The sequence below is a fragment of the Mugil cephalus genome, chromosome 12 (genome assembly GCF_022458985.1).
Source record: "Mugil cephalus isolate CIBA_MC_2020 chromosome 12, CIBA_Mcephalus_1.1, whole genome shotgun sequence".
In the NCBI taxonomy this organism is placed as follows: Eukaryota; Metazoa; Chordata; class Actinopteri; order Mugiliformes; family Mugilidae; genus Mugil; species Mugil cephalus.
This window is the reverse complement of record NC_061781.1, coordinates 16,282,143-16,409,542: the sequence shown is the minus strand read 5'-3', so window position 1 is coordinate 16,409,542 and position 127,400 is coordinate 16,282,143. Positions and strand designations below refer to the sequence as shown.

General features: G+C 44.8%; 4 protein-coding genes across 5 annotated transcripts; 3 read left to right on the top strand and 1 right to left on the bottom strand.

Annotated features, from left to right (window-relative positions):
- Nucleotides 1–3,268: 3,268 nt before the first annotated feature.
- LOC125017748 (ribosyldihydronicotinamide dehydrogenase [quinone]-like) lies at nucleotides 3,269–4,734 on the top strand. The gene is made up of 6 exons (XM_047601217.1): nucleotides 3,269–3,424; nucleotides 3,551–3,715; nucleotides 3,791–3,921; nucleotides 4,010–4,123; nucleotides 4,196–4,297; nucleotides 4,388–4,734. The coding sequence occupies exons 1-6, from the start codon at nucleotides 3,421–3,423 to the stop codon at nucleotides 4,685–4,687; spliced, it is 816 nt and encodes a 271-aa protein (XP_047457173.1). The 5' UTR covers nucleotides 3,269–3,420; the 3' UTR covers nucleotides 4,688–4,734.
- Nucleotides 4,735–14,468: 9,734 nt separating this feature from the next.
- ackr3a (atypical chemokine receptor 3a) lies at nucleotides 14,469–20,079 on the top strand. Its single transcript, XM_047601791.1, has 2 exons — nucleotides 14,469–14,669; nucleotides 17,402–20,079. The coding sequence occupies exon 2, from the start codon at nucleotides 17,471–17,473 to the stop codon at nucleotides 18,605–18,607; it is 1,137 nt and encodes a 378-aa protein (XP_047457747.1). The 5' UTR covers nucleotides 14,469–14,669; nucleotides 17,402–17,470; the 3' UTR covers nucleotides 18,608–20,079.
- Nucleotides 20,080–42,828: 22,749 nt separating this feature from the next.
- rpe (ribulose-5-phosphate-3-epimerase) lies at nucleotides 42,829–45,444 on the top strand. The gene is made up of 6 exons (XM_047601962.1): nucleotides 42,829–43,018; nucleotides 43,351–43,430; nucleotides 43,532–43,671; nucleotides 43,892–44,026; nucleotides 44,964–45,050; nucleotides 45,133–45,444. Exons 1-6 carry the CDS (start codon nucleotides 42,897–42,899, stop codon nucleotides 45,253–45,255), a joined length of 687 nt encoding a protein of 228 aa, XP_047457918.1. The 5' UTR covers nucleotides 42,829–42,896; the 3' UTR covers nucleotides 45,256–45,444.
- Nucleotides 45,445–53,234: 7,790 nt separating this feature from the next.
- Nucleotides 53,235–121,006, bottom strand: igsf3 (immunoglobulin superfamily, member 3). 2 transcript variants are annotated; one of them, XM_047600434.1, is made up of 10 exons: nucleotides 120,195–121,006; nucleotides 119,986–120,084; nucleotides 103,576–103,956; nucleotides 80,874–81,293; nucleotides 76,054–76,440; nucleotides 72,208–72,615; nucleotides 69,356–69,781; nucleotides 59,025–59,435; nucleotides 56,937–57,386; nucleotides 53,235–55,850 (listed from the first exon to the last, which is right to left on the bottom strand). In XM_047600434.1, exons 2-10 carry the CDS (start codon nucleotides 120,023–120,025, stop codon nucleotides 55,600–55,602), a joined length of 3,174 nt encoding a protein of 1,057 aa, XP_047456390.1. In that variant the 5' UTR covers nucleotides 120,026–120,084; nucleotides 120,195–121,006; the 3' UTR covers nucleotides 53,235–55,599. The 2 variants fall into 2 exon arrangements, with proteins under 2 accessions (XP_047456390.1, XP_047456389.1); XM_047600433.1 differs by having other exon boundaries at nucleotides 119,986–121,006.
- Nucleotides 121,007–127,400: the final 6,394 nt, after the last annotated feature.

Below are 127,400 nucleotides of genomic sequence, written 5' to 3'. Positions count from 1 at the left end.
CTGTGTAAAATCTGCACGATAAAAGTGGCTAAAGCTGTCCAATAAATATGGTCGAGGAGAAGTCACAAAGTACTAGACCTGCACCAAACATTCAACGTGTTTGACGACGTAAAGGTGAGAAAATTATTGGGTTTCACCCTCCCCAATCCCTTGGTACTTAAAAAAAAAAGTTTTAGAGCTCATTATGGTTTCTGTTTCAAATCCACATTCTCCACATATCAAGGGTTCATTACCAGATAATGAGCTTCTACCCTGAGATCTTTTTATCCAGCTGTGACATGTTAACTCTATGTATGTTCCTGAAAACTTTACTTTCTTTTTCATTAGAATCCAAATTTCCTGCAAAGAAGACTTTTTTAAACAGTTTTTTTATTGCCTTCGTAGAAAAAATGTCAAGTGAAGATTTTTTCTTTTTCCGGTGATGATGTTATGAGTCTGATATTATATATAAACTGAATTACTGTCTGTCCCTATGTCCACCGCTCACTACTTCCTGCTACTGTATTGTCACACCAAATGAATAGATGCATATGGGGTTAAAACACCCTCATATACTTCTAACCTGTATACCTAAGCAAAATATATAGAAGATAAACAGTAACGTTTCCTATCTATTCACATAAAATGAGCTTTGCAGCTAGTTTGTAGTGATATGAACCAAGTCATGAGAAAGCTGTAGATGATACAGAATATTTTTTAAACGCTGCCCTGCGATGGATCAGAACACATTATGTAACTACGCCTTTGAAGAAACCTGAAGAATTTCATAGAAGATCAAGAATCAGAAGTTATTTATCGTATTTTTTTCCCCCTCATCCATAATTTAGCTACTCCTGTGCAGATAACTAAAGGTTAGGTCAGGTTAAATCATCATAAAACACAATAGGCTTGGGTTAGATTTAGGTCCACATTAGGAAAACGTTCATCAGTGGAGAAATTGATCTCACTTCCCTAGAATCTACCCCCGAGTGTTGGAACATCAGCCAGTTTGCAACCCGGCCAGGCAGCAGTGCCAAAAGTATCACAGTAAATCCTGGAGCTCTGTTTACTTCTGGCTATTAGATCTGTGACATTAATCTGTTAAAGGTTGCAGTTTGCACGCTTTGCAGCGACTCTGTCCTGACAGCACACAGCCCTAATTCACGACTCACCATCTGGAGGAAAATTACTCACTTTGGAATTTATTTGTGATTAAACCATAAACTGTTTCAAATCAATCTCTTGACTGCGAGAGAATCGGGGCACTGTCGCCCTCTAGTGGTAACAAAATTTAAAAGTCATTTTCCTGGATTATAGGAAAGTGGCTGCACAAGATTCTTGCCTCTTCTAGTGATATTTGAGTGGTTATTTTTCGTCTGTATTGCTTCTGATGAATATGAAGAGGATTAGTCGACAACAAATCTTGTCCAAAAATCTCGCAACAGCACATCAAGAATAACAACTACCTATTACCAAAATATATATACTTCTCACTTCTTCTGTTTTTTTGTTTTATTTTTATTCATTTATTTAAATTTTATTGCTTTTTTACTTTATGTTAAAGATTGTATCGACTCTTTTTTGTTGGCTTATTTCATTTCTGTTTATTTGCTCATATACACATATCATTTGCATGTTCAGAATAAATGTTCACAACAAATTCACAAATCTCAAACTTCAGACTATGTGCTATAATAAAAACAAAGTCGGATGTCTACAACAAACACGGCTGGACTTCATCTATTAATGAGACCACTCTGAGGTGTGGTGAAACAAATCAAGACACCACAAACGCCTTTGTTTTGCGTTGTTTTATATATATATACTATGATCTTAATGACTGACTATTAATGCAGGGTTTCTGAAGTCTAAGCATGCACACAGCAATAAGGGAAAATAAAATACATAACCATTAATAAATAATAATTATATGTGATAACTGACAATTTGTGTTTCCTAGGTGTGTGTCAGCAGGGTCAGCCTGGCACTAGGATTGGACAATGTGTCTTATATTGCTTTTATATAATCTGTATATTACTGCTGCATTTTCAAGAAGCCTTTGTAAAGGAGACATCTCACCTTGGCCACATGATGGCACTGTAGGCTACCCTTTTCTGTTACTATCTAGCAAACAAGATGAATATCATCTGTAATTGTATGCCCCTGTGTCCCCTATCATTTCCGTGGCCGTGGTCGCAAATAAAGTACATCGTAAACCTGCAGATGTTTCTTTTATGTTTTACTGTGTATTACTGAAGCCAGGGTGAAACATGCGAACAACTTGACAGATGCAGGAGAAAGTGTAAAACGCACTCAAAACGGGGGCCTCAGAACTGAGTGGGATCGTGTAGCTCAATACATCACAACCCGTGAACACATCCCCATCAGCAAAACACATGATCCCTTCCTGTCACAACAGAGGGAACGTAGCCAGAGGCAGCTCAATATGAAGCACAATGGAGGCTGACATGAGTGCGACGATGGTGCAAAACACAGAAAGGCCGCGGAGTTGAAACGTATGCCCTCATAAACACCATTAGCTCATCATTTTTTGCAAAAGAGCAGCACAAGTATTGGCTTGACGGTGGCTGCAAGCCTTGAAAAAATCACTAGTGACATAAAAAAAACAAAAAAACAGAGACAGTAGCAACAGCTGACAAAGCATATCCAAATCTCACTCATGTGGCATGCCTGCATGCATATGCTCGTATGCGTTAATATGCAGCAGTTGTTTATTACCCCCCGCCACACACACACACGCACATTGTGGCTACATAGATGGGATTGCTCTACTCCCAGATGTGGGCCAGCTCATGTCTGACTTTGATGCCAAATGCTGATTTTTTTTTTTTAAAGGGTAACATTCGTGAGTGGGCTCAACCGCAGGCGACTGTTTCTTCAGAGGAAAGTAAATGTAAAAGAAAACACAGCTAGAAAGCAGTAGAGTGAGAGGATTTGCTTCATGTGGTTTCAAGACATCAGGAGTGGCGCACACATTTTAAACATCTTGTAGACAGACACACGGGCTATCCGGTGTCCACCCACGGATGATGCAGAAGCAGTGAGACGGACAGACGCAGGCCCTGTCTCTTTCCGGTCGTGCTCAAACGGGAAAATGCACATAATATCCTGAAGTAGAAGGTACGTGTGCCGGCCAAATTATCAGCTCACTCCGAGAGGTTCATTAATTCCACTCCCATTTGTATATGCGTCCAAGTTTCATTAAAAGATGTGCTGACGAGAGTCCTGGAAGGTAATCGCTCAGTGCCGCCTGACTGATTGATGATCTCGATTGCTGATTGGCAGCACCTGAATGAGCCAGGACGGCGCATAAAAACCACCACACCATATTGAGTCCTTTCTGCAGGATGAGCAGCTTTTTCCATCAGTGCACCAGCTATTTGTAAAGCTCATCATTCACGGTTGACAACTTGCGTCAGGATGGGTAATTGTTCTCCGTGTTTGCCCTTGTAATTGTTGAAAGTTTTAATAGTGTTTATGTCAAACTGCGATGAGTTGGCTGGAACGTTCCTGGTCTGAATTTAATCTTTATTTGTGTACTTGTTGACAGCAAAGAACGTCCTGGTTGTGTATGCCCACCAAAGTCCTGGCTCTTTCAATGCTGCAGTAAAAGATGCTGCTGTAGAAGCTTTAACAACTCAGGGCTGCACTGTAAAAGTATCTGACCTGTATGCCATGAAGTTTAAAGCCACTGCTACTGCTGAGGACATAATTGGTATGCAACTCTCCACAGCCACAAATGTCTTCCTGACTGCTTTTTAGACTTGAAATATTATCTTTTTGGTTGCAGGAGAGGTTGAAAATGCTGAACATTTCTGTTACGCAAAAGAGACCAAACGGGCATGGGAGGAAGGGAAACTATCTGCTGACATTACTGAAGAGCAGTGTAAACTCACTGAGGCTGACCTTATCATCTTTCAGGTAGAGGTTAAATGTCAGTAATGTGTTTGTGTGGAGCTGTGAGGCCTTGATGTTAATGCTGGCTTTTAACTCATTTCCCCATCCCCAGTTCCCTATGTACTGGTTCACTGTTCCTGCAATCATGAAGGGCTGGTTAGACAGGGTGCTCACGCTGGGCTTCGCCCACTCACATGAGAAGCGATACAGTCAGGGCCTCTTCAAGGTAAAGGATCAAATAACTTTTTTTTTTTTTTTAAATAGAGAGATGTCATTTAATTTTAGTTTACTATCCTAGGACAAGAAAGCCATGCTGTCCTTCACCACTGGCTCTCATGAGTCCATGTTCAGTGCCAATGGAATTAATGGAGACATGAATGTTACACTGTGGCCACTCCAGGTATTGTTCCACTCTGAATTGCCTCAGCCAAGCATTAAATTGGCTATTAACGGCGAACATCAATTGACCCTGTGCCTATGTCCTCTGCAGAATGGAATCCTGCACTACTGTGGCTTCCAGGTTCTGGCCCCTCAGATCTTCTGGGCTCCGTGTTACGTGCCGTCGGAGGCCCGCAACACCATGCTGGAGGGCTGGCGTACGCGGCTGCAGGGCCTTCTGGCGGAGGAGCCGCTCTCCTTTACTCCCCTGGACTGCTTCGACGGCGAGAAGGGTTTCCAGCTGAGGCCCGAGTTCCATGAGAAACATGCCAGCAACGAGTTTGGCCTGGCGGTGGGGATCCACCTGGGCAAGCCGCTGCCGCCAAATAACCAGATGAAAGCTGGGGTCTGAACACATGGTTGTCTTCATTTGTGTGAATAAATGCAGATTCATACAGATTTTCCTGTTTTGCTTTTTTGCTGGGTGCGGCTCATTGTTTGTATAAATGTTAAACATTTGGGGTTTTCCAGAAAAGTGGAAATATTACATGATTTTCCAAGGTTTCTCAAGTTGCATACACCCATCCGATGAGAGGTTTAAATGAGAGAACTTGAGCAGAGATGTCTCATGGGACGGTTCCTATGGTTGAGGCAAGTGGCAAATAGACTGAGGCGAGAATAAGTGGACGCATGCATTGATGCATGTCCAACTCATGCAGATTTAGGAAGGTTGCATACTGGGTTGTGTTGGCTCCCTGCCCATTTTACATTGGGATCTGTGTGAGGTAAATTGCTGGCCTTGCGGTAATCTCATTCTCGGTATATTCAGCAGGGACCCTGTCTACCCTGACAGTATGGTGCCATCTACAATATCTTTGCAGAAACCAATGTGGTTGGCTGAAACTACATCAGAGCTGTTTGGACTTGCTACTTTTTTTTTTCCCCACTAAAGTCTCATGTTTTCAGTCACCATTGGTGGCAACACAAACCCACTGAATGTGATCTTAACACCAAATAAGTGTAGTGGATTGTGCAAATGGAAATCCATATCTTAAACCCTTAACATTGTACGTGGTACATTTAAGTGTACAAATGAACGCTGGTCATCAGGATGCGACATTGTTACCATCTTTTTCCTACACCCCACCCAGTTCTCTGGGGACCACTTGAAGTCCATTGAGAACATGCTAAACACTGCCTGACAATTGAAGCCATCATGTGAATACACTCCTTTTCCAACAGACCGATCAAAGCTGGATGAACACCGCTCACCTTGCAGAGCTTGCGAATTTATCTCTCGCCAATCAGGTCTGACTTGAATGTTTGGGTGCACCGAGCCAACGTCTGTTACGAGCACTCCGCTTTGGGCCGGTTATCTTGAAGAAATCATTAGTTCCACATGCCGTCCGGTTGAAGCCAAAGTGTTCTGCACCTTGTAAACAGACATGCCGGTAAGTAAAGAGTCTGCGTGCATGCAGGATTGGTCTCTGCAAAGAAACATGAGTGGCTGAGCGCTTTTCCCAGAGAAGCAGCTTTTGTTTGGGTATGGAGGAAATGAGACGGGGGGGACGGTGGGGGTGGAGGGGGCGAGGCACACTTAAGGAAATGGCCTTGTACTCTGATGTCCAGACCGCAGCTTGTGACATGTAGGAACTCGATGGTGAGCGTGTTTCACAGCTGAGGTTTCACAAGGTCACCGTGTGTTTGCTTATGTTGAGTCAGGTCCAGTCTCATAATCACCTGTCTCAGTGACGAGAAGGTTTTTGGATCATGTCCTAATTTTCTTGTCAAAAAAAAACAACAACCACATACATTTAATTTGTGTAATGTAAGACTTGAGCCTCTTGCCGCAGTGAGTCATAGATGATAGCACGGTTAAATTAACTCTTGTGAATGTACAAAGTGACATTAACTGTATATTTTGGCGCCACAAGGTTTGACGGGAGTATTGTCCGTAGAGATCACGGTCCCAGATAGAAAGCTAGAGCCTTAGAATTGCTTGGTTTTTGAGGATAGTGTGTTTATGTATGTAAGAGTTATACACACACTATCTGATATGGTGTCCCTCCTGCTCCGCCATTGTCAATACCAGTTCTCCCACACTCGCTGCGGGGAAGGACATTTTTAGTGCAGTTCAATGGGAGGAAGTGGGCACCGTCTTACACGGCCGGCATGGACAAGTGTCTCCGGAAAAACCAGTCCAGCCTCACTTGAAGCTCAGAGGCACGTATTTATTAAAAGAAAAGAAAAAAACAAACAACTCTATAAATCAAATGTTCATATTGGATTATTTTTAAAGAACAGTTTTAGATGAAAAATACAGGCAACAGATAAAAATCAGTAGCGTGGGTAGATTTGGTACGAGCGTCATTCATTGTCTTCAAACCAAATAATCAAATTGTGAAGTTTAAATTCTGATAGAAGAAAATAACATGAAACATGAGACCGTAGCTTGGTCCTCCATAACCCATGTAAAGGGCACATAGCAAATCATTTATTTATGGCATAAAAAAAACAAGAGTAATAATTACATGGCCTGTGGTTATAAGGGGATTGTGTGTCTGAGATGTTTGAGTTTTCACAAGTTCCCAAGCAAAAGTTCCCACAGGATAAAGAGATTTAACTTTTTTTTTATTATTAATTAATGAGCTGTAGAGGTGTTCACTATTAGTATGTTCTTATGTTACCCGTCTTTGTGCTTTCCCAATTTATCAGGCTAATCTCTTGGAGAGTTGAGACTAAGTCGTAATGTAAATATGAAACAAATATATATCATACTTCATAGAGCCTACGTCTCTAAGTCGCTGCTAGCCAGATGTGACTGATTGTTCTTTGCTGACTTTTGAGTGTTTTGATTAGGCCATAAATCGGACCCTGTGTTTGGAGCAGATGTCACGGGGTTAACAACGGGACAGCCATTAAACACGGTGACCCACAACAAACAGGGCGGGAGACAAAGGAAGAGAAATGTGGAAGTGCAGGAGGAAAACAGGTCGGCTGAGAAATGGGAGGAATTATTTATATCATTCATCCTCTCACTCTTTCACGGCTTACATTAAAATCCAATCAATTATACTTCAACAGAAAAAAACTCGGCTTGTCGAACTTTGCCCCCGTGTTGTGTGAGTGAGTGAATCCATGTGTGCACATACATGGGGAGAGTGGGGCACCGTTCGGGGGCCGTTATATTAAGATTGGCAGCAGGAAAGGTTTGTAATGAAGAACTACCGCCGCCGTTACCTTTTATGCTTAAACTTTCCAAAAGGACCCCTTTTACCTTCGTATGACAGAGTGTCCATTGTATGTTCCACATCATTACCGAACTGAGGAATTCAGTCTGACATCTGAGCACAATCATCCCCAGACCTGCACCAATCACAGTAGCCTCTTAAATCAAGTCTTTCTTACAGAATGTAGATTGGCTCCCACTGTGTTGTGCAAGAGGAAAATCCTGAGATCGGTAGTGCAACAAAAAGCTTCTTCACATATACAAGATATACTTCAGGTTCACCTGCCTTAAGCATGATAAGAAATCAAAATTTTTTACGGCTTTATTTTCTCATAAATTTGGTTGCATGAGTTCACAAGCATGTTTGCGTCAAGGATAACCCTCTCAAAGCCCCGAGCTTGGGATCATGGCTTGAACAGCTGGTTAGAAAAGATATAAAAAGAGCAAAGTACAACAGCTGCGGAGGAACATGACCACAAATAGAGCCAAGACAAAGTCCAAAAAAGGAGGGGAAAACACGGGTGAAAAATAATAACAAACACTACCTCCTTCCTCTTTTCATGAACCTCTGCAGGACGTGTCTTTCATCCCCCTGTTCAATTTGTCCTCATCTCCGTCCTTCTTTTGTGTTGGTCTTCTCCTCTCACCGATGTGAAAATGCACAGGAAACTTTTACCACAATGGGACCTCTCACACATCTTTTCACATCGCTGGGGATTTCAGCGTTCGCCCAGCGGGACCATTTCTCAGGGGATTGGACTTCAGCTTATCGCATATGCTTTCACAAAATGAAGCCCCTGACAGGCGCTTCGCTCGGCAGTGATAGGGCCCAGGCAAGTCTGCACTTTGCAACTTTGAAAGACTTCCACGGAAGGCCTGCCTTCACGCTTTTGATGAATGGATGGACATGAGGCTATTGGCTTCTGTTCAGGATCTGATGTATAGAGTGCCTGGTACTGGGAGGTTGATGTGAGGCACCGAAGCTGTTTCTTATTTACAAAGGGTTGAGATGGGAGGTTCGTGGAAGGCTTTTGGTGGTTTGCTGCATCTGAGTGACGGGGTTAAGACTCCAGTCAGCCATTACGCTCCTCTTCAAATCCCTTTTCTATATTGTAATGAGAAGCAGATCTCCGCTATCTCCGCCACAAGCTCCACAGTGATGGGAGAAACAGACACAGCACATCCTGCCCCTCACCCCCGTTAGATCCCTTGATTCACTTTTGACCCCTCACTTTTTTTTCAGTTTTTAACAGATTCTATATTCTTTCTGCTTTGTGTTTCACATATTTCCTTTGGGTCTTCCTCCGACTGCCACACATCCATGAAAACAATGAGAGAAACAAATGCCCTTGTATGTTTTTTTTTTTTCTGTCTGTGTAAATACACTCGAGTTATAGATGAGACTGTGAAGAAAGACTAGATGAATGGGAACTCTAGTGCCTCTCACTTGGAGCTGTGGGCACTCAGGGCTCAACTCCAGATGCTGCCTGGGCTGCCACATCCTGGCCGTAATCCCCCTGCAGTGCATGCATGCGATTGGTTTGGAAATCATGAATGGGAACCACCTGGGACGAAGGGGGAGAAAAAAATGGCTTGAGGTAATTTTCCGTCGCATGGCGCTGTTGCGATTTCGATCTATCACTTAGTGTTTCGGGGTCATTTTTAAAAGGACGTTATATATACAGTGCATCGCCATTTCGATCTTTTTTTTTTCTTCCATTTAAATGAGTCAGAGTTCATTCTACAAGCATGTTTATCTACATTATTTATTCCATCAACTTGTTTGAGTGCGGGGGGTTGTGTTTACATCCAGCCGAGCCCACAGTGTTTGGGTTTCCCTTACATGTCACGCTCGTATAAAACTTGACATTCTGTGTTTGCAATTGAAATGTCACTTTGTTTATGTCGGCCCACTCTGTTGGCGCAATTTGAAAGTTCAGAGCTCGAATTAAACCGTGACCTTGATCTTGATCCCGGGTTGTAGCGTAAGGCTGCGTCGTGACAGTGCGTCAGCGCTGAGGCTCTCGGGAGCGGCCGCATCCTAGAACGACACCTGCAGGTAATATGGCTGGAGAAGCTACTGCTGCAGGCTTCCCCAAAACACCGCCGCATTCCAGCAGCTCTGACGGTCCATTTTTCATTCAGCGTGACAGGACAATAGGGGTGAAAGTTACCCACCGTATCTGTGAACTCTGTGTCAGCAGTAAGGAAAAGCAACGTGCTGTAATGCACACGTCGGGATTGTCAGGATAGGATTACTAGATTAGAGCCGCAGGCCCGAGGGTACACAGAGAGAAAGACACCTTCTCCTGTGGACAGATTCTGTCATTCGCTCATCCATAGTGGACGCTCACTCCCTTGGGGGCAAAGCTTTTACCCATCTTCTGCATGATCCCACTGACCTGGCTCATCTTTATGAACACGAGTGATTTGGTGTGTGTGTGTGTGCAAAAGCGGAGAAAGGGTGTGGGCGAACAAAGTAAGGCTTGTGGAAAGCAGATCTTGCTTTTTGTTTGAGTCCATACAGAGTTGATAGACAGAGTCAATGGACTGTACGAGGTGCTGGCGCTCACAGTCAACAGCTTAGCATGAAAGCACTGATAGATTCACTGACGCAAGAGAGAAGAGAAGAGAAAGCACGAGACACGCGATAAAAAAGCTCTGCAGTCCTCTCATATTTACGGAGACTTTCCTAACAATGCGAGACGCTCATAAAGTTGTAAAGTTTTATTAAGTGAGGTAAATGTATGTCAAACTCGTCTCTGTGTCCCAGAAGATCAAGGTTCAGGCTGCTCAGCGACTCGGTTCCAAGAAAAGTTTTTTTCTAGTTTCTCTCTGATTACTTCATCGTCGGCTGAAGTCACAGCATAGCTACAGAGCCAAACTGTGGTCTTCCTGGTAACTGTATATGTTCGTTCTTGCAGCCTACTCAAGCAGTATTTCAGCCATTCGTGTTACTCCAGCATACGGAGAATACAACATGCATTGCAATAGGAAGGTGAAGTCTAATGTTTAGCAAAGCAGAGGATGTCCTACTTTACTATGAGCCATAGATATTAGTGCTGCCTCCGCTCATATTCCTGAATGAATTTGGGTTCTAACACTTCACGCACAGATTTATCTGAGATCTTGAATTTAAAACTGTGCATTATGCAAAGCTACTCTTTGGAAAAGGTCCTGTTTAAAAATGGATCAGTTTGCTCCAAGTAATATAAACAAACCTGGCAGTGATAAATCCACAGAGAGTTATCACCTCCCACTGCAGTTCCCCCTTAGATTTTTGGTGTTTTAGTATATTTCACTTAATTGTTTTGTCCTTAACTTTAAAAACCCCAATGAAAATACTCTATAGCATATGTACGCCGTTAGCAAACAGCTGGTGTGCACCATGGAGCATTTAGAAGCTGATATTTCCCTTAGCATAAAATAGCAAAAAATGGGTTTGTAGGCTACAGTCACCATGTAGCTAGGATCTCATACGATATTGACCTTTTTATTGCCAAAGCTTACCGAATGTTCGCACCGTTTTCTTTTAAAACCATGTGGTCAAAAAGTCAGTGCAAGTTTAAGAATCTGTTTCACATACCTGTTTTACACAAAGGCTCTTGGTATATTTTCATTTTTTCGCCTGTTTGACATCTGAGCGGTTCTCGGGTTTCACTCACTTTCGGCGTCTGGTGCAGGGGACACCCTGTCAACGTGAGGAATGCCTTGATTGCTACATTTCCAGACAGGGACGCACACTTTCTGCCAAACACACACCTGCACGAACAGATCTCTGACAGACACAAACGATCACCTCATCACAACCCTTAAGAATTTCAACAGCGGCAAAAGGGAAAACCAACAAAAAAAAAAACCTGGCTCGAACACCCAAGTCAGTGTCCAATTTAACAAATGGCTGCCAATCTTTTGTGCTTTGGATTGTTTCAAAAGGGTCCAGTGGTCTCCATCATGTTCACACACTCCCTGACAAGCTTTATCCTCTCCGTCCGCACGGCTTTCAGCTTCACTCACACAGAACCTCGTCGGATAATTGTAAATGAATAAGTAATTAAGTGAAAAACGAGTGAGGTTAGAGAGGTGGATGAGGGGAATGTGAGAAAGTAGGAAAATGCATGAGGGAGCCTCAGAGCAGGAGGGGAGGTCGACTGGTAACAATGTGGTTGAGAAAGCGTTTGAGAGAGACCCTCTGAATGGATATTTGCACGAAAATAGACTCTGTCTCTCAGACCCACCACCATGACGCAGGCCTAGACTACAATAGAAGCGGTGGGCAATTGGAATAACTTACAATCTTTCTTCCCCTGTTTGCCTTAACTTTTCTCACCCGCGCCACCTCCCTGCTTACAGCCATGTTTCCCTCTTCTTGACGCCAACCCTTTTCCAACTCTTATCTCCTCGATCCTCCTTATCCCCTTATCTAACTGATTGTTTCGTTTATTCTGTTTGGGTGAACTTGGCATTGTCTGATATACTTCTGGAAGATACGTAGCCCAACATGTGCGTGAATAACTGGAAATAATAAGTCTTTCTGGAGACAGATACACAGATAATGTTGGAAAAAGAAGGGAGAAACCTCAATTCTGATTGGAGAAAAATCAAAAACAAGAAAGTGGTTAGGAAAGAGGAGAGACCAAGCCAGAGCAACATCTGAACTGTCAGTCTTCCACTGGGCGTAGCATAGGCTAGGTTAAATCCAGTTTTGGGGTTTAATCATACAGTTATTAAAGCTGAGGGGGTGGATGACAGGCCACTTGAGGGCAGCAGAAACAAGATGAGCCATAAGCCATACTTTTCTTTTTTTTTCGTAAACAGGCACATTTTTACACATTTACAGATCCAGATAAATATTACCACTTGCTCTGAGTCATGGTTCTTACTCTTAAGTTCATGAGACCAACATCTTTTTTTTTTCCTCCAGACTTTGGTCTCAGCCAGAATTCAGAGGAAAATATTTGGTTCTAGATAATATTAACCAGATGGAATTTAACGCTGTTATCTGGTGCCGTGCAGTTAGTGTACTGGTTTTATCTGAACTGTTACGTGCACACATACGCATTACACTGATTTTAGCGCAAGTGGACAATTTGCTTTTACTTGCTCGATGTTCTTGGGCTTTTACAAATAAAGTAATCCCACTGAATCCTATGCTAATTGGGTTCCCATTGAGAACTTTTTTTTTTTAAGTATATGGTACTTTCTCAAGCAACGCCACACACAACCACCCACACACCCCTGCTGTTCCCACTCCGGGCTCCCTGTGAATGAGGACTGTAGAACAGAGGCTGGCAGCAGTCTACAGGGCTACGGATGCTTATCAGAAAGGCTTACAAATCCCCCCTGATGCTCCTGATATGGAGGACAATGGGTATGCGTGCGTAGTGGCAGCTCTCTTTAAAGCCTCATTGAAACCGACTTCTCTGCTTTGCTCTTTTAATGAGGTCAGACTGACCCGCTGCTTGTATTTCATCACTGAATACAAGCCATACAGTCATAACAAACTTTAGCTGGCTGACCTGTACGAATCAACGATATCGCTTTCATACGGAAACACGCTGGACACCCTGTACACTGGTTGAGTCAATACTTTCCTTATTAAACTTCACATCAAACGGATTATTTGCCTCTGAGCCCGATCAAAGTGTACCATTGTGATTTGGGAAAGCAAACGCCTTCTTGTCGGTGCATATCTCAAATAATTTCCTCAGATTCTGCTTCTTTTTTTGTCATCCTGCCTTTGTATTGAACTTGAGGGTAATTGCCCCGGTGAAAGCAGCTGTGAGGCCACCAGAGTTGCAGGTGAGCTCTCAGTAAACACACGAGCCTCCCAGGCTGCTTTGTGCTGCTTCCAAAGAGTAAGACAATGAAACTCCCGCAGCTGAAGTTCACAGTTGGAGGACGAGCACCGCGCTGCTGAATTTGGTCATCCTCTTCAAAACGACTCAAAATAAGAGAAACTGCACCATGTTCAAAAATATTCTACGTAATGAACCACGGATTTTGGTATTGTCGGTTATTCAGAGGGTGTTTTCAGTTACCTCCGTTTGACTAAATGTTGGGTTGAACCCGTCTGTTGGTTTTTGGGTGGAAGCAGCAGACACCAGATGTGGTTTAGTGGATGTCTGAAACTTTGGTTTCATATTGAGGTAGTTGGGGTGGGGCGCTCACCCCAACGACCACAAGGACTGGCCCCAGCAGTTTCATTTAATGTGTGTAGTGCATCTTATGGTTACTACATATTTACTATACTACACTATACTATACTATACTGTTGGCATTATTACGCAGGAAGTAAAAACTCACACAAAATGCTTTAGACGAAAGATAGAATGCAAATCTCTTTCAAAAAAAAGAGTTCTTACATCTTACATCTCTTACACATAATAACTGTTATGATGTAAACAGGAATGATAGGGCGTCATCATGACATAAAACACTGATGTGGGATGTGCAGTTTCAATCTGAATCATGTTCTCTTAAATTTAATATTGTAGAAAATTAAAAAAAAAAATGTGTTCATCTTCTAAACATGTAGATATCCTTGTTTTGCACAGTATGCTGTATTATTGTAAGGCATAATCTACACGCAACACAAAGAATATGCAAAGACCTGCACGCCAGCAACGAAAGGGTTAACGCACAATCCAACGCTGAACGTTGCAGGGAAACTTTTATTAAATTATGTATGAAACAATTTGCCCCCAAATCGAACGCATTAGGAGCCCAGAATATCAGATTTCCCTTCACTGTTGGCCACGCCGAGGACAAAAGTAAACCTGTCATGCAAAGACATGCATGAAGATATAGGATTTAGGAAAACGCAGCACGCAATGTTTTGGTGCATTTGGAAGAGGAAATTTGTTTTCTTCTCTTTTCCTCCCCCCCTTCTCGTCTTGGCCGAAACTGGCTGGGCTTGCCGCTTGCTGTTTATTGAACGCCTGAGGTGATGCCATGTCAATACGCTCCGCTGTTAGGACCAGCCTTGGAGGCGTAGCTTTTGAGAGTATCAGCAAGTGCAGAGAGAGAAACAGGCTCACATTCATTCAAGGAGGCGGAGGGAAGCGCTTCTGTGGACTCAAAGTTATCCTTCGACATCCAACTCAATCGCAGACAAATCTGTTCTCGGAGGATTTCAGAGGGAGCAGGGGAAAACGACAACAAGGTAAGCTGCTTACAGGAGCTGTTGTGGGACAGAGAAAGTTTTGTTCTTCCGCTTTTAAACAGCTCTTTGAACCCCCACTGGGTTGTCGACATGCGTTTTTCACTTCTTATTTTTTTTAAAACATATATAAAGGTTCTTTGTTATTATGAGGCATTGCAGTTTAACCAGTTCTTAGATTAAGATAAATGCGCATTTCGAGTTAGAAATACGCGGAGTAATGTTTAAAGAGTGGTTACAGCAGAAACAGTTCAAGGAGTAACACTTCAAAAACTTTACAGTCATTGCTTTCCATCTTTCCAACTCGACACGCGCTATTTATTTGCCTCCCCGTTCAAGTCCGGAGTCGGGCTTCTGTATAGCTCAAGCTCAAGCCTGATAAGAGAAGTTTGTTTCCATGCTGATAGAAATCAACAATGACAACAATGACATATTGTATGTGTCTGCCGTCAGCAGCTGCCTGGGATCCGCTGCTGGCTTCGGTGTTTGTGCGTAATGACGCATAAAGCAACACTTTTGCTGTTAACATTATGTCCTGTCCTAAAAGGCAAAGATCTTATCCCAAAACCTAAAGCCTGCCTACAGAAACTGACAGGAGAAACTTCTGACAAGAACAAAAAAACGCGCTGCACCTGCACTATTCTTGTCGGCCGCATTAGCACATGAAAAAAAATGCCCTTCGATCGCTTTTATTGTCTGTGTATTGAGGGACAAAAGACGTTTTCGACTGATTTGTAACTGGATGCTTGCGGGATGAAAAGGGAGAACGGGAGTTCAGCGAAGAGGGAACACAGAGACAGGGAGGAGAGAGATGTGCCTCATGTGCTGTCTGTCTTATCTTGTGAGGGTGTTAAAAGGTTAATTAGCTTGAAGCCCGTGGGGCTACCTGGCACCTACAGGTATTTTCCATATAATATAAGGGAATTAGACAGAAACCATTGTTGGGGATTATCTCTGCTTAGAAAATCCCTCCATTACAATGAATGGCACTCCCTGGTGTTTCAAAAATAATTGAAAGTAAAATTGAATATGCGGTGTCTGAATGAATAGCTTTACTCATCTTTAAACTGCGTTATCAGCAGCAGTGGAAGAAATTTGATCTCCTGCAAGCGGAAAAAAAAACACGGAAAAATCTGTAAATGAGTCCACTGTGTGAGTCCTGCTTGCAGAATATGAAGAAGTACACAGAGCAATTTAACAGATAGACATCATGCAGCTGTCTGTTTTTGGCTAATCTAGTGTATCAAACAAACAGGATTGGACTTAATGATATTGAGACAAAAACCGTACAAAAATGTTTCAGTGAAGCAGTTTTTCTCTGTCATTTGTCGCATTTTCTTCCATTCCCACCACAGTCACAGTTATTAAAATGACACTGTTAGGTGCTGCAAGTTGCAATATCTGCCCTTGAAATTGTAGCACTGGAGATACAAAGTGGTCTGAAATGGAAATACACAAATAAACCGAATGCAAATGCCAAAGTCAGACGTAACCATAACTACACAGCTGCACGTCTTAATACGTTCCAGGTGTGCTTGTATCTACTTATTTTCACCTTGCCTTTTCTTTCATCATCCCCTGTGCCTTTGTGCCAATTATCCCATGCACAGCACCGGCCTCCCACACAGACAGATGTCTGACACGGTCACATTTCACTGCTCTCCGGCGTGCTGTGTCACGCAGTGGTCGGCGACCCTCACTTTAACCGCGGCTGGACTGTTTTGCAGGCGTCAAGCTTCCCGCTGCTCTTCGCACACAATTCACTCCGCTGGCGCGCAAGTCAGACAGGGGCGGCCGCGGGGTCAAGCCACTCACGTTCTGGTTTAGATCTGTCACCTTTAACCTCTGATCTTTCACACTGTGGCGGCCTGACAGTTTGCTGAGAGAGACATCACAGCGAAACTCGTGAATGCAGGCCATTCAGGGGTGAACATTTCAGTGGCAAAGAATCAGTCCAGGTTATTGGCATGTCGAGGTGCTCTAGACGACAACTTTTTGTAGTTTTTTTTTTTTTAAGTTGCTTTGCTCATTGCATATAAGCATCCTACATTTGAGATTGTGTCCATGTGTTCCTGCGTTATAAGATTCAGATGTTGTGAAATGACGTAGCTGAAGTTACGTGCAGATATTTCTTTGATCATCTGGGTGGTGACAGCTGATCTCTTGCCCTCTCTTCTCCTGCCTTATGAGCAGGAAAGAAACATGGGATTCATTTTTGTTAAACAATAACAACCGTGCAAAGAGAAAAACGTCTTTAAAGCAGTATCAGGTTTCCCACCCTGACCAGTGCTTTATCTTGGAATGCCCGGAACGCTCCGGAAATACACCCTGTTTGTACTTCTCGATCCCACTTCCTCATGTCTAATCTGCAGTCCATGCTAGTGGAGCTAATGTAAACATTTATTGTACTGTTCCCTGACTACACATCAATCAGAGAGAGCTCCACAGTTTGTGACACGATAACAAGGAGCCTCTATTAACTCATGAAAGCCGTGTTTTAACAAGTTAACCACATTAAGATTTTTTAGGATATGGTGGCATACCACAAGTGGGTTTATGTTTTATTAGCTCATGGAGTCCACATGAGCAAAATAAGTCTTGCTTTATGTGACGGAAAATTGCCTTTTAAGTAGGATACATGGTTTCATGAAAACGTGCTAGCGTTCAGCCGTTGGCTCTTTATCAAGATAAATGTGTGTTATAAGAAATAATAACTTAATGTCGTGTTTTTACAGGATCTATCCCAGTCAGAGGTGGTGTCTGTTACCCCGCAGTGATCTGTGGTCCACTCCCAGTGCTGAAAAATGAGTCTGAGTACCAGTGAGCTGGAGGACCTGTGGGAGTCGTTGAGGGAATTGAACTTATCTGAAACATTCACCAACATCACAAGCGTTGACACGATGTTGTGCGCCACGGCATTCAACCGCAACGCCCTACTGTACTCCATGTGCGTCCTCTACACGTTCATCTTCATCATTGGCCTGGCCGCCAACGCCCTGGTCCTTTGGGTGAACATTCGGGCGCAGAGAGACTCCACCCCTCGCCACGAGACGCACATGTACATCGCGCACCTGGCGGTCGCCGACCTGTGCGTGTGCGTGACCCTGCCCGTGTGGGTGAGCTCGCTGGCCCAGCACGGCCACTGGCCGTTCGGCGAGGTCGCCTGCAAGCTCACCCACCTGATGTTCTCCGTCAACCTCTTCGGCAGCATCTTCTTCCTCGCCTGCATGAGCGTGGACCGCTACATCAGCGTCACTCGGCACGGAGACGAGGGAGGCCCGCGCAGGAAGTTCGTCCGCCGGTGCGCATGTGTGGGCGTGTGGCTCTTGGCTTTGGTGGCTTCCCTGCCGGACACCTACTTCCTGCGCACTGTGAAGTCGACACACGGGGACATCACCCTGTGCAGGCCCGTGTACCCAGACGACAACTCCAGGGAGTGGATGGTGGGAGTGCAGCTGAGCTTCATCCTGCTGGGCTTTGTCCTCCCCTTCCCCGTCATTGCATTCTTTTACGCCCTGCTTGCCAGAGCTTTCACCCGCACCCCCTCCTCTGCCTTGGCGTCGTCCCCAATAGAGCAGGAGCGACGTGTCAGCCGCAGGGTCATTCTGGCCTACATTGTGGTTTTCCTGGCCTGTTGGGGGCCATACCACAGCGTCCTCCTGGCCGATGCCCTCTCGCAGCTGGGCCTGGTGCCGCTGACCTGTGGCCTGGAGAACGTGATCTACGTGGCATTGCACCTCACCCAGTGCCTGTCCTTGCTCCACTGCTGTTTCAACCCCATCCTCTACAACTTCATCAACAGGAACTACCGCTACGACCTCATGAAGGCCTTCATTTTCAAATACTCGACCAGGACGGGCTTGGCACGTCTCATCGAGGCCTCCAACATCTCCGAGGCCGAATACTCTGCCGTGGCCGTAGAAAACCCGCCGCAGATGTGAAAGTTCCAAAAACTGTTACAGAGCTGAATGCAGTGCAAACATGTGTTATAATTTGTCCTGTCCACTATCAGCATTGCGTTTGTCACTAGATGACAATGAGAAGGAAAGGAAAAGACAATCCAGCGTCCTTTTTTTACTGACATTTCTAGTCAAAGAAAAGCTTGAAGACTTCAAAATGTCAACTCTGGTGGACTGATGGAAAAGCACTTAGAACGCAGGTTCATCACTACAGCTGATACACAAATCATGTTACTTTTTCATCACTGTGGTTGTAAAAAACAGTGGCCGTAAATGTGTGAAATCATTGGCTGTGCTGCATATGTAGGATCGTATTGTATGTGCGTGTCTGTTGTGCTTGCTGTGCAATGTTTATTGAGTAATATTGTTAATTTTTTTTTTGTACCTAGTTGTATTTATATACATTTAAACTGTTTTGCCTCCTTCATGTTGCAATGCAAAGTCTTCACACACTGATGTCTGCTCAGTGCTCCACTTCATACGTTGCTGCCTCATCTTTTTAGTTGAGTCACTGACTGGCTCACTGTTTTAGTCCTGCTGTCTCATTTTTAATCATAACCTCATGTCACGTAAGCTGAACCCTTCAGACAAATGAAATAAATTGGGTTTGAGTTGGCCCATGCGACTAAGGACGTTAAACGCTTAGAAGAATATATATTAATATTTTTTAGGATTTTGTCCCCTCAATACCACTCTGGTGTCTGTAAACGAAATACGAAGCGACAGAAGCTGCTAATTAGGTTAGCTTAGTGTCGGTTCTTCTTCTTTCCAACATTGTCTGGAGGCTTCAGCTGGGACTACTGAGCTTAAAGAGGAGATCCATGTAGCTCCTCACTATATTCTTGCCTATTGAGTATACTGTGCTGTCACTATATATTATATCTTGCATGCTTGCAGTGCGGGATGCACATGTCCATGTGGTATTAATCCTGCTGCATTAGCACTCAAGCCACAGACAGCTACAACTTTATGACCAAATAACATGAATGAATAGCTTTACTCATCTCATGTATGCAGCAGCTGTGGCGTGCAACACCCAACTGTTTATTAGAGACCAAATAACAAGAACATCACTGCATTACTTAAGAGTTGTGTATGTGAGCGTGCCCGTGTTTGTGTGTGTGTGTGTGTGTGTGTGTGTGTGTGTGTGTGTGTGTGTGTGTGTGTGTGTTTGTATGCAAGCGAGCCAAAGCTTGACACAAAGTGATGATGTAAAAACGCGCCATAAATATCAAGTTGTACAGTTTACTCACTGTCTGTTGTAGGAAGCAAAGTATTGTTTTGATGTGCTGTCACGTGATTGGTTACACATGCAAGCTTTTACACTGAAAAGATGTCATGTTGCAATTGGAACAGTGCGGAGACACGGACATGTGTCTGCAAGAACAGAGGCATTCCTTTGACATTGTGATGTGTAACATGTGTTTTGTTATATATTAAATACCGAGAAAATGTTTTTGCCTCCGTGATTTCTTTTTCTTTTGTCAATATAATTCTTACCTCTTCCAGATCCCTTAAAATACTGCTTTTTTTATGGACAGGCTTTGTTGGATTTCTTATCGGAAAAGCTTTTGCCGTTCAGTCTGACTTTCGATCCAATCTGAAGCACAAGTTAAAACAAGTCAGTGTCACTTTTTTTGCATCCCAGCTGTCGTGTGATGCGTGCACTACTGTAGTCGGGTCATGGTTTAGTTATGAAACATGGAGATGTTTTATTGTAAAAGAGAATGCATATTTTCCAAGTATTGCTAAATACCAAAATAGCCAAGGATGACTGTGCTTTTAAAAGCGAAGTCATTGGGGAAGTGCCTTAAAGTGCAGTACCATTGACGGTTGCTTGGTTCCTTTCCAAATAGATAAATAAATGCCTGGCTACACTTCTGCAATGACATACTAAGTCCGGAAGATTTTTTTTCCCCCCACAGGTCATTATTCACATCTTCAATGTGCTTGTAGTTATTTTGAAAAATAATTCCATAATTAAGAAGAAGACATCAGGCCTCAAAGAGAGGTTTGGGTTTGTGTCTGACTCGATTAACATGCCTGGTGTCATGGTTTTGACTCATATTTTCCCCTTATTCTTGGCTCTCGTTTAATTATGGTCATTTTCTGCTCCTACAAAACCCCAAGATGTCTGTAACCGAATGCCAAACTCCAACCAGCAGTCCACAAACCGATGGGTGACCTCACTGTGGCCACGCTGATTTTTCATATTCTCTATGGAAGATCGACCTCAAGCGTGCTTCCTGAATTGCTGAGAAGAGTCATCAGTACTTAGTCACACTCTTCTGTGGTACAAACTTCCTGTCCGTTATCGCCAGGATGCACGCCAAACTGTCCTCTCTTCTGCAAAATGTAAATACTTCAGTATTTTTTTTCCTCCCATCATCTGCCACCTCCTCCCATGCGGTGGTGATGAGCTCAACGAGAAAGACCATGTTGACGGCCAAGAACGACAACTTTATACCCCACCAGAGGGATGTGGTTAATCCACATCTGCCAAGATCAACTCTCCTTTTTGCCTGAGGAGAGGAGCATTGGCACATCTCCTTCCAGTGTTCCCTCCTATCCTGAGGAAATGATATATGGTGTTATTTTTATTGCTCTTTCAGTCGCAGTATGTCCTCAAAGTGAGCAAACACAAAAATGTGCTAGGAACAACTCAAAAAAACAAGAACTAGAACAAGTCTGATCGATAGACAATTCTCAGTCCTCAACCCATAGGACCCAAAGGCCCCCATCAACAACATTCTGTTGTGAAGGTGGTCATAATGTTATGCCTGATCAGAGCAGATAGGCTGCAGTCTATTTTCTGTTTGATGCATTCTATTTCTGGCATCTTAAAATAATCCTCGCCTCTTGCCTAAATATTTTCAGGGTCTTTTCTTTTCTTTCTATTCACACCCTTGAGACACTACAGTCTTGCGAACAAATTATGTCAAAGGTTTGCTTTGGCGAGCAGAGGGCAGCCCCGTGCTCTTCTCTGCCGAGCAGAGGAGCAGCGAGGCCAGACCGATAAGGCAGCTGTGCCGGGGTGTCAGAAGGTCAAACTCGGTGAGTGAGCTGCTAATGATACCCCTCTGGCTTCCCTCTTCTCTGCGCAACGCCTTGATCTTGTAGCACGCACAGTGTGTGGTGGTCACTCTGCCTCAACCAAGGCCTCCCCATCTCCCCTCTCAAGTGAAGGATTTCCCCGACACGAGATCAACTCGTCTGACCTGAACCCTGTCGGTTTCTTCCTGATGTTGCAACCTGCTGATGGCTCCTTCCAGGTCAGTGAACTACTACTAACTACCACTTGCGCTCACGCGCAGTGAACGAAACGAAAAACTGTAGATTCTTCTGCGTTTCTTGATGACAAATGATCACCGCAAACAGATTCCGGGCAAAGAGCTGTAGCCCATAAATCAGCGTGCAGCCCGTCCAAAATGTATTTAGGAGCCCACACTATGTAAGCATATCAACTGAAATATTAATGATACTAGAAGTTAAGTGGAAACACAACACCTCCCTGAGAAAGGGCTTTTACAGTCCTCCGCCTTCTGCATATGACATTGCACTCCTCTAACACTCTTTGCAGTATTACTGAAGACGATTACAGTTATGTATTTATAGATTACATGAAACACATTTATGTAAAATCCATCGAAGGCCACTTTAAACCCCACTCTGTTAATCAATACATCACACAGTGAACCTGATGGGGCTCCAGAGAGCGGGGCCCTGTGTGCAGTTGCCCACTTTGTTCTGTGCTTTTCCAGACACGGCTCAGACAAATCTATGTGCCCATATTCTTTTGACTGGAACATCCTTTGTGCTCCTGTGCGTAGCGATATTGATCAGTGCAACTAATGTACTGCTGCATTTATGAACTGATTTTGTGAGGAGAAGACTGCGGGGAGGGGGGCAGGTTTGATTCTAGCACGTGGGTCAAGGTCAATAAAACATTGGTTTTGGTTTAATACCAATTAACTCCTTGTTTCCAGTCAATAAAAAAAATGTTTATGTACTAAACCACAATCATTCCTTAGTCTAAATTAGTTCACTGGGTTCTTTTTTTTGGAATAATGTTGTCTCTTGACATCTTATTTGTGACTTATAAAAAAAACATCCCCGCTATTTCAGCACCAAATATAATCCAACAAAATAACATCCCTTTCAAACATATTTGCTCTTGCAAATTAGTTGTATAACCATTTTCTCACGAGGCAAGGTTGTCAGGGGTGAACGGAGTTTAAAGCACACTGCTGCACAGCAACTGAACAGCCTACGTTTTACTTGGAATGTACTTCTAGCTTTGAAGTGCCGTGCTTCCCTTCACAGTCTGCCAATTACGATTTTCTTTTGATTCTCCTCTGCTCCTCTGATAAGTTGCATCTGCATCACATCAAACATATCACTGGGAAGGTGCTCTACGCTAAAAAACAACAAAAAAAAAAAAAAACAGGAGGATACATTAAGAAGACTGCCCTCTTAACACTACACTTATAAAACTTGACTTTCTTACTGTAAGTGGAGTTTTCTGTTGTCACTGTGCATAAAAGCATTGATTTGTGTGATGCTTCCCACCCCAAAGGAAAGATTTACAGCAAAACTGATAAGATTTGTGAAGCGGCGTGTTTTGAAATCAGATACCGAAGCCCTTGTTTGTCTTGCCGCGTGCGTGAGTTACAGCACATTCTTAATGGGCGACCAGCGGCTTTCATTTGATTTAATAAGCATAGGTAATGGGCTAGAGATGCAGTCTGCTGAAGAAGTGTTTTTATAGCACTAGGAGAGTCTCTATGTCACACTCGGAAGAGATAGCATTAATGAATTATGAAATAGAGAGGAGGATCGGAGGTAGAGATTAATTTAGGGCAGCTGGAATTTGAATGTCTGCAGGAGGAACGCACTGCTCAGTGCACCTTTTGCATATTGCAGCATATCTGCACAAACACCGCAGGCGTTTGGGACTCTAACATTATTTCCGTATCATTTCCAGGCATTTAGAATAGACCCACGTCCCAATCAAGTCTCGGTTTGCTTTGCTCGGCGTGGCAGGAGTTTCACTTGAGGACTTATGGTGAATAAAGGGTTCTGAATTATTAATGAAGCAGAAGCGGAAAGCAGCAGCTGCCTGCGCTCAGAGCAGAGGGAGTTTTTTTTTTTTTTTTTTTTAGTGTGAACATAAAGCGAGTCATGAGATAGTGTTAGGTTTGAAAGCTGTGATTTCACTACCAACGCGAAAGGAGGATAAGATGTCAAACAGATGTTCAATCTGAAGGGGAGTTAAAAGACCATTAGAGTCAATTATAGATGAAGCAGCACCAACGCAAGTCGATTTAAAAAGTCACGGACTATTTAACCTTTGTTGACGACATTCATTTGAGGGAGATTCGTTGTGTGAGCTGGGATGTGTTAACAGATTATCGGGGATAAGTGAAGTCGGAGGTCATGTTGTTTGGCAACACGGCAAGAGTCTTAACAAGCAGGTGCGCGGTTGTCTTTGTGTTTTCTGCTTCAGACAAGGAGAAAAAACTGAAAAGGGCTTTAGCTTGTGCGACTTGTATCGGCCAGTTCAATCTAAATTCTTGGTATCGAGCCATGCATTGTTTGGGTTTTATCTGAGATCTGAGATACCTGAAGGGAATATTTCTGCCTCCAAACCGACACAATGGAAGTCAACCAGCTTTCATTCAGCAGGGATGCATTCGGTTCAATCTATTATCCAGATTTAACTGGGACACTCTCTGTAAAACATATCCCACTGGGGTATGTTTTAAATCCAATTATTTATTGCTCTTAGAGTATTCGAGGTTATATTTTTGGTGCCTCTTAGTAGGTGTGAAGCAATAAATATCAAACTATCTGGACGGCCAAAAAAAACTCGAGCTAAATCAGAGGTTGTATTTCTGGAGCCGATGACACTTAATCACCTTGATGAGACACTAGTAGCTGCACAAAGGAGAAGCAAAGACACTCCTTTCAGTTATGTTTTCGTCTCCTTCTATTTCTAAGAGAAATATCTGCGCGACCACCTAGTAGTAGATCTTCTGTTTGACGCTGGACAGCTTGTGTACTGCAGGGATTTCAAACTTTATTGTTCAAATAATCTAAATGCAGCTGCCGAGGACAGATCTGAGAGGGGACTGTGTGTGTTTCTTCAGGAGTATTACAAACGGCAAATCCAAAAAGAGTACTGCTATGTATTATCGTAATAGGGGGGCCCAAAAGCACAAACGACCAGCCGTGGTTGCCCGCATAGATAGATTGCCTGACTATAACTCCTGATATTAATTTATGGACCAAACACAGATCAAACAGTGTTCCAAAATAATCTTCTCTGAATAATGGGATGCAATGTTCTCTCTTGTTGCCCACCGCTCCGTGCCTGACGTTCAACCCCTCATAAACCATCCTGTGTCTTGTTGTCAGTGTGAAGGCTTTAATCTCTTCCAGACCCACAAATGTAACTGTATAGGAGGGACACGCATGATCCTGAAGGTTTGATATTTGGGGAGGGGGAGGCGGTTGATTTATACCGCACTCCGTGCCCAAGCTATGGATCCGGTGTTTACACATCACCCAATTCATCCACCATCCTGTCGGCTATAGGAGTTCAGTCTGATGTGCTACTTTAAGTTCAACCGCCACTCAGTCATCTCGGCAGCACGCTCTTGTCAGGGTCGACAATAAAACTTCTGAGACGTGCCAGAGCTGAGGAGGCAGCTGCTTTACGGTTTAAGGAGGCACACAAATCCATACAAGCCATTTGGATGTTATTATACACGTATCTGCTGTATATTTTATGAGCTCCCACTAATGTGTTTGGAGCAAGGAGGAGAATGATTATATAATTTGAAAATACGATGTTACTTTTAGTCAACCCTTGTTTATTTAACAAATCTGTCTTCTTCAAATTAAATGTTTCGCGTGCCTAGTTTTAATGGGAATTTAGTATAACTCACGCTACACCCAAAGATACGCAACATGCACTAAAGAAACCTTCCTTCACAACACAGTTTATCACAGCCTTTCACTCTGTCAAATCAACTGTTTAGCCCAGATGGATAATGAATGTCTTACCTACAGCACTTTGAGCCTGCCTGCAGATAATGGAAGCTTATTTTGGTTCCTCAGACACAGTGACTGAATCAAGGTCTTGACATGCCTTCATCTCGCCCGACAGCGTGTGTTAACAGTGACAGCTAAAATGAAACGTGAGAATTTATGTGCCTCAAGTGACAAAAAAAAAAAAAAAAGTGGAAAAAAAAAAGAAAGTGCTGCAGACTTTTTGGCTTTGCGTGATGTTTTGTCTGTGATTATGTTTTACCAGGCAAACGTCGTCCTTTGGTCCCTGTCTGGGGTCAGGCTCTGGCATTCCACTGAATAAACACGCCTGTTTTTTCAGACAAAAGCAGGGCGTCCGCGTCGAGTCAACATCACATCACAAGCACCAGAGCCCCAGTTTAATGAGCTTCATAAACTTACAGTTGCCTCGTCTTTTGTTCTTTCTTGTTTTTTCTTTAGTCCTCCCACAATCGTGGAATTTTCCTGAAAAACAGACTGTGGATCTTTGCATTATGATGGCATATGTTTTTGTCTTGGGGGGGAGTTGGAGGGGGCATTGCTGGCTCGCCAGAGTATATTAAAAACAAGGACTGTGTCACTCTTATGTGCAAAATTCGCAACGAATACATGGAAACCCCCCAAAAGTATCATAACCAGCTTTTTCCCTACACGTAATAAAGCACACAATAGCGATGCATTCTGATATTCCCATTAAAACACTCTGAGCCGAGATGAAATGCGTTATTTGAACATGTGCCAAACCCAGAACAAAAAAAAATACATAAAGCTCTGGGGTGTGTTGCCAAAGATGTATTTCTACTTATTTGAGTTTTGCCTGGAAATTATTAAATGTTATTAGAACACCTGAATTCTCAAACATACTCCATGTAAAGCGATATCCCCAACTTGGTATTTTCTCTGCAAAATCCTGCGTGGGTTAGGGAGCAGATCATGATTGGTATTGATAATTGTAATTTCACAATATAGAAAATGGTCATTGTCTATAGAGCCTGCAGATTCCATTACAGGGTCGTGGGGTGAGCATGCACTCTCTTCGTGAAGGGTTTTGTCAAAGGTGCTGACAGAGTTTCAGTTGAGACAAATGCAAAAAGGTCGAGACACAAACTGAGAGTTTCCTAGAAAGTATGATACATATATATGCAGTGAATGTGTTTTCCAAGTTGAGTTTTGTACGTAAGCTGCTATTATTATTTCTCCATCTGAACCCATTTAGGGCGATTTATGGTTCCACGTTTGTATATCTTTTGGCGTCGTTCTCCGTCTATGCACCACCAAAGCAGAGGCCCTGCATGCTCTGGTGGCATTGCCCTACATGCAACTCTGAAATGAGCCAACGGCTTGTGTCTGGTAACAAACTGCAGCCGATTTTTCCACGAGCAACACAAAAAAAAATCAAACGTGAAAAGAGCGAAAAAAAAGTCGATGTGAAAACTCCACGCTGCAAAAAAAGAATTTTGAGAAAGCAAGGAATCCTTGTATCAAAGAAATACATCTTATATTTTGTTTAGAGACAAGAACTTTGTGCTTGTGGTAGATTTTTTTCTTAATACAAGATGATTTGATTGAAAAAGGGATATTTTGCTTCTTTCTAGCAATGCTGTTTTTTTGCAGCGCACTAAAAAAACAATTTCCTTTGCGCAGTAAGATAAAAGCTCAAGGAGCAAAGCCATTCATTTATAATTGTTCCGCATACTTTTGTGACTGTCTCCAAGAAACAGCAGAAGCAGAAAGCTGCAACATGTGTCGGCAAAGCTGAGTAGCACCAAAAACAGAACCGAGCTGGAGCCGCTAGGAATTCGCAGTGTTCAACGTATATATATCATTTTGCGAAAAGATTGTTTTTTCAGCAATTATTGTCACTTGTGACATGTTTATGTCTGTCTGTCACCACCGTGCAAAGGAAAACATCTCTGTCTCTTTTCCCTATCTGTTCCTTTTTTTCCCTTTTTGTCTAGCTGGCGGGATGGATCGACCCCGCTGGGTGTCGGGTTGCGGGCAGTTTCTCCCACCGTCGCTGACACACACACAAAACTCACACCCCGAGGTGAAAATGAATGTCTGTGTGTCATTCAACAACCACCTCGGAGTGTCTTGACTGAAACAAGAGGTGCTCGTCATCCTTCGCAACAACCCAGCCACTGCCCCCGCAGGACTGAAACTTCTTCCACCGCTTTGCTGGAACTCACTCAACTCTTCCCCCATTATGTTGTTTTGGTTGCAGGTTGCCTCTGGCTCGAGCAGCCCGTGATTTATGCCACGCACCCTGCTGCGCTTAGAAGGAATTCGTAATCAGCTTTCGTATACACACCCACACAAACATGACGAACTAAAATTAACTGTCTCAAGTGGAGATCAACCTTGATTCAGAAACTGAAACCTCTGCGTTTCACCGCTGCATAGGATTGCCGCAGTTGGCCTCGACAGAATAAACTCCAAAAGCCAAACCGATTGCTGTTTCAGTAATCCTTCTCCCTGTATGAAAAGGAGCGTTTCCTCGCCGCTGTTTTCCTTAGCTCGGTTTCACAGGGCTCAATAAACTTTTATGTGGCTTGACAAATGAGTTTGTGAAACAGCTCCTGAGAAATAAAACAAAATTAGAGCGAGATGAATGGGGGAGGAAGTTGTAGTTTCCGGGTGGGGGCGAGGGTGGTTTAGGGTGGAGAGGCCTGAGAGCCCGAGAGTCGACACGCCCAGGGTGACACCAAATCTCAGTATTCACCCACACAATTGACCAAATGAAAACACGCAGTGGATTGTGTTTCCCCCTTGGCACTCGGTTATGAATAGATTTTCAGAAGCTGAACTCAGGGTTTGTCCTCTTCTGTCCCCTTTACACCCCCCGCTGTGGTTTTGAGTCTCCCCCCCCGTGTATCAATGGCCAGTGTTATTTGCATTGTTGTCACAGCTGTGGCCATTTTACTGTCCAATTTGCAAAGTGGTGTTGCTGGAGAAACAGCTAAAACAGCTAATGCCGTAATTAGCACTACTTGTCAGAATGGAGGCCATGCTATTAAGTTTTGGCAGACATGTGGCGAATCAGTTCGGTTTTCCCGACGTGAGCGCATTTTCCAATAATGCTCCTGAACTCACTTGTTTTTAGCCAAGAGAGAGGATAACATCAGCATTAGTGCAGGATAAAGATTTATTCAGCATGGAGAAACAACCTTGCTGCTTTCTTTGGCAGGATGTCGCCCCACCGACTCAAACTGTTGGATCCTCACTGGTACAAATGAGCTTACTGTAGTAACACGCAAAGTATCAAAAGACCATAATAGGAGTGACTTCAGTGGAAAGCCCCTTAACAAAAATGAAGACAAGGAAAATGATCAAAGGGAGAAAAATGCTTTAATTCAGAGGTCTTCAGTGTTTTAACGTAACAACTTCCTCCTCCATTTATCCCTTTACTGAAATATGTTGGATTCATGTTTATATATATATAAATGTCTGATCATCCAAAGATTTTGTGACCCCCCTGCAGTACCTCTGTGGATCCCCTCGGGGTCACGTACCCCCTGTTGAGGACCTGTGTTTTAATTCTTTTGTTTGAAAAACTCCTTTCCATTACTTTGTGCATTTCATGATATCAGTATACCTCCATAACAGTCCTCAGCTGTGCTTTAAGTGGCAAACGTTAGCATGCTAACACCACAGACTAAGATAGTGAACATGGTAAATATTACTCATATATCTATAGTTCAAAGCCATACTAAACAACTGCATGACTTAAGGCCTGTTTCAGTGTTGCTTCAATCATAATCTGAAGCCTGAAGGACGCTCATGCAGCGGGCCACACTGGAATGTGAGCATGAGTTAAAAATGATCCGGTCCAGATTCAAATGAATGCAGAAATATTCTCAGCAGGGATGGTTTTGTCAGGAATCTTATCTCAGTCTTCCAAGCATCATATTTTCTAACCAAAAGGCAAACAACATTTTGGGTCTGGTCTGTAAAATTAGGCCTGTCTGTGTTGCAGATTGATGGATGAACGTTTTCATTGAGGTCGAAAAGTCACAACTAAAGACCGCAACCCAAACTGGGCCTTCCATCCCGGCCTTACACTTGGTATATGGTTTGTAATTCAATAGGAGTTGCGGGAGGGGGGTGAACAAACACGTTTAAGGGAGGAGGCCGTGTAGGTGTGTGTTTCACGGCCCTCTCCTACAGTATTAAATAGCTTTCCTTCACATGCCTGTCACCTTGTAATCAATAATGTTAGAATAACACCCGAAACACAGCGGCCATCAGTAACCTGTCACTCATTTACACCCAAACTTGCACACAAAGTCAAACACATCCATCACCCATAACTGTCGAGCAGTCTCTCAGACGACACTCGTATGAACGCGCTGCAGTTTCACAGCTTCCAGGCGTCATCCATCACATCGGCCCACCGAGGGGGCTCCACGGATGGGACACGCAAGCAGCCAACCCGATCCACACCAGGCCACAAACTGGACACACACAGGCCCAACCTCTCGGCGTGAACAAATATAAACACGTGTAAAACACAAGTCGCCCGCAAGCACACACAGGTGGCCTTGTGCGCTGGTCCAAGCTTTAAAAATAACTTGCCTTCCTCTCCGTCCTCGCACTGTGAAATCATTTTTCAGTCTTTAATCCATCTTAATTAAAAATGTTCCATTGCTTTCCAGTCACTCTCACCAGACTCTCTCCCTCCTCCTGCTGCTCCTGCTATGCGGATTATGTTTGCAATACGGTGTATAAATAGTGCAGAGTAGGTGGCCCTGTAATGGAAACACAGATATACAGATATCAAAGGCCTGGTCCCCCTCTTTCAGATTCTTGCGCGCATTAATCAGGGCCGGTGTGTTACACAGATGTGCCTGAGCACATGCGTGTCTCTGTTTTTGAGGCGCTTAATGTGCTGCGCAGGCACCAGTGCGTGCCTGTCTGGAAATGTCCGTGTGTATGTCATGCAGCAGGTGAGAACATATGGCACCACGGTTTACATTTCATCACCAGAGCAGGCTCGGTAAAAGTTGTAGGCTTGAAGATGTTTATACGCATAGCTCCATCAACTCGTGGATTTTTGCTCCCATGCAACAATTTTCCCTGTTTTCGTTTGCGAGACGACTGTACCAGACAAGAATGCGACTGAGGATAGAGGCAAAGGTGCTTGTGACCAATGGCCTCAATCTACATCATTGTCTCTGAATTTGAAGGAACGTCAGTCATGAGACGCTCAGTGTATTTTAGGGCAGATTTTGTTCCCGCTTCCCTCATCCAATTCCCATGACCCGGATCATCTCAAATGACAGAGTGCAGCTTTATATACACAAAACATTGCCATCAAGATTGTGCCGTCTCATTACTTTTCTGGAAGATATCCATAGCAAACTGCTATGAGCTCCAGCCCGAAGCAAGGAGGAAGACGAGCAAAGCAGCGTTGTTACATATCCACCATCATCGCAACGTTGTCTCCTGTTTTACCTCCAGGGCATTTGAAGAACTGTAGCTTAGGTGCCAGAAGGATGGAGGTTAGGAGTTAAAATACCACTGTGGCAACATTACCTGATTCATTTCACCACCAGCTGCCAGAAAAAAAAAACAGTCATCGCCGTTTTTTTGATGCAAAAAACATTTGCGCTTGTTCGCGTTATGGATTTAGTTAACGTCTTGTTTTCCAGCACAAGGCCACAAGTTACGACTGCAGCCGTGAACGGCCGAGGCGATGAAAGCTGCGTCACGGTGCCGCGGCTCCGCTGGGACGTACAACTGACTTGTAAACTCAAAGCGGGAGTGTGTAAATAAGTACATCTGCCTCTGGAGAAGGATAAAGTCAAAATTTTCAAGAAGTGGAGAGATAACACCGCAGTCCACTGCGGTCCAAAGAGTCCAAGGAGGGCCGTAACGTTGCTAGCACACGTGCGGGCCACACAGAAGATTTCATAAGTGGCTGTGAAATCAAACAGGCGCTTGCGTCCAAGCAATTTTTTTCGGTCTTTGTCAGTTCCTGATATAAATATTTAAGAAACAATAGGAGACGTACAGCAGGTTTTTAGAGTTAATTTCCTTTTGCAGTTGCCAGGTGCAGCAAAAATGAAACTGTTTGAGCAGCTGTGTCCACAGAGTATGCCATGCTGCACTGTCGTCTTCCTAGGAAAGACCAGGGCAGAAACACTAAACATTAACTGTAGGGAAGAACCTCTCATGCTTTTACATTGCTTAGGTATTTATTTGATTGGAATATGCCACCTCACCACTAAAGGTCTAAAGGTCACTCAGTGATACACACTGGTCCTTTAAAGGTCCTGCTGTGCTGGATTAGCCTGGTAGTCGTTGTTGTTGTCTGCTCTCTTTGCTTGGCAGTTAATGATTTTGGAACATTTTTCTAAAAACAGTTACTTCCTGATATGCCAGGGAAATATCAGCATTTATTTAGGCCCTTAAAGTCTTGTTTCGGTCTTCACCATCCACACAGAGTAAGCTCAGACTGTAGTTGCTAACTTTGTTTTGATGTTTTTGGTTCTGGTGACAGATTCTTTGGAGTCTATTTCATTTCACAGTTGCCATTTGCAGGAAAAACCAAATCATTTGAGCAGAAATAGTGACCCAGACAGTAAAAAAAAAAAAAATTCTGGCTCAATAACGCCACTGCTCTAATCTCACAGGAATTTCACTGTGGCTCTGTCATTTTGAGCAACACATTTCATATCACACATAGCTGTCAAATAATTTTCTACAGTGTCCATTAAGAGGGAAGTTTGTGTAAATTATGAAATAACTCGGTTATTATATAATTACGTTCTCCGAGTGATGAAATCCCCAGTGGTACAGGCAGGACGAAAGATATGTGGCACAGGGGGAAGATATGACAGTGTCCACTCTAACTCACAAAAACATCTGGACATGATATCTACCATCGCTGCTCGGGAATGACGCATGAGGAAAACCAATAGTCCCACCCTTGTAACCCATGCGTCCTTTCTACTGATCTTTGCCATCACTGAAAATGTCAGACCGTTATGGAAGATTTCACAGATCCCTACACGGTCAGACGGATATTGATTATAGTCTACATTTACCTATAAATCATTCGAGGAAAACAGCTTGGAAACAGCTACGGACATAAATACGAAAATTGGTCCCTGACGAGATGTTCTTTGTTAAAAAAAAAAAAGGAGAAAAAAGCATGAAATCTAGAGACATTGCCAAGACTGTGACATGAATAACGTTTTGTTCTTTGGGAGTTTTATGAATATGTTATTCACAGGTTTCTCCTATCCTTTGTCTGAGAGCAAGCTGATACTCCCACCGGTCACTGCCATAGCACAGTTATACTATTCCTTTATGCATTCATAGGTATGCTGCTCATCCCTGTGTGAAATGCACACACACTGTTTGAGTTTTAAATTCAAGAAGCATGCAAAATATATAACTTAAGAGCTTCGAATCTCACCGTTGCCAATTCTGTTTGCCAGATCTTGGCCCGTTCAAGCCTCAGACACGGTGCAGTGGGACACCGTGGATGTGAAATATAAAGATGCGCTTCTAAATTCCAGATTTTGTGTGGATGAACTTTCCCTCACCTCCAGGGGCAGGGACACAGCAGAAAAAACAAAAGAGAAAGCCTGGGGAAATTCCTGCCAGGGATCCATGAGTGTCTTAATACCACAGGAATGCACTATTTAAATTTACTTGATTGTCATGACAACAGGGCGCAGGGTAAACCCAGGTTGTCCCCGACAGCGTTGTGGTTATTATTGCCACTGTTGCTGTTTGCTCTTATGTGTCAGTGCATCATCTGTCTGTAACACTTACATACTTTGCTTCTTTACAGCAGCCACATCTTTAAGTGATCACCGCGTGGTGTGTGTGGTCCAAGACTCACATTATGTTGACATGCGAGAAAACAAATACACACAAATAAACGAAACAAATTAAAACATTATCAATCTTAAACATCTGCGCTCCAACAGGAAACAAGCAATTCCCCCAAAACTAAGGCGTATTTCTTTAGAAAGCAAATTGCAATCCCTTGAGTATTCCACTAATCTGAGTTCAACCATGGATTAAATATCAGATCAGTATAACATCTTACTGTAGCATGAGTTAGATGAGAGGACAGACAGAATACTGTTTATGCATTGTTGTCTGAGCTTCTGTTATCATGCACTTCAGAAACCTCTTCAGTCACTGGTGCCGTTCCAATTCGAAGTATTCAAATGGTCCAAACGCCTGGATGTGTTCTAGCCCCGCCTGTCTCACTGAGGACGCAATCGGAGGGAAAGTTGTTTGGCGGCGAGACAGCCAGGTACCTAAGTCTGAAGTTCACGCACTTGATGAACACTCAGGTTGTTAGTAAGATAATCCTTTATTTATCCCACAGTGGGGAAAGTGGAGCTCACTAAGCTACACTTGAACCACTGAATAGTTAATCTATGTAAAACAACACTTCACTGTTACATGGAGTGCTTTGTGTCTGAGGCTGGTTCCTACCGGCGACTAGCAAGCGGTCCAGGAAGTTTTCTGTTGTTACAGATGAGAATGTGAAACCTGTTTGTGAAATGTACTTTGTATTCCATTTTGATTTCTGACAAGTTCTTAACCTTATGTAACATTTGTGTACACAGTTCAATCTTAATACAGTTTTGCTTGCGGTTCGTGTTGAAACTAACAGCAAAACCGCGAGCTGTGTTAAAAATAAAAGTTAGAGCAACGTGGTTAATCAATCGGTTACCCACTGAACTGGTTATTTTACTCAAGGGAAATCCAGCCTAATGAACCTAATGAACGGCTTTCATTCTCTCTTACTAGAGCTTATGTAAGAGAGTGAAGGAACACCCTGACACAGCCTGAAAAACAACAGTGATTTGTTGCACACTGCTGAACTCCATTGCTGGGTGGATCTACTACAAACCTGCCAATGTTTCTATTTGTCTCTCAGATAGTTTCTGCATTAGTATGAGACAGATTTGTCAAGGCTCGTGTGGATTTGTGGAACTCCCTTGCGTGCCTCCACTTATGCTGATGGAGTAGCTCATGAAATGTGTTGGCGCAGAGCCCATTCATTCTTGCTCATCAACTGTGATCCATATTTGTTTCTGTTCTATTCTTCTATCTCAGTGCCATGGGTTTTTTCATGGCTAGACAAGAAAAAAGAAAAGATACAAAGTACTGTGGAGCTTTTCTCCAGTGCTTTCTTAAGGGCATGCTCTGGGAAACCGCATAGAGGCCAGGTTAAGGGCTCTGTTAATCTGTGAAAAACACAGGCACGACTGCACATACACATTACTCCAGTGTGATTTAAAAGCACTGCTGTGTATATACATAAATCCAAATTACAGTTGCTCGCCTTGAGCTAATAGAGCTATTTCTTTCCACTCCCTCGTCTCGTGCGTGATGGGCAGAGCGGTATAGCAGAGTCCATTATTAGCTGCTATACATGCTGGCTATCTGCCAGGCCCCTCCGGTAGGCCACTCAAAGAGGCCAGCACCAGCCAAAGCCTCAAGCATTCCCATGCCAAACAAAAAAAAAAAAAAAAATGCATCACTAGAGTCAATATTAGCCTTTTATGTTGCCAACCAGCAGCAGGAAAAGCAGAATGAAAGAGGGGAAAACACCTGAGAGGATATCAAACAGCTGAATGAAAACACTTGGGGTTGTAGGAACGCTGGTGAAGGGCCCTCGAAGGTCTGTGCGTCTCCGGGGGGCTGTTACCCATCGCGCTCCTGCGCTCACTTCCGTCCGTTCTCTGTGTGAGGTTAATTGGACAGTGGGACAACACTCTGTCAGGAAGTATGTGTAAGTCATTCACACGGGCCTTTTGTAAATGCAACAAGTGAGTTCCTCTGATAATGGAGCCGGCAGGTTTTACTGCCAGGAACGAAAGACTGAGAATTAGTACAAAGTTGGACAGGAATCCGAGCTGCGATGCTCCCATGACAGGCGTCATAAATGTGTCGCTCTTCTTATATTCTGACATTTGATAGAAAAGCTTTGGAATTTCCCTCTCCGTGCCTGAACGTACAGACCGAGATCGCAGTACGGTATGGGGCGAGCTGCACCTTTGCGGTGTCACGTCACACGGTTCAGTTGCTCTATGACAAATTACAGCTTGAGGATTTGAGGAAGGACGTGCCTCTTCTTTGTTGAAAAGAAGAGGCACTGGTATTGCTGTTAACACAAGGTCTCATCTGGAAAATAGATTTTGATCTCAGCGAGATTATCAGATTAAATGAAGGCTTTAATAAACAATTGGCGAGGCTTGAGCATATGCCACTGCCCTGTTTTTCTTAAACCCTGAGATTTATTCACTCGACTGTACTAGTGCTAGATTCATCTAAACATTAAGTGACAGTGGCTAAAGTATATTATCGTCTACTTTTTTTTTTAATCTATCGCATTTTTGCCTTTAAGTTACACTTGTATTAAGGTACGTTTGCGCTCCCTGCCTCTCTCACTAACTCACCAGCATTTGCAGATGGATAAAGTTTGTTTTTCTAACAAATCTGGTGAGGTTTTCTTCGGACATGGCAGTCCTTTCAGCTGGAATCCATGTTGGTAGTGATGGAAAAGCAATTAAAAACCTAAAGCGAAGCACGTTACAAAAGACATATAGCCTAATAGCATACTTATTTTGACTTATTGTTACGTTATCAAAAAAAACCCGTGTGCTAGCTAAAAATCGTTTTTTTTTTTTTGTTTTTTTTTCCGAAAATGTTCAAATTAGGCAATTATGCTATTAGACAAATAATGTGTTGAGCTATGTGTGCTAGGGATATTTGTTGTAATTTTCCTTTTCTTTTATTTTCTTGATGTTTCAAGTGTCTTTTTTTTTGGTCTGGTACTATTTGGCACTGATACATCTGTATGTAAATTTACACTTTTATATTTCAATGATTACCGTCAATGTTAATATTAACTACTTTTCTACATTACACAGGCTTCCGTTTTGCTAATTACTTACAGTGGTAGTTATTGTTTGGGGCAGTTTGACATAGTTCATTTATCGCTCTCCTCCCTGGAGAGTCATCCCAGGCATTGGGACCATTTGACCTCAGGAATGGAAGAGCAAAAGTAATGGGGGGTTACCGTGTGTCTGTCCAACATGTGAGCAAGTGCATATTTTTTCAACTTGAAGGTACGTACGTACAACCGCATGTGTGTTCATTCCACTTCCTTACCTTTCACTCTGCTGCAGCTCAAATCCCTAAACGGCCCATCACTGAGGACAAGTATTTTGGAGAATTTGCTGAAACTGCTGGAAGCTGTGGCGCTCCCCACTGTGGGTCCAGCAGCTGTTGAAAACACCAGATGGGGTCGGGATCCATAATCCCACTCGTATGTGATAGTTGTCGTTATTTTTCACAACAAATTTATTTTCTCCAAAGGGGATGGATGCACGACCAAGGACTATCCCCACAGCTGGGTAATGCTCAGCAGCTGATTCTTAGCACCTTCAGTATTCTTAGCATTGCAAGCATTTGATACTGTTCCCAGCAGAGGAGTAAATCGTCATGATTCACAGTTCAGCCTGTGTATGGATACGTACCAGGTTGTTGTCTAAAGATTTGAAAAAAAAAAGAAAAAAAAGGGTCTTCCTTACTCCAAGATTTGATGGGAGTTGATTTAAGTTTGTAAGACTGAATGTGTGCTGGATTCAATCAATGCAAAAAAAAATAATTGACTGCCAGAGATTTAAATTGATTTAAAGCTCACACCAGAAGATACCAAATCATCAGGTTTAAACCAAGTAAAGGGAATGCTTATGCAAGACATATGAAAATCTCAGAGAGCAATTTTATCAGAAGTGGAATTCCACTTTTCATAAATCACTCACCCTGCACGCTGCGACCACATGTCGTGAGAAAATATTAAACTTGGCAATGTTGTTCCAGCGGGATATTTGCATCTGCAGCCTTCAGTTATTAAAGATTAAATCAGGGGGATTGAATTTTTCTTTTTTTTTTATGAAGTCTGGAGGTAGTCTTTGCCCACCTGTACTGCTCAGTGGGCGACTGGTAGTAAATCACTAAATATATTCTCAATAAATCTGTGTTTTGATTCTTTCATGACCCCATGCTATCATTCTGAAATGTCAGCGGTGCAGCCTCGCGCTCCGGTTTCTGGCCTTTTGAAGTGATGCGTTGTGCCTCCATGAAGCACTGAATTATGACTGGCGGAAGGGTCCATTTCTCCCTAGAGGGGCTTTTTAGAGGCAATTACTGTTACATGCTTGCCACCAGTGCTCAGAAGTGTGCTGTGGTCAGGCTACATAAGCTGAGGTCAAGTCAAAGCATGGAAACTGTGACATAAATTGATCAGTGATTAATGATTTCTATAACTGACGTGAAGCTCTTACACACATCGCTGTTTTCGAATCACTTTTATATTAGCAATGAAGTGACAGAAACAACACTCAAACAAGAAAAGGACAAACGTGGAAACAAAAACCTGTTGTCATGACTAATAAAAGCCAATGCTTCAGTTTTTCCAGTTGCAAAGTGTCTTTGTGGTTGATGATTACAGGCCTAGGGACCGTGATCACTATTTATAGTGTCTGCATTCCCTATGAGTGCATCATCATAGGACAAGGATGATGGGAAAGACTGAGTGCTTTCAAAACAAAACAAAAACTATATCTTGTATTCATAAGATCTAGTCTGTAGGTCCTCAACAGGGGGGCCGCGACCCCTAGGGGCTCTGTGGAGGTACTGCAGGGGGGTCGTAAAATCTTTGGTTGATTAGACATTTTTATATATGTATTAAATTTTCCCCCAGAAATTTAAATTTCTACAATACACATTAACATGAATCCAACATATTCCAGTAAAGGGATAAGGGATAGCTTAGTAGTGAATGCAAAATGATAATGCTAATGTATATTCATAAATAGAACTAGGCCGAGTTTAATATAGAACACATATAATAGGTAGGGACCCCTGATCTAGTCTAACCTTGCCTTCTTGTCTCTTCACCTTTACATGACTGGCTGATTAGATCATTACTTAATTAACCTTTAATGTAGAACTTAACAGGATGTAGAGACAATCGTGACATCCTTTTTCCTATCATATCCATTCCACAATCTTCACGGATATCCCCCATAAAATTTTCACCCGAGGAAGGTTTCCTCGTAGCGTGTCCATAGTGCCCATAAACACACAAACACATGCTCCCCACGAACCCCTCCCGAACAGGAACACAAACCTGATCGGTAGCATTAACCACAGGGAGCGAGGCAGCACCCACCCCACCCCTTCCCTTTCCATTCGTGCACCCTGACAACAATGACATAAGGCCGAGCAAGGGCGAGGCTACAAAGACGTGTCCTGCGCTCTCTCCCTGAGCATCATAGGACGGTCTTATCAGTGTTTGTTTGCTCAGGCGTTTAGAGTCCACCCCTGGCGAGGAGAAGGAGGAAGGTTTCCATCAAGATAATACATGAAAGGTTTGGAGTCGCACCAAGTTCTTAATAATCAACCACCGCACAGCTCCGTCACCATTCCTGTCTCCTATTACAGAGGTTAAAGGTCACATAAACTAATCCGTGGTTACGGCTCGCATACTGCTGAAAGCACATGTACACATCTTGAAGAGCACTTAAAAGATTCTTCCTCATATGGATTCAACACACCGCCTCCCCTGCAGATTTGGCGAGCGATACACGAGAGGCTGCTTTCAATATGTCCCGCTTCCAGTGTGTTTCTTCATTCGAGCATAACTTGCCATAGATAGATAATTAATTCGTAGCCGGTAAGCCGTGCACTTCAAAAGATTTTTTTTTGAAAACGTGCTCAACGTGTGGGGCTGTTAATTAGCCACCTGTAAGGACTAAACTCTAAACCTCAGGGGACTTAATTTAAAAGTGCTGATGAAGCCATATGCAAACTTAATGAATAAGTGCTGACACCTTGTGGGATCAAAAAGAACCTAAATGAAATCGTGTAATTGGAAAAATAAACAAGCACATTAACCGCTGTAGCTTTCCAACAACTTAATAAAAAATGGCAGCAGCTAATACACTATGGGGAATGGAACTGATTTGTCTTCGGCCTCATCCATGTCAGCTCCTAATTGTGCAGATGTGCTGGTGGAAATACATTTTTTAACTGTTTTCACAGATGAGAGAATGTGACAGAAATCACAAGCTATTAGACACGAATATATATATATATTTATTTATTTATTTATTTTTTTTTCACATGAAGAAGTAGAAAACACAGAGGCGATCATTCCAATAGGTTCGAAAATAAGTTTGGATTCTAAGTCTATGGAGGGGCCCAGGCCCGAGGTGTAAGAACAGATGGTAAAGCATGCAGTCGATTTAAAGATGCAATTGACAGTCAACGTCTGTTTAGTCATCTGTACAACAACAGTAGCTTCACTTGTGTTTTTACTTGTATTCTTTTAAAAGGCCATCAAAGACTTATATCTATTCATGGGTTTGGTTGATAAGTTTGCTGTAAATACGCTTTTTTTGTGCCTAGTATGTACTTTAAAGAGGAGTTTTTAAATTCCGCGTGTCATTTAGTTTTTGTTCCACACTCTTTCTCTGTAAAGAATACATTTGACTTCCTTTTTATTTATTTAAGGACAGTACTGATGAACAATCTTCTCCTCTCTTCTCTTCTCATATTGAAAGCTTGAAAGAATGACACTGCATTCTGAGAATGTATAACGTTTTGTTCATAGGTCATTTTATTTCTCACACTGCTTTCTGGAGAATGTCTTCATTGTCTTACGGCACACTCAGTACATTAAAAATGTGGTATTACCGGTACAGTATTCAAATGAGAATTGGGAACTCGTCAACAAAGAGTAACAGAGAACAGCTTGAAAAGATCCCTCACAATGAGCGCAAGTCACATTCCTGAGTCACTCCTCCTGCGCTAAACCAAAAAAAGGTGTCTTTAATGGGGACTCCAGTAAACAGAAGCTTATGGCTGGCTGAAATGATGTGTGCAGCTTTTTAGCTGTTTACAGTAAAAGGTCAGGAATGTGTCTTAACGTCAGGTACAGGAAAAAGAATGACCCCACTTAAACATGAAACACAAGTGCATCGCTGAGGCGGGGCAATGCATCAAGCTTGAGCAAGTGGAAACTGACTTTTCAAGCTGTGCTGATTTTTCATTTCGCTCAAAATCACTGCAATGAATCATTTTCCATTAGCCCTTCTCTGAAGATTGAGACACTTTCTGTTGCCTAATAAAAATGGCCTTTGTAACTATGGCAGCATTCCACAACATAGCAGTCGAAGCTCGTAGCTATTTTTTTTATTTTATTTACTACCCTCCTTGGAGTCTCTTGAGGCTCTAGTTCTCTGTGGCGCCAACTTACTCACCCTCAGTCCTACTCAGAAATGGTGTATGTCATTTCTACTGGGGTGCACATGCCAGTAGTGTTTCCATCATTGCTGCAGTAATGCAAGACGTGGGCAAAGCTCATAAATGTCAGATTCTGTTTAGCCACTCTGAGTATATGAGTGTTGCTCTTTGTGGGTTGAGCCCCAACAGAGTGCTACAGAGAGGCCTTTAAAGACCCAGCCTTCTGCTGCTTATAAATCACACAACAACTTACACATTCCTTTGAAAAAAAAGACTATTTCAGTCATGCTAACTTCCAAAATGATGAAGAAAAAGAATATATAATTGGACCGGAACTAATTAAAGCTCAGACATGCCTTAACTGAGAGCTAGCTGTCCAAACTAGTCTCAACAAATCAGACATTTTCATATTAGTAGTCAGGCAATGATGAATCAAGTTTGTAATTGTCATTATCATTTTATATAGCAGCACTGGAGATGTTAAGTCTTTTCATTATCTGGTCTTTTCAGCTGACTTTCAGGAAGTCTATTTTTCATTGTTTGTCAGTTCTATTCAGTGTTCTGCCTTTTGAAGAATACATTTTGATATATCTTTGTGTCTTTGGCAGACAATGGTAGCCTGCAGGCTAACCTGTTGTCTGCCCAGCTCCAGAACACTGCTTGAATCAATAAAAACATCATCTTCTGAGGCCATTAAACCATCTATCCAGTCAGATTAATACATAGCATAGTGTGTAAATCAAGTGATGGCGAAGATTGATAGAGACAGATTGCGAAAGGAGGCTGATAACAATAAATCTACCAGAGTGATGTAAAAAAAATAAAAATAAATAAAAAAGTAATGGTCAGTTGCAGAAAGAAGCGAAGAGTGAATGTTGGATTATTGGAACTGAGGTGAGATCCAAGCGATTCAGCAATTTTGTGCATTTTACAACACTTGCAAAACTGTGCCCCACATTACCTAACCAATATGTCCCAATAAGAACAACACTGATTACAAAACCCTTTGACATATCAGGCCAACAGTCCAGTTACGAGAACAGTCAACAATGTAATCTGGTTTTAATTTTGTGTCCACAGAAAAATTACTTTGTTATTACTATTATTCAGAGTGTTGGCATTATTAATCACAGTTACTTACTGCATGCACGGGGAGGGGTGGGCAGAAACACAATGTCAAAAATCAAATCCAGGTTCAAATTTAATAGTCTACTTTTCTATCATTCAAACTAAATCCACTGAGTTTACCAATTCATTTCCACATGAGCTGTGCGACATCTAGTGTTAAAACACAAGCATTGTCTTACTTTGAAGGCGGAAGTGTGTGTCCAGACCATGGGCCACAGAGGAGTTATCAAAACACCCACCGACAATAGAGCAAAACCGGAAGTTGTGAAACGATGCCTTAAAATTAAGACTACTAGAGACCGGAAGAAAAAAAATACCACTATGATGATGAACGATAAAATGGTTTTTTAAACGTATCAGTTACTTATTTCTCATATAGTTTCCCTTGCCTGTATATATAATACAAAAAAATATATATTTTTAAAATGTATTTTATTTTCAAAGCAAGTAAAAGATGTTTTCGAGTAACTGTTAATAGAAGTTACAACCGACGCGATTAGAAAGTGGAGTAAAAAAAAGTGAATGGGCAACTATCGTCATGGTGAACTTACAGATCGTTGTAAATATTTTCTATAGATGTCAGCATTTGTGCGACATTTTAAATAACAGAATAATATAAATGGGTAGCGACGTACATTCGGCCATCGACCACCAAGTACGGACCTGTGACTTTTATTTGGGAAGGACGTTAACGGAAGTAGATGTTTACGTCATGTCGCTTTACGGCTGCTGTGTTAGCTGCCGTGCAGGTTGCATGTAGAGACACACAGTCACCAGCATGGCGTACAGTGCGAAGATCGGCCCGTCCATCCTGAGTAGCGACCTGTCCTGCCTGGGCAGCGAGTGCGTGCGGATGATGGAGTGCGGGGCAGATTATCTGCACCTCGACGTCATGGACGGGTCAGTTTATCAGCAGTGAGATTAGCTAGCGTGCTAAGGGCTAGCAAGCCAATTGGAAGCGCGAGGCTTCAGAGCCGAAGTTGGCTAACATCACCAAGCTAAGATAGCTTACCAAAAGTTAAGCTGGTGAGCTGTTATTTATGTAACTGGGATTTTGTGGCTTAGAGGATTTCAAAACCTCTGGGTGTCAAACATGACACTTTATGTCAAGGCCTAACATCTCTTCCTTCTGCCTGATAGTTTGGACAGATCTTTATCTCCCTTATGCAAGACGTTGCCCAGCAGCTCTTTACGCAAGATGACTGAACTGTCACAACTGTTTCCTTTTAAAGGCATTTTGTCCCCAACATCACATTTGGCCATCCCATGGTGGAGTGCTTGAGGAAGTCAGTAGGCCAAGATCCTTTCTTTGGTGAGGATATATAAATCATCCCCATGTAACCCAGTTAAGTTAACTGTGCATACTCTGCTTTGTGCTGGAGTTCAGTTTCATGACAGTGCCTGATGTTGCAGACATGCACATGATGGTGTCTCGGCCTGAGCAGTGGGTGAAGCCCATGGCTGCAGCAGGAGCCAACCAGTACACCTTCCACTTAGAGGCCACGACAAACCCCGGAAACCTCATCAAAGAGATTAAAGAAAGTGGAATGAAGGTGAGGACATGATAACAATGCTCTAACGGGCAGAATGCAAAACACACACTTGTGTCTTTTATCCAAAGTGGATATTTGTACCAGATTGGCGTCAGCTACAAACGTAAGTGATTTTATAGTGATTTATCTCTTAGAGAGAAGACGATATAGAATCACTTCTATATTTACTGGTCACTTCTATATTGCAGTTCCTTATATTACCGCCATGTGATTGTTGCAGGTGGGTTTGGCCATAAAGCCTGGTACGACGGTTGAAGAGCTGGCACCCTGGGCTAACCAGATCGACATGGCTCTGGTCATGACTGTTGAGCCTGGCTTTGGGGGACAGAAGTTCATGGAAGACATGATGCCCAAGGTAAAACCAGCCTAAGCAAGGAGGACGGTTAGAGAAATATGCAACAAGAACACCACAAAATCACACCTAATCCTGTAGTTCGGGACACAAGAATATCTTGTTTGTTAAAAATGATTTAAATTATAATAGACAGGAAATGTGCGTCACAGGAGCCCCTGTTAAATTACCTTTTGTAAACTAGCATGTCATCAAACTTGAGGAGGAAATATAAATATGAATATAAAAAATACAAAATTGATCTCAACCAGCTGTCTTTGAGCAGTAGCAGATGATATCATGGATTTGAGGGGTGGACACAGAGTTTAAATACCTGGTGGGTGATCCGCTGTGCTCCAAACAAAACTCCACTCAGTTAAAACACCTTGGGGGGATAGATTATACAAGTTATATACAATATAAATGCCACATATCACATAATAATAAAAAACTTGTAGTATATTAGTGGCTCGCAAACTTGAAAACCAAGGGCAGCCTCACATAAAACTGCGTTAAAACACAAAGAATTGCTTAAATAACAGCAGTTCTGCGTCATAAAAGTACGGTTGGCATTTTCTCTGAGTCACTAAAGTTTTTTATGACCGTGGTTATGCTTCACAATAACAATGAGGCGGCAAAGTAACTATAACTTTCTAACCATCTTCTGCTAAATTCTATGATTACAGGCATTACAGTGAAAGTGACACGTTAAGTTTCACCTTCACATAGACGTGAGGCTTGAGTGCTATAGTGTTGTGTTAAATAATAACATTTGCAGTTTGCTGATGAGAGCTCAGGTGGGAGTTCACATTTCCTAATAGAACCACTTGTTTTGTCTGACTTCTATTTAGTCTGGTGTAATTTCACCCACGGCAGTGTGTCTCTTTACCGTCCTAAGAACTTGTGGTGATTGCGTTGGGCTACGTTTGAGCTCTCTGTCTTGGTTCTCTTCATGTGACAGGTGAGCTGGCTGCGGAGCCAGTTCCCTTCATTAGACATCGAAGTTGATGGCGGGGTCGGCCCTGACACCATTCACAAGTGCGCGGAGGTAAGAGACGCAAGCGTCATAGCTTACTCAGAGAACCACCTAGAGCCTTCCTTTACGTTTTGTGTGTGTACGTTCACTCTAGGCAGGGGCCAACATGATAGTGTCAGGCAGCGCTGTGATCGGCAGCGAAGACCCCCGTTCCGTCATCGCCCTCCTCCGCACGGCGGTGGCCGAAGCAATCCAGAAACGATCGCTGGACCGTTGAAATGTCCCACTTCTGGAAGTCCCCGCAGCAACGCTCTGCCTGCCCTTCTCAGCAACAAACCACAGCGATCGGTGGGAAATGACTCGACACAGACATTTCTGGGGTAGAAGTCTAGGGGTCACGGTCAGAGCGAGGGGGCTTTAGTGGAGGTTTTGAGCCGGCGGCTCCAAACCCAACTCACTTTTTTTTCGAGTGAAGCTGAATCGTGCCTCTACAAAAACATCATCCTCTTCTACCGCAGTCTGCTCTCTGAAACTCCTCTCAGCCTGGGACCAACAGTTTCAGGGTCGAAGCTACGGCTACTCCGCTGAAAAAAAACTTAACATTCCTGAATAGTGTTTTGATTTTGACCGTATGTATAAAGCATTCATGGAGGTAAAATTCCTCAAAGAGCACCTCGTCTGATACACCTGCAGGTTGGCAAGTAGTGTTTTGTTGAACTCACAGACCACTTACTGTACTGCTGAGCAAAAATACTGTACACAACTAAAGTGCACAAGATTTGGGTTTTCCAGATTAAAAAAAAAAAAAAAGTGAAATAAAATGTGTGTTATTTCTAGTCTGGCTAAATAGTTAACACCGAGCGTTTTGATGATTTTTTTTCTTTTAACATTACTTCCACAGATAAAATCTACAAATTTGAGCCTGTGCACTGACTGCTTTTCCATTGTACGTACACCAGGGGGCGAATATGCTCAAAACCCTATAGTGGTTAAATCTGACTAAAAAAAAATGTTTAAATTGTTAATGGATTCATTATTAATTTGTAAACACAGACAAATATTTCACATGGCTCTGCTGTGCTGAAATCTGTAATGCATTCAGACTCCATGGCGCGAAACAGCACCACTAAGAGTCGAGCAGCAAATTGGGCATCGAGTCCGATGAGTCATTTTGCTGAAATTATTTGAAATTTCATTTAATTTGTCACCCATTTGCCTCGGTGCCTACTGATGGCACTGCTTTAACCCTTTTCCGAGAAATCTTCACCTCACCCGCCGCTGTTAGCCAAGTGAACAACAACCGGTCGTTATTTTTATTTATTTATTTATTTATTGGAATAAGGAGATATCTTTCCAGGAAACAGTACATGCTATGTTGCACTTGTTGAGCCAGACTCGACTGTGGGAGCCTCACCCTGAGGACACACAGAAAGACCAAAGACATGTCCGTCGTCTCTTTCTCCGCTGAAAGATCCCCTTCTATCAATGAGAATCACCCGTGACACACTTCACACTGCAAGCAGCTCACTCTTAATAATGCAGCAAAATGTCTTGGAGGCATTTCACAGGCCGGCTGAAATATTCATGCCCAAAATCTGTATTTTCATTTCAACCTTATATACGATGTCAGATAATGTCATCATCGTCTCACCACTGCACCGCTGCATGTGTGTAAACAGAGGTTCGCTCAGGGTTTGTACATTACAGGGAGGCATGTGTGTACATGTATGCGTGTGTGTGTGTGTGGGGTGGGGGGATCTCCAGTGACCGATTTCTTTTCTAACAGATGATGACAGCCGTTTTGTATTCCAATGTCACTGCTGCCTTGCAAAGGGAGAGACGATTCAATGCGAGGGAGTTGTCGGCGCTCGCACGTGTGCCATACTCCTCAAGTCATGTCACAGTTTCATTGCCAGTTAATTGACAGTTGTTGTTTGTTTCTCCAAATCGTCTTGCACTGTTTATACACCACTTGTTAATTCGATATGAAATTATGAATGCAGACAGAGAGACGTGAGTGGCACAAATTGAAGATGCACAGCTCGTGCAGCGACACATATCTATATCTGTGCTGTATTATACTTTACATGGTGACTTGCACATCAAAGTCAGTCGTGAGAGACTTCCTGCTCTGGTGCCATGACAACTACGTCTACATGTGCTGTCGTCGGTGGTTAAAAGCATTAATAGATGAGGGATGGCAGAGTAGACCGGTCAAAGATCAATCAGGGCTCGGCTTTTATTCCCGGTCAATGTCGCGGCCGCCGATGTCTTTCACAGCGGGCCACTGGGTATGTACAAAAGAAAACTTTGAACACATCCTGGAATAGGTGGAAAGAGAGGGCAGATATCGAAGGTCCACAAAAGATTTCACACCAAAAATGAGTCAGACAGCCATCATGTAGAGCTTTTGATCTTCAGAGAGCTGCAGCGAGGGAATGACTCAACCCCTGGCAGAGGTGCGTGCAGACTTCAACGGAGTACCACGGGGGTTTACAAGCGCGCAGTGAAGGTGGTCAGATCACCAAACAGCACGTCCCTCCGAAAGTCTGCGCTTCATGTACCGCAGGGGCTTCTCACCACTGTAGAGATCTGCTTTACGCCTGGCTTGAGCAGGAGTAAAATCCACATCTGAAAATTTTACCCTAGGGTTTCAAGCATTCTGATACCAGTATCTCCAACCGTATTCACAATCACGGGAGAACCTGAATGCGAGATTCTTGTATATTATATACTGTCAAATATTCAACAGGCTCATCCAAGTATGCCGTTTGAAGTAGCTGCTTGTCATGAGGGAATACGATTCTCACATTTCCTCTCAAATTTTCTTCTTCTGCACTTTCCTGCTGCCATTTATTATGTTCCGTCTATTCCCCGCTGCATTCTCTCTGCCTCCATGACTCACCCTTCCCCCTTTCTGGAATCATTATATGGTGGAATTATATCTTTCTGCTCTCCTCTCCTCATCTTCAGCACTAAAGGCACATTAGTGAACTCACTTTGCCTGCTCCTGCTCATTCATAATTACTTGGCGTCCCACAGGAGGACAAGATGCGCACGCTGATTAGCTCGCTGTTGTTCCCAACTTTACTTATGCATAAAGGCCCCATTTGATTGAATGCGCGTCGTCTTATTAAAATTCGAAAAACAACTTGCTTAAGATAACATTACAAAAGATCTCTTTGCTTTGCCTTGCAGCAAGGTGGGCTACTGTACTGTAAATGCTGTAGCCATGATGGATAGCATCTGATTCATCAGGAGGGAGAGGAGGAGGAGGAGGAGGGGTGTTTGCACGCGTTGCATCAGATCTCGTGTTTACAGGACTCATGTGTGAAACGCCTGAAGCCGTGCTACTGTGCTGGCTATAGTATGAGATTATCTTAAAATAGTAATTTGCTTGTATGGAACCGTTTTATATAGCTGCATGAACTCCACACCGGGGCATTAGCCATGCTTGCAACATTACTGTGGAATTGGCAGGCTGGTTGGTTGGCCCCGCCACTTTGGGCTTGAGATATGCAGATATTTTTAGCAGTAAATGCCTTGGCAACTAAAAGATAGATTACCATGAAAATTTTAAGTCAATCATATCTGCTCAGCTTGAATAATTATTCCTCGGGGCGAAAGGGTGTAGCTTTGCAGCACCTAAGGCGTACCTGCAGGATACCCTCTGCACAGATCCTGTGCTGAAGCACCACATCTAGCTTAGACGAGTGATCCCCTGATGTTTTTTCTTGACGGCCACAATGATGTTGACACAGTTTTAAATATCTCATCCTGGTCTAAAGATTAGATTAGATTTGCTAAACCCATTATGTAAAAAACTGGGTTGGGTATGTCATGGATTGAGTTTGTTGCAAGCCGAACACATAGACAAACAACCATTTACAGTCACATGCGCATTTACAGCCAGTTAAGAATCTCCATTAAACCTATCATGCGAGTCTTTGGACTGGCAGAGGAAGCTGTAGCACTCGGGGAAAGAAAAACACATAGGAAGAGGGGAGAATATCCAAACCCCACGCAGAAAGGCCAAAGTACAGGCTCCAAGTCTTCAAAGCCAGAACCTTTTGTTGCATGTTAGCACGCTCTTGTTAGCTCAACTGCGCCGCTGTGCTTACAGCTTACAGCCTCGCAGAGTTGCTACTGTAGACTAAAAGTGCCTCAAGGCTAGTATCTTCCCTCCATCTGCTACTGTTCACCCAACCTTTATTACCAGCTGCGTTAGCGCGGCTGGTGTTAAGCTAGCTAAGACAAACACACCCTCGCGAAGACAAAATGGCCTTTGTTAAATTTTCCCCAAATCCTCTCAGTTTGTTGCCACCCATCACGCGCCATCATCCAAATCGTCGATAAAACAAACACGACAATGAATGGATGCACCAGTTAATTAGCTCTACATCTGAATCTCCAGGCTTTCGCAGGCCCTCTGAGGATCCAGAGACTAAATGCAGAGGTCCCGTGGGAATGCCACCGCAACCGTAGCATCAGTTTACTGAATCTTGGGCAGAGCCAGTGGAAGCACACACACGATTTTTATCAACTATGGATGAGATGAGAATATTTTAGTGTGCGTGTTTGTAAATTTGTGCATGTTTTTAATCCATAATGAATGACGAGGGACCACCAGTATTTTTGCTTTGTCAGTATGTGTTTTATGTTGTTTTTTTTGTTTTTTTTCCCAGCTGCATTTGATGTGCAGGATTTACTCGGAGCCTCCGTGATAGTCAACAGCAAACTCTTCATTTTTTCCCCCCACACCAGTGAACAACCTTAACTTACAGGCCCCGTAATAAAGCTATTGATTTTTTTTTTCCAGTCAGAATTTACAGAGATCACAGCCTGATCGATTACTGCCTGCAGCTTGTACATCGGTAGCAAATTCCAGTACAGGTGGTACATCTGTTCTCCTCCTACCTTTATTACTCACGCTTTCTAGTCTGCTTTAATCATCTAGAGAGAAATCTCTTCATTAGTTGTTCATATATTTACAAAATTCCCTGCTGTTCTTTTTGACTCACCCTTGCATCACCGAGTGAGTCACGCCGCACAAAAGGTTGTGGTATCATGTGTCAGGGAGTGAGAATCTCTACACATGTTCGTAGCCCTTACGTTTCATCTCTAAGAGCAGAACAATTTATCCGTCTAGCTTATATTTACTAGATTCTACTAGAGCACTGTGGTTAAGTCTACATATTTCTCCACCCAAGCAAACATTTCTTGCTGATATCCACACTTCGCCTCGACCCGCATCCCCAGATATTTGTCTGCGTCGCTGTTATTATGCTGCAAAGCCAACAACGAACGGTGCAAGCAGCAGAGGACGCGTCCTCTCTTTGTATTCTCTTCAGCTCTTTCTCTCTCTCATTGGTAATAAATCATAATGTATTTGCCCGGCCGCTCTGGATCGTTAAGTACTGTCTGCCCAAGTGTGCCCTCTGGTGTCTGCGCCCTCAGCAAGACGCGCGATTGCATGAGCGTTGCTTACTTTTATGCAAAACACATCCTTCCTCACAGGAGGGGGGGTGCGCTTGAGAAAATGGAGGCAGAGAACAAAAAAAACAGGGGGAAAGTGGGACAGCGAGATGAAGGCGGAGGATTCTGTGTTTTTTTCCATCCTGCAAAGTTATGACGGGGCCTGCCGACGAGAACATCAGCGGCGCGTTGGCAGGGTGCTCGCCGTCGGTGCTTGCAGCATCAGTGGATCTTGGAATGAGGGGTTTCTTTCAGTCAAAGACAGTGGTTGGTGCCGGACCAGAAGCACTAGCAAAGCAACCTGCATGAATCACAGGATCCAGTAACAGATCTATCAGCCCCACGAGCAAAACCCAAACTGATTTTTCTTGAGGTGAATGCCTTTTCCCTTTGAATCACCGTGATTTATGGCCCGGGTAGCGGCATTTGTTCTTGCCCTCTGTGAGTATGTGTGCATCAATATGAGTTAATATGAATTCATAGGAGAAGGGGTAAGAGGGGGAGAGAGAAGTACAAATGAGATTGAGTCCTGGAACACTGCAGTTTACTGCTTTGGAGTTGTGTGTTTGTGTGTGTGTGTGTGTGTGTGAGAGGGAGAGAGAGAGAGAGCGAGCGATGGAAAAAGAGTGAGCAAGTCCATCTGCATTGGGTGAGTTATGAATGGTGAGATGTGATTGCTGAGGCTGTCAAAAAAGTTAACTTGCAGGAGGCCCTCTAAGCATCATTTATCCTCTGACATGCTGACCCAGTCCTTCTCTCTCCCCCCGAAAACACACATACACACACACACGAACCCAGCTGCACATGCAGAGTAAATAAACCCTTTTGTTGTTTGGGGTCAAAAGGACCCTGCTACCTGCAAAGCATTAGCCATGATTTTACGGTTAAAGCAGAACTCTGTGTACAGGAATTTCGCCGGTAGTAAATCACAGACGCCGTTAGAAAATTGTTTCTACGGTTATATGTGGTTTTAATAACCTACTTCCACATACTGCAAAATGCATATGGCTGGAGGGAAACCAGAAGGATGCAGTGAATGTATTTCATTGCAATAAACTGACAATATCTAAGTGCCTTTTTAAATGGTCACAGTGGGAACTGTAATAGCAGGACAAAAGGGGGAATAAACAAACTATTGTCACATAAAAAAAATACAGTCAGTGGCTCAACTGAACTCATCAATGCACACCATCTTACACCTAAATATGAAGCAGATGCATGCGGCCGTCAAAGCACAGCCAAAAGCACTGTCAGATAATCTTAATAATACCACTGCAAAAAGCACCAGTTTGACTGCACAGCGCCGACGCTGGTGGCACTCCACGACCACGTCCTCCACATCCTGGCTCAAATCTGGAAAGATTAAAATGAATTTTGCATGAAATAAGTCCCGGATTATGTGATTTACACACCACGGCTAAAGCAGCTGCTCCGCGGCACCGCTCGCCCAACCTGCGTTTCTGGGAATATCTAAGATTTATAAAAGGCAATCAGTCTGCCAACAAGTGAGCTCAAATGAGGTTTTCACTGTTACGCAAACTGACATCAGGCATTTCTATTACCATTTGCTACCGATGCAGGATGCAACAGTTGGTCCTGGTCAATGTGGGCAACACAAAATGGCATTTAAGGGAAATACTTGCAGTAAGGGAGGCAATACTTCAACCACCAAGGCATATTTCGTGTATCATAAAGCCTGGATATGTTAGCGGTGAGAAGTAAATGGGTACATATACTCTTCGGTTCTGTACTTTGGTATAACCTTGAGGTACCTTCCTTGAGAATTTCCATCCAACTTTATACTTCCGTCGTTTTGAAGGGAATACTTTGACTCCACTTCACATTTAGTAGATGGCTTTGGGTTTTTTTTTTCTTTTTTTTTTTAAATGAATATTTTACACAACGGATAATCCGAGCTTTTAAAATGCTAATAATTAATGCATTGTTAAAGATTCAAACTTTCTCGCTACTGATGTCTCATTTCGGATGTCTACAAGTTGTCAGCAGGTCCACCAAATAGTGCTTTTTTTTTTTTTTTTTTTAATTTTTAAAATTCAACAAATGTTGGTGCAACCATCAAAAAAACAACTGAAAACAGAATCAGAAATTCATGTTTTTTTCTTCATTCTTTCATCAGTCGTCTCATGGCTCCCTCTGCCTGTGTGTGAAGTATAAAAGTAGTAGTTTACACCAATTCCACCTCCAGTTACTAAAACGTTGTGATGCTCTTTATACACTAATGCTGCAGTATTAATAATCTACTGACGTCATACACAGTATGATAGTATATTGGATCAGAAGGACCAAGATGTTTTCCTGAATATATCGCTGCAATGTTTTATTTTTATTTTTTCTTCAGACCACTTCCCATCTGTGCAATGGATAATGGAAAATTTGTGTAGTGCTTAATGCTTTGGCTTAGACAAGCCATTATCATATTCTCTCAAAATTGCAGATGCATTTGTCCTAGCGTTTACTTTCTCCCACATAAGTGTTTGCCAAAAGAAAACTAAAGTAAAAATCAGGTGTTGCATCGTTAAATTGTCAGGACTTTGCTTTTTTTTGCCTCTCCCTTTCCTTTCCTGCAACATGTACGCCTGCACTGCACATCAACCACATTCTGTGCTAAAAAGACGACTTATCCACTTCCGCGGATCGATTTCGTCAAGCGCATCACATTTCTAAATCAGGTGATTAGACCCAGAGCGGGCGTACTTGAGATGGAGGGGAGGGGGATTGAAAAATTAAGCAGAAGTCTCAGGCGCCCGTGGCTTGTGTCGGTCTCGGTAGACATACATGTAGCGTTTATTCACATAAATCTGTTTAATGAAGTGCCGCATAAAAGCAAAGCATTAAAAAGACAAATATGAGCAATAATAATATCAAACACAATCTCCACAACACCCATTCTTGAAATGTACTACTTCACAGGTTCAAAGGGCATCTGGAACTGGCAGTCAGATATCTAGGATGACGAGAGACTGGGGCTTTGTGTTGACTTTTCGGCTCAGGAAGTTGGTGCGGGTGGGGGTCGGGGTGAGGGAGGTGGGGGGGTTCTCGGCTCTGTCACACAAACACGACGCTCAAAGAGTTCAAAGTTTACAAAACATCAAAATTCCTCCTCCAACATTGTCATGCAATATACACGTTGACACGACTGAGACGACAATGTCAAGGTTTTTTTTCGGTAGTTCTCATGTTCAGTCTGGCAGTGAATGGGTTAGGCCCGCGACGGGTGGAGGATTTCGCACCTTTTCCCGGGTGTTGCTGTTCCAGAGAAGAGAAGGTGACACAGGTTTTCAACCTGGTGGGTGGAGGGTGGAGGGTGGAGGGGGACGCCTTCAGCGCGGATCCATGATTAGAACACGTTTGAACAGTTCGGTTTCAAGTCGTCTCGGACCAAATATCCTACCTAGGTGTCACAGCACATTTCACTAAATAAACGCGACTCAAGCAAAAAGCATTTAAGTGAATCCATTTTTCGTGACTTCTCTGTTCAACTATTGTACATTTAAAGCCACGGTAAATGTCATTAATAGTTATAGATATACAGTGTTTTGACACTGATCAAACTCGACAACCCGGTATGAAATGCTACGGACTGCAATGCGCAGGACAAATCTAGCATTTCTACTTCTACCACATTGTCAACACACAGGCTATTGACATAATGTGCTTGGTGCAGTCGCCTGGCAACGCAAGCAGCAGAGTTTTTAGAGAATTTCAAAGCAAAAAAAAAAAAAAAAAGAAAGAAAAAACTTACAAAGCTATGCAAAATAGTATAAAACAATAAATAGAAAACCTTTTAAAATAAACACAAAAAGCCTCATCAGATAGTTTTCTTATAATGTGCCGACAACATTTTTAGTGTTTTATTAAACATGTACGCATTAGTAAACTTCAGTGAGGCTCTTTAAGTCTTTTTTTTTTTCCTTTTTTCGTCAAACTAATATGCATCTGATATCTTTTGAAGACAGCACGGAGTGGTCACGCTGGGCAACTAAAAGAAACGTGCCAGGATTGAATTTAAGTTAGTAACTCTGATTTAACCAGGACAATCGAACTGATTTAATATGAGTGTAAAATCCCCCCTTATTTGCCAGCGAGGCCCATAAAGCCGCAGCAGGAGGTAAGAAGACATATTTACAATCTGCCTCCCGACCAATCGGCTCCCTCCCCCTCTTGCTTAAACTTCAAACACTGGCTGCAGAGGACAGCGATGAACTAAGAAGGACTTGGCACTGAAAGAAATCCCCTGTGTTAAAGTATTGTATCCTCAGTAGGAGAGAGCGGTTCGTTATTCTCCGTTCCCATTTTCCGACGTCCCTCTCTTTCTCTCGCCGTCTCTTTTTTCGGGGAGGGGGGTAGAGGAGAAGAGCGGGACAGTCTCTCACTAAGGCCAGAGTGTCTGGCAGTGTTTAAGTGGCACACCAGGACTTGTTTCTGTCTGCCAAGGCAAATTCATTGTGAAGGCAGGTGGGCCAACACACATACACACATCCTCGCTCAGGACACAGACTTGTGTGTCCCAGCCTTTGTCTCCGTGCAGCCTGGCAACCAAGTCAGCAGCCACCAAGTCAGTGGGCGCAGAGCATCACTATGGCAACCAACATAGTGGGCAAGGCTGTGGCTGCTCTTGGATCAGTGCAGAGACTCTTTTTTTTTTTTTTTTTTTTTTTTTTGGCATCCACTCAGTGCCAGAGTCGATTATAGAGTTCCTTCTCTTAAACGTCCTTCCCAGCGATCTCAATGTGCACAGGATTTTTCCTCTTTTTGAAAAATAGACAAATATTTAGAGTGATAAAAATCAAAATGCAGCTATGAGATTAAGTTTTGACAGAAAACAAAAAAAAAAAAGGAGGTGAGAGGCTCACGGTACTCTCGCGCCCTTCGGTCCGCACAGTCACTCGTGCCGACGCGGTACACCCGTCCTCGCACACACACACACACACACACACACACACACACAGAGTTTTTAAAACGTAAAATAGATAACCACCAGGGTAGGAATTTTTAAACTGATCATCTGATTGACTAATTCAACACAGCAGTGAACAACAGTAAGGTCTGGAGGTGGAGTCCCGATAATGCTCCCCTGGCATCGTGTTGGGCTGAAATCCGCGATAGCCGCGACGGGCTGACTCCCTTAGTCGACGGAGCCGGGGTGCAGGCTGAGCGCGGGCGGGTCCAGGCAGGTGGGCGAGTAGCTGAGGTGAGGTTCTTTAATCCACAGGAGGGGGGCGCCGTTCTTGCCCTCTTGGCTCTTGCTGTTGTTGCGGCCCTTGTAGCGCACCAGCAGCAAGGCGATGAGGAGGATGCCGAAGATGGGGAAGGGGTAAAAGAAGACGAAGTAGAAGAGGGAGTCGTTGGCGCACACGACCGACTGAAGCGAGGACACTGTTGACACAGAACAAACAAAGACTTGGTGACCAGCGGCTCATTAAAACAAATAAAAGAAACTCACAGCGGCCGTCATATAACGGACATGCCAGTTAAGGATGATGTTGCTTTAATTCAGTAAATTCAACAGAATAATCAAGCTATTTTTAACGCTGTGCTTGTCCTGGATTATTGTCCTATTTTAGTTGCAATGTGCGCGCGCGTGTGTGTGTGTGTGTGTGTGTGAGTGCTTTGTTGTCCGTTAATCCCATCCGGTTGTTGCTACTAAACACCACGACTGCATTTATTCCGCAATAAAAGCCACTGTTGGGCATTTACGGGCTTCTGCGTTTCTGAAACACCAGAGGGCTTTTAATTTGAAATGGGTAAAGGAAGCGTTGAGTTCGTATTAAAAGCCTAACGCTGTAACTTTAACAGGGTAAACAGGAATGGATCAAAAGCAAGGCTCCGTACTAAAAGGTATTAAAAGAGGAAATTGAAAAGAAAGACCTGTCCGGAACAAAAGGCCGCCGCAAATAAAGGTCCGTCACCTTCTGTGATTGAGGTAAATAAAGGCCCCGGTAATAATTTGGAGAAGTACGCTTCCTGAAAAACTCATTACAACACAAAAATTGACTTAAGAAATTGTAACTTGTAATGCATTAGCTGAAACTTGCAAATGAATTTTGATTTCTTTTGTTCCCGCCACAGCTTTTGACACTACTAATGAGTCAATTTGAAACCTGAGATGCGAGTGGCCTCGCCGGCTCACATTTTAACTTCTGTATCATAAATACTACTCCAGGAGAAGCAAGATCATCCGATGCTGACATGACACGACATGTAAGGCACTCCAAGCAGGAGGTCTGTAATTGGTCAATTATCATTTTCTTGTAACCTGTACTCAGACAAAAAGGACAGATTATGATTGGGGAAACATGACACTACATAACATAAGGAGGCTCATCCCTTTAAGAAGCAGTTAATTGAACAACCGTCGTTTATTTTATATTGCCAGTGTAGGTTTAAAGGACAGCCGCTGATACAATTTACCGCCACTTCCATTTATAAAAGCACCGTGGATTCATTTCATTAAGTACTCACCTTGCTGCAGTACATTAACAATGGTGAACCCGGAGTTGTTGGTGGCCAGGCGATACCACGCGTTGCGGGGGTTGAGCAGCCACTCCTCCACATGGCAGTAGTAGCGGCCCGCGTCTGTTGGCCGCGCTCCTTGAATAGTCAAGCTGTACTGGTCAGATGTCATCCTCTCGAACTGCAAGCGGGAATTTGGCCCCGCTTCCTCCCTCGGGCTGCAGTTTCCGTTCCCGAACACGGCGTCGTGACCGATGGAGAACACGCACTCGCGCTCCCCGTCGCCTTCCCCCGGCTGCTCGCCGCCGCTGGCCTCGTCCTCGGAGCGCTCCACGTACCAGGACACGGAGAAGCGGGAGTCTCGCGACGACTGCGAAGGGATGCTGCAGCCCAGGCGGATGGGGCTCGACTCTTTCACCGTCACATTTGACTCCACTTCTTCCACCTGCAGTCGTATCTCTGCGGAGGTCCAAGACGGACAGAAAAAAAAAAAAAAAGATTAGGGCAGGAAAAAGTGAATATGGATTTTTGATATGGAAATTTACACCTATAATGACTCATCAGTGAGTGGACATGGGTCTTCTGAGGGACAACAGGATGTTGTTGGGGGTCTTTGGGTTGAGGGGAGGGGCCTTTGTGGATCATCCCAGGGATACTTGATCATTTTGGGATCTAATTAATTTGTCACATTCTTGTGACATTATATGGTCACAAGATGGTTAATGGTATTCACTTAACTTGCCTTAATGTTACACCTGATCTGTGTATGTGCACCACTACACTATAAACATTAATTTGAAAAAATAAAATGTGACATTTTGGAAATTGCATTTTCCAACATTGCATTATTAAAATGACTGCGAGTACTTAAGAGTATTATATAACCAAAATGAAAGTTACTGCCCTAATTTGAGACCAATTCAAACGAATGAATACCACACATCAAAAAACACGATTTTGGAAGTGGGACACCGATCTCTACAAAATGTAAAAACAAACGGCACAAATAAGCTCCACAGTGCTGCCCCGTAGTGTAGCCATGGCCGGTCTTTCAGCTCCCCAGCAGCGTTAGATCCAACCCCAAGGCTACTGTGTCTGTCTGTATGGGTATGCTAAAAAACCCTTCAGGGGTGGTACTATGACCCAGTTCCACTGCAGCGAAAAAAAATAAAAAAATAAAAAAAAGAGAGACAGTGAAGCCTTGGCTTGCTTGGGCACCTCTCACAAACACTTTTGGAACCGTCTCCTTGTTAAAGCAAAATGAGAGGCAGAAAGCACAGCAGGAGAGCAGGGAAAAAAAAGGCTCGATCTGGCACCCGTCTCCCCTCATCTTTCCTCCAGACAGGCAGATTTCTGGATGTCTTCCTAGGTGAATTTTTTAACACCTTAAAGAACATCCATGATATTTATACGGCATGATATACTGCATTTATCTCATGACAGTGTTTCTAGGTGATTAATAGTTAAAATACATACGGTGAAATACACGTTACTGTATTGTTTTTGATAATAAACCTGTTCCTCGCTGATATGAGGTGCACGTATTCTCAGATGTGTGCATTTTTACGATTGCATAGATACAGTGTCAACTTTCCACTACATTCCTCTATAAGCTATATAAGCGTTTTTTCATCCTCAAATCGTAGTTGGACGGATTCCACGTTGACGATTACACACTGAATTGTAAACAGGACACCTGGCAAAGGAACAGTGCGCTCAGAGTTTTCTGAAAGAAGTCACCTTCAGCAAGATGGATGTGTTACTGGCCTATTTATTTTCATTTGGGACTTAGAGAAAGGTAGAAAGGCTGTGGTGAAAGAGAAAGGGGAAAATTCAGTCGCATAGAGAAAAAATATTGAGCTGGTGTGTGCTTAAGATGCGTTTCCCGAGGTGGGATGTCAGTAGTTACAGCGCGGCTTTAAGTGAAACTTTCTGAGAACTGGACAAGAGGATTTATGCTGAAATAACTTCAGTTCATCTCTCTCTCCGCCTGATCTGCGCCTGGGGCAGGTGTAAGGTCAGAATCGGGCTGCTGCTTCTGCGGGGAACAAATAAAAACGTCGGTAAAGAAAACAGCACTTTTGAACGTCAACTCACCTGGCTGCCTGACCAGAACCTGGGTGAACCCCGACGTGTCCCGGGAGAGCCGGTACCAGGCTCCGTCCGGGTCGCTCAGCCACTCCTCCACCAAGCAGTAGTACGTCCCGGAGTCGCTGCTCTCCGCCCTGTTCAGCGTCAGCACGTAGAGGCGGGGCGAGAGCCTCTCGGCCTGCACGCGCCGCCTGAGCCTCTCCTCCTCCGCGTAGGCGCCGTACTCGAAAGCCCCCGAGCGCTCGATTCTGAGCAGGAGCTCGTCGGCTTCCGACCCCGTTGCGCGTCGCACGTACCACATCACGGCGTGCTGGGAGTCCTGGCTGGTCTGGGAGGCGATGGAGCAGTTGATCCTGACGCGGCTGTCCTCCAGGTGCACCTGAGACTGGTTGTTCTTTTGCACTTTCAGCTTACTCTCTGCGAGGAATTAAGGGGGGAGGGGTTGTGGAGGGGAGAAGAAGAGAGAGTAGACTGTCATTCCTATGGGTGTAGGGAAATGTGAGCGCCGGTGACAGGTACACAATGCAATTTCTGTTTTGTGACAGACGACCTGTGGCTGGGTTTATTTCTGGTGGCAGCAGGGCAGGGAAAGATAGTGGTGTGTGGGTGGATGCACCGGTTGACAAAGGGGAAAGAAAGAAAGGGGGGAAAGGTAAAGGAGGAGGAAATGTCAAACAAATCAAAGGTGAGGAGATGGGAGGTCTGTTGCCATCAAGGTGGAAATGGGAGAAAAGATGCAGAACGGGAAACATGGGTGAAGGCGAGGGGTGTGGGTTGCAAAGGAGGGATATTATTAGGTGAGATGGAAGACAAAAGCAGGGCAGGGGGGCTTGTCTGTGCGCCAGATGGGGAAACAAAAGAAGGAATGCATTTTTAAGTCGAGCGGGGAAGGAGGGGAGCAGAAAGGAGAGAAAGGAGACGACGGAGAGGTGTGACTGAGATGTCAGCGAGGAGCCGAGGCTGCCCTGAGTGCCGTGACAGGATTGGTTACGGCGACATCGGCCGTGGGACAGGATTAGCTGCAGGTACATCAGGTGTGACCGCGACCAGAGCCCTACTGTCAAATGCTAGCGGGGACGGGGAGGATTAGCTCGGTAACAAACCGTGTGGAAAACACACGCTCCCCTTGCACAAGATGGCAAAACACAAAGACACTTCGGCATTCACGTGCAATCAAACAAATATGACACAGGCCCACTGCAGATCCACTCCATCACCATCTATCAGGAGTATTTAATTGGTATCCTAGCGTTGGCAATTTGGAGAAACACGTTTTCTCACTTCGTTTTAGCGGCAAACGTGCAACATTCTGGATAGGTCACTTACCACCAGAATGAGAGCGGAGCATCTATTTTTGGATCAGAGGACGAATATCTGCCAGATTTACACGAGTAACACATGCACAAACGGCAGCCGCTAAATATGAAAAACTTCTTTTTAACATTTACGTATTCTAAATGCGTCTGTGACGGTTCTCAGTCATCCTGGTTGTGGTAGTTTGGTAGATTGCGAGTCCTTGGCCTGAAAAACGTTGAAGACCCCTGTTCTAAGGGTCTGATGGGAAGTTGAGGTTTAAATAGGAAACACTTTCCCTATGAATGGCGCTCTACCGAATGCTAGAAATGCAATAGCTTATTACAGTTAGTTGTTTCAACCCACGGAAAACTATCCGGCACTAGTTACGCACTATTAGATCCCGAATAACAATGAGTATAAAACTTTCCTTTTTGGCAAAGATTTCAATGTATCCATGAAACTGAACATCAAATTTTCTAAAGCTGGTAACAAATGCTGGCTCAGAATCACTCTGTTCATGAACCGAACTGCTTTTGACATTTAAGATTTGTTTTATTACCTTTACTGTCCACACAGTAAGGCACTGAAAAGGGATCATCTTAGTATCGGTATCTCTATGCTTCTAATGTGTGAAAAAACCCTCTGCACCTCCAGTTTTATGCACCCTCTTGGCCCACACTAGAGCTTTGCTATGACTGAGTGACTGATTGACTGCCTACGGTCACAGCCATCTGCCTTGAAAACCTCATCCTTATCCACAGATTGGTGAGCATGTTCAAATGATCGCTGCTGGTGACTATCCATGTTTGCATTATATATTCAGCGCGCCTGCGTTTGGTTGTGTTCAAAATATGTGCTGCTACAAGGCATCACAAGACCACCCCGTTGTGCAGAAGCATTTTGAGCTGGCATCTTAAATTAGTCATTACCACTGCGTCTGTACCCACTAGACTTGTTAGGAAGCCTCGAAATGTCCCGATCTGACGTGACTTCAGATCCCTGTGGAATCGTAGCAATCTTTTTTTTTTTTTTTTCCCACCGTTTTTTTCCAGGAAAATGACTTCCGATTCTCCTGAAGCGGAACCGTGCAGGATTGGATTGGCACAGACCAAAGCTATTCTCTGTTATCCCATTTGGAGTTTGAAATGGCAGCCAGGAGAAGAAGAAAAAAAATGGGGGCTGGAATGTCTTTTGACATATATCTGTGTTTACAGAAATGCCTAAAATCTATAATAAGCGAATTATTTTGGCACAAGCTGTTGTTAACTGGCATTAATAAAAACTCAATCTTTAGGGAGAGAAAGGATGAATAAAATGGTGGGACAATGGACAAAAGGGCAGAAAGGGAATAAAGAGGAGAGAAAACTGTCTTTTTATGTTGCAAAACAACTTTAAAGTCTCCACTCCCTGCAGAATCCTCTTGCTGTGAAAGCGACTTCACAGGCCAGCTTGTCACATCCTCTGACACGTGTCCAGTACCACAGAGAGGGAGGCTTCTTCTGTCAGCAACAGCGCAGGCATCCTACCACTTACATCAATGCATCTGCTGACGCAGGCAGTAGACAGGCTAAGAATTCAAACTCAGATACAGTGGGGTTTTGCGAATGCGGTATTGATGAGGGAAGACTCATTACGTCGCGGAGAGAAAAACCCGCGCGAGGAGCCAGTTCAAACACGCGCTGCGGTGCTAACATAGCGTCTCATCATGTATGTGCATTCCCTAAATAGCAGGAGCGGCTCCGGGTTCATGTTTGTCAGAAAGCCTGTCAATACCTATTTTAGGAATCATGATGTGCTCTTCGCTTCTGTGTTTCTTTAATTAGCCTCAAGGGTTCATCGGCAAAAGAGGACAAATCTCTAGCTGGAAATGCTTCTTGTTCTCACAGCTCTGCGTTAGCTTTGCATGTCAGTCAGGTTTCCGGTTTTGGTGCGAAAATGAAAATGCACACCGCTTTACATGCGCCAGCCGTTAACGTCTCTTAACTCCATTTTTTAGTAAACTGTTGATAGCATCTCACACTGTTCACCTGCCTTCTGTGGTTTCCCGGGCAACGCCGCCTCTGTGACCATAACGGCGCGGCTGAGATACCTTTCAACAGACGTGTCGTCACTGGTATCGCCAATAAGCGGGAGAAGTCACATCCGCGTTCACATTGTTCACATCGACGTCGAGGTAACATTTAATCAAAACGCTCATTCTTACGAAGGGAAGCGTGGGTGAAGTGGAGACCTAATAAGAGACGGATTGCGTTTCACCCTCAACTATCTCAGCTCCGCTGGAAGCCCTCGCATTTCAGCAGTTTTTCTGGATGTGTGTCGTCTTCGCACGCACACGCAGACACCTACGAATCCACACATGCAGCCGCTAATTGGCGCGTTGGACCCTTGCCTCGCCACTTTTCCATGTGTGCCTAATTTGTTGCGCTAACAGCTACAGGAAACTGCAGAGTTGAGGCGACGCCGTCTTTATTCCTTTTATTTACCAGTTGTGCTTAGCACACAAAGGCAGCAAACAGCAGCCCCGCTTTTTAAAAGACGGATAGCAAAGTGCACCGTCCCCAGACCCCAGAAGAAGCTCCAATTGTTGTTTATGAAACACTGCAGATGAAAACAAGTTTGAGTCCAGGGGGAGGAGAAGTGTACCGCTACGAATGCTACCGCAGCACAGCGGAGCGCACTCGCACACACGCCCGCGTACTCGTAACAAAATTTTAGGATAACTTCAAAGGAGCTACAAAACTGCCTGGTGAGTGTTCATAAGAGGAGGATGCAGCTAGAATTGGCAAATCAAAGAATATTATCCTTTATTCTTTGTCAAGAGAGGAAATTCCATTCATTTTCCATTTCCATTCTGTGCTGCTGCTCCAGGTGAAATCTTTTAATACAACAGGCTCCAGGGTAGAAATGTCTGACTCAACTTTCTCGTCCTATTCCTTTGCCACAGTCTTCATTTTGGACAATCATTATCTCATTCCTCCCATCTGCGTTTTAATGATCTCTGTCGCTCCTGTCTAATCACCTGATGGCTGCATGAATATTCAGGCTAACCTGTGGATGTATGAATATTAATGAGGCCTAAATGAAGTGCGAACACCTGAGGTGTTGAAGAAGTCTCCTCCTCACATTCGGCGTTTTTTTAAGCCTATACGGTGCCAGAAATATAATGCTACAACTTTAAAAGACAGAAACAGTCTGGAACAGACACGGAAGACGAGGCGCAGACACAAGAGGAATAAATGATGGCAGAGAGGCGGACGTGGGGACTGGGATGAGATTTTCTAAAGGGGGCAGGACGAGAGGAAAAAAAAAAAAGGTTACGGGATATATCATCAAACTGAACAGATATGCAAAAGGCGAGTGAGCGTGAAGAGGGAGGGAGGGAGCCAGGACAAGATGAGAGAGATGTAAAAGACAGAAAGTGAGAACAAGCTCCTGGGGGGATTTCAGAAAGCAGCAAGCAGTCTCTCCAGAGGACTTACAGTCTTAATGGCTGCCTGGTCCGCCTTTAGCATTAGCATTAGGACAGCCTTTTGTGGGCTTATCCGCAGTCAGGACACCAAGCATGTCAGGCCTGAGGGGCTTTAGACACACCCTTGTGCCACCGCGGGACAGCACACTTTGGCCTGCTGCTACTTGTCAACCCCTGCCACTTCACACACAACACAAACTGCTGTGCAATACAGCCTGCCTGGACCTCTGTCACAGGGGGCAACAGATCAGAGTGGGCTGCTTGTCGGAGGCGATGAACGATGGGGTTTCCCCTAACTGAAAATTGGCTCCTCCGCTGAACTGGGAACCCAATATCTTTGCTAATGACCGTGATGCATCTATGATCCCATTGTGTCAGAGGGATATTACCGTTTCTCATCTCTCCCCTGTTAACCCCCCCAAAAAAAGATTAAGACTGGCCTAATTACGGGGATCTGGACGCGGAACAGCCGTCTTAGAAACACAGACCGCGCATACCAACTTCCACCCGGATCGGTTCAGTCTTTCGTTGCAAAGATTGCAGAGAAATTTCAAAATTCCATACTTTTTTTTGTGCGAAATAAATATGGCGTTTGAGTAAATAATGTGTATCATGTAAATAAATTATGGAATAGTTTGTTTAAATTTTTCTGAATATATATGCGATTATGCCGCCAGATCATTTCTAGAAGATTAGTTAGGTAATGTAGCTCATACAAATAAGTTAAATTCAGTGCACTTTGTTTTTTTTTTTGTTTTTTTTATTGGAAGTTGAACGTGAAAATCCGAAAAACCTTGAATAACATTTTAGATATTCATAATTTTATGTTTTAGGAAACTGGATGGTCTTGGAAACATACTTGAATACCATCCATACGTGAATGAACATTCCTTCTTCCCGCCTGCCTGTCTGAAAGAGTGATTGTTGGATACAGACTGGACAGAGGGGACGTGGATGCACATGAGGTGCGTGAGACATGGGGTCAGACTGGGGGGAGCGAGGGGGGGCGGGGGGATTAATGGCAAACACACTGGCGGGAAAGGGAGAGCAAACATATCAGATTGTGCCGTGTGCACATGTGCGTGTCGGTGTGTGTGCGTTTGGAGGGGGTCGGCCAAGAAGCATAAAACGCATTAGGCTTATTAAACCAGAGAGAACAGTGGTCATTCAGCCAGTGCAGGCTGGAGAATGGCGAGTGTGTATTCTCCGGAGGCAGCACTGCTGGGCTCCTCCGGCTTGCTCCTACTATTAGCTGCTGATTTACATGGGGAGCAGCAGCACTGTATCTAGCTCTGAGTTACGACTTCAATTACAGCAGCAGCAGGACACACAACGGCTTGTGTGCGCATACAAAAAAAAAAAAAAAAACACACACACACACACACACACACACACACACACAAAGGTGCTTAAGAGAGATGGAGAGACACAACACAGAGAATCTCATTGTGTCTGCAGATCGGGCCGAACAAGGAAATGAGCCCGAGATAGGATTGGGCTTGACAGAGAAATGTGCCTGTGCCGAGCGCATAAAGGGGTTGCGAGGAAGACGGCACGCGGTGAAGGGACCTGACCTTGGATGGCTGAAAGAGACGTGATTAATCAAAAACCTTTTATGAAATTAATTTCTGTTTCAGTGCGCCGCTCAAAGTCTTTATTTATCGCACATTGCGACACCCCGTGTGCGGCGGACGGGCCGAGAGTGCGCGCCGTGCACATGCACACGCGGTGCATGAACTGCACACGGAAGAGGCAGGTGGTGTTTTGAGGGACAAGCGCGCAGCCCCGTACACACAATCCTGCCTCAGGTGAGCTCGTGGCAATCCAAAGCTGCAGCTGAAAAAAATAAAAATAATGAAAAAATAAAAAAAAAATAAAAAAGAGGCCACGGCAAAGATTTACAACCCTGTCACCAGCAATAACACTGTGATAAAGCCACTATTGTGTGCAAACAAGCCCGGCTGTCATATCCTTATTATTCATGGAATACCGAGTATGGTGAAGAAGTTATTTCAAGATAAATGTAAACATAATGAGAGAATTATGAGGAGGAGGGAAGTGGGGAATTATAAAATATTGAAAATCACAAGAGTGGGAAAGAAGCTGGGGGCGCGCGAGGAGGGCAACATGCAAGCTAAGTGAGAGTGAAGGGGAAAGGAGACATTAGAGGCTTATGGGGAGAGCGAGAACAAAATACGGAAAGACAGAAGTGGAGAGGCGGGAAGAAAAGAGGACACGGGGGTGATCTGCCGGGAAATAATGAAGACAGACAGCTACCATTCATGCCTTGATGAGCAGGAATGTCCAGGAATGGCTGCGGTAATGCCAACGCCATCAATAAAAGCCGGGTGGCATCTAATAGCATGAAAGGAGAGCGCATGCGGCATCTGCCGGTGCCACATTAGGTGGGAAGGCACCCTCAACCATCGCTGAGCCAGAACTGAAGCATGGATATGCGAGGCAGGACAAGACGGTAAGAGGAATGTATCCTCTAACTCAAAGGGAAAACACAAAAGAGCATCACGGTGTTTGATCACGGAAGCGAAAGCTAGCCAGGCAGGCGTAGGTGTGTCTGGAGAAATTAGGAACAGCTCTAAATGGGACCCCTTCCCCCCTTCCGCACATCAGTACCGTCATTATTCTACCTCAGCCAATAACCAGACAGTCTTAATATCCCACTCCTCATGCCAGACACACACACACGCACGCACGCACAAACGTGCACATGCACACACTCAAATGATGAGAAACAAAAATGTATTGATCTCCCCAAATCATCATTAATCTAAACTCCAGTTCCATTAGGGAAGATTCAGCATAATTAGTTTTGCATGTTTTCTCGGTATGTGCATGTGTGTGTGTGCGCATGTAGTTTAGAGTTATGAGCAGATGATATTAGATCGTGTTGCAGAGACTGAGGCTTCCCCCGGTGATCTGCCATGCTGAACACGTGTTTGCCATTATTGCATTTCAGAAGGAGACAAAGAGAAAACTCAATCAGGTGAAATCTAATATCACCGCCACTGCATGTGAAGATATATACCGTGTGTTTATGTTATTTCTTTGTGTGGTCGTTGATATCCTCTGCTGTGAGGGCTAATATTGAATCGTGTTCCATCACAGATAATTACAGTTTTACTCTGGGAGGTAACCCCCCCCCCACCCCACCTTAACAGGGTGTACACATACACACATGCTGCATGTTTGTGTAGGGTGATGATATTTGTGCTGTTGCAGTGTGCAGCGGTTTAATGCATGTAGCCTATAGTGGATACTTTCAGTTTAACTGCTGCACAGGGTAACCCTCACAACAAACACTGAGAAATTGCATGTGATGTGCAGATGCGGTGGTGAGCTCTGAGATGACCCATGGGATTTGGACGCAGGCAGCATAGCTGCTAATGCAATCTGGAACAGGAAGTAGGCCGACGCTGGGCCACAGGCAGCGCGCACCAGTTTGACGAAACATCAGGCCGACCAGCCGGCTGCTTCCGAGGGTGTCCGGCTTTAATCTGCATCCACCGCTCCTCTCGCCGAGATCTAAGACGCGCGGTCGCCGGATCAAGGGCGCCGTTTGCGGTGCCGGTTTTTCACTCTGTGTCGTTTGAAGCTACGCGACCGCTTAACGAGCAGCGTCGTTCTGCATTTTGCAAACCTGGGTGTCAGGGGTGAGTCGGGGCTTCTGTTTGGATGCACAGCGGCCATACGAAAGCTCGCCGAAGACGCGCGACGCAAGAGGCATCCACGCGGAAAAGCTCGACGCGCTGTATGTGCACACATAACGCCGGTGAGGCGCCTCATGCATATTGAGCGGGCATGAAGCATGCTTGAAAGTCCCTCAATTATGTATCTCGTCAGATGCTGTGTTTGCTCACACCTCATTACACTCCTTTTATTTCAACTTCTTTGAGGAAGAAGCTGAAAATGCCAGCCGCTCACTTAGCCAGGAGTGGTTTACATTTAGGAAAACAGTGAGGAAGAGGCAGATGGGGAAGGAGAGGAGAGGCGTGAGGCAGAGGGAGACGTCCTACATTCTGACAAATGAATCATCCGTCTAAATGAAGGTCCCCAAAACACAAAAAGAAAAAAAAAAAGAAGAAAACAGGCAAAAAACAAACAGGAGGCAGAGGCAATGAACACAGCGTGACCAGGACTGAGCTAGTCCTCAGCGACCAGTAAGATAAAGGAATTACTCACTCGTCCTCCCCTGTGGGAGACTGCCCTTACACTCAGAATGATCGCACTGTTACGGTTACTGATTGGATTTTAGCCGGCAACTGATCACATCGTCACGGTGAGGGATGGCATTACCGAGGTAACTGATCACTTTGTCATGGAGACGGACACAGCTAGCGGAGAGAGAGCCCCCTAAAAAAAATCTCCTTGTCCAGGTGTATTAGCGGCCCCCGCGTCTTACTGGTTATGTATAAACAAGGTAAACTGTGCATGTGAGGGAAAGTAAACGAGCATTCAGGATGATAAGTCGATTTCTAAATAACTCCTGAAAGGGGCCGGGGAGGCTGTGTGTTCTGCATGAGCGGTTAAGGTCAGCGTAGAGTCAGTCAAGCAAGTTAAACGCTGTCTGTGCACTGTGGTGCTTCTGCGCGCGCGCGCGCACGTGTCTGTTTACAACCGTTTGCATCCGTGCATGTAACCGAATCAATCGCGGCATCGCCCGAAACGGCATCTGTGCTGTGCGTGCGACAACTGGCTCGCTTCGAGCGTCGCTGATCGTCTCTGAACTCAAAACAGCATCTCACTCGTCCTCACCTGAACACGGAGTGGGTCTGCTTGTGGCATTTTACATGGATGGTGATATTATTACCGCAAGTTGAATACCTACCACTCATCACACCCACACTACGCTCACATTTCTCTTGCTGAATCCAAAAGATCTGAACCTCGTTGGCACTGACTGCAGGAAGGACTGCTTTAAAAGTTGCGGGGGGGTTTTTTGTTTGCTTTTTTATGAGCAGAATGAGGCCCGTGGGCACATACACCTGAATAAATGAAGTATCACACTGTTGAGGCACAGCAGACTTGGTTAAATTGGGCCCATGCGTGTTTGTGCTTCGGTGTGTGTGGTTTTTTTTTTGTTTGTCTTCTTCCTCTAATTGGGTTGTGTCTGAATGTTTTTTTTCCGTTCGTACGGCGCGCAGAGGGCCAATGAGGACGGTGTAGACTGTTTAATGCCTCCACTGAGGAAAAAGGTTCAAGGACGGATCTCTCACTCCCTTCATCACGCTTTCTCACTCTCCCTCGCTCCTGCCTCGTTCACTCAGTTTTCTCTTCCTGTGGGATATTTAGCAATCCATTCACTGCGCTCCATTAGGAGACTCCACCCTGCCCTGCGCACACATCCACAGACACTCCAATTAGTGCCTAAACCAGAGACTAAGAGCAATTAGAGCAGGCTGAAATCCTCTAAGCTCTGATGAATTCACCCTATGTGAGTGTGTGTGCGTTCGCGTGGCTGTGTGCCTGAATCGGTGTTCGTCCCGGCTCGTGTGCGGGTCTGTGACACGTTGCAATTAGGCGCGTGTCCAGCTGGCGAGCACGCGTGCGGCCTCACCTGGCTGTAGGACGCTGATGCCGAGCAGGTTGGAAGTGCGGTTGGCGACCCTGCTCCAGCTGTTGTCGTAGTTCCTCCTCCACAGCACGGCGGTGCACTGGTACTTGCCCGCCTCGCGGCGCCCCGCGCGGGTCACCGACAGGCGGAAGTTCGTGTTGGAGTGGGAGCGGTCCACGGTAGTGCGGGTGCCCAGCCCCAGCAGCTGCTCCCCCCACTGCAGCGTGCCCTCGCGGGTGAACGTCACCAGGTCTTTGAACTCCCCCTGTTCCCCGTCGCCGGCCTCTTTGCCGGCCGGCATGAAGCGCCAGGTGACGGAGGTGGGCACGCGGGGGTTGTGGCGGGGCTTGACCAGGCACAGGAGGTCGAAGTTGTCGCCGAAGCTTACAGACGGCGTCCGCGTTGAGGCCGAAACCGCAAAGGAGGACTCTGGAAGGTGGCAGAAAGGGGATGAAAGAGGTTCGAATGAGACATTGTAAAAGAGCTGGCTAATCATCAACCATTCAAACGCAGAGTACTGCTAATTGCCTGTAGTAGTACAACCCTATCTTTGGTTTGTGATTGAGCGTATTCTCTAAAAGTTTAAAGCTCAGCAAATGATGGCGGAGTTCACGATCTTTTCCCGTTAGATCTTTACCTTCCATTTAACCATGGCTACAAAGAGGAATAAAGCCTACGACTGAAACAAACAAGATTTATATTAAGTGCACTTGCCTATAGGTAAAGCAGGAATATTGTCCTTCATCATTACAGCCCAAGTGTCTAATGACAGCTTTGTGTGCATGAGTTTGTGCAGCTGACTGGGAGAGTGTGCCTCAAAATTAATGGTGATGCAACAAAGGAAAGCCCAGGGGAGAGATTTCCTCTAAGCGCCGATGTTCGATCTACGCCCAACTCCTTGCCAAGTCTAAACTATCCTCATTAAGCTGAAAACATTCACCCAACTCCATATATTATTGCCAAGATGCACCTACACCGCAGAGAGCGAGGGGGGACTAGAAAGACAGAGAGACGAGATAAAGAGAAATCCCCTATCTCCATGGCTCTTTAATAACCTGGGCCTGCCGCGGCTATTTCAGGACATTTCAGTGGACGTGAGTGATTGAACTTGAGCGTCAGAAACATGGTCCAGAAACTTCGCGGTAGAACGGGGACACGTTGGCCAAGTCAGACTTTTGCCAAATCGGATCGTTTGTTTTCCTCAAGACTTAGCAGGTTCTCTATTCCATTCTTGTCAACAGCTCGGCGTCTTTCGCTCTGTCCCTCACCCCTCTCGCGTCCCCTGACAGCGATCATCCCGGTGCCCTTCAGGGTGTGTAATCAATGGCTTTCTGTCCATACTTGGCTACTGCCAGGACAGCCGCCTGGGGCCATAATTCTCTAACAGACGATAACTCTCCGCTCTTACTCGATCCCTTATCTCGTGGCATCTCTTCCATCCATCCATCCCTTCCCTTCCCTTCGCTGCCTGCCTCCCTCTGTGACAGAAAAGAGGATTTCATGCCAATCTATTTCTCTATACAACTCTGCCTCCTTGTTTTTTTTTTTTGTGAATAAACATAAATGTGTTTGTTTCGTACAAAGGGCGTGCGGCTGTTTGGAAGATTAAGTCTACGAGTATCTACTAAACATTGGCTTGTGTGTGTATGTGTGTATGTGTTCATTGGCGTCTCACTCATGCACACTTGCCACCCCAGACACCCTAAGGGCCCCGTAAGCCAATCAGCCGCAAAGAAGACTCTCCACTGAGGACATTCGTCCTCACTGTGGCAACAAATACACGTGACTCCCAGGGGACGTGCCTCTACCATTCCCTCTGGGTCCGGACAGCAAGCAAGTCCATAAAAGAGGACTAAATGAAGGTACAGTAGCCATATGTAATGTGCTGAACTACAGCCTGTAGACCGGTTCACTCAGGGGACAGATCAATGTGACATGAGAACAAAACCAGAGCACAAGATTTTCTGCTCTCTTTGTATTACACGACTCAAGGACAAAAGCAGTCGGACAGGATCTGTAGGAAACAACAAAGCTGGAGTAAAAAAAAAAAGAAGGATTCCATTTGCATTTTAGGTTTAGGTTCAATAAAACAACAGCACAACAGTGCACATTCAGAAAATCCTTTAATCAACAAGCATGGCGAAGAGAAGGGGGCGATGTCAAGGAGTGTAACTGAAGAAAGATGAGTAGCTTTGGTCTTCTTTTACCCGATTTGCATAATGTGTCCCCTGCTCCTCAAACCAACGTTTCTGTTGTTGCCGAACTTAACAAATGGCCACTTAAAAACTGACATCTCTTCTCTGCAGCCCCGCTGCGTGCTGCTGCGGGGAGCTAATCCGCTAGCTGTTGCGTATATGTGCGCGTGTGTGTGTGTGCGCGCATTTTCGCCCGGTGCTCCTGGCCTGCCAGCTCCTCGCTGCTCCGCTTCAGTGGCTTCCTCAGCCAGCACCGAGGATGTTCAGCTTAACTCAGCGGTGACAGAGGAGACCCGCAGACTGTTGAACACATTGCCGCAGCACTTCAGTCCGAATAATTCGGGCTAATCCATATGGGTGTGTGTGAGTCTATCACGGGTGTCATGGAAGCGCTGGTCTTGATATGAGGCAGGTGGTCTTAGAGTGTGTGTGTGTGTGTCATAATGGCTCTTTCCCTTGAGCATTCCATGAATAAACCATGGTATATTCTACAGCGGACTGCATGTCCTGCGGGAGCCACTCATCAGTCTTTTCGCAAATCACAAACCATATGCCCCTCGTTTATTTGATGTGCATATGTGCAGACAGACTGCACTTCGGAACATTTACGCGTGCGACTGACTTGAAGATAGAAGTACGTACGAGAAAAAAATAACTTACCAACAGTCTTGACGGTGACCGTCTTGTTGGCCGACTTCTCCCCTAAATTCGTCCAGGTTAGCTCTGGCTCGGTGCCGGCCTGAAGCCACTCGATGATTACGCAGCGATACTGGCCCTCGTCTCCAGGTAACGCGTTGTACACGGACAGAGAGAACGTGTCGTCTCGCACCTTCTCCGCGCGGACCTCCCCGTAGCTGGCGCGCTCCCTGTAGGTGGGGCTGTGCCACACGGTGCCGTCGCGGTACACGGAAGCCACTTCCTGGGTCGGCCCGTTCGCCTGCTTGTCCGTCCACTGCCAGACGACAGAGAGGGGGCCCGTAGCGGAGAGGACCGAGCAGGTCAGCAGGATGGCGTCGCCCTCGAGGACCTCTGAGGAGTTGCTGGACAGCAACACAGTGATGTTGCTCTCTGAGCGGAAAGAGGAAACACAAAGAAAGGATTTTGAGAACTATACAGCAGGTGGGTGAGTTTTTTAGATCTCATTTCCTTTGCACTCCCTTTTTATTATGATGTATATTCTACGTGAGTCATGACATATTTTTTGTTGCAAATGCATTAATCTGTTAATGGTTTTGCAGCGCATGCAGCTTCTTGTTGTATTCGGTGAACCTCTACAATAGGTCACATTGGATGGGAAGCATCTGTGAACTGCCATCTGTCTCTGCGAATTGTCTACCAAATTTTTTTTTTGTCTACCAGGCTTTTGCTGGGAAACTCAAGGAACAATCAGAGACTTGTGCTAAAGCCACTCCAGCGCTGGTTGCATACTTCAGGGCATTGTTGTGCTGAAAGGTGAACCGCTGCCCCAGGTCACATGCAGTCTGGAGCTTTTTCTTGAAGGGTTACTCTGTATCTGGCTAGATGGCCCTGCTGCTTAGACACAGCTCACAGGACGATGATGACATCCCCCATGTTTAACCATAGGGAGGGTATTAGAGCGAGAGTAGAATGTGTGTCAAACCAGAGAAATGTTTTCCTCAGGCTCCAGGAGTTTGGTAAATGCTGCTTGCTGTGATTAAGAGAACAGAAGAAGTAGAGGAAATAAAACGTAAAAAATAAATAAATGTCACCGGAGTCTCTACAAAAGACAATAGATTAAGGCAAATATATAATTGGGAAATTCAGTTTCTTTAGCTTATTTTTCTTCAATAGCTGAGAAGTAATGAAACTTAAACCTTTGCTAAATCAGAACTGAAAAAACAGTTTCTCTTATCTCTTTCATCTCTTTTTTAGCGCACCAAGTGTCTTTAGAAAAAAAACAACATCTCAGGTGAGATGTGTTTGTGCAGCTACAGCTTACTTCAAAACAACACTTCAAAACGCACATAAAAATATATTAATGACAACCCGGCTAAAATGTGATCCTGCAACAGATTCACATAAAAGGAATGTCATGGTTTTAAATGCAAACAGTTGCCACCGAAATGCCATATTGCTTGTTGCGAAACGGATCTATACCGAGATTTCAAATCATATTTTCACTTTGTCAATTAGTGAGTCTAAAAAGTTATAAAACCTCAGACAAGAGTACGGGGCCAAGACACTTTCCGGAGCCTTCGTACACGGATATTTTACAACAAAAAAAGGTAGGTTAGAGGGGAAGTAGTTTAAAAAAAAAAAAAGAAGTTCCTCAAAATCTTGACTCCTTCTCGTGCCAAATCCTGAGGAGACAATAGGAATCACACTTGCTATGTCAAAACAACCGGAGAGCTGAGGAGGCCGGGGGCAGTGAAACAAATCGCTGAGACATTTCCCAGGGGTGTAACAGGGTCCTGTGCAAGGGCTACACAGGTAGGTGTGTTTGCAGGCTTGTGGTTGTGTATGGAAGTGTGTGTGTGTGTGTGTGTGTGTGTGTGTGTGTAAGAGTGCGCCCGGTGAAGCCTAGTAACTGGCCTCGGGCACATCGTAGTGACAGAGAGGCGACACTGATGAGTGTGTGTGTGTTGAGGGGTGTTCCCTGTGAAGCCTGTTCACCAAGTGTGCATGTGCACATAGAAGAAGAAGGCTCAGATCATGAGGCTCAAGGGCACTTCAGAAGAGAAGGATAAAAGTCATTAGTATTCGTCTGATCTGTTTTCAGACTCACTTCAATGTCCATAAAACATAATGGGGCTCTGGTTGACCCAAAAGCCATCTCCCCCTGTGGGATAAGTGCTGCTGTCTCTTGGGGCTGTGGTGTTCAGATTTTTCACTTTATTTTTCTCCCCTCTGGCCAAGCTCTACTGCTTTCCCCTCCGCTCGCTGGCCCTCCTAATAAGCGCGAGCCCTCTGTGAATATGGAATAAACTTGCTTCTTGTTCCTATCACACTCAAATGAACAGAAAAGAGGAACCCTTCATCCATTCCACTTTCTTTGTCTTTAGTTTTCGCTCTTCAGCTGCGAGAGAACATCTCGTATTCTCCCGTTTCTTCACACCCAGACATTGTTTAGTCAGCCCTACGTGTAGGTACGTCAGCCTTCCCTTGGGTTAGTCAGGAAATGTTTGGCTTTCCATCCCTTTTCTTTGAACTTTCTTTTTTAAAATTTTAATAATTTTCCCAGCAGCTCCTTCCATCTTCCGATAAAAGGAATGCATTTTCTCTCCATTGCAGTACACCGCCTCTGTTTTTCTCCAACTTTGCACTCGTCCAACTACATGATAGCGATTCAGTTTGGCAAGTAAGCTCCCTCCCTCCCTCGCTCATTGGAAAGGTAAACTCATCCATCAACACTCAATTGTCAGAAGTGTTTACTCATGTTTTTGCTTTGCTGTCACCTCTGACTGCCTCTTACTCATCAACCCCAACCTCTGTCTCAACCTATTACCAACTCTCCCCCCAATCCCACCAATTACACCGACGAAGCGCATCTTGAAATTGCGTGGGTGCGCAGGCAGGAGTGGAAAGTTTGTACGTGAAACACATGCTGCCTGGCCGCTCCTGCTGCGTTTCATGGACCTTATCCCCCCCCCCCCCCCCGCAACCATAGATCTCATCTTGTGTAAACCGTATAAACCATCCTTTATAGGACATTAAGGTCTTTTGTTGGGAAAACAAAATCTCCCATATGGAAATATTCCCTGGAGACAGCTGCAGGCTCTGGGCCATTGTTTTAGGGCTGATTTAGCAGGAAATGCAGAGCGGTCAGAATAAGGTAGTGCTTGCTGCTTGAGAGAACATGCTACTCTGTATCTATTATACTTTATTATGCTGGTAGCAGCTGGCACCATCCAGAATACATCCCAAGAGACACGGCAGTACAGAAAGAAGGGGCAATGCCACCCAAACACTGTGATTGAGAGGGAGAAAAGTCTCAGTGACAGACAATCGTGAGCGAGGTTTTATGGGATGATCTCTGTATTTGTATCAATCAGTTGCAATCCTGACAGGCCATCCCAGCTTAGCCCAGCTGAGGAGGTTTGTCCCAGCAGAAAACATTAATTTAGCCTAGGGAACCACTCAGAGGGCCCTAGAGAGCCTGACGCCTTTCTCTGCTTCTTTTCTTTCTCCACACTTTTCATTTCATGGGTGTTAGCTCGGCCTCCTTCAGTCTGGGCTCTTCTACTCTCCATTATGCTAGTTATAACCCCCCCCTCCACTCCCACTAAGTCAAGGGAAATGGGAAGGGCCATAATGCTGCATTACCAATTCTTACCGATCCACTCAAACTGAAAATACATCAGGAATAAGAGAAGCATTATCCTTTCCCCCTCTTACTCGCAGGCTGAAGAGGAACACAGTGTGACATTACATATGGCCTGTATGAAGATAAAGCTGCCGTTATGAAAACCTCATCACTCTTTGTGTAATTGACAACAAAGGACAGAGCAACTAAGCCAGCGGCCCAGTGAAAGGATTATTACTCACTGAGTGGCTGGACTGTGATCTGGACATTGCGGGACCTCTTGCTGCGGTCGATGAAGTCCCCCGTGGGCGTCTTCTCCCGCTCCGTTACACGGCAGATGTACTTCCCAGCATCCTCGATGCGTAAGTGCTGCAGCTTGAGCAGGTGCACGTTGGCGCTCTCTTTGCGCACGGTCATGTGGCCAGCCGCCTCGCGGGCGGCGTAATCGGGGCCCAGGACAGGCACGGCACTGGGGCCCACCACGGCCACCGGTGAGCTGCTGAAGACCCACGACACCGAGAAGAATCGCTCGGGGACATTCTGCGCCTCAATGGTGCAGCGAAGCTCCAGCGGCTCACCGGCCGTGAAGGACCGTCGCTCCGTGCTCACCTGGATGCTGAAGTCCCGGTCTGAATGAGAGGAAACACAGACAGAAAGGGCCATTAGGGTCAAAAAGGAATTTCAACAACACCAGAAAAACAAAATGTAGGAACTAGATTGTCAATGAGGCAGCACTAGGGGTGGGAAAAAATATCGATATGGCAATATATTGCCATATCGATATTTGGGTGATTGCGAACCACTTCCGCACCTGTGTCGTTGTAGTGCCACCTTGCTACGCGGCGTTCCCTGCTGCGCTAAGAGAGGCAGTCAAAGAAGTGGACAGGCATATCGGCAGCGGCAAAACTCGGAACCCAATCAAAATTCAAAGGGGATGTTTGGGGGCAGGAACTAACATGCTGGACAAAGAGTATGCAGTTCGCAAATTGTGCTTTGGTCCAGTTAGATGTTCAGGGAACACGACCAACTTGTGAACTCATCTAATAGAGATACCATGAGATATTAGCACAGCAGCGGCCACAGCCACGAAAACCTGTTGATCCGAAGCAAAGTGCACCGTATGACACAGTACTTAGGCAATACATATGCATAGGCATTTATTTTCAAATCTGTTCAGTGGAGTGTTCAAACAGTGACACACATTTTTGGAGACAATTGTGAACTGTATTTTGACATGGAAGCGGCGAGAAACTCGATCCACTTTCTGTGCAATAAATTGGAAATGGATCATTTCAATTGCTTTTTTGACTCAGTTTGTCCGATGAATCATCACTGTTTTCTGATGTACATATATACAACTTGTATTTTAAGCTCCATTTTTATCAGTGAACCATGTAGAATATTGCAATATATCGCAATAATGTATCATATCGTGACTCAAGTATCGTGATACGTATCGTATCGTGAAGTTCTTGCTAATACCCACCCCCCCGCAGCACAATGGAAATAATAATAATAATAATGATTATAATAGAGTTCTCTTCAAGAGGGGGGTATTAAGCTTTCAGAAATAGCTAATTTCTGATGACAAAAATGCGCTTCAATTGAAATGCATGACACGGTTTCATTTTTTATTTTACACAGTTTGGTATGCGGAACTTGCAGGCCGAGAGACAGTCAGAGAGAGAAACGGGGAGAGAGCGAGTGGAAATTGAGCGGTCGGTGCATGGGTGAGGTGAGGTGGGGTCTGAGGCGGCCATGGAGGAATGGAGGCAATAAAATAGCAGTTCAGTTCGTGAGAGAGAGAAAATAGTAACTAGAGGAGTTAGAGGTCACGCAGTACACGGCTCCGGTAAAACAGTGATTTTTTTTTTCAGACAGCTCAGCCATCTCTCCCCCCTTGGTTTCACCTCTGCAATAAAAAAAAAAACACATCTAATTAAAATTCTCTTCAGCTGTCTGAAACGGAGTCAGACGCTCGCTCCTCCTCATGCAAGGTCTAAGACAACAGACTGAGTAAACACAGCTAACGCTGCGGTGCACACTTCAAATTAAAGTTTGTTGTCCGTGCATGTGCTGTCGGGGGTTCGTACGTATGCGTGTCCAGCTTTATTTGCTGTGTTAATTTCCAGACGATGAGCACGGGATGTACCGCAGACTGCTGCTCCTTTGTATCCTAGCGAGGTGGTAGCCCCGAGCTGTAATTACAAAGACTTTAAATGGGATTCCTGACTAACACGCTCATGTGGAAAAGTTCAAAGCCCGCCCCTGGGATGGAGCTCATTATGATGGGCGGTAGGAGGGCATCGTTTAAACAAACACATAAATACTACACGTTGACATGTACACGCAAAGTAACATGCCGAGACTTTGTTGAAGGATCAACAGAATGGAACTGTGCATGATTCACAATTTACCGACGAAGTGATAAGCTCATTAATTAAAAATATGATCGCGAGAATAATCAATTGTGAAAGAAATGATTACTCGCAGATGTAGTACACACACATACGTGCATGTGTTGGCGCAGGGGTGAAGAGAACAGCCGGCAGATGCGAAGATAAATGATGTATTGCCTGCTGCGACAACAGGGAAGCAGGACAGCAAGACATTGTATTGTGACATTTGAATGCGATCAATTGTGCAGGAGGGGGAGCGATCCAAATGTCTCGTGACTCGCTCGGATGTCTTCGTCACTCCGCACGGGGCTCCGTCGCGAGGAGCCATTTGCGGGAATATAAACCCGGTGACCATGTACTTCTCACGGGTGTTTATAAAAAAATTTTAAAAAAGTTAGGAGGCGCACGATGCAAAAGTGAGGCGATGCCAGTGCAGGGAAAAAGGGAAGAGGTGATGGGAAAGAAAGAGAATGAACAAGTTAGTAAAAACAGAGAGTGAAAGGTACATTAGGATTCTGTCTGTTGCTCCTCTCTCTGTTGCCGTCTGTGGGTGATTAGCTAGTGATGGGGCTGTCTCGAGATCCACTCCATCTTTTATAATGGGAGTCTAATGGATAAGCTACTCCCTCGGCTTTGTGAAATTTTCTCGCAGCCCCCCCCCGTCAAATATGCACTTGGACAGGTGTGACATCAAATACACCAGCTCAGCCTCAAGGCGTTCAAGTTGCACACGTTTTGCGTAATAAGTACACAAGGAGAAATCCACGTTCATTTACACGCACACTCGAGTTTGAGGACTTGCAGCCACAGCTGCAGACTGCAGCACAACTGCTTTATTCTCTTTGTCACGCAACAATACCACCATCCATTATAGATCACAGGGAAGAAAGAGAGTGACAAAGGGTGTTGAGAGGGGGTGCTCTTCTTGCCTTTGCCTCCTCCCTGAAGGAGCAGGAACTCTTCTGACAAACCTGCTTTGCATCCAAGTTCGAGCTCTCCTTCTCATCCACGCAGCGCTATCTGGGGCGCCATCAAGTTACAACGGTCCAGAGCGGATCCGATGCTTAATGGGGAAACGCAAAACGATTTCGCTTTGAAGTGATTTACTGGCATGAGACACTCGCCACTGCATGCTTCCTTAGTAATGGAGCTAATGTCAAAGCAGTTTATCACCCATGTTCCGTGGCATTTTCTTGGAGCGTACAAAGGGATTCTTTGTGCACGTGGAACACAGCACACTGGATGTGAAGGGGTCGAGTCTGGCGGGAAGCTACGGTTACATGTGAGGAGTCGTCAAGCCGCCTTTGTTTCTGGTCCTTCTGGTCCCGGGGCTGGCAGCCTACCCGATCGTTATCGTACGAGACATATTCCTCCGTCAGCTGCCCCGACGCACTCTTTGTTTCACCCACACACTTCCATCTTGCACCCCCTTGTTACTCGCTCATCCCAGAAGCCGCACTTCACTCCTCCTCTCTGTTCATCCATCACTCAGTAACTTCCTTCCTCCCTTCCACCATGAGATCTCTTCCTTCAGATTTGGCGTTGAACCAGCACAGTTTCTCCCGCTAATGCACTCTTTGTCAGACTGGTGTAACTGCTGCCGAGAAGTGGCTGAATTTTTATTTATTTATTTATTTTTTTAATTTTTTTTTTGCTTCTGATCCCTGGGCCAAATGTTGCCTGGGGAGGTTGTTTATGTGGAAGCCTTGGGTCTCCTGTGTCAAACACCCACGCAATTTGGAGCCGGTTAAATGTATTCTTGGATGTGCTTGTAATGTTGCTCATCAAACAGACACAAATACAAAAGTAGGGAGTCTGTGGAGGTTTAGCTAAGCCCTTTTTAGTACGCTAATGAGCTTAGCGTGAGATACCGATCAGTAATCAGAGGAACACGGCCCACATGCAGGCGTGCGTGCCTGTCAAAGGGACAAGGGGGGATCTCAACCAACGTCTTCACCCTTTATCTCCCCTCCTTCTTTTTTTTCCCCCTTACGGAGTCTCCGGCCTTTTGCTTTGTTGCTTAAAAGGTGGAAGGAGCAGAGTGCTAATTAAGAGGTTGGTGGTTCAACTCCCAGTTCCTCCCAGTATCCACGTGTCTAATTGTCAAGACGACACATTTCACTGTGCATGTATAACTGCGTCCGTGTCAGCTCCATTATCTCCTACAGGCACACACAGTTAAGGGGCATACACCGATCAGGCATAACATTACAACCACGTTCCTAATATTGTGTAGGTCTCCCTTGTGCCTCCAAAACGGTTTTGACTTCGGAGGGTGTCCTTGGTCTCCGGGAAAAGGATGTTGGTAGTGGAGGTCTTTGGGTCCTCTGGGTAGATCAGATTTTTTCCAGTACGTGCCACAGATACCTTGGGATCTAGTGAATTTGGAGGCCAGGTCAACACCTTGTGCTATTTGTCATGTTTTTCGAGTTCTTTCTAAACCGTTTTTGTAGCTGTGTCAGGCTCCATCCTCCTGGGGATGGCTGCTGTCATCACTGCTATTGGGAGGAGGGTGAGTGGTCTGGTCTGTGGGTGGTACATGTCTAAATAACATCCACACGAATGTCAAGACCAGAAGTTTCCCAGCAGAACATAGTATTGTCACAAGATGGTCAATGTTATTTACTTCTCCCGTCAGTGGTTTTACTGTGCTATTCACTCACCAGTGGGCTGAATACGGAGCTGAGTCTTGTCGCTCTGCTTGCGTGTCATGGCGAACCAGCTTCCGTCTGTGTCCTGAATCCACTCAGCGGCCTGGCAGTAGAGCAGCCCCTGGTCTACGGGCTGCAGCTTATGAATGGTCAGCCTGTAGGAGGTGGCGCTGGTTTTGTCCAACCTGAGGTCCCCTGCTGCCATCCTCTGCCGATACGGACCCCCGGAGCGCAAAACAAAGTCCCTCGACAAAGTGACCAGCTCCTGAGGGGCGGCGGCCGCGTCCTCCGGGGACCTCAAGTACCAGCCCACCGACAAGTGGGTGTGCTGCACCGTGGTCCGAGACACCTCGCAGGTCAGCTGTAACGTGTCGCCCTCCACCTTGGACAGAGTCTGGGCCGGGGCCGTCACTGTCAGCGAGTCAGCGATGACTGCGAAGAAAACATGAGAAGAAAGTTATTACTTAGAGTGGGTATAAATAAAGACTTATGCATTATGAATTACACCTTTTTGGAAAAGTATTGTCTGGCGACTTAAATAATACATGAACAATCCTGACTAGCGTGCGACGTTGTGGTTTCTGTTAAATGTGGAGGGCTGGGAAAACTGCTTGTTTATTTGGCACGTACGGCTAATATAGAAGTGAAAATGAGCAGGCATTCTGCTGCGAGCAGTTAATAATCTGATTAGCTCCAGGAAAAGGTGCGAGGGAAAGGTGTTATTGCAACCACGTTTCAGTTTTGAGGTGGCTGCCCTCTATTTCTGCCTCCACATATGACTTTCACATGTCACTGTGTGTTGATGGATTATTCTCTATCTCACAAATCCAGATGTCTCCAGAGACCTCTCTGACACTTCCCTCAGACGGATAATGTCCCATATGGTTTGCTACAGCCAAACGCGACACAATGACATCTTGCGACGACGATCCATCTCGCCGAAAAAACTTCTTCAAACGCTTTTTACGATCACACATATCAAATATACAAACAGCAAGTTAAAATTACCGTAATAAATTCAGCCCGGCCCTTCTATCTACAATACAGCCAAGAATAAAGGACCGAATTCAAGCCAGACGGCTGAGAATTAAAGAGATGAGAGAGGAAAGTCAATTGTGAGGAAGCAAGAGAGACATCAAGAGGGGATAATTTCAGAGAGCGGGCTGGAGACGGTCCGCACGTCGACAGAAATAAACACGCACGGCCTTTAAAAGTAACCGGTATTAGCTAAAAGGGTATTTTTGGAGGTGTACTAAGACGCCGCTGTATATACGCACACATGTGCATGTGTGAAGGCAGAACAAGCATCGGATTTAAGATTAAAATACAAAATCTGACAACCAAACGGAAGAAAAATAGTCATAAGGTCGACGTGTCGCACGGGGGGTCGATGGTTTGGAACCACTGATTTCAAGCTAAACTCGGATAAAAGGAATGAATGAATTAATGCATAGAGATGCCTTCTAGCATCGCCCTGTAGCGACAGAGAATTTCTAAAAAGCCAGAAAATTGAATTGCATTGTGCGGGTTTGTGCTGGTGGAGCGCTTTGTCAAGATGTTTGAATGCTGTTGCTCTTAGGGGATTGTCGTTGCGAAGACTACGAATCAGCATATTTGAGACCCGTGGTATCTTTATGTCACTCGCTGTCACTCAATGCAGGAACAAGCTTCATTTCAAGCTGAATCACAAGGAGCTCTTTTCTACTCGTGTATCTATATACTTCCTAAACTCAAACATCATCACTGTGAAGATAAATATCATCATCATGTGCAATAACTGATTTTTATCATTTATTATATAGCACTGCAAATACGTCTAGCATTAATACTACATTTACTGCTTTTTTATTTTAAGTATGTCTCCCACATCACATCTTATCACGACCCTGAATTTATTTTTTATGCAAGTATGCATAGCGTGTGCACGCACACGCGCCAAACGTGCGCCTCTGCGTGTGAAGCTGCGCGATCACGGGTCTCCGAGCCAAAGCGTGAGCGAGGCTTTGAGACGGCGAGAACAGAGAAACCGACACCACTAATGAAACAAACGGGGGGAACAAAGACGAACACATCAGAGGGGGGAGAAAAAAAAAAATAAATAAAAAAATATATGGAGTAGGCGAAAAGCAGAGGCTTGACATCTGGTTACTGGAGTTTAACAAGGCACTCAAACAGAGAAACGATAAAACAAAAGTGGCAGGAAAAGAAGGCGAGTAATCAGGTGGGTCACACTCTCCAAGCGGCGCTCTAATAAGATGTCCAAACCACAATAAAGTTTTCTGCGGTAGTTTGATGCATTTCTGAGAGCACCGGCACGGCCCGACTGAAAATTGCCTCTCACGGTCTCCTCATTACCTTGAGTTCTTAAAAAACTGTCTGGCGGCAAGGGATGCGAATTGTAGTCATGGGCAACAATAAAAACCCATCTCGCTTGTAAATCTGTTTGCGGGCTGCGAGATGAAATGACTAACGTGGGAATCTTACTGGGTCGGTGGTTGTGTTTATTTTCCGAATCCTTTGTTTATGAGAGATTAAGGTGAGGTTTTAACTGGGTGATGATTGTTCAGTTTAACTTGCAGCAGATTCGCCGTGATCTTACGAGACCGTTTGTTTGGGGAGATTTGAATTGTTGAAATGAATGATGCTGAATATGAGCGTTAAGGAGTGAATCGTAACCAAACATCAGTTTGATCGTTCGCAGTTTTGCACACTGGGATTGTGATATAATGTTGGTATAAAACACAACCTTATGAATCACTGCTTGAAAAATTCACACTGCCAAGCTTTTTATAGCGGATGCTGCTTACTCTCAGTCTGCTCTCTCTCCTTTGCCATTAGCTGTTGGCTCTGGAAACCGTTTTTATTATTATTGCACAAGCATCACCAAAGTCCACTTCTCTCACTCTGACACTCCAGTCAACAATGAGTGAACGGCAGCCTCGCGAAGACACACCGTTGCCACAACAACACACCTACGCTACAACCTGCCGTCGCCGTGGCAACCCTCCCACATGATGCGGAGGGCCGCTGAGAACAGTCAGGAGTTACTATAACAACCGCACGCGGGCAACACCAACCCAGTTCTGAGACCGTCTCTCACCCCCCTCTACAGACACACCTAAGCAGCCTTCGTGTCCCCCTGGCCCGGCCCCGCTCCTTGAGACTTCGCGTCCCAACCAGATTCCTGCACACAGACATGCCGGGAGGACAGAACCAATCGGTTAACAGCCCGGTTTTTCCAAGGGTCGGGCCGAGAACACACCAAGATCCTCCAACAGCCCCACTGACCTCAATCTGGGAAGGATTAAGAACAACATGAGATGGCATTCTCTGGCACACACACAAACACACTCATGTTTGTGCCTTGTGAGGACATTGTTGTTATTATACCTGCTATGTGCTGATGTACACCCGTTACAACAACCTTTAAAAATCTCAATCGATTTCATTTTTCTTGTCCTCAACAAACCCCCAGAAATTGTCCAAAGCCAGCAGCGAATTCCTTTTTACTACTGAGCGTAGCCAAATAACTGGTCACAGCCCACTCTGTTGAACATGTATATTTACTTGTCCCCCCTCAAAACTGAGCCAAAGGCTTCAGCTGTCATCTGAAAACTATACTAAACACTACATCGCCGTGAGCCACACTGCTGCTCTGGATAAATGCAAGTAACTTAGGCAGCGAGCATTGGTATATTTTAAGTGACTACAAGTCCTGCAGAGATAATTACTAGCTCACTAAGGGAGGGATTGACTGACTTCGTTGACTATGGATTAGAAATAACCAACAGTGAGACAGATGATTTTTTTGTTTGGGTCTATAATAAGGAGTATATACACCTATCAGCCACAACATTAAAACCACTGACAGCGCTCGATGCATTGGACCAAGCCCGATCCACAGAGAACCCCACTAACGCTAACACATCCTGTTCCCACACACCACAGGCCCAGAAGGCCCATGGCCATTCTCTGATGAGTCACAACCATTCTGGAGGCACAAGAGAGACCGACATTGAGATCAAGACCTCTTTCTTAAGCCTGCCCCAGAAAGGCACCAAATAACATCCAAATAACAAGAATCGCGAAATTAACATTAAAACCGAAATGCAAACTGGTTTGCAGATAAAGCGCAGGAGTGATGACTTCAGTGATAATTTAAAAAACACAGGCACTGCTGAATGGATTCCCGTTGTCGGCCTTTTAGAATAGAGCGAATGGCCTCAAATGAGAGAAGTTCAGACATTGTCCGTTCAGATTGAAAGGTACTCCAAGCGGAGGGGGGAGAGAAACTAAAAGCTTTTTTCCCAATTCGGCCCAAACGCGAGGAACAGCTAGGTGCAAAATGTCATTAAATCTCAAGGCGTAATGGCTTTTAATTCTCTGAAGAAAAGAGCATAAATAGCCAGGAACCAAGCCAAGAAGAGCACGCACACACACAGTGGATAATTAGGATTAAAAGAAAATGATGATAATAATTATATACTCCAAATGCTTTTTTAAAAAAAATGCCCCCAAGCTTGTATCAATCCACTGCTGGACAAATAACTACATCAAGAACAAAGCCAGCCTCTGGATCAGACCTGTGCTGCAGGTGCAGCAACAACAGCCACGATTGCTCTGAAATCCACCGCCTTGTCCGTATCTCTTAGGGGCCGGACAAGAACAGAAAATTCTCCCGCCTTCCGCCTCCTACACACCATCAGCGTAGAAGCCCTCTTGTTTTTGTGCACTGCAGTGATTTCAGCAAAAGCAAAAGTTGTTGAAGATTGACTGACTTCAACTCCAGCACGAGCTGCGCGCTTCCAAATGACACTGTTCGAAGCGCACAGAGATATTTAACTCAGCCGACTAATCACTGACTAGTGTCTTGGCGGCATAATTACAAAATGATGGCGCTGACAGGCACTGAAGAGAATTTTGATCCGCCGCAGGAGTATAAACCTTATATGGGCTCTGATCTGAGTGCATCTCTTAACAACAAACAAGCGGAATTTAAAATTAACATTACGGCAGATGGCTATTATTAATGTCGTTGGCGGAGGTTTTAATAAACTGATTTAATTTCCCCTCACTAACCTGGGCAAAACAGCAGAGCGTTGAAGCTAATGAGGATGCCTCCTTTCATTGCATCCTCAAAACATCTTCATCTCTGTGCTCGCGTGCATGCGTCTGCTGTCTTTATTACCATAAAATAAACAACTGATGTAGTAAAGATTCCAGCTGATTTTTTTCATTTGAACTCCCATTTGCAGAGGCTGTAATCCGTAATTAAAATAGTTTTTTCACCATCAATGAGGTAATCTGTCACATATCGAGATGAAAATTCTCATATAAGCAGGTGAAGAAGAGCATGCCCATTTCATTCTGATGCAGTCGCTGTCAATCCTACATAAATCTTTTAAACTCTCTTCCTGCTCTACCTCATCTGCAATTTCTGCTTTCATCTCCCTCCACTCTCCATCTTCCCCTAGTCTTTCAGCCCCTCTGAAGTGAGTGACGGTTGTCATCCCTCGAGCTGGCCTTTTAAGTCCAGTCACACTGGAGGATGGGACCGGGATGGGCACAAGGACACAACAGCGGAGGGAAGGGGATTTTGCAAAGATGACATGCGGAGAAAAGGATGATAATTTATTAAGTCTGATCTCTGCGTGAAACCAAACTTTCTAACATCTCCCTGCAGCGCCTGAGCCGGCTACTGAAGTTGCGGCAGCATCAAGTATTCCTCACAGAAAAGAAAGAAGCATCAAAAAGCGTTGTTTGTTTGTCTTTTTCGCATATGAGTGTTTGTGTTTTTAAATAGGGCAAAAACACAGACGTTAATGGAGATCCGACCTCCCAACATTTTCTGCGCCAACTTTCTGATGTGGCCTCGTCATGAGAGATGAAAAAAAAAAAAAAAAAACAAGTCTCACAGTGAGATCTCGGTCCAAAACTGTAACACAAGGGTGCATAAAGATAAAAAGAGCAAATTTGTGACTAGAAGGTTGACGGTTAGTTTCCACACCTGGAGTAAAATTAAACTGTTACAGCACTGCATAAGGGATGTTATGACGCCTCGTCACGTTTCACGTTGGATGGGGTTTAATCAGCACTTATCAGTCACATCAGACCTGGAAACCCTTTCATTTTAGTGTTGTTTCTCAATGCCATGATGATCTGAAATGAATGCACTGTAGACCTGGCTCATCGGTATGCTTGGGGAGAGGCCAGCTTGGTTAAATTTGCGAGTTGTATCAAACTAGAAACATTAATAATCATAAATAAATACGTTTTAACGGTAGAATTTGATGGGGTTTTGGTCCCCGATGAATGAAACCGATGAAATGCCCGCTATCATGTTTTTACCGACTAAGTTAAAAGTGACCCTTTGCTACCACTAGATGGCAGACTAAAGTGTCCAATAATGAGGACAACGAGTTTAAATGAAGTAGAATAAGCTTCAGTAAAACCTAAAACTTAATGTCCCCATATGAGGATGCGGGGTCTCAGGAGGTACAAGTAGCTTCTCTGGTATCGTCCTTTTGAATGATGCACATATCCTATATACGCATATACAACTGCCACCTCCACTGGTATGGAGAGTCATTACCTTTTGATGTAGCGTTTGTGGTGTGTTCGAGTGCACCGCCAGGCAGTTTTTTTTTGTTTTGTTTTTAAGTTTTGGCCTTTGCTTGTCACTTGCTTATGGGGTGCATTTTCTTATTTTGCTTGATTAAAACTAAACCAAATCCAAAGCGAGACACAGATACATACACATACATTTGGCCCGTAATGTATGTCACCAACAGTACTGCTGCCAGGCACTGCAGATGTTCATCCACAGCTGAAGTGGTTACCACTTTTCAGTAATGGTCTTAAGTGTCAGTTTGTGTGTGTGTGTGTGTGTGTGTGTTGCTGCAAAGCGAATGGCCACTTGGCAAAGCCAGTAGGGTAATTACTGTTAATTACTTTGTGAAACTAAGAGTACTGCTGAGAGGAAAACAGAGCGAGTGGGTGGTCCTCAGCTCCACTTCACGTGAGTCCGGCCTCCTCGCTGAGCCGACGTCACTTGCTGACCCAGGACGTCTGAAACGCATGCAGGCGTACTGGGTCATGAAGTAACAGAGATTAATAGAGAAACCGTGCCTACACTCGTCTTCCACGTTCTTATTATCCAATATCTTGCTCATTCACACCCTCCACTCCTTTGTTCTTCTGTCAGAGATGCTGATGAATCAGTAGGAGGGATGAGACGGTTCAACTGGGAAAGTGGTCGACGGGAGGGAAGAGACGGGAAAAAAAGAAGAAATATGGTGAGGGTGAAGACAAAGAGGAAAGAAAGAGGAAGAGGAAGAGCAAAGATGAAAAACAAAGTGGCCGCACTCTTTCGGGTTGCTACGCCCCACATCCCACCACACACACACCAACTCCTCCAGATTCTAATGCAGGAGGTGAAAAAGGTATTTCAGACAGATTATTATTATTCCGTTTGTAGCCTATATATAGAGAGTGTACTTGTCGTCCTTTCTTCAGTACCCTAAAATCATACGGAGACTAACATAAATCTGCCAAACAACAGAGTGAGCACTTTCTCAGGAGACTGGAATATCAAGCAAGGTTTACAAAACACTGTGAGCAACTAGTAGAGCAAATTCTGACAAACTCATGTCTACACGCCATCCCCAAGAGCCTGTAGTGATAATAGGGGCAGGATACAGAGTAAAAGAAGAAGAACATTAAAGTCAAAGTAAGGCTCATGACTCGGAGCCAGAGAAAAAAAAATAAAAAAGAAGAGGAGCGGGAACTGGGTTTAGAAGGGGTAAGCGGAAAAAGAAGACAAGAGTTGAAGGTTGCCAGTGGGGATATGGGCGGTTGGTCGGGGGGTACTTCTATAATACAACACACGCACATGATCAGATGTGCCCGGTGCCTAATTGAATTTATGATACAGAACTTGTTTTGCCCGTTTCGTTTCCTGTGCTCTTTATTACGCAATACGGGCGTCAGCTGAACTTGTTATTTTCCATTAATCTGAAATGTACCATTACTCCTTAAAATGACTACTTGATTTCTGAAAAAGTATAAAAAAAAAGGCATTGTATTTCTAGCCCTCAAACATTGTCTTGCATGCTAAAATGCCATGCTGCAACCGCCACTGCTTCAGGCTAAAGAAAACCACAGAAGCGCCTTTTAGTTCAATGCCACTGACCGCGGCACGTGAAATCCGTGGTGCCAATCGTCTCCCATTCAAAAAGCGTCTCGACAGATACCAATTCCATATATATTTTCGATAAGTGATCATGGCCCTGCTAAATTTGGGCCGTCTAATGAGAGCACTACTGGTTATATTGGAAATCGTTTGATAAGATTTGAAGCGTTACAGAAAGGCTTTGGTCTCGGGTCTGTGACAGCTGTGATTGACAAGGCTCATCTGCTGCTCTACCCAGCTCCTGAACTCAAGCTGACTCAGACTTTTGGAGCTTCTGTTTAAGAAACAAGCTGTGAATTCTTAACAGATGCCGAGCTAAAGTGTTTATGGTTAGGTGTCATGATGACAAGGCAAGTGAAGAGACCCTTGCTAAATGTCTTTATACAATATTTTGATATGCTTGAATGTTGTATTTGCAATACCTGCACAATAGGACCAATATAACTTAAGTTTTTAACATAAGGTCATTAATAGACTGGCCAGGCTTTTCAGAAAGGCAGTGGTAATTTAGAATAAGATAGCACGGTGCATAAACACCATATTCCTTATGCGAAAGGTCCTGCCTCAAAACCAGCTGATAAGTTTTGCCGACCAACTACACTTCTAGATCTTTTACTTAACTATTATTGAAAAACAAACCTCTTTTGAGAATGATTTTAATATGCACTTGATGTCTACATGCCGGAGAACTGTGGCAAAACCCTCGTGACCCAGACAAAATATTCTCAACCCAAAGAAGGAAGCCAATATAGCAAACATCTCGACAATTACATGCTGCGTTAGATGAAAGATGTAATCAATTCTTCCTTAAAATATTTAAATTCTATGTATCTTGTTGATCTTATTAGAGAATTGTGACAGTTGCCAAGCCACAGTTAGACAACCAAGTTTTATAATATAAATCATAGATATATTTTTACCCAAGCTGATTACTACTAAATGAGGAAACAGAACAAGACTTCACATCTTCTCACCAAGTAGTCTGTAATTTGAAAGTTCTGTGGACTCACTTGCAACTATTTGTAACTGGCCAACAGCTCTGGGCCTGCAAATAAATCAACTGTTTGACACAGCTACGGCACATTACAAAAAGGCAGCATAATGAGTGAACGTTTAATTACCATGTAGGTATGCTACTAAACGGAACCCAGTACTTTTTGACTACCACATAATTACTCTATCTGCATACATTTGGCTCTCATTAACTTGCACAGAATTTCCTTGAATAGCAGTAATATATAATATAATAGATGTGCTAAGAAAAAAACAAAAAAAAAACACGTCAATCTCTCTCCACAGATAATTGCAGCCATGTAAAAGAGTGTATTCGAGGGGTGAGGACGTTTTGATTTTTGCTCAAAGCTGCACATGAACCCTTATCTTTTTGTTCCCCTTCACACTTTCTGCCTTCACCTCTTATGCACAAACATCTGCGAGTATGAGAGTCACGCTGGAGGTGTCTCTTTTTTTTTCTTTTCCAGTAATAACTATGAGCTCAATCCCTCAGCAACCATGCAAATAAGGAACATTTTAAGGAGCTTTCTACGTTCACTGAAATCTGTAAGCAAGGCTGCATGCAAAGATGACCTTTCTGAGCCGATTACTGTATGTGGAGAACAAACACACCGTTACACTTAATAACGTGATTAGCTGTTTATTTTGCTACCATATTATCAACCATTGGTTCATATAATCCATCGTGTAAACTGTCCGACTACAAAATTTTTATAGAAACAAACAAATTAGTCAATGATCTGCTTTTCAAATGAGGCACAGAGTCTCGCACTATCTCAAGTGATCAAAGGGGCTTCCGCACAGTCCTATCGCACCAAATCCAATCTCAGAAAAAATGTGTGGAGAGATGAAATAGAAATCAGAGTGGGGGTAGCTGAAAGGAGAGGGAGGGAGAGGAGAGATCTTACAGATGATGTTATGAGACCCTTAGTGGGGAGCTTTGAGGTCTCTGGCCAACGTTGCTCTCAGAGTGTGGGTAAGTGTGGGTGTGTGCCCTGTGCCGTTGCACAAAGGTCACAGTGACTGAAAGGAAAAGGCCTCTTCATTTAATAAAGGGCTCTCTCAGGCATTCTTTCTCGCCTCCTTACACTGTCATTCGTGTCCAGGCTCCTCACAATTTTCCCCCCTCACTCCCGTGCACTTCCCAACCGTGCCTCCGTCTCTGCCGCACTCCCTGTCGTTTGACAAGTCGCTTGTTAGCACCCAGCTGTCGCTCATTGTGTTTTTGTCAGCTTCATTTCTCTTCCAGCGCAAATTTTTCACGATGATCTTAGAAGAAGAGAAGGCCTATTTTTTTTATTATTATTATTAATTCTCCTTTAATCAGCTTGTACATATCAATCAGGAAATTATCCTATTGTAATTTATTCTGTGCTAAACATTGATAACGCTTGCAAATGAAGTAACATCGTCTCGGTCTGTGTGCGAATGCGTGCAAGACAGAGAGAGAAACGCAGGCCCCAGGGACAATTACAGTCCATTATACCTCAAGGTAGAAAGCGAGCCGGATTAAAAGTTGCGCCGTATCTTTCTCTATTACAAACCCACCCAAACACACAGATAGTCGAGCCCGAGGGAACAGCTGCTCTCTGACACACACAGATGAGGATAAGTGACTGAGGTATTCCCCCTACTGTGACTCAGGCGTAGTGGGTCACTGAATCACACACAGTCCCGGGGGATGCGCTGCCTATTAACATAACATTTTAGGAACATACAGTAGGTTAATAAAGGAACTTAGTGGCATGAGAAATGCTATCAACGGCACGTGCGGAATTGCAGATTCAGTTATTCGTTTTCCAGATAATAAAAGATGAGCTTCCACGGAAGGCTGCGGGGGATTTCACAAGCTTCAAAAAGAACGAGAGGGAATATTATATCTATGAGTTAAATACGGAATGTAAAAAAAAACATGCATGCCCAAGCCCAAGATTTAGCATGTTTCCTAAAGACACTATAATCAATACTCGCATTAACAAGTAATTACATCTCTTTAAAATGTCAAAGGTGTCCCACTTGAGAAATCCAGACAAAGGTATCTTACAGCCCCACCTGCTTGAAGGAACATTTAGTGTCTTTCGGCTTTTTAATGCCTTCCAACTAACTACACTTTATTTCCTATTTACTGCTCTCAAGAGCCTCTTTTCCAGCAGCGACGTGCAGCCTTTTTCAGCTAAGAGCTCTGATAAGCCCACCACATTTGACCTAGTCAGTTATCATAGTTGGCGGCAAGCTGGGGAATATGTGGAAAGGGAAAAACAGGGCTAAAAAGAAAGTGGAAATTATCAGAAATTCCCTAGAAACCCTAATTTAACGCCGTGCGCTGAATGAGTAAAAGGGGCGGCTGGCTGGCTGGCTGGCTGCTGACACGACGGTCCAACATCCATGACACACGGACGAGCCGACGGTCGGGTGCTTGCCGGTGTCAGGCAGTCGACGAGCTTAGTTTTGGTGACGCGTCCTGCACCGCTGCCACTAGTTGAACCTCTGACGGCGGCTTTCCGGCCAATTAAACACATCAAATCAGCGGGCGGGTGCACCGGTTTACGAGAACTTACTCTGACAAGCTCTTCAGCAAACCAATCTACGAGAAGCAAAGCTGATGTGACTGAATGCAAAAGTTTCCAAGCCAGCAATACCTCTTCCTGTTTTTCCGTTTTAATGAGGGTTTCAGACCACTTGCACCTGCTGGTGAGAGTCATTTCCACTCATGCAGGCAGGCTGCTAGCTGGCCATTAGCTATAATCTTTGGGGTGCGTTCAAGTGCAACCTTTTTGGTCCAAACACAGTTGATGTCAAAGTTGATGCTTGTCAGTGGTAATCCTTGCAAATAATGAAACAAATTACACTTTTCAAAGAAATTACAAGACGACTAAGGGACACAAAAATAACAGTAATATTTGAACCAATCAAATGGAAAATAATAATTCCATGGACATAACAGTTAAAGTACACGTTGTGAGTTTTTACCGCTTATTTGCGCAGGGTTTCTTAGATGATATGCATGTGTCCAGGTTTTCTCACTGTAAATGATGGGCAGAGAGGGAGCGACACGACAAAGGGAGGAAGTGGGAGGAGAGAAGAAAAGGAAGATGGGCAGTGAATGAAGGAGTGGGTTTTGTTATTGCAGCAGGAGAATGGCGACGTTGAGTTAAAAGGCTGAATGCTGCGATAAGAGAGGGATCCGTGGTGAGCAGAGGCTTTCAAATATGAGACGTTGTTTACACAAAAGGCAGAAGAGGGGGGATTTAACACTAACTATGACGCGCGCAAACTTGCACGGGCAGACACACACGCGCACGCACACAACGTGACACCTCTCACTGAGGCCCAGCCAGGAAACGAGCCTGAGCGCGCTGGGAAGATGGAGCGTAAGCGAGAGATTAAAAGGCAAGGCGTGAGAGGAGGGGTAGTCTGAAGAGAGGTGGGAGTATGAAAGACAAATCTTCCTAAGAGCATTTCAGAGGAGCTGTGTGCAAAGCTATCGTTGACTGAAATCCGTTGGAGCATCAAAGATTTACTCATCATGCCTAAACACATGAAATATTCCCCCGATTCGGTGTCACCCTCCTCCTTCCTTTTCTTCTCCATGTTTCTCCTCTTCATCAGCTTCAGACCATCTTTATTCGTCTTTCCATCTGTCATACGCAGTCCTTAGTATTTCCCATCTGTGCATGGATTCAGATAAGACCCTGTAATCAAGAAGACTGAAATACACACAGACGCCACCCCTGTGTGGCTTCGCTCGCCTTTTTTCCCATTGCTGCCGCCCTTAGCACGAGTGCAGGGTTTTTTTGCTTCGGCTGGCAACATCAGCACAAACGCACAATCCAGAGTCATCGCAGCTTCCGCACACATACCGGCACGCAATACCCCGTCCACCTACGGGCACGCACGAGCGCACACGAGCGCGGCATATGCAATCATTCACGCACCTTACCGCTTTTACACCATAAACAGCATTTATCAAGTATATTATGGTCGTACTGTTACTGGTGCTGCAGGTATTAAAACTAATAACCTCCATCCCTGCGCTACCTTTACTGCCTCTCCCCCTTTCTTTCTTTTTTTTTTTTTTTTTTTACCCCTCTATAACCCTTACAGGAGCTCCCACCATCTCCCTTCATCCTCTCCCTCCATCATTGCTCCAGCCCCAGATGGTAAAGCACTGTGACCAATTAAAGACTTCCCTGAGGATAGAACCAGTTATAGCCCAAGCCATCTGACCGTTTCTACGTGCGTGTGTATGTGCATGGGCCCTATAAAAACGTGTCAACATGTTTTTAATCAGAGTACAAAGCCTTGCTTGTTTTGGCCCGCTCCGCACACCTGTCTCCTGGCATGCAGGTCCGGCAATACTTATCTAAAGCCTGTGCATACACTCACGACGACAAGGTCTGGAGTATTGCTTCATTAGAGCAAGGCACAAGTGTGAGCGTGAGTTTGGCCGGCGGTGCAGCGCTTTAGCTCGACTGTACATGTGTTGTGTTAGAGAAACGGTGTCACTGAGAGACGGAGACCAGAGCGTGGCACAGGGAGGTGGGCAGCGCTCAATGACCAGGCACTCATCCAACAGGGCAGCAGATGAGGGAGCAACTGTCTGTGTGAGCTGCCAGGACTGAGGGGAATTAGGCATATGCCAACCCCACCCTGGCCCTCTCACTCACTCTCTCTCTCTCTCACACACACACACACAAACACACCTCTCTTTACCCGCATCCCAAGGTTGTCTCACTTGCACCAGGGCACAGGTGGCAGCATATGTCTGTCGTAGTGAACCGAGAACAAATGAACAGTCATGTGTGTGTGTGCACAAAGTGAGCCCTTACTGAAGCTTTTACACGTATCTATGCATGTGAGCATTATTAAAACCCAACAGGGAGCGTAACAGATTTCAGATAGCGGGACGTCCCCGAGACGAGGCTCGAGGTCCATCCGGTTGCCTGCCTCGGCGTGGCTTCACCTTAAATGAATTTAGCCCCCTAAGCTTTCTCCACTTTTAGTTTTTCAGCAGCACTCCGAAACAGCCCAAAGCCGGAGCTCCGCAGCCCACAGTCAAATCCATTACATCAGGCGTTTTAACTAAATCTCTGTTTCCCAATGCAAATAATGAGGCGGTGATTAGCAAGCTAATGAGGTGGGTGTGATGCTAAATTTTAAACCGGTACCATAGAGGGACGCACCTTCGCGTGCTTTTTCTTTTTCAAAGGCCTGCCCACGGCTAAGAGCAACTCCTCGCTCACCCCATCTTGGAGAAAAAGCGTTGCTGAACTTAGCAACTGATCTCCGTTGAACAAAAGGCGAATCTGCGAACCTCTGATTACACCAACAGTCACAGAGACACAGCATTGGATTGAGACTGGCAAGTGTTGTATCCACTCCATTTCAATTTGAAACACAGACTGCGTGCAGCAGGTAAACAAAACGCCACGAAGCTAAATCAACACAAAAAAAGTACTCCCCGACAACTCAAGGAAGCTGAAAGAAGATGACATTCAGGTTTACCACAGGAGAGTAGATAGATATCGAACGTAATTTGACGCCTCCTTTTCTTGCTACACAACAATCAGCATGCTGGCACAACCAGACGGTTTGCAGCTTATGTTCTTGTGACCACAGCCAGTTGTGTTGCACAAACGGCTACATCATTGCCAACCACTCGTTGGCATTGCAAGCAGAATGATTTGCATGGGTAAAGTTGGTCCCAGACAATGCCAGCATTCAACCTCTCCAAGCACGGGACACTTAAAGTGCCTCCGTCATCCGTCACAAGTGGGGGGCAAGAGCGTCTGCAACCGTGCACACACGGAAGCGTGCAAATGGATTCTGAGGGCTGCGTCTGTCCGTGTCAAAAGGGGTTATCAGATGTACGGCTTGAACCAGGAAAAAAAAAAAAAAAAAAACCTGCTGCCACCCAGCGCGCTCAGATAAGGCTTCAAAGCAGCCGCCAACATCAAACAATGCAAGAGCAGCCCAAGTGTCCTGGCCCACACTCGCAACCATATGACTGCTCAAGGCTATTACACTGCAAGTTCCACTCTCTACTAACACACATTTTAACAACATGAATACAAACACTCGTTAGCACTTTCATTCACATCCATATTCATGTTGAATCCATATTCAAGCTGTGGCTGTGCTCTGTTAATCTCACCGAGAAGAGGCAGCAGGCCCCTGAGGGTTAGTGCTTAGCTAAGCTAATCAAATCAACCAGAGGAACAGTGGCACATCTTCAGTCCATTATATAAACATTAATAAACATATACAATCAGCACACGCTAGAAAATATGTGCGTGTGCACGCACACACACGCGCCCGCACATTTTTGTTATTTTATAATTTGTTAACCTATTAAATCCTTTCTCATTAGCCTAACTCAAGCGTGGGTGATGAGCTAAATACAGAGCGTCACTGATATAATTCATATTTTCATAAGGGTAACCGTCAAAATTTGCAAGGCAGTGTATGCTTGAAAGTGTGTCTGTAGGCTATGAGAGCATTTAGATTCCTGTTTAACAGCGACGGTTTCATAATTGGCCAATAACACTCCTTAGCAGCGATTTCTACAAGCACAAGGCGGGACATAAACGGTCCAGCGTGTCCCCATTTCCAAGACCTGATCCGGGGCAGGAGTTGGATCGTTTTTCAAATTATATTTAGTTTAATTGGGAACCACGGAATGCCAGATGTCATAATCACCACAGGACAAAAATATGGGGTTGAGTGTGAACTGTGACTGCAGGAATAGTGAGACGTAAAGAGGCTCTTGATAATCGCTGGTGCATCACGCTGCTGCCGACAGTGGCGTTCTCCTTTTGGATCACGTCTAATTATCAGCAGGTCTCTTCAGACCGGGTCCCTTTTTGAAAATCTATTAAAAGAATTCAGGTTCAAGTACAGGTAATCCATGGAGCAGTTTGGGATCGGGTCTAAAACTTTGGACCTGTGAAACTGTCTAGACTCGTGACTTTGGTAATCTTTAACTTTGGCAAAGGATGCCGTTAGTTGTCTGATATTGCCCTCTAACCTAATATGTCCATTCGGTGTTTCCAGGCCACTGCAAGTAATAGACAATTGGCAATACATAAAGGCAGCCACAGAGTATCAGAGCAGGGTATGATTTTGACTCTTATTAAGACGTAGTTGCTCCTCCAAATCCAGTTAGATTCCTGTTTTTATGAGATAGAAGGGCAGGTGTTATATATTAAAATATCAAACTTGGAATACGTTTTATTTCTTCCACCTGTCTTATACTCTCGGATACACTCGGCTTGGCTACATATGTACACGCAGCACATTACAGCTTGTCCTACAGGACTACATAGCATCAAGGTGTCTTGTGTGTCCTGTTCGTCACTGTTGTACTCACAGGACTGCATGTTCTAGTCAGCAGTTCTATTGTCTACTACAGTGATCCGCTGGGTTATTAAAGCCCTCTTCTGCGGCGTTCAGTAGAAAGCGCACGCTCCGACGGGAGCACTACAGCACCGTCCCGCTCACACTCAATTATGGGCGTGACATCTGCCCGGGACTGACAGCTCAACTGCAGTATGCGACTGCCACTGTGTTCTGCCTTTCCCGTGTGTGTGCGCATACATGCGCACGGCCGCGTATGGTAACAATCAGAGTGGCAGTGATGTTATTTAGCGGGATGCCCCGTCCCCCTGAGATGTTCAAGGAAATGGCAAGCCAGACACAGTGATAAAAATCTCTTTCCATTTGGAGTGCAGCCTGGTCCGCAGCTTAGAGATGCACACACGCGCACATAACCATCTTCCTGTGGCAGTGAGGACATGTACCTAAATTAAATTCCCTAAAAAACAAGTGTAAGTTACAGGATGCTATGCGCACATGCACGCGCAGAAACGACAGAAGAGAAAATGTAATTACAAAAGAAATTGAGAGGTGACGGTGAGGACGGACGGAGAAAATTTAAGTGTCACTGCAAGGAGAGACGAAAGAGATAAAATGCCCCAATCACACGCGGACCTGCGCTCCCGATCAATACCGAGAGCCACACAGACGCAACTTCCCTTTTCCACCCATCTAGACTTTCTCTCCGATTCCAAGTTTTCCTGCAGCAGACAGCGTCTCGCTACGTGTCCCTTTGTCTAAAACGAATCCCATCTTCATTTTTCTTCCACGCCCTCCCGGTTTTTACTCAATCACCGGCTTTCCCCACGCTCCTGCGCTTCAATTACCTCCATGCCCTTCTCCTTTGATAAAGCTCAGTGAGCGGCTGTATTGACAAAGCCATATACCTGCTTGACCAACACCGCCTGTGAGCCGAGGCGGAGACTGGGAATCCAATCTGGAGTCTCGGATTGATGGAGCAAGCAGGGTTCCCGTGCGGAGACGGCATGGAGAACAGGAGGGGAAAAAGGAGGGGCGGGGCCTTTGTGTCACCCTGGCGTAAAAGATGGAACGTGGGATGGCGTCTCCCTATTCGGCCTATCTCATTAAGTGAAGAAAAGAAGCGCAGGCATGGCAGGGTCGACTCCCTTGCAAAATGAAAGGCAGGGGAGACACACGGATCACACACACATACACACAGACAATGCTGAGCTCAGCAGAAGCATGATTCCACCACTCCGACTGTATGTTTACTCGGGCACAGTCAGCCAGGCTAATAAAAAATCAACAGCCCTGTACTTCGGACTTCTCACACAAACAGTCACGTTTGCACATGCACACGGTACAGATAACTGTACGCTGACCTTGGCAGGCCCTGCTTTTCCCACATAAACAGAATCCTAGCCAACAATGAGGCCACAGTTCCACACGGTTCCCTTTCTACGCGGAAGTTAGACGGAAGGCGTCCACGTATATGGTGATATTTTGGCGTGGCGTGTTATTCAAATCATTTGCCCAGCTGTTTATTTTTCCCTTTAATTGAAATTCCTAGGCGTCATCTCTAGCCTTTTTTCCTCTCGCCCGTTCTTTCTCTTCATTCGCACAGGCTAATTGCATACACAACGTGCGCAGCGGTCAGTAACTGCATTAACCTAAGGAGTCACATCAGCCAGAGACTATTTAAAAACGCACCCCTATAGCGGCAGCGGTATTGTGGGTAATGCCCCGGGGAGGTGTAACCAATCACACTGGAGTGAGAGGACGAGCTCATCTTTTATTGGTCACACATGCTGTTCAGCGTTGCTGCTCTACCCATCCAATACTGCCACTTCTATCCCATCCCTCTATTTTCCCGTTTCCTTATTGCCGTCTTTTCGCATCATTCATCTCTTTTTTTGTTTCCTCAAGACCACTAATATTTCCTAGTGTCACACATCTGCAGATGGACGTTTGTTTCCCTCCTTTCTTTCATCCAGCGACAGCTAATAACAAAAAAAAGAATGCCTTTGTTTGAAAATTTACCAAAGGCTTTGGTTCTTTATTGTTATTATTATACTACAGGACTGAGATTGAACGACTGCTGCCAATTGCGGAGGAAGAATTTGTGTATCTGCCAGCGCAGTGACTCCTATGGTGCGTTCTGTGACAGTGAGGGTATATGGGGGCTTCAGAAGTACAGGCAGCGTGTCTCGGCGAGGGCTTGTTGTTCTGCTAGCTGTTGGACACGCTCGCACACAGGCTGGTGCGTAGGATAGGGAAAACCATGACGGCCATGTCAGGCTGTTGTCCTTTTCTTCTACAATCTGATGTGTGGGAGGAAGTCAAAGAGGGACACACGCACACGCAGGCACGCACTCGAATGCAACAGGCCGAGCTTACTCAGTCTCTAACCTAGGAGGGTGGAGGTGCACGCAGAGAAACTGTTAGCGATCTTTGACATTAGAACGCTTCACAACGTCCAGGAAATGCCACTTTCCAAGGAAGGGAATAAAAATAAAACAATAAAAACTTTTGCTGGAATGATGACAGGTTTTGTGGCCACTCAGGAGTAACAAACACAAGTTGTAAACACGCTGACCCATTTGAAAATGTGTTAACACAACCAGTAACACTTGTTTCTGGACAACTCATGAATGAAAGACCAATATTAACCTTATTTTTAGCTCAATTTTCTTCATCAAATGCTTTTAATGCTCAACGCTGTTCACCAGCTAGCTGCCTCATTTTCCTGATCGGCCTGCTGTGGCTAAAAAAAAAAATTATATGCCAACTTAACTTTATGTCTGCAAAACTAATAATGACGTCGCATCTCAACTTCACTTCATGACCCACTCAACATACACTGATCAGCCACAACATTAAAATAAATAAATAACATGGCAATATGATGTACTGCTGGCAAACCTTTGGACCTGGTATTTGTGTTAGACATGTACCACCCACCTAGACCAGACGACTCACCCCCACTCTATAGCAATGATACTGTACCAATAATATACTAGCAGGATGCAGCCTGACACAGGCACACACAGTAAAGCGTTTTAGGAACAACTAAAATAAAGTAGCACAAGGTGTTGACCTAGCCTCCAAATTCTCTGGATCCCAAACTGATAAAGTATCTGTGGGATGTACATGAAGAGTTGGGCACAACAGTTTTGGAGGCACAAGGGAGACCTACGCAATATTAGGAAGGAGTCATAATATTGGTGTGGCGCCTAATTATTCTTTTCACATGTATTAGAGCATTGCCTTTAAGGCTTAGGTGCTTAGTGGTGCAGAGCCACATTTTCATTATATTAATCTAGGTCTAGGATCACAAAGGGCATAAGAGACTCCTCGCTCTCTTTATAAAAAAAAAAAAAATCTCTGACGTACAAAGAGAAGCAAGCGCACGCACAGCTGAGGGGCGCAATTGTGTGACAGACAATACAACACACACACACACAAAATCACAGTATCAGGTCCAGGGGCACTGCTGAAACCGTTCTCCTTCTCAGGGAGCACATATTAAGTTTCACACAGGAACCCTCCCATGCCCTTCATAACATCACCAAAGGTAATACTTAGAGGTGGTTTAAGCTGCTCTACGCAGAACCATGCACAGTAACCAGAAATGTAACTATGAGCCTGCGATTGGTCCGCTTGGTTGTTGCGTATTTCCCGCTCAGTATTTCCGGCTCCTTCTCTATCTCCACATTTTTCGAAATTGATTGTTTTGGATCAATACAGATGAGAAGGAAAGGTTAACAGAGAAGGTTGGAAGATGCATGACTTGTCTTTCGGTGAAAGCTTCAGCCGTCGTTCTTGACAGTGAAGCAGGAAGTAGAAACAAACATTAAACCAACTGGCAAAAGAGACACAGCGCCGACTGGAGTCTGAGTGATGTTGCCTCACTGATGAGCGCATAAGCATAAATGGCTCGTACCGGCACAGGCAGCGTGCGATGGTTACAGCATCTAGATGCTCAAGTACCCTAAAAAAGTCATGAAGTGCAGATTATAGTGCGGCCTACTGTCCTTACAATTATCCCAACCAACTCACCCCCGGACATAGACGTAGCCGTCCAATCTCATATCCTTCCTCCCCTTATTTCCTTTGTAATCACTGCTTTGACGTTACCCTTGAAACACATATCCTCAAAGGAAGCACCAGCAAAGGCCTTTTTAATACATCAGAGTGAGAGTAAATTAGAAAAAAAAAAAAAAAAAAAAAGAGGCCAGAGCTGATGAATGAGACAGACACATTGACAGGAGAATTGGGGAGAGAAGAGGAATGGGAGGGAGGGAGCGGGGAGGACAAGGTGCCGTTTGCCGACAGTGGTCCAAGGATGCGTGCAGCTGCCAGGGGATAACAGAGGGACTCGGGAGCACAACGGACGAGATCCTGCTGCGCACCCCTTGACCTTTGAAACTGGGTTAAGAGGTTAGAGACACAGAAAGAGGCTCGGATAACAGTCCCTCAACACCTCTGCCCACATATTCTGTCGAGCTCTTTCTCACAGGCAGATCTATAAATACGGTGCGCTATCAGCAGGGTCTTTTCACAGCGTCCCGCAACTGAGCCGTGCCCTACATTCAGATCATACTGCTCACGCTAGAAGACACAGCGGCCTATATGATGACACTTAACCAATGAAAAAAAAAAAAAAAAACAAGCAGCTGGTGCATGATGTAATGCTGACTCAGAAGAAAGTACATAGCGCTTTAAAGCCACAACACCCTGCGACTTGAGAACAGTCAGACCCAAATAAGCACAACTCCAATTTTCAGCCGATAAGTTTTTGGTTTGCTCTTTGAACTTCAGAGGGAGGTCAGCTATGTGAGGGGTGAAGGCATGAAGTTATGAAGGGAATGGAATCTCCGACCGTGACAGCTGTGTTATCGATACTGCCTTTTTAGGTGCATCCGCGCCCCACTCAGTATATGAACAAATAAGGAGTGGAAGATAGAAACTTGCGCTGCTGCTTCCCAACAGTCATCCTGACAACACAATAGGTACGTTACTGAAACAGCTTAGGGCAAGGAAAAGAACGGGTGGGCCGGCAGTTAGGGTATGTGTGTATAAAGGGGGGGCGGACTATGTGTCCGGTTTTCCCATCTCTAAATTGCAGGGATTGTGTGACAATGGAGAGGCGCCTTCATCCAACTGTCATGGTCTGAGCGTTATACAAACTGTGTGTTGACTTTTGAACCACAAATAACAAAATTTCACTTTCAAGTCAAGCTTTTAGGGCTCTTGAATGAATATAGTGAAGTTGTGGTTAAGTCTAATAGGGGTGCATAAACAGCATCAAACTGTTCCAGTTACACTTGTGCTAAGGATCACATATAGGACAACACATACGGTATGTGACATGTGTCCTTTACAACAGGGGTTTTCAACGTTTTTCAGGCCAAGAACCCAAACTGCTGGATGAATTAAGTAGGGACTCTCTATCTACTACATGTGTTCTATATTAAACTTTGCTATTTATACATTTTTATGTTGCATTCAGTATTAAGCTGCTCAACTGCCGTAAACATAAAAATACCTAACTGGTGTACTGACAGATAAAGAAATTAACTGAAAGATTCAAGCTGCACTGTTAGCTCCTCTAATGCTAATATTGCAGCGTGCGTCTGGGATTTGCGGCCTTGTGATTGGCTCCGAAGCGATAAGGGCGGGGCCTACAGGAGGCTTAGACTGTGTCTGCTCTGTGTGAAAGGGTACGCTGTCAGCTCCTGTATCGCGAATGAGTGAAGTGCTGACTGTCAGATAAACGTCCTCTGCCTCCATTTAACCCTTTACTAAAAACATGTTGGATTCGTGTCAATGTGTATTATATATATCCGTGGACCTCCTGTTGAAGACCTATGCTTTAAAAGACGCACACAAAAACACAAGATAACAAGAGGATAGTGATCAAAATATTGCTCTATAGCACCACAAGTGGCCAAAACCTGTAAAGGTAGGCGAGATATGGATGCTATAAAACAACAAGGAAGAATAAACAAGAAATATGTATGTGTGTTGAGGAGAGAAGGTGTATTTGTTGACCAGACGGTGGCTTTTTTGAACACCTTTAGCGCTTGATGGCAATATGTTTACAGCTGTATCTGTGGTAACACATGATTTAGATGTACACCGACTGTGTGCGTTTGTGCATTAGAGACTCACCAGTGAGGTTGGTCCGAGCGCTGTAGGATCCCAGGTAGCGCCCATCTGTGTTGGGCGTATAGCACTCAAACAGACCCTGGTCGTTGGCCTGCACTTTGGTGATGTGGAGGAGAGCTGAGTCACGGCTCAGCCTCTCCACAAAGATCTCTTTACTATTCACCCTCTGGGCATACACAGCATAGGCATAGTTTGACTGCGCGGTGCTCACGACGCGGATCTCTCTGTCCGGTACTGATGGCAGGTACACGGACCACTCAAAGTCCTGCTCCATGCCCTCTTTGTAGCCCGTCACGTTGCACCAGATGGTCACATGGGAGCCCTCAGTCCTTACCAGCGGTCCACTCTGCACCGTTACCACTCTCTGAGCAACAGCAACGCCGGCTGCGGATAGAGAGAAAGGAAAAAAGGAAGAAAGAGTGGATGAGATGAAGTTAGGGAAAGAGGAAAGAGAGAACACGGGTTACAAAATTGCAGTTTAAATATTTAATATCGGCAGAATTTATGCCCCCACACATCTCCCCGGAAACACAGCAACGGCATGACATGTGCAAGCGAATACTCCGGGGAGTGCTTACCGAGGGTGAGGTGTGTGCACACATACAATACACACACCGTTTCTGAACACTAACGCTAACCACTTGAAAATTTCAAGATAACTTTTTTTCTTTTCAACAGCTGTCATCTTGTCGTGCTCGCTGCCACTCCGCGCACTCACATGGGCCGGCTTTGCAGCTGCACTACACTGAGGTGGGATGCGGCCATATGGGAGTCAGGAGCGAGGTCACCATGAGCAGCTAAAACAGAGGCCTGCGGGTCATAATAATCCTGTCAAGCTGCAGAGAGCACAGGTGTTTCTTTAAATGGATATCGGCTGATAGACGGAGCACGGGCCTCAGCACAGAAATTAAATGCCGATGAATACCCATTATTTTGATTTACAAGACGAAACGCCACAAGGCACTGTTCCAGTCAGACATTTGAATTAACATTTAAGAGGAACAAAAACGAAAATCCTCCAAGGCCGTAAACTGTAACACAAAAAATACCACGAACCACGTGTTGCAACAAACTGACTCTAGTGTAAATGCCCTAATGAGCTGGATTATTTCAATTATTTACGGCCTATATTTAGGAACACAACATATGTACGTGAATATCGCCTGAACGACTTAGATCCACGCACGCTAAACACACTCTGAACATTCACCATTCAGGAAACAACTACAAACATCCCTCTCATTGGAGCCGGAGACAACAGAGCACTTACACATACCCCAAATCCAGACGGAGTGACAAGTGCGCCGTTTCCTGTCTGCACAAGCAACTGGGGATTGCAGCTGTGTTTGTGTGTGTGTGAGAGAAGGAAAGTCTGTAAGAGGCTGTGTCTGTGGGCACAATGCCTAGCATTAATAATTCACCACAACGCCTTTTTAACTTTAACATCCTTGCTCCTCTCATGGTTGCTTTCTGTCAGACTTAACAGTACAGCCCTGTTCTTTGAGTCACCTTTATTAGCCCTTTTACACCCATGTGTGTGTGTGTCCGTGCACGACTCTGCGCGATAAAAGGTCGGATTTCTGTTCGCCGAGAGGAAAACTGGCAGACTTGGCGCTTGTTTTGGTTTTTTGTGCATACATTTCTGAGTGTGTGTGTTGTGTGGGCAAACATGCACATCTGCCTGTGTAGGTCTTGTTTCCTTCCTGCGCTTCAGGTCTTTTGTGCGTCTTCTTCGCATTCCTCTCACGAGCCAATAAAACCTTCACAAATCTCCGAGTCTCTGTCGCGAATATGATGTGAATTCAGTCACAGTGGGACACCCAAATGAAAAATGATTAAAGTAATCATCCTTTATGACGTAATTTCTCCTAAAGAACCCCCACAGGACTAAACAGGATCATTCGTAAATGGAGTAGATTTGTTAGCTTTTACTTAAAGAGAAGGGGGAAAAAACTATTTTATTTAGTCAAAAGGTACAATTATCACTGTGTCATTTTATTAAAATCTATTACATTTGAGTATATACATTGATCAGCTACAACATTATGACAACAGACCGGAGAAGTGAATAACAGTGACCATCTTGTGACAATGCAGAGTTCTGCTGGGAACCTTCTGGATCTGGCATTTGTGCGGATGTCACTTAGACATGTACCACCTACTAAGATCAGACCAGACACCCCCACCCAAGAGCAATGACACACACACACACACACACACACACACACACACACGCACACACACACACACGCACACACACACACGCACACACACACACCACACACACACACACACACACACACACACACACACACACACACACACACACACACACACACACACACACACACACACACACACGGTTTAGGAATAACTCAAAGAAAACATGAAAAACTGTACAAGTTGTTTACCCGGCCTCCAAATTCACTAGATCCCAAACCGATCAAGTATCTGTGGGATGAACTGGAACAAGCCTGATCCACACAGGTCAAAGCCACCCACTAAAAACATTCACACAGGACCCACTCAGAAGGCCCACGTCCATTATCTGACGAGTTTTGGAGGCACAAGGGAGACCTACACAATATCAGGAAGGTGGTCATAATGTTATGGCTGACTGGTGCATGTGATGGACAATCTGCGTGCACTGGACTACAGTATATCTAGAGGCCTTTATCCGCTAACCTTTCGGCCACTGTTACACAGAAAGTGGAAACCCATCTGCTGAAGCCAGCCGAATAGTCCACGGTCAAGGGTGACAATAAACTCTTCCTGAAGAGGTTACGGGATGCAGTAGGTACTTTATGAGAAGGACCCATCGATACTGACTCAGACCTCGGTTCCCCATTTTTCTTCGCCGTTATGTCAGTGTGCTAATCTGGCGGCGCCCCGTCTACCCACATCCAACTCAGATGAGCTCAGAGCTGTACAGCCGCTGCATCACTGCTTCTCATGTTGCAGCTTCTCATCTAGAACTGCTGGAAACCTATTACTCATACATCCAAAAAAAAAAAAAAAAAAAACACACAAAAAACAACATATACTACTCATAGCGTGCCGGTGCACTAAGAGCTTTCCTCCGCTTGCCTGTCTCCTGTCATCCTCCCGAAACAAGCCTCCTTACTCCTGATTACTCTCACTCCCTTCCTGCGTGCTTCACCCATCATCAATCCTCCTTCCCTTCGTCCTGCCCCTCCAGCCTGTCTCTCTCCCTCAGTATTTCCCTGTCTCTTCTCCGTGCCTCGCGGTTCTCTGCATCTTTTCAGGCAGGATTTAAGCAGCTCTGTGAAACTTCAAAGTGCCCATCGCTCTGCGGGCTGTTTAGAAAAGATGACAATGACATACCAAAACCCTGCAGACCTTCAACTGATCGCTCCATTCCACCGCCCTTCCGCAATAATCCTGCGCCGGCAAAACTCCCTTACTTTTTTCACCTCTGGCTGCACCGCCCCGATCTTCAAGTGCCATATTTGCTCGACAAGGCCTCGGATTTTCTATTATTAATGCTCATCTCCATCTCTGCATACCGCAAATGTCTTGCTTTACTAGCCGCCCCCCGCCCTCCCCCGCTCTTCCTCCCACCCTCACGGCCTCCCGCTCTCCTCTGGTGTGTCTCATCCGTCATCTTAGCTCCCAGTAGCTTCCAACACAAGTCAGGAAACATGTGTCCTGCGTCAAAAGACGGCGAATGACCACAAACAACTTGACCTTACAGTGCAATCGATCAGAGCTTAAGAGTATTTAAAATACATGCACATACACACACATTATGTGTGTGTGTATATATATATATATAATCTTTGCAGCTTACTGTGTGTGTATGTATGTATGTATATATACATATACAAAAAGAATGCACACACAAACACACACAGTAAGCTGCAAAGAGGATTAAGCTAAGTGGAAGAGGGGGGGTTAAACACTAATCCAATCATTCGTGGCCAGTGTCTTATTCTCAGTGGAAACCGCAGTGAGGCCACTCGCATTCATACCTTGTGTCCTCGCATCATCACTCTTCTATGACACACGATAATTATACACCTAGAAAGGTGTATAATAAAAACCACTGCAGGGTGTAAGTAATATTGAGCTTATTCACAGCGGCGCTTAGATGTGCTAATGTGGAAATTTGAGCTGTCCATCAACTCCTCTCACTCTGCGTCCATTCCCAATTACACATACATCGCATACGCAGTCAAAGCTCGGTGAACTCCCCAAAATAATCGTCCTTTCGCTCGGTGTTTTTGCCAAAGTAATAACAGGTTTAGAGCTTCCAGATGATTAGAATTTTTTTTTGTCTTGGCTCACCTCACTATCCTGAGGAGGCACAGGGCTCAGTTGGACATGCCTCCAAATCCTGGCACCATTAGGAATTTTGCAACACTACATTATGGTGTTTTTTTTTTTTTTTTGGGGAGCAATCCTGGCTGATTTATTGACCTCTATTTACTGCGGGAAACGGGACGACGGTTTATTCCTACAGGTGCGCCAAAATCAACCATCACTGTGTTAATAAAGACATCATTCAGTAACTCTGGCTGCACACCTGCAAACAACGGAGCACGGAGAGAGGAGTTCACTGAGAAGTTGGGGGCGCGCAGCCTGTCGCCCGCAGCTCCTCATCTAACAGCTCATCTCGACTTCTCCTCCTTCTTCGATTACTCCCCGCAAGATTTCAAACCGATCGTCTGTCACAAAAATGCCAAAACTGACAGACATCTCGACGCGCCGACAAAACGCTGCATTTGCGGCGACTACTTCAGAATATAAGTCGACTGGAGTTTTGCTAGTGAAATACTTTCCGAGCCTAGCCGCAGCAGTCTCGTCAGCTCTCTGCATTCTTAGACAGACATCCGGATACGGGGATGACATTAACAGACTCAGGCACCCAGTTTGTTATGATAAAAATGTATGGATATTGTAATACTCTGGTCTGTGCGCCAAACTTTTACCGTTACGCCGTGCGTGTCAGTTTGCTAACGATGAATGCGTTACCTATTCAACGATGTAGAGGCGCGTCTTGATAAATGAAGCCAAATGACTTGTGTGACACATCCGTGCGATAATATATGCTTTTTCTCGAGTGCTACGCATATTTCGAGTATTTTACTTCTTTGTCACGTCTGCGGAATATTTGCTTCCTTAGCAGCAACACTCCTGTGGGAGTTGTCATTATTCATGATATTCATGATGTCCGTATTGTTTATTCAGCCTCCACGACTTCAGTATTGATTTTTTTCTCACTTATCTCTACTTACTTAACTTTGGTTGGTCACTCACCAACCAAATCACTTGAACCATTAATGTATTAACTTTTACCTTGTTTTTCCTTTTTATATAACTTGGATTTTTCTTGCCCTGTCACTGTAGCACCTAAATTTTCCCCGTGGGTATTATTAGCGGCTTATATTTTGGCACCTTGTGGTGTGTGGTGAATTAGAACTATTAAATGCCAACGCTCAGTGGCACTAACCGAACAGCGGTGCGTCAAAATATTGCTTTTCATCAAAAAAAAAAAACTTTTGGAAATGTTGAAAATAAGAGGGAGCTGAAGTATTTCCAGTCAGTGAAATATGAATTAATGTGCTAAATGCTATGAATAAAAATGTGGACCAAATCAATGTTCTGATCCCCTAAGGAAAGGAGGCTCACGTTCATCCACCTCATGGGTGAAGATTCTCAAGACAGCGATGAGGAGAGAGAAAGAAAAAAAAGAAAGAAGAGGACAAGGTAGGGTGCTGAAGCAAAATCGACGGCTGCCTCCAGGGGGCTGAGCGCCACGAAAACGCAGAGAACTAAGTGAATAGATAAGCGCGCCTCTGACTTATGTGCTGCACATATGTTACCGAGAGAAATAAACACTGGAGAGAGATGAAGAGTATTTCCTCTCCGCGCCGCTCGACGCTGGTTAACCATTCTCCAAAATCACTCGGCGTCTTTCTCCCTCTAGGCCCCCGAAAGCATTTGACCCCGTTAACATCATTACAAGAGACAGCTAGAGTGCAAAGGAGAGAGAGATTCCAAGATGAGGAGGGAAAACTGGAGGGAGAAAGATGAAAGCGGTGGAAACGGGGATATTTTTCATGTAAGGGAAACATTAACATCTACAGAGGGCATGACCATGCATAATATTCTCTGACAAAATAAACCTGCGTACGTTTCATTATACTGGGGCCTTAAAAGAAATCCACAATGCCTCTTGTGTGCTCTATGAAATAAGCGAATTTATGCATATGCTAATTTTCAAGTGATGGAGAAATGTAGTCTCTGAGACTAAAAATTCTTAGTGTGCATTTGGCATTTTACTTTGTATGTCCTGTGTCAATCATGTCGTCCTATAATCTAAACCATGTTTTTCAGGCACTGATGGACCCCCACACTGATGGACCCCTCACCTAGTATGTGTGTTCTATGTTAAACTCAGCCTAGTGCTGCACTGTTAGCTTCTCTTCTGCTAATTTCGCGGCGTCCGCCTGGAATTTCACCTGGGGACTGAATAGGCTCTCGGCCGATTGCGGGGAACCGGACAGAGTCATCGTGTAATGTGCGGCCTCGTGATTGGCTCAGCGGCGAAAGGGGGCGGGGCCTACTGCATACAGTAGGCTTAAATTGACAGGTCTAGCATGCCGCTCTGTGTGAAAACAGTGCGCTGTTGAGACGGCCCCTGAATGATTTTGCAAAGACCCACTGTTGGAAGACCTACGATCTAAACCATTTCCCTCACTTTCTCCCTCATAGCCGTGTCACTGTACTGCCAATTTGCGGGCCTCACTCTAAAGAGAATAAAAAATTGCAATTCAGGTGTCATCCTCTCCCTCCGTTTCCAGCCCCTGTCCTGTCCCGCAGTGATCACCATCATCATCTGCATCACAATGTGGAAATCAGTGCAGCAGAAACATCATTAACAACCTCTGACCCTCTCTCCAGCTCCACAATCTGCAACAAATCCCGCACAGGCCGTCTTATATATCAAACGCGATGTTTTAACGACATCATTCTGCACTGGAGGGAAAGCTAAACGAATTTCAAGGGAATGCATTCTAGCGGCTGGAGCTCCGTCAGCTGAGAAACAGGTGTGACGCTCTGTGTGTGTGCGCGTGACACGGAGGGATACAGCGAGAAAGAGAGAGCGTTGTGTCTGCCATTAGAGGCCGGGCAGACAGGACGGCTGGTCACTCTAACAGCTGACAAAGAGCTACAACAACTGTCCGCCGCATCCACGTAGCTCTAATCAGCGCAAGGCCGACAGAGTAGAGGACGTCCAGAGAGCGGTTCTGACAGCAGCTACGCTCCGCGTCCCCATTTCATCTATTTATGTCCAAAAGTATAGAGAGATCGGCGATAGCTGTGGTGCATATAAAGAGATTATAAGATGAGGACGGTTACATGCAGGGACACGAGGATTCGCCATCGCACTTTTCAAAGCCTGAAAATAGCAGGAAACACGGTCAGAGGGCTTGAAGAGGATCAAGCCAGAAGAGGCAGACGCATACAGTACCATAAACACGTACAGTATGGCGCGTGAATGTACTGCACATTCACACTCGAGCTGGAGTGAAACACATGAAAATATCTTGAGCGGCTCTCTTTTGCTTTTTTTGTTATTATTATTATAGTTTTACGACTGAGGCAGAGCTGATTTGTACAGAAATAGTTTGACATTTTGGGAAATACGCTTATTTGCTTTCTTGCCCTTTACGATGTCCTGAAGTGACGGTAGTAAACACAAGCATAAGCAGCCGCTTTAGCTTTTTAAAAAACATCTTTTTAGCTTTTTAACTGTAACAAAATCCACCTATAAGTCCATAGCTCGCTAACTAACGTAATTATGTCCTCCATACCAAAATGTAATATACAAATAACAAGTTGTAGCCTTAAAGAGGGTTATGTACTGGGCCGTTTTTTGGCTGCAACTTGCAACTTTCATAAATCTCCCCCCTGGCAACCTCACTGTGATGACAAGACTTCAGGAAATTACTGCTCATAGGCAGAAGATTTGTTACAGATTAAGGGAGCTATACTTTCTGCTTCTCCATTTCCAGTTGATAAACTATGCTACGCTCACCTGGCCGCGTTGGCCTTGTATCAAGATTCACATGATTAAGATGATGATTTTTAAAATGTGGGATATGAATTTTTTTTTTTTTTTCAAGATGTAAGTAAATCAAGGGTCATATGTCTCAAATCTCTCAAGTCTATTCTGGGACTTGTGCTTTGAATCCCACCTGGGTCACTGCTTACCTCTGCTCTCAACATGCTAACTGGTCCTTATTTATGACCCCTCCCCCCCATCTCCTGGGCCACAACAGTCACGACCCCATCTGCGCCATTGCCCATAGCAGCTGGTGAAAACAGGATGGGAGCAGCGGAGCGGGGTTACAGCCTAATTTATACTTCTGAATCATTGTGCTCCTGAATATTGTAGGTGTGAGTGGTCAATAGACAGTAAAACGTCGCTAAGCGTAGGGGCTGTGCCTTCTAAGCAGGAATGAGTATTTTCAACGTGGGCCGCCTGATTCATATTTTATCCTCAGCATTTCCGGCACCGGTAGTATTTGCCAGTAGTGTCAACAGCGAAGAGCAGATCATAATCTAGCTCTCTCTGCAGAACAGCTGCCTCTTCATCCTCCCTCCTACACCCTCAGCTGCTTCGCTTCCTGTTGGACAGCGATGGAAAAAGAACTTTGGAGTTTTATCAACCAAAGAGAGATCGTCTCAAACGGGTAATCAGCGCACCAGGCCTTTTGTGATCGTCTTCAACAACATTAAACAAACACTTTCTTGTATTCCTCCTACAAATCTTGGAAAGCTACTTATTATCAAATACTTTACGTTGCTTCATCAATTTGTTCCTCGGCACAAAGGTGGAGGACTGCGATTACTTCGGAACTTCGTTAGGGAACGAGTACACGGATCTGCTGCTCAGCACTGCAGCAAAGTCAACACAGTTAAACAGTTAAACTCAAGCTACTGCACAGTAACCACACATGACACTTCTCATACAGCGCCTGTATATAAATGTCATTAAATTCTAAAGTGTGTGTGAAGAAGACAGCACGTTACAGTATGTTTTATAAGAGAGACACCACGAGAAACTGAAGCAGGCTAGCAATGCTGCTGATGTCGCTCTCAAGCATCCGTCCACAGTAAAAACTAGGTTTAAAATCACCTCCTGGGTTATACAGAATGGATAATTGCAAGCTTGGTAAAGATTTACAGTGTGACAGACGGTTATAGTTAGCCTAGAGTGAGATGAATGATTCTGATGAACGCTGAACGATGAACGTTTCCAAAGGAAATGCGGCTATTATTCCATCTACTGTACGTGACAGAGACGTGAACAAAGGGTTCGGGGAGGGGGGGGGGGGGGCAGAGGAAGTCAGACCAGTCCATTCACATCAGCCCACGCAGGATGCACCTCCAGTGCATTAAGTGCCTCCATCTTTACCCCTCCCCAAATCCATTAACTCTACGAGGGCACCTGCTACCCTGCAAGCCTCTCCCCAACCCCCCAGTCGCAACCTTCCCCCGACGACCTCCTCCCGAACGCACACATCCCCCACCCAGGCTGAATGACAAAACACCAAAACCAAGGCCTCAAAAAAAAAAAAAAAAAAAAAATTCACCGACAGATTTGTAAAAAAGTAGAAAAACAAAAATAATGTTTGGGCGCGTTAAATATCCGTTGTGTGCAACAGTTACAGCAGAGTCAGACGTTTGCGTCAACTGTTCTAAAAAGAAAGAGGTGCTATAAAAAAAAAAAAAAAACACCCGGCCGTCGTCAGTCATTACCCATCTCGTGCCTGCGTACAATTTCAACTGACAGCTGTATCTACTTTACGTACAGTGGTTAGGTTTTGTACGATTGGCAACTTGCTCACACGTTTGCGGATTACGCTGCCGATTGGAAAGGGAACCAATTAACTATTAATTAGTCTACTTCAAACAGACTTTTGCTGCCATTGTCAGTCACTTTGCCTCTCAGGCAGTCAAAAACACGCACTTGTAAATTCATGCATTTATGCATAAGCAATTAGACACACAAACACACACACACACACACACGTGCCCCCTTTAATTATTTATTTATTTTTTTAATGTGTAAAGCAGAAAAAGAAGCCTTTAAACGGGACATCGTGGCGAAGCGAGGGAAGCGCTCTTTGGTGTCGAGAAGGGGGATTTTAATGTGGGGAAACGCAATCGAACGTGCGCGTGTGCACGGTGTGACGCGCGCACACCGCCACTGGATGTGGCTCAGGCGGCGCGAGCGCGGAGCCGTCGTCATAGCTACGGCGCCTGGTGTGCATCCCACCAGCGTGGGATCTGCTCGGGTGGAGGATCAGGCCGCGAGCAGGGGAGTGTAGCTGCATGGGAGGACGGCAGCTCAGAGCTCTGTGGGCGCTTGTGTGTGCGTGGAGGAGGAGTGAAGAGGAATCCAGCCAGTCATCATGACTCCCAACACACAATGGCATGAGGGGGGGGGGGGGGGGGGGGGGGGAAGACAAAATCCCCAGAAGAAGATGTGTGTTGGTTTTTTAAACAAGACAAGGGTGGTGTAAACAGTCCACGGTAGATGTGGCTGTTAAACACAACTCCAACCTCTGACGCTGTGAGGAAGATGTAAATATCTGGTTTGCATCACACTTAAGGGCATGTTTCTAATTAGTGCTCTTTGAAGAGGAGGTGGGCTGGGCACAGCATTGTTTAGAAAAGAGTGGGGGAGGGAGGTCAGGGGCTATTCACTGGAGGAGGTGGAGGAGGAGGAGGAGGCAGCTGGAGTACCTTTTAAGCGTGTGAGTGAGGAGAGGCAGAGATACATGCAAATCAACCTAAAAGAACACTCAGAAGGTTTATCAAGCGAACAGCTAAAAGGGCCCGCTATCGCCGAACGCAACACGCTATCTGAGGTGCGCAGGCGTGGCGAGGCCCCGTGACGCGGGACAGGGCTGACAGCTAACCAGAGGTGCCGCAAGCAGTGTCAGCGCGAGACACAAAGCAGACGCCGCCTCTGGTCCGTCTCCAGCTGCAGCCGCTTCTTCTCATTCACGGCGGCAGGCAGGAAGTTCCACTCCAGAACTTTTGTTTCTCCTCAGTCACTCATCTCCCCCCGTGTGAACCGTGGAGACACTGCAGCTCCAATCTGGGTCACAGGGGAGGAATCGCCGTTTAAAAGTAACACGCCGCAGGAGAAGGGATGTGATTACACACAAACATAATTTGGGGGGAAAAGTTGCTGCAATCTTAAAGCCAGATTTACGGTACTGGGTCGGATCTGCGCGTTCCTTTACGACATCGCCGCGACCCAGAGAGCGGCAACTGTGATTGTCGTGGGTGATTAGTGGGAAACTAGTGTTTTTGGGGCACGCAGAGCTCACATGGATCGTGTAGACCTTAGTTTTTCACCTCGGAGAGGACAGAGAGACTAGAAAACAGACACCAGGGGGGTTGTAGTAAAACTGCAGTGATTGTTTGGCATGACTTTCTGCAGCAGGCTGTGAAGTCTGTATTACAGGGCAATTACTTGCCCTTTGGACAGCAGATCCTATCCTCCATCTGACTTGCCTTTGGCTGCACCTGATGCAAGAACCTCCGCAGGAGAAAAAAAAAAAAAAAAAAATCTATTGATCCATGACTAATGAGACGTCTCAGTCATGACGCTGACTCAAGAAAGGCTGGCGATTTCATTATGCATCCCAACTTTGATGAATATTTATTGGAAACTTACCACGCAGTTGGTGGCAATCTGAAAATGTCATTTCTGCTTTCCTATGGTTTGCTTCTCATCAGCTGAGTCAACGGTGGCATGATGTGAAAAAACAACGGCACAAAAGGCGTCTTGTCGTGGGTACACACAAAGACGCGGGTCTGGTGCTTACGATGCAAACAAGCGTGCCGCGCGTGCACTTAGCGGAGTACGGCCGGCACGCGAAACAACAAACGGCGGCGCAATCAGACAGCTGCTCAAGCCTGTATTTCCCCCTAACAGAGAGAGGTCAGCCCTCTGATGACGGTAACAGGCAGACATGAGTCCCGGGACAAACACGCGCACCAAAATTCCATACCATAAACATAGGATAGCTATACAAGGAGCTAGACGGCAAATTATTCCGCTCCGCTGCGCTGTCTAGACGGCGTTCTCTCGCGTCAGCTGAGGCTTAAAAACACACGAAAAGGATTCCCGGGGCCGCAACAGCTGACTCAAGGTGCTGCCGCGAGAGGATGCATTGGCTTGGCCACACACCAACTAAAATGTGGGTAATTTTCAGGGGGTGGGGGAGGGGGCTTCCAGCTGTCATTCTTATTCGGGACAGGGGAGAGGCAGGCTGGGCATCAGGGAGTGGCCCCGCAAACTTTAAACACCAACAAAGTTTGAAATTCCTGGATGAGCATCAACCACGTCCGCTTTGACGTCGAAAGTTGAAATGATATTTTTTCATTCCTTTCGCAGTCTTGTTTTACTCATGTTTACATGTTCACAATGATATTCTGCATCCTACTATTCTTTAAGCATCATAATTCTGCTTATATCATCAGATTTCTTGATGACTCGGTTTCCTTCACTGTTGTTTACGGACTTGCTTCGCATTACGAAATGCACACATTTTAATGAGTTTGTGTGAAATGTAAAATGTTCCGACTGAGCGCAGCATTCAGAGGCAATCAGATCTGTACTGGATCTGAGTGGCTTTGAGGGCTAGACTGTACGGGAAAAAAAAATTTTTTTTGATAAAACCTTCCACATTAGTTATCCCTAAGCTGAAAACGGGCCTTTAAGTACCTTCATGTTCTTTGAATGGGCCAATTATAGAGGGTTGGCTTTACAATAACTGCTTTAAACTTTTTTTTTCTCCTTTTCCATCAATAGCACCGCAACGAGCCACGATCGCAGCGAACTGTTTCGGTGGTTCTTCCGACCTCAAACAAGAAATTCAAAACAGCATCAAAAATCTAGGTTCGCACGCCCCAAAACGTCCATTACAACATTTTCTCGCCTGGTTAGGTGAGGGCAGGTTTGAGTCTGGCACAAGAGCTTTGCTGTGTTTTGCACCCTTTCTCTCGTCCCACACTTTCACCATTATCAACAGGCAAAAATAAATAAATAATAAGCACCCACAAATCTGACAGAAATATAATAGAAGATTGTTACCCTCAGCACTGAATACATTTAAGAGAAAAAGATGACCACTACTGCTCTCAAACGGTGCAGCCTACACCTATTCCACTTATCAAACAGGTGTTTGGGCTACTCGTTTTTCGTGGGAACTTGTCAAGTTTGCCCCATGTGGGTTGCACGTAATATATTTATTCCAACAACAGAGAAACAACTAGTGCCAATATTTTTCTATTCAACAGATTATCTTTTGTTTACACGACAACTCTCAATCCAATAAAAAAAAAATTCCGATTGGGAGAATCCATTTCAGTTGAGGTGGTTACACGGGGCACTTTGGCTCCAACTGGGCTATTATCTGGATTATAGGAGGATTATCAGTCATATAAACATATCTGCCGCTGTTTAACCTGGTTGTCGTTGTGCTACAAGGAAGTTCAACTGTAGCATCTGTAGCGTTTTGCTCAAAGCTACACTGAGCAACAACACACGAAATCAAACGTGACTTGCGGAAAATTGAGGCAGGACACCGGTGTCACTGCGATTTTGCGTCAGGGTTACGTGATGCTCCTCTTAAATCAGAGGCCGCGCCAACTGTAAACCCCACGCGCACAACCTGCATCGCCGTCTTTCCCGCCGCCACAGCGTGACATTCTCACAAAAGACCGCAAAAATCCTTCTCAACATGCTCGGGGGCTGCGGGAACATGGCGAAAACAGGCCTCGTCCCACAAGGCGGCGGAGCGGATCGCCGTACACACGTAAAACGTCAACCAGACGCAACCTTCGGGGTTTTCGCTCCGTACAAAGCGAGGCCGCTCCCAGACCGGTCGAGAAACGGGACCAATGGCAGCTCATCAGAACCGAGGCGGCCGCTGGCTGCTCTCCTGTCAGCCCCAGTAAATGGAAACCACCGAGGCGTTTCGCAGTTAAACCGGCCTGTCTCGCACACACACACTACGCTTTCAGTTTAGTTATATAAACCGGGACAGCTTAGACACTTAAAGTTGGCATGCCGCTTCAAACATATTCTGATCCAAACAAAAGAAAACAGTTGATGCTAAACCAAAAAAAAGTGTGACATTTTCCTCACTCTCCGTGGGGGGAGAAGGAAGACATCCCGTCTGTAAAACTAATAAACATTCGTTCCTTCAGGCGACTCTTTTTATATACTTTATATCATATGCCCTGGTGCCGCAAATATACACACACGCCAGCACCCGGCTGCAAGCTCAGCAGCATAAATAACCCCGATATAAGATTTGTCTGCCAAAAAATTGTGTAAGTGGCACCTCTGGGTTTAACAATGACTGATACGGTCTCCGTCTAACACAGCCGTCATCCGCCTTCATTTGATTCCTCTTTTCTTTTTCAAACAAATTCAGGTGTGCCGGCTGACAAATGGCAAATGAACGAGACATCTGATCACACAGGGAGAGACACGAGTTGTCTTCGCTAAACTCAGATGTTTGCGTGTGCACCGCTACCTCACAAATCAACAGACAACATTACAGTTTGCTCCGTAATCTATGATTGATCCATCAGTACAGCGAAATCAATATTGGTATAGTGGAACGTAGCCATTATCCTCACTTAAGACGCGTTGTTTTAGACGTTATGTCTCCTCTCGGTGCTGTGATGTTGTGCATTTGAAAATTTCATGGCTGCAAGTAAAACTTTTAAAAATCAATTCATCTACCGATGAACGGCCGAGCGCAGCGGCTTGAATCTTTTCCTCCATTTCAGAAGAAGGAGAGTAAAAAATAAAAAAAGACTCCTTGTTTATTTGCTGCCTCCCCGGTATTTTTAATGACTGGTAGAAAATTTAAATCAGTTTTCGTGTTGTTGCCCGGATTCTTTTTGGCTTCTGAAGGCCGGGTTGGTTTTTACAGTGTCAGTGAAAAATACCCAGCCTAATGGTGTGATGTCTCTTTCTGAGTGACTGTAACAGAACACACAGGGAGCCTGAAAATATACCATCTGAGGAGCCATTTGTTGTTTTCGCTTCGGTGCCACCCATGCGATTGAATGGCAGTCAGTTCGCTGTCTGTCAATCAACTCCAAAGACGTCTGTTTGTAACGACTGGCAGGCCAATTTCATCAATGACAGGCATGGAAATATTAGGGAAGAAACCCCAGCGTTGTCTGCCTACGTCCACGCAGCCAGAGCTCACATTAGACGTAGCCTCCTCCTCCTCCTCCCTGACAAACATTCTTCGCCACCTCCAACTGCTTCCCATTGATCCACGATTATGTAATATGAACACCCTCTCTTATCCAGTATGTACAGTGACTGCGTGCCGGGCTCATCTGCCACAGGAGGAACAATGTTTCTCAGTTCTGCATCGACAAGATTCGTTTACAACCGCCGCCCCCTGAGTGAAAGTGACTTCTGATGTGTCAAAAAAAATAAAAATAAAATAAAATAAAAGGGAGAGGAGGGGGGTGGCGTGAATCTAGGAGCAGACTGGTAATCCTCTTGGCCAAGTGGGGGCCTCCAGCGGGCCGACTTCCACTCCCACTCTCGCCCCCACCTCTCCTGTCCCCCGGCAGCGCCGACAGGCCACCCCATCCAGGAACAGAAAGGCCATCTGGTGTTTGTTTGGGACAGTTCTCGGCAGGATGTACTGTATGTCTGCGTGTGTGTGCGTGTGTGTATGTGTGTCAGCGGTGGCTGCGAGAGTCACACTCTGTGTCATCCGGCGTGCATGCTTAAACTCGCATTTGCCTGTGAAATCCTCCAAATGACAAGGTGAGCTGCGAATGCGTAAGAGCTGGATGCAACAACCCTCGGCGAAAGCGGTGACTTATCGTACAACAAAGCAGGTAGTAGGTGTACTCACACCTACTGGGTGACTTCGTGCTCATGGGGGGGGGCGTTCGTGATGTGTGATCCAGGTGTGGGCGCCGGTGTCTGTGCGCGGGTGTGGGTTAAAAACATGAAACAATGGCAGGTTTGTCTGCATGAGCAGCCCTTGAAAGCAAGAGGTCAGACTGTATAGGGTTAATCTGTGACTAAAGTCCAAATATCACATTAACCTAGTTCACCACACACAGGCGCGCGCGCACACAGCTGTTCACGGGCATCTGTTATTATTGCAGTGATTATCGATGTAGTCTACTTCCACCTGACTCATGGTGACTATTTGCTCCCCCAGCGAAGCCATTACATGTCTCATACAGGTGTGCCGTGACATTGGAAACAGCAGATGCCCGTTTCCTTTAGAATGAAGATTCATTTAAAAAAAAAAAAATAGAAAAAACAACCTGAAAGATTTTTTTTCCCCATTCCATGTGACTTACCGAGCAGCGCACAGGCAAGAAGGAGCGCACCGGTTTCCATTGTGTGTTGTTCCGCAGATTCACTTCCAATACCCGTTGGTTCTTGGGGAAGGCGAAGGTCTGCGAATCCCCGCCGACACACAATAAAAAATAATAATAATAATAAAAAAGAGAGTAGAGAGGAAAATCCACAACCGGTGAGTCCGCCGGTTTCCAACTGTGCGACTCACCTCTCCAATGTCCTCTTCTTAAAAATAAAAAAAAAGAAAAAAGAAAAAGAAAAGAAAGACGCCTCGGGTGTCGCTTTCCTCTCGCCTTCACCCTCACCTATCCGCTTTTATCGCTGACGACGTGTGCGTATATGCCAGGCGTCTGGGGCGACCCAACCCACTCCCCGTTCCCGTTTACTACGCATCCGAGACTGCGGAGGCGATTCACTCTCGCTGCCTCCACGGCTAAAGCCAAAAGTCCGCCGTGACTTGCGCGTATTTGGACACCTGATCAAAAAAGGCTTAGCGTGTCGCTCCGGATCCGAACGGGCTTGCGGTACGGAGCCAGACTGGAATAAGTCTTTGGAAATGTTCCACCTCTTCACTGATGGGAGAGCAAATCACGGTCCAAAGCAGGCTCTGGCTTTTTCCTCGGTAAATCCCGGACACTATAATCAATCTCCCACTATCGCTCCGCAGAAAGCCCAATGGGCGGGCGCTTTAGATGGAGCAGACACTGGGCTTTGTGCTCTGACACAAAAGATCAGATGAATCAACTAACACTTCAAATTCCAAACGTGCAAACGGGTCCAAATGCGCTAGCGATGCACCTGAGCCACTGTGCTCTAATTTACGGCACCTTGCGCCCAAATGTCGACGAGACCGTTAAAGAGCTCGAACCTATTTATGGAGGCTGCTTAATTATAACGTGTCTAACAAATCCTGTGATTTGGTCCAGGGAAAGAAAAAAAAACAAACAAAACACCTGATCGCTCCCTGTCCTGCTCCAATGTTACTTCCCTGTTTCCTGCTTGGCGAAGCACTTAGTCAGTTTGAAAACTCAAACGCGTGTAGTGCGCGCCCACCCCCTTCACAGAGACCACGCCTCGGCGCCGTTGGGCCAGCTACTGTGGGACGGGGCAAATTTGCATTTCTGAATTCAATTTGTGGGACAAGCGTTGATGGACTGAATAGGTTAACCGAAGTGGAGGGTAATTAAACCTCTAAAGCTACTGATTTTCTCAGCCGGGGTAGAGTTTATTCACATTCCGCGGCTCCTGACACGAATCACTGGAACAAATTTACTTTACGGGGTATTACTTATTAAGTGCATGATGGCAGGATCCCCTTTTAATATCAGGTTTTGCATTCACATGCACTTGCCTTTCTTGTGCTGATCACAACGTTACCTTCTCGCACATCACTTTTCCCAGCAGCTTGTGTGCCGGAGAGATTTCATATCACTCCCTCCCCCTTATTTTACCCTTCCCCACACACACTGCCAGCAATCAACATAATGAGGCATCACTCTGTTTGGGAACTGTAGAAAATATAAGAACAAACCGCTCCTTTCCCTTTTTTCTTACAGTTCACATTTCAGAGGTTGTAAGTAGCAATTTTCACCCCTCTTTGGTTCAGATTACAAGTAGCTAAACCAAACATCTCTTTGATATGAGCACAGACTTATTGATTTTCACAACTCTGCCCCGTTATTAGGAGGATCCTGAAATAGACACGGTGAATGGGAGTTTGCAGGGAAACAGAAAATAGCACAATGAGATAATGCTGCTTTGGTGTGAATCTGTGAAAAGAAAGCGGCTTCCTGAAAATGGTGGAAATTTTGATTCTGACGTGCTCTAACTTAGTAAAAAACCCCAATGCTTTCGCTCGTGCGATGCGCAAATAAATGAGCAGGTCTTTGCATGTTCACACAAAAAAGTAATTGCAACGGACCCATCTGGTATTCCCTTTATCTGCAGGGAATTGCAAGTTCCGAACTCTGCATGCACGCAGCACGAACGCAGTGCCTGTTGGAAGCGGGAGGAATGATTTTTCTCTCTTTGCTCGGTTATAAAACTTCCAGAATGACTAGTGAGGTGGGTGGAGGCCCTGAGGCACAGACAGCGATATTTACAGTACGTTAATAAGCCATAACCTCGCATCTGAATAACAGTTAAGTTTAATGGGAGCTTTTCTAGCTCCTCCTGTCTAAAACCTTCTCGGTAATAACAGAAAACAGAGACAGCTTTCAGCGTGTTTACATAGCAAAAAGAAAGGCTTCTGCGGATGGCTACTATCAGAAAGTCAAAATGGGATTAGACGGCGTCTTGAAGCATGCGGTCTGTTGGTTTAGCTCTTCTAAAGGGCCATACCAGTCCGGCGCTGCTGAGTCCTGACACAGGCGAAGAGTGCTGCTTAGGTAGGGCATGTGTGTTACACCTGGTCTACATATTGCTGCGCCTAAAATTAGCTCGGTTCTCTACAGACTCCTTATTGCGTGGCCAAGTGATGGCACAGTTTTCACTGGCAGTCAGTTAAAACGCAGCTCTAACATAGTTCGAGACCAGCATCATGATTTCAGCGATGAAGATGGGATCACCTTTGACCCCTCGTGGCGGTTTTTTGGCAGCTATCCACAAATACACTTTCTTATAGGAGAAAAGGCTTAAGAGAGATGTCGAGTACAGCGTGTGCATTGATCACAATATGTCTCCATGGAAACAGAGGAGTCTGCATTATGCGCTCTTCATAACAGGGTCCATCACCTAGAACGCCTTGATAGCCATAGCTTTCTGATTAGCACCTGCTTAAGATTTGTTTGTCAGTATTTCTTCTCGTTAATGCTCCGAACCTAATGTTGTGCAGATGCTGATCGGTCAAGCCGCGGTCAGTAAGGTTAGATCGGATAGCTGAGCGCTGAGCGCCGAGCGAGGCCCAGAGAGATGTGGAAAAAATCTGAGAGTTTAGTTCACTTGTTTCATCATGCACACATTTCATAGTACGTCCCAAAAGAATATGAATGATTTAATGGATTTCTCCGTGCATTTTCCTCCATTCTCACATGAACGTGTCAGAATTGCAGAGGGCAGCTATAAAGACACGCGCACACACACAAAACACTCGTGCACGGTCAGGCGCTCACGTGCAATGGAGACGCGCGTGCACAGAGGGAACTTCCTCACTGAGACACTAAACTTACATTTGAAAACATGACTCACGCGCCAGCACGGAATCACATGTGCAATGACGAATTCCGACTGCAGTCTGTGGTGCACAGAGAACGCACTGGGCCTGGCTGTTTAAATGAAACAAATGAGGAAAATTATAAATAAGTAACCAAAAGTTCTTTGCGCTGGTGGGAACTTTTCAAATTACTGCTCCCCAAAAATCCTGTTTATTCTAAGAGGCTTTCCGATGAGGAGCGAGACAGAGAGCAGAGCGGAGCGGAGTGGGGATGTGGAAATAATCCAGATGGGTAACAACGGAAGATAAACAGTGTAACATTTCATTGTCAAATCAAAGTTATGTTGCAATATGTGGCTCCTAAGAACTAAATATGAGTAAAAACGAGGTAACAAAAAAAAAAAAGGATTACGAATTGTTTTTGGAGGGAGTTCAGCACTCCAGCTGGGCCTAGCTAAACAGATTCAAGTGTGCCACTCTTCTATCTAGGATTTAACGTGAGCTGAGTCACTACACAGCCAAAGTAATGGCGTCCAATTTCTCACGCTGCACTTCACATCAACTTGGAAGATTACATACTGCTTTGCCAGATAACCTGTCATTATATACAGCAGAGGCCGGTGCAGTTAAAGATGTAATTTTGTCTTTATGCTATAAACCAGGCTGTCACATCTCCACATATCCAACTTACTCTGTACACCTTTACAGACGCGTCCACAGGTCTGTACGTTACACTCCATTAAGAAGCACATATGACTACATTTTCCACCAGTTCAATTATTCATCACAGTGGCTCCTAATGTAGAACATTAATATGAATTGACTGTCAAGCGACCATTTATTTATTTTATTTTTTTATTTTTTGGCCGCCTATCTGTCTGTGTCTCCTTCTCCGTCCCTGAGCTCTCATAGTTTCGTCTCCCCTTTCCTTTATTTCCGTGCTACAAGCTAGTCAAAGCACTTCATGTCTTTGTTTCTTTACACTTGAAGGCTTTGATTGCCGTGATTGCTTCATAATTATATACCGAGGAAACTTTGTTGTGTGAGTGGGAATGCGCGTTCGCCTTCTATACGTGCACGCCTGCGTAAGCACAGGCTTTCGGGGACACGCAGGCTTTGCAGTAATTACCGCGCTTGGAGTTAAAGCCCGTCCACTCTTTACCTTTGCAGGTGGCTGTAACGACATCAGTATATGTTTATTTAAATCCCCTTTGTTTTCAAATTACGCCAGAGCTGACGATGCAACGGGCACCAAACACCTAATTTTCATAATCATTAACTGACAGGTGGCTGCAAAAAATATCCTATACTTACTTCATTGCTAATCATTACGCCGACTGAATGTGGCAATTAAAAGGATTTTGAATGCAGCGAACAAATGCCTGAACATCAGATGACAATGGATCCTCTCACCCTTGCCCGGCTAGACGTGCTGTTGGTATTATTACACTGTGTTGCACCAGGTGTTCGCAGACGCACATTGTCAGCAGCAGAACTAGTCAGACACAATTATGGCGAATTCTGGCAGGAGCGGTGATAGAAATCCTCCTGTGTCAGGACCAAGGACAGCTGTGTACACTTGTTCCTCGCTGCAGGCAGCAGAACTAATTTTCTTGGATCTTCATTAAAAATTATTTTAGCAGGGTTCACGCGTGTGCGTTGCATTCGTCTCCCTGGCTGTCCCTCTTTGTCCTTCTCTCCCTTCTTGATTATGTGGGCGTCGCCCAGACTTGGAAACGCAGCTGAAAGTCATGCATTATTCATTTGCAGAGTGGTGGTCTAACACACACACACACGCACACGCACGCACGTATTCGTGTGATTATCTTTGTGAGGAAACTCATTGACATAATGCATTCACTAGCCCCTTACTCTAACCCTAACCATCTCAACCAAATGTCTAATCCTAACCCTTACCCCAGTCGTGACAATAACCTATTGTAACCTTTACCCTGAAATCAAATCTTAACCCTCAAACAGCCTCCCAAAGAAGTGACAATCAGCAATCAACCCTCACTCTGATGATATAAAACTCATCTGTTCCTAAGATAGACAGATAGCTGCACACGCAAACCAACACACACACACACACACACACACCCACACCCAGTGCATAAAGGTGAGCGCAGACACATTGTTGAGATTGCTCAGCTTTACGCCCCAAAACACCAGCCGTGTTACACAACGCGCATTTCATCATGATCCCTCACAGGTACAGGCTTGTCCTTTTCGCTTGTTGGGTAACAGCAACAAACCAGATGTTATCGGTCACCCCCGTGGCTACGACACATCAGTTGCTTTTCATGGCCAAACACACCGGAGCTTTTGTTTCGTGCATGCGTGAAGAGGTAGCGCATTTGCATCGCGCAACCCATGTAAAAGCGGCCATGACTCACGGCCGGAAGAGGGAGCATGTGGGCAACAGAGGCTTTGGGTGGGAAAGTTAATACGCCACCAGATTAATGACTCACTGCCTCTTCCGAGCGGGGTCACTTCATGCGCTCGTTTCTGGCGAATACATGAAAGTATGCATGGGAGTGTTAGTATTTCATAAACGTAACTGATGAACTGAGGAATATATAATAAAAAAAAAACTGAAAACGCTCCTGAGGTGGCACTGAAGTGGCCATTACCGGGATCGGTGGCAATCAGAAGACCTCAGCTTGAGTCCCATAAACATGTTTGTCACTGAACCTTCAAACCACTGCAACCACACCAGGTCTTCGTCGCTTCTTTTGTTGTATGTATGTACTGTTGTATGAACTGGTGACAAAAAAAATGTTTCAGCAGTGATGATGGCTTTGGTACAATATTTGATACCAGTACACTCCTATAAAAAGAGTAGTATATTCTACTCACGGTCCCTTTTTTTAACTTTGTGCTAAAAATCCAGTCATATTTGATCATATTTAATCTCTTTTTATAAAACTGCAGAAACTCTGGGCTATTTTGAGTGGTATAATTCTTTGATTTAGTTGTTAGCAGTATGGAATGACTGTGGGCATTAGACTAATGTCATTAACACTCGACAGCAATGGAACTTGCTTTATATTATCATGTGTCAAATATGGGCGCTGCGTGTGAAAGTGGTGAAAGATGAGTTTGGTTTGACAGCACAGACATTGAGTAGTAATTATTTCATAACAAGCAGGCACATAATTGGTGACTGTGAAATGGATATTACCTCTGTCTCACGCAGCAGGGCTTGCAAGGTCAGTGTTTTCTTCTTCTCCACTTGCTCAGTGCTCGTCATTGACATGTGAGTGACGCGGCTTATCGCGTCAGTCTATCTATCACAGGCCTAACACACGGACACGCGTCTTTGCATCATACACGAAAAGACCTGAGAATCACACACATGCCTTCTCAATTTAAAATAACTAGTTCGACAAATAGATCCAGCGGGCGACGTAAAGCTGCCGTGCAGAACACGTGTATCCCCCTTGTGGCAGCGAGAGTAATTGCATAAACACTGTCATCTAGCTCTGGAAAGTTTGAGAGCTTGTGTTCAGAAATACAAAAATACAAAGAAATTCGTAGTTTCGAGACAGTGTCCATTCTTTAAGTAGAGTAAATATAATACCTATATGCATACTCCAGATATTTCACCAATACCAACCTGTCCAAGAGCTGTTAAGACAACATCCATGCCTGTATCAGTCATGCCTCTCCTTTCACCACTTGTTTTTCTTTAGCAAGGAAAAGACCAGCCAGTGATGATCTATTGTTTCCACACTGACAAATCTTTTTGTGACCGCTCTCCTTCTCATGAACACACAGGGGCACACCCACATGCAGGACAGGCAAACCAAGCGATTGTTTGGGACCATATGGTCAGCTGGGGACCCGCCAGAAACAAAGACCACCATTGTGAATACGGAGTTATTTTTGGTGTCAAGCAGCAGATTTTTTTTTTTAGGACGCTTCCTTGGTTTTTCTGCCATAGGTTTAATTTTACTCCTTGTCTTGTAGTCTGGACCTTGCACCCTGGGGTGCCCCCCGCGTTAGCTAGTTGTATCAAGATAAAGCTACGTTTTGACATCCGTAAGTTAATGACAGTGGTGGAAAAAGTACTCAGATCCTTTACTTAAGTAAACAACACCACTGACAAGTAAAAGTCCTGTATTTCAAATCCTATCTTTGTGAAATACCGGAGAGTTGGCGGCACAGTTTAAACAAATACACATTTTTTTTTTCTTTAGGCCTAAAGCTAAACAGTTTGGGGACCATTTAACATAATATAAAGCTGTCGAATTAATGTAG

Excerpts from the sequence above, each read along its gene's own strand:
- igsf3 (XM_047600433.1), bottom strand. The coding sequence starts at position 120,025 with ATGGAAACCGGTGCGCTCCTTCTTGCCTGTGCGCTGCTCG. Across the intron at positions 76,441-80,873 it reads GCTCCGTATTCAGCCCACTG|ACCGGGACTTCAGCATCCAG; the intron begins GTGAGTGAATAG and ends CCTCTCATTCAG. Across the intron at positions 72,616-76,053 it reads GATCACAGTCCAGCCACTCA|AGAGCAACATCACTGTGTTG; the intron begins GTGAGTAATAAT and ends CTTTCCGCTCAG.
- LOC125017748 (XM_047601217.1), top strand. Across the intron at positions 3,922-4,009 it reads CTGACCTTATCATCTTTCAG|TTCCCTATGTACTGGTTCAC; the intron begins GTAGAGGTTAAA and ends CCCCATCCCCAG. Across the intron at positions 4,124-4,195 it reads ACAGTCAGGGCCTCTTCAAG|GACAAGAAAGCCATGCTGTC; the intron begins GTAAAGGATCAA and ends TTACTATCCTAG.
- ackr3a (XM_047601791.1), top strand. The coding sequence starts at position 17,471 with ATGAGTCTGAGTACCAGTGAGCTGGAGGACCTGTGGGAGTCGTTGAGG.
- rpe (XM_047601962.1), top strand. The coding sequence starts at position 42,897 with ATGGCGTACAGTGCGAAGATCGGCCCGTCCATCCTGAGTAGCGACCTG. Across the intron at positions 43,431-43,531 it reads AGGCCAAGATCCTTTCTTTG|ACATGCACATGATGGTGTCT; the intron begins GTGAGGATATAT and ends CTGATGTTGCAG. Across the intron at positions 44,027-44,963 it reads TGGAAGACATGATGCCCAAG|GTGAGCTGGCTGCGGAGCCA; the intron begins GTAAAACCAGCC and ends TTCATGTGACAG.